The 144,179-nt window shown below is 36.5% G+C and overlaps 1 protein-coding gene and 1 long non-coding RNA gene across 5 annotated transcripts; both read right to left on the bottom strand.

The window, feature by feature from the left end:
* Positions 1–35,539: 35,539 nt before the first annotated feature.
* LOC134808514 (uncharacterized) lies at positions 35,540–39,223 on the bottom strand. The gene is made up of 2 exons (XR_010151596.1): positions 37,009–39,223; positions 35,540–35,851 (listed from the first exon to the last, which is right to left on the bottom strand). It is a non-coding gene; the product is annotated as an uncharacterized LOC134808514 (long non-coding RNA).
* A 758-nt stretch (positions 39,224–39,981) lies between these two features.
* On the bottom strand, positions 39,982–141,457 carry SPRED1 (sprouty related EVH1 domain containing 1). 4 transcript variants are annotated; one of them, XM_063794713.1, is made up of 8 exons: positions 140,693–141,457; positions 110,445–110,480; positions 94,432–94,606; positions 71,643–71,811; positions 69,243–69,289; positions 54,115–54,273; positions 44,483–44,584; positions 39,982–43,017 (listed from the first exon to the last, which is right to left on the bottom strand). In XM_063794713.1, exons 1-8 carry the CDS (start codon positions 140,722–140,724, stop codon positions 42,367–42,369), a joined length of 1,371 nt encoding a protein of 456 aa, XP_063650783.1. In that variant the 5' UTR covers positions 140,725–141,457; the 3' UTR covers positions 39,982–42,366. The 4 variants fall into 4 exon arrangements, with proteins under 4 accessions (XP_063650783.1, XP_063650785.1, XP_001138171.1 ...); XM_063794715.1 differs by lacking the exon at positions 140,693–141,457 and adding an exon at positions 125,684–126,059; XM_001138171.7 differs by lacking the exon at positions 110,445–110,480.
* Between the last annotated feature and the right edge of the window lie 2,722 nt (positions 141,458–144,179).

The raw sequence follows: 144,179 nt of genomic DNA, 5'->3' as shown, positions 1-144,179 counted from the left end.
GGCAGAGAGAGAGACAGCATGTGAGGCACAGATGGGGCCTTACAGATTATCTAGTTCAGCTCTTTCTTTTTATATAAATGTGGAAACAGACGTACCCAGAGAGAGAAAAAATTATTTGCCCAAATGATCAGAGTTAGCTCCAAAGCAGGGGTTGGCAAACTTTTTTTAATACTTGTTTTTTTAAGAGCAGTTTTAGGTTCACAGCAAAATAGAGAGGAAAGCACAGAGCTATGTCATATATCCCCCTCCCCGACACATGTATAGCCTCCCCAATATCAACATCCAGCAGCAGAGTGGTACATCTGTTACTATTGATGAACCTACATTGACACATTATTATCATCCAAAGGTCATAGTGTACATTGGGGCTCATTCTTGGTGTTTACATCTGTGGGTGTGGAATGTCATATAGTTGGAATCATACAATATGTAGCCTTTTCAGATTGGCTTCTTCCACTTAGTAATACGCATTTAAGCTTCTTCCATGTCTTTTTATGACTTAATAATTCACTTCTTTTTAGCTCTGAATAATATTCCCTTGTCTAGATGTACCATAATTTATCTATTCACCTACTGAGGGGCATCTTGGTTGCTTCCAACTTCTGGCAAGTATGAATGGAGCTGCTATAAACATCCTTGTGCAGATTTTTGTGTGGACAAAAGTTTTCTCCTCCTTTAGGTAAATACCAAGGAGTGTGATTGCTGAATGATATGGTAAGGGTATGCTTATGTTTACTTTTGTAAGAAACCACCAAACTGTCTTCCAAAGTGGCTGTACAGCCTTGCATTCCATCAGCAATAAATGAGAGTTCCCATTGCTCCACAACCTCACCACCACTTGTTGTTGTCAGTGCTCTGGATTTTGGCCATTCTAATATGTATGTAGTGGTATCTCATTGTTATTTTAATTTGCATTTTCCTGATGACAAATGAGGTGGAGCATCTTTTCATATGCTTGTTTGCCATCTGTATATCTGCTTTGGTGAGATATCTGTTAAGACCTTTGGCCCTTTTTTTTCAGAAGGGGTCCCACTCTGTCACCCAGGCTTGAGTGCAGTGGCACAATCTCAGCTCACTGCAACTTCTGCCTCTTGGACTCAACTGATCCTCCCACTTCAGTCTCCTGAGTAGTTGGGACTACAGGCATGTGCCATCACATCTGACTAATTTTTGTAGAGATGAGGTTTTGCCATGTCACCCAGGCTGGTCCTGAACTCCTGGACTCAAGGGATCTGCCCACCTCAGCCTCCCAAAGTGCTGGGATTACAGTCATGAGCCACAGTGCCTGGCCTGGCCCATTTTTTAATTGGGTTGTTTGTTTTCTTATTGTTGACTTTTAAGTTTGTTTTTTGTTTTTTTAATTTTGGACAACAGTCCTTTATCAGATATGTTTTTGCAAACATTTTCTCCCAGTATGTGGCTTGGTTTTTCATTCTCTTGAAGTATATTTTTCAGAGCAGTTCTCTAAAAATTTTTAATAAAGTCCAGTTTATCAATTCTTCCTTTCGTAGTTCATGCCTTTGGTATTGCATCAAAAAAGTCATCACCAAACCAGGTCATCTTGACTCTCCTATGTTACCTTCTAGGAGTTTTATAATATAGCATTTTACATTTAGGTCTGTGATCCATTTTTAGTTAACTTTGATGAAGGGTCTCAGTCTAAATTCATTTGTTTGCATATGGATGTCCGTTGTTTCATTTTATTGCCTTTGCTCCTTTGTCAAAAATCAGTCGACTCTATTTACATGAATCTATTTCTGGGCTCTCCATTCTGTTCCATTAATTTGTTTACTCTTTCATTAATACCACACCGTCTTGATTACCGTAACTTTCTAGGAAGTCTTGAAGTTCTCGAGTGTCACTCCTCCAACTCTGTTCTTCTCCTTCAATATTGTATTGGCTATTTTAGGTCTTTCACTGCTCCATATAAACTTTAGAATCAGTTTGCCAGTATCCACAAATGACTTGATGGAATTTTGATTGGGATTGCACTGAATCTGTAAATCAAGTTACGAAGACCTGACATCTTGATAATATGGAGTCTTCCCATTCATAAGCATGAATTATCTCTCCATTTATTTAGATCTTCTTTGATTTCTTTCATCAGAGTTTTGTCGTTTTCCCCATATAGATCTTGGACACACTTTTAAGACTTATAGCTGAGTGTTAATGTAAATGGCATTATGTTTTAAATTTCAGATTCCATTTGTTCATTGCTAGTATATAGGAAAGCAATTGTCTTTTGTATATTAACCTTGTATCCTCCAAACTTGTTATAATAACTTATTAGTTCCAGGAGTATTTTTGTCAATTCTTTTGGATTTTCTACACAAACTTTTTCTGTAAAAAAGCCATACAGTAAATATTTTAGGTTTTGCAAAATGGTTTATGTTCCAACTACTAAACTCTGCTGTTATAGCAGGAAAGTAACTATAGAGAATATGTAAAGAAATGAGTGTGACCCCGTTCCAATACAGCTTTATTTACTAATTACATTATGTATTACATTGTTATTTTATGTGTGTACGTTTTATTTTCAGGTTGTGGGTGGGCAGATTTGTTTGGTTCATCTCCTAGTGTCAGTGAACTGAATTCTTCAGACTCTAATTCCTGTTCTTTTTTCACTGGCCTAAGTTACAAACAAACAAACAAAAAAATCCTCTGAAAATCTCCACACTAATGGACTTGTGGTCACAAGTGATGACTCAGAAGGGAGAAAAACACCATCCTTGAACCAGAGCTTCCCTGCCCCATCTATTCCTCACCTCTCAGTTTTGACCTACAGATGATAGGGGTATAGGGGCATCTTCAAATCGTTTTGTCCTGTGACACAAATATCATAGCACATCACAACTATAAATAAACCTGACCTCTAAGTCAAGTTTAAAATGTGGGCAGGGGAGGAGAAAAAGTGTTTCAGAGAAACTCTTTTCAAAAGAACATAATATCATACTGGGTCCTGCGCATTTAAATTGTTTAAAATGTAAATTAAAGTTAGTTTAAACTGTTTTTAAGTCAGTCTCTTGGTCTTAAATAGTTTAAAATAAATTTGATGTTAATAATTAATTTTGGTTAATAGCTTAAGCAGAATAAATGAGTTAAAAATATCTAATATTTAATGATCTTTCAATTTGTATCAGGCATTCTGCTATAATACATGCAATATCACCTTGGATCCTTGCAAAAAACAAAAATGTCTCTTAGTAAACACAACTCTGAATTCTGGACGGAGTGTATGAGCCTATTTGAGGACTCTGGAAGGTAAATGGTAGCAGACTGATTGAGGAAGAAGACCAGAATTCAAAGTTTCACCAAACTGGTGGAGCTTATCATTTTTTCCTTTCTGGTATCCCATGGCCTAAACTTAATGCACTGTTGAACTGGGGAGCCGGCATTGGAATGATCTCTCTCTAGAGGTCCAAGAGCAAGCCTCTAGATCTGGCTCAGGAGCAGAAAAAGGAACTCCTAAAACTCCAAGATGATGTATAAGTCCCCTCACTCTTTTTCATTCACTCCATTTGCTTGCACCCCACAATCCCATGGCAACAGTGGTAGAGGCTGCAATTCAACAGGAGCCAAAACTGTGATAGAGGGGAGATTTCCTCCCCAAACCATGAAGCTGTGATCCCAAGAGGATGGAGCAAACCCTGTTGCCTTTTCTCTCTCTCTCTCTGTCTCACCAACCTTCTACCACTTGGTCCCATGGATGGCAGAGCAGGGTAAGTAAAGCCTCTGCATGCTGGCCACAGGCCCAAAGAGGAGAGCTTGAGAACCTGAAATTACTGGAAAATTGCAGAGAGGTATGAGCTCTGGAAAGTGACCCATAAAGTTGTTTGTGAACTACTGGGCTTACCCTTTAGTTGTACATGTACGGATCTGATCGCAATTGGCCTACCAAAAAGACTTTGAGAACTGAACTCATGATAGACCACTACCCAGACTGACCACTGGGTGGTGCACATGAGGGTAAGTGGGCAGGCATGACTACATAAAGGTAGCAGAAAGGAGTTTTGCCAGGTATGGAACTGTTCTGTATCCTGATTGCAGTGGTGTTTTAATCCATACAGATGTTAAAATTCATAACATTGTATGCCAAAAAAGTATTTGAACCATTTGTACATAATTTTAAAAACAGAATGAACAACAACAAAACCAGAGTAAGATAGTGCCCTTCTCAAAGTCCTTGGATGCAAGTATCAGAAGTGACTCCGGCTTACGTAGGCAGAAAGGTGTTTTATTTGAAGGCTATTGATTGGCTCACAGAATTGACAAGAATGAAAAAGAACTAGGACCGGAAAGGTGATACTACGAAACTGCTCTGGCTAGAACCCTCACTGGCCTTGCCAACACTGGGCCTTCAGTTCCACCACAGCCACTTGTGTTCCAACTGCCAGGGGTAGGGAATATCTGGACCCTTTGGCTCCACACAGAGTCCCAGAATAGATGGAGAGACAACAGCTACAAATGGGAGGGGTGCTCAGATGTCAGTTGGTAAAAAGAAATAAATAAAATACTATTATTAGTCCATCCTACAGATGAGACAACTGAGGTGTGCACGATTTCTATAACTTCCCGGAGATCACATAACTTCACCAGGACTCAAGGCTTGTGCTCCTAATTACTACAGGTCAGTTGGAAACGTCTCTGGCTTTAGGAGAGCTTTGTGGAAACCATGGTGCCTGTCTGAAAACAGAGAAGAGAAGTAATTGGAAGCAGAAATGCCAACTTCCGCCTGGCTCTGCAATTTGAGGGAATGCTAACTCAGCTGTCTTGTTTTGTTTTGTTTTGTTTGTTGTTTAATAGTTTGACTATATTTTATCTTTGAAGTATAAACTCTGTTGTTTTTTTGGTTGTTTGTTTGCTTTTTTAGTGTATGCTGCCTCTGATATATTCTCTAGAGAAGTAGCATCCAAAATTTTTTGATCACATACCCACCAGCTAATATTTTTTAGTATTACTTCTAATATACATAAGTTTACTTATAAATTATATATACACCATAATACTTATACATGGAATTCTAACACCTAAAAAAGAAAAAATGATGAAGTAACAATACTTTTAAATACACTTATTAAAATGGCACAAAATCACTTTTTATGTCATTAACAAATTATTAATGTGAGCAAGTTACTGAATATGCTTCAAATGTCTGGTCCTACATTCAGCTTATTTTTATACTTGATGTGAATGGCTGCTATAACTAGAAAAAATTTACACTGGGAGGCTGAGGCAAGAGGATTGCCTGAGCCCAGGAGTTCAAGACCAGCTTGGATAACATAGGGAGACCTCATCTCTACAAAAAAGAAAAGATTAGGCCAGCCACAGTGGCTCATGCCTGTAATCTCAGCACTTTAGGAAGCCAAGGCGAGTGGATCACTTGAGGTCAGGAGTTCAAGACCAGCCTGGCCAACGTGGTGAAACATTGTCTCTACTAAAAATACAAAAATTAGCCGGGTGTGGTGGCACATGCCTGTAATCCCAGCTACTCGGGAGGCTGAGGCAGGAGAATTGCTTGAACCTGGGATGCAGAAGTTGCAGTGAGCTGAGATCACGCCACTGCACTCCAGCTTGGGTGACAGAGCAAGACTCCATCTGAAAAAAAAAAAAAAAAAAAAAGATTAGCCAGCGTGGTGGCATGCACCTGTGGTCCCAGCTACTTGGGAGGGAGGATCCCAAGATGGAAGGATCACTTGAGCCCAGGAGTTTGAGGCTGCAGTGAGCTACAATCAGGCCACTGCACTGCAGCCTGGGACAGAGTGAGACTGTCTCAAAAAGAAAAAAAAAAAGGAAAAGAAAAAATTCACAAAGATGTAAATCTAAATTAAAGAAGTTCATTGTTGGTTCTGTTTATTAAACTACACTTGTTATTTTTAAAATCCCATCTACCAATTATGCAAAGGGTTTTTTGGAGGGAGGAGAAAATTTAGTTAGCTAATGTTCATTTCTGCTACTATTGGGCAAACAATTAGAAGATGTTGCTTTTTTTTGTTTTTAACAAATGGCTTCCAGACTCAATAAAATTTTTTCAGCTAGAAAGATTTAAACAGTTGAAAAAACTGTAATTCCTAATTTGTAACTGTCTTGCAGATGAGATTTTGTAAGTGTTAACCTGATACGTGCAACAACAAAATCTTAAAATGATGGAAATGTTTTACCAATGCTTCTTTCAAAATTCTCTCTCCATAGCACAAAGTTCTTTTGAAAACTAGTCCCTTTCTTACTCGCTGTTAAACTTTATATTTACCTCAAAAGACTAGATCAAGATGCTTATTATTTACAAAGAAATCTGCAAGGAAGCATACTATCAGTAACTCTATAGCATCAGAGAAAACATCAGCAAATTTGGTACCCTTTGATCTTTCATAAAGCAAAAGCTCATGTTTCATCTTTCCCTTTCAATGAAATTTTGCTTCCAGCTTTGGTAGACTACGTTGTTTCAGAAGTATTTTCCCATTTAAAACAATTAGAAAAATTAAAAAAAAATTCTTTTAAATTTGTTTGAAGGTATTAGAGAGCTACTAAGATGCCAAGAAATTGTGGACCAAGATCCAAGAGAGCAAGAAAGTGCAGAGAGGTGAGCACAGCACTTAGAGCTGCTTTTCCTTTGTAGGTAATTGACAGTCTAAAAAGTAATAGCTGAAAGGCTAAATAAGCTTTCAACAGATTCACAGGACTCGGGGAAAAATCAGAGGAGGGGCCCTGGAAAATATTTCAGGAAATGAATCCTAAGAGTAAAGCAAATTAGAAATAAATCATTCCTCTCAAAGACTGAAGCTCAGTATCAAATCATTTCAATTCTTGTTTGAATTAAGATGATTTGTAATTGCTAGCACTCCTAGCCTAGATACCTGCTTAAGCAAAAGTAATCTTCTTGGAGGAAGATAATATAATCCGGAGCTTTAAAATATTTCTTCAATGTCAAGATCTCAGTAAAAAAATAAATAAATAAATAAATAAATAATCAGGCAGATCAGACACAGTGGCTCATGCCTGTAATCCCAGCACTTTGGGAGGCTGAGGCAGGCAGATCACTTGAGCCCAGGAGTTCAATACAAGCCTGGGCAATATGCTGAAACACCATCTCTACAAAAAATACAAAAATTAGCTAGGCATGGTGGCATGCACTGCAGTCCCAGCTACTCAGCAGGCTGAAGTGGGAGGACCTCCCGAGCCTGAGAGATGCAGGTTGCGGTGAGCCGAGATGGTGCCACTGCACTCCAGCCTGAGCAACAGAGTGAGACCCTGTCTCAAAAAAGAAAAAAAAAAATCAGTCAGGCAATTAGGCATATAAGCAGACAAGATGTAATGGAAAATCAAGAAAAAAAAAACACAGACACAAATGTACAAGTAATCCAGATAATAAGGTTATTAAATAAATATAAACTTAAAATATATATGATTAGTATGTTCAAATAACTAAAAGACACGTCTGGGAATGTTGGCAGGAAATTGAGAAGTATAGCAAGTAATCAAATAAAAACTTTAAAGTGGATAAAACATAAATGAAATTGAGACTTGAATGGATGGATTTAACACAAAATCATACACAGCATTAAAAAATTTGTAAGCTGGAAGTAGGTCAAAAGAAAATATTTAAACTGAAGCATGAAGAGATAAAAATATAGAAAATAAAGAAAGGAGACATTGAGTGTGTGGTAACAAAGGAAAAGATCTATAATTAGAGTCATAGAAGGAGACCAGAGGAAAGAAAGCAGAAGAAACATTTGAAGAGATAGTAACAGAATTTTCCAAAACTGATGATAGGCATTAAGCTACAGGTTCTAGTACTTTGGCACAAGTAACTAGCAAATTTCTGTGAGGGACCAGTGGTTTTTAAAAGAGTTTGTTTGTATAAAATTAACTTATTAATGGCATCTCGTGGGCCTCTGTAAATTTTAGGTTTCACCCATTTTTTGAGTAATAGCTTGCCTATGAATCATGTGGAGAATAAGTTTCATATATGGTACTATATTTGTAACTCCAGAATCTTTTATTTATATAAGTAAGATAGAGAAAAGGAAACATCAAGAAAATTACAAGGAAGAGAAAATGTACTTACTATTCATTAAGTGGGAGTGGATCATTGTAAAGGTCTTCATCCTCATAATCTTCACATTGGGTAGGATGGGGAGGGGGAGATGAGGTGGGGTTGGTCGGTAGAGGAGGTGGAAGGTGAGGGAGGAAGGCAGGCACCCAGGTATAACTTTACAAAAATACACTGGAAGTAATTTGTATCTTTTTTTGTTTTTTATTTCTCTAAACCATGTTTCTATATGGTACCAATCCTTTTATTTGCTTTAGTTTCAATGCCCTTATCATAGAAGGGTTCATGTCATAAAGGAAGTCAAAAGCAGTTTTGAATAACTGGAACCCATCTGCCAGGTTTTCTCATGTCAATTTGTTTTCTGGCACTGCCTATTCTGCGTCTTCTTCTTCATCATCTGGCAGTTGTCTGAAAGCACTCTTCTCCACCAAGTAGTCTTCTGTTAATTCCTCTGGTGTGTTGTCTATTAGCTCTTGAATTTCTCCTAGATCCGTATCTTGAAACCCTATACCCCCAACCTTTTCATCACACCCATAATCTCTTTCATGGTTTCGTTGACTGGCTCTGTCATAAATCCTGAGAAGTTACACACAACATCTGGACACAGTTTTCTCTAGTGAGAATTTACTGTTTTGAGCTTGATGACTTTCACAGCTTTTTCTGTAACAACGATGGCATCTTCAATGGTATAATCCTTCCAAACTTTCATGATGCTCGCTCTCTTTCAGGGTTCTCTTCCATGGCATTGACAATCTGTCCACAGAGTACCATGAACCATGTGTAATGAGCCTTGGGTCCTTATGACCCCCTGATCCAGAGGCTAAGTTAGAGACATTGTGTTCAGGGGCAAGTAGACCACCTCAACGCCTTCACTGTTGAACCCAGGGAGTTCTGGGTGGCCAGAGGCATTGTCCAATATCCAAAGAACTTTAAAAGGCAATCCCTTAGTAGCAAAGTACTTCCTGACTTCAGGGACAAAGCACTGAAGAAACCCATCTAGAAAAGGGGTTTTTGTCCGTGGATCCTTGTTGTACAACCAAAGGACTGGCAGCTGGTGTTTATCTTTTTCCTTCAAGGTTCGAGGGTTAGCAAATTTATAAATAAGGCAGTCCTGATCATAAACATGACTGCATTTGCACAAAACAGTCGAGCTAGGCTATCCCTTTCTGGCTTAAATCCTGGTGTTTGCTTCTCTTCCTTACCAATCAATGGCCCTTGTGGCATTATTTTCCAGAAGAGGGCACTTTTGTCTGCACTAAAAATTTGTTCAGGCAGATATCCTTTCCTCCCAGTGATTTTTCTTAATGGCATCCGGGAACTCACTTGCTGCCTCTTGGTTGGCAGGAGCTGCTTCTCCTGTTATCTGACTTTTTGAAAGTCAAACTTCTTTCTAAAATTATCAAACTTTCATTTGTTGGCATTAAGTTCTCCAGCTTTAGATCCTTCACCTTCCTTTTACTTTAAGTTGTCATATAATGACCACTTTTTCTTGAATCATGCATGAGTCTATAGGTGTGTCTTTCTTACAGCAACCCTGCACCCACATAAAAGCTGCATTTTCAGTATGATATAGAAAGGTATTTTGTAAAAAGTGCAAGAGTTCCAAACCTCCTGGCATGACTGCAGTGATGATGTCACAAATTTCCTTTTCTTTTTTGACAATGGTCCTTCTGCCGGATTCATTGATCTTAAAATGGTGGGCAACTGCAGCTATAGACATCAATCTGTGACACATATCAAGTGATTCAATTTTTTCTTGTAATGTCATAACTTTTCTCTGCTTCTTGGGAACACTTCCAGCATCACTGGTGGTGCTTTGTATGGGCCCCATGGTGTTATTCAAAGTTTACTCTATTGCACTAAACAGAATAATACATATTCAAGAACTGTGAGAGATTTTTTTTACTGAGATACACAATTTACTGGAGAGATGAACTGATTAGCATCAAAGGGCATTTTAAGTGGATACTTGCAACACTTGAGCTCCCCGCAATAGCAACAGGAGGTAGCTATGAAATTATTACAGTAGTATAGTATGTACTAGAGTTAATTTTATATAGCTATGATTTAATACTGCATCTTTAATACTGTATCTTTTATTTATATTTCTCTAGACTGAGAATAGTGCCATGTACAGTTTATAAATGTATGTGTGAGTTTTGATAAATTTTAACTTTTTATAATGGATTTCATTTATTTTATGTACATTTCATGATAGTGATGATAAAATATCCTAGTAGCTACATATATTTTTGAATTCATGACATACCTTTTTCCTTCTTTCAATATTTCTAGGCTACGCAGTTTATGAGTTTTTTCAAATTGTTGCAAATCTCTAAAAATTTTTCCAATATATTTATTGAAAACATTTTTTGTATAAGTGGACTCATACAGCTCAAACCCATGTTGTTCAAGGGTGAACTGTATTTCATTATTAAAGTGTTCGAGGAAATACAATATACACTTTGATATATTAGGACCAACTTCTTTCTTCTAATTCAGGAGTCAGCAAACTTTTTTGTAAAGGGCCAGATAGTAAATATTTGGGGCCTTACAGGCCACTTGTAGTCTCTGTCATAACCACTCAACTCTGCCATAATAGCATGAAAGTAGCTATAGACAATACATCACATATGAGTGTGGCTGTGTTCCAATAACACCTTATTTACAGAAATAAGCAAAGAGCCAGTTTGATAAGTAGGCCATAGTTAGCCCACTCCTGATCTATCTGCTTAGGAACTTTCCCACTCTACATAATTTTTTCACCTATTTGTATCTTCATATATCAGCAATGATTTCTATGCCTTCCAACAGTATCTCCTAACAACAAAATGCAATTTATGTCTTTGCCCTATCAGTTCCTATACATCATATCAGTCATTTCAACATACCAAGAGTTTCCCAACAATAATTTTTAAAAATATCTTAACAACAGCTAAGAAAGTAGTCTTCTAAATATTTACAATTGAGTTTAGAGAAATTATATTTGGTACTGGATTGAGTATTACATAAATTTAAACATTGCTGGAAAAAAGGTCAAGGCTTGTCTTCACATGTGGATAATCAGTTTTTTATCTTCTAATCACGATGGCTTCACATTTTCACTCGCTAATATCTTAAATAATATTATAAGAAGAGGGTAATTATTGAGGGCAGGGGATAGAAATTTATACTTGAAATGGTCTTTTTGACAGTCTCTAACTCTTTGGGTTGACTTTAAGACATCATTGTTTGAATCTTATGTGGCTGTCAAGGAGCTTGTACTATCTACAGTAGTGCCAGGCATAACATTTCCTGAATATAAACATGTGCTTACATTAATTATATTGAAGAAAATAGTATTATCTTCAGTCTTAAGTTTCTGTGCAGGAATCTTTTAAAGACATTTGTTCATGTCATAACAGTTTATTTGCTAAAAACTAATATTACCTGTTAGTCCCTTTAAATAGCACTTAGTTAACAAAAGGATAGGCCTCTGAAATGGTGAGCTTCTATTGACAGTCTTGTCTTAGGTCATCTTGGTTAACATCTGTGTCATGTGACTAACATACAAACCTCACTGTTTTAGCAAACATTTATAAAGCTTAATTTCTCTCCAATTTTTTAATTAAAAAAATGAACATACATAGAAGTTTTTTCATTTACTTACCATATTCCAGAGAATCTTTAGTTATTACCTGGATAGTTAGTCCCCTACTGTAACCATGGCTCTAAAAATTAAAGAACATCTGAAACAATAGTACCCTGCTCTGTTAAAATATACTTTTCTCATCTGAGAATTCCAAAAACATTTAACTATGCTCCTACAAGTTATATAAGTAGTAGCTCTTAGCCTTTTTAAGACATGGACTCTTTGACGAGCTTAATTTTGTGGAATCCTTTTTGTAAAACAGAAACGTTTACTTACTTCCTGTCTCTCCCTCTCTGTCTTCCTCCTTCCCTCCCATCTCCTTTCCTCTCTTTATTCCTCTTTTCTTCCCACCTCTTTCCTCCCTCTCTTCCTACCTAGTTTAATCCCAAGATGTTTGAAGGTCAGGGAACTGGGTGAAGACAATGTAGGTGGTATCCCTGGGGCTGCTAGGAACCCGTGCAAGAAAATTATGCCAACGAGGGCAGTGGCATCTCAGAGGCAGGTAAGGGACCGACAAGGAATATGTGGTAAGTTGGGTGGAAGAAGACTGAACAACTAAGTACAAATGTTGATGATAATTGGATCTAAGTTTTCTCATTGTTGAAGGGACTTACAAACATGGGAAGGAGGAAGGCTAGAATGAATCCTGTTGTGTTGAAATAGAATCAGAGATATCAGAATAAAGCTGTGTTTTCTAAATATATATAGAGAGAGAGATACAGAAATAAATAGAGATGCAAATGTGTGAACATGTGTGTATGTGTATGCATGTATATTCCTGGATCTGTCCACTGAGAAGGCAGGGAGCAGCAATATCTCAATAACAGCGAGGCACCTAGTACTCAGATCTTAATGTCTAAATACCATTCTCCACAAATAGGTATAGAGCTAACTGGAAAAATGGCTGGTTTCAGGGTTGGGACAGGGAACGTTCAAATGAGCCTGAAATATCTGTTGTGCCAGAAAGAAAGGGAGTACTCAAAGCATGATGGGCACAGGTCAAAAGGCACAGAAGAAATTAGTTAGAAGGGGCTCACACTGGCCACATCTGGGACAACAAAGCAGCAGATGAATAATAGTAATAATGTATCATAACTCAAAAACCATGACACTTACATAATGAAATAAATAATATCCCACAAAGTGAAGAAGGTTTTTTGAAAAAGAAATAACAAACAAATGTGGAAAAAGGAAAGCTTCACCTTGTAGAATGAAAATAATAAATGTAGAAATGGACATTAAAACTAGTAGGGGAAGGTTTGATGACTTTGATAAATGAATAAATAAATGAAAGTATAACAACAAAAAAAACCAAAAAGGCAATATTGCAAAAGCCACATTGTGTGAGTTTCCACTGACCAGTGATACCAATAATAGGACACCTTGAACATCAATAAAAACAGTGTCTATAATGAATTGAAACACATCAAATATGAGCATTTCATCCAAGAGTTTATTTTAGAAAAAAAACAAACACCTCAAATCTCATTGGCTACTTTTAATGAACTGTAGGGAACCACCGCACTATTTTGAAAACTGGTAAATGAAGGAAAAGAATCAAGCATTTATTCTGCCTTTTCTATAGGATCTAAACCTCAGGGTAACCAAATGGTTGCTGAGAGAACTTTCCCTTTACAGAAGCATTCCAGTTCATAAACAATGAAGGAATTAGAAAAGCATGATTTGCAGCCTTTAATGAATTAATGGAACCTGACAGTGAATATTCATGGCTGATAATATCACAAAAAGAAAAACAACCACATATTATGCATCTCCTGATAGCGGCACACTCCACCTATGATATCATCTTATCCAGAAAACACAAACCTGCATTGACCAAGACGGTATACCCAGTTTTCAATTTAGAAAACTACATAAAGGAATATGTTAAATCATCACATAAATGAAATCAGCAAAATCCAGACTATGGAAAACAACAGAGCAAATAAGTTTGTTTCTTCAACAAAAATTTGCAAGGCAGAAAAAATAAAATAAATTAAAAGAGATATAAGAGACATATCAACTAATCACAAAGTATGGACCTTATTTAGATCTTGACTCAAGCAAGCTGTTAAAAAAAACTATGAGACAAACAAGAAAACATAAACATCAACCTGGATATTTGTGAATATTAGGGAATTACTGTTTGCTTGGAGTGTGATAATGGTATTATTTATATTTTTATAGAAGTCCTGATCTTTTACAGATACATACTGAAATATTTCCAGAAGAAATGATGCAGATTGAGTGCAATTGTTTTAGAATCTTCCTTAGAATATTTGGAGGAGTGGAGTTAAGGTATATATAAGTAAGATGAGCCATCAGCTGAAAATTGGTGACGGTGAGTGATTTGTATACTGAGTGCTTTATCTAATTCCTCTTATTCCATCTATTTTGTATAGGTTTGACATTTTCCATAATAAAACTTAAAAAAAAAAAAAACTAGCATCGAATCTCAGTTAAACAAACACAAGGCCATCGCATATGGTTTGTCCAGGGCACCAATCAGGCTGAGGGGATTGAGGACGGTCAGAACCCCAACTCTGGTTTCTCTGCCAAGCCATTTGCCTCGGTGGGTGGTGATGTCAGTGGGAGGAAGGGACATGTTCTTCTCTGTGGTCCATGCCAGCAGGGCCATCTGTTTGCTCTTTATGGTGGGAAGCATTTTGTTTTGGGGTTTTACATAAAGGTAAATTGAGGGTTCTCTAGACAGGGGTGGTATTTAACTAGTATCCCTGAAGACAATGTCTTCTCTAATTTGGAGAATTTCAGTGGAGCTACCAGAGCAGAGGAGACACCAGCAGCAGAAGTCAGGTAAAAGCACGTATGTTTATTGTGGCACTATTCACAATAGCAAAGACTTGGGGCCAACCCAAATGTCCATTAATGATAGACTGGATTAAGAAATTGTGGCACATATGCACCATGGAATACTATGCAGCCACAAAAAAGGATGAGTTCGTGTCCTTTGCAGGAACATGGATGAAGCTGGAAACCATCATTCTCAGCAAACTATCACAAGGACAGAAAACCAAACACCACATGTTCTCACTTATAGGTGGGAATTGAATAATGAGAACACTTGGACACAGGAAGGGGAACATCACACACTGGGGCATGTCGGGGGCTGGGGGGCTGGGGAAGGGATAGCATTAGGAGATATACCTAATGTAAATTATGAATTAATGGGTGCAGCAAACCAACATGGCACATGTATACCTATGAAACAAACCTGCACGTTGTGCACATGTGCCCTAGAACTTAAAGTGTAATAAACAACAAAAACAAAAAAAAAAAAAAAGAAGAAGAAGTCAGGTGAAGACAGAAGAGAAAGAATAGGACCAGCATTATTCTTTGGGAGGCTGAGGCAGGCAGATCACTTGAGGTCGAGTTCAAGACCAGCCAGGACCAGCATCATTCTTTAAGGAGTAGCAGCAACAGGAGGAAGGGACCTGGTTGGTACAAAGTCATGGCCACTAGGAGATGCGTTAGACTCACTGCAGCCTCAGTGATAGTGGGGCGAAAAGGCATTCCCACTTCCAGTAAGAGCTTTAGACAAGGCTCAAAAAACATCTACCTTTTAATTATACTCACGCTCTTGTCCCTGAGGTGGGAGTAGCCTCGGGGAAACATAGCCTACATAACAAATACCCACACACCATCCTGCCCCACTGCATGCATAAGTTGTTGATATCTGCAGGATGCTGGTTAATATCCCACAAGTGGCCATTCACTGATTCTAGCCAGTCGTGTGAACCTGTGTATTCCCAAGCTAAATCCATGCTTATTAGTCAAACGAACATTACGAGCCTAGTTTTCAATAGATACATTTCAAAACGGTGGTTAACTTTGCCTCAATTCACTATTTCAGAATGGCTAAATATGTATTTAAATAGCTGCTGAGAGAACTGGCATCTGGCAGGTGGCCAGCTGATTGGAAGTCAGCCCTATCACACACGGCGTCATTCTCTCAATGCCCCGACTTACACTCAAGCACAGACGCCCGGCCTCCCACACATTCCCACGCTGTGTGTGGAAGACTTAGAAGAAAATGCCTGTTCTCAGACTTGCTGCATCGGGAGGCTGACTTCTCGGCTTCCTCCCTGGTGACTTCCCGTCTTGGCTTCTGCAGGAAGCAGATCTGCTTTTCTCCCAGAGGAGGCCAAATGTCATAATAGAGAAAAAAGGCTGCTAGCAACAAGGGGGCCCAAATGAGAGAGCAGGGGAAAGGTTGGATCTAAGATTCTAAACAGATCATTTTTCTAGAATGGAGAGAGAAAAATGAAGGTTTTCCTAAAGCTGATTCATTCAACCCTCGCACTTCTCATCCCAATGCCACTGTGTTCCTCTCTGAATTCTACCCCCACCCCCATATAGCCCCTCATTGCTAGTTCTGGAAAACAGTGAGTGATAGGTTAGCATGGTGCTCATCCCATGGTGTCACCTAGCAACATGATGTTCATAAATAGCCACAATCATCTTTTCTCCATAAATGGCTAAAACTTCTTTTAAAGACATCAGGAAAAATGCTTAGCTCCTTCAGATCTAGTGTGAAATATTCCCTGGTCTCAGTTCTCCTATTCCCAGCCTTCCTCTTCCTCTTCTCAATTTGACCTCCCAGCATGTTTATTGTTTATACTTTGCCTTTTTTAAAATGCACATTTCCTTCTACAAGGTCACATAACAGCTGTTCGTGTAGAAGTCTCCCAGTAGTTTTGTAAACTTCATTCCACTCCGAAACAACTCAAAAGCCAAAAACATTCCTACTTAATTCTTATCCCTTGCATTTTAGAAGAAACTAATCTAAAAGCTGTAGAATACTAAGGCTGAGATAGAATTACCTCTAGGTAAGTTAAGATTGTACTAAATGTGCAGCACTATCAGCTAAAAGTTGTAGCCTTTTATTAAAAGTTTAAATGCATGAGAACAAAAAGAGTCCCAATTAACTAGATCAATACCTAACAAACCTTAATTCATAAATATGACATACATTTTTGGGGATATCTATTATATTTCAAATACTAAGCTACATAATGATACAAAGATGAATAAGGTTATGCCATTGAAGGCAGTAAGAAATGTTAGGAAATTCTCATTGCAGGTGGGCCAAACAGCATTCAAGACAAGCCTCAATCTTCTAATTATACACTCTCATTGTTACAGATGGAGAGTCGCAGATGAGCAACCTCTGTATAAAAGCCCTGAGGGTGGCTGGGTGTGGCAGCTTATGCCCATAATTCCAACATTTTGGGAGGCCAAAGCCAGTGGATCACTTGGGCTTAGGAGTTCAAGATCAGCCTGGGCAACATAGCAAGATGTTGTCTCTACAAAAAAAATAAAAATTAGCTAGGCATGGTGGCATATGCTACTGGGGAGGCTAAAGTGAGGGGATTGCTTGAGCCCAGGAGTTCGAGGCTATAGTGAATCATGTTTGTGCCACTGCACTCCATCCCGGGAGACAGAGCGAGACAACCCTGTCTCAAAAAAAAAGCAAAGCAAAAACAAAACAAAAACTGAGGGCCAAGACAAATGCTGATATAACAGACTTGAGCCTGTTTGTGGTGTGAACAAGGGGCTATACAAGCTGATGCTATGTCCTATCATGGGGAAAACTAGGAGATTCAAGAAGAATATGAATCCTACTTTGGCTATGTTAAATTTGAGATGTCTAGTAGATGTCCATATCAGTCAGGATCAGGCAGGAAACAGATGTATACTAGATAATGGGAGGGAGTTTAATGAAGTGACTATTATAAGAACATGGACCAAAAAACCCCCAAAACCCCAACCATGGGTAGTGAAGTACTCTGGGACAGGCCACAGCACATAACAGTTACCATCTCTAGGCTTTCGAGACAATAGGGGAAAAGATGGGCTAACCAGAAGCCAGAGAGAGTAGCTATAGCTGTTGGAGAGGGCTGACCTCAATAGAGGGAAACATCTAACCCATGGTGAGCAGGTAAGAAGGGAGACAAGGGAAGGCATACACAATCTCACTGTCCCCTGCCTTCCCATATATTGCTAATGCATCCCATGAGGCAAACTCAACGGGAAGCCAGAGGACAAGAGAGCTTGGTGATGCAGGCCATATGAGCCAGCCTCCCAAAGCACAGAACAGGAAAGAGATGGATGGAGAGTGGACCTGGAAGGGAAAATGGAAAATATCCAGCATCACACCCAAGGGGAGATGTTAAGAAGGCTTTTGTTTTCCTTTTGGTTATGCAAGTCTGGGAGTCAAGGGGGAAGTCAAAATTAGACATATAAATTTGGAAGCTATTCAGTTAATAAATGATAATTAAAGCCATGTTTCCAAATGAAATCACCCTGAGAAGATAAAAGGGCCGAGACCTGAGCCGTGGGCCATAATTTAGCAGTTTAGTAGAGAAGGGGGAGGTAGTAAAGGGATCTGAAAACAGCCGGTGAGTTTGAAGGAAAACCAGTAAGTGGAATTCCTAGAGCTCAAAGAAAAAGGGTAGAAGGTTGGTCCAGGTCCTGAATGAAGCTAAGAGATTAAATAGGAGTATGTTTTGAGCAGAGATGTAAGGATAAGAAATACCATGCACAAATGTAACAATTTCATTGAATATGCAGGACTTATTCAGAACTTAAGGGCACAACAAAAATCAGCTGTACTCCGTGTCTTGCAATTTGAGTGGGCTAATTTTGCCTTACTCACATGGGTGAAATTTAGAGAGGCCCGTGATTTTTCTGGTCACCCTCAGATAATTATTTTAATTATTCCATGGCTGTGTGAATTTTCTTCCTTTCAGTTTGCAGGACTGGAAGGGCCCTTATAGCTTAGGGACCACTGGGAGAATGCCCTTTTTCCAAGAAGGATTTCTAATCAGATAAACCAAGATGCAGAACCAGTCCTAGGCACTGGGGAAGCAGATGCGTATCACTAATCAGCAACACTTCTCATTTTCCCTCTCAGTATTCACTCTGCACTCTGACTTTCCTATAATTCTAGCTATCAAATGATTTCACTGTCTCTGTAGGTTATTTCCACTGAGGAAAATAGATCTGAGAACTTGGGGTATTCTGGTCCTAAGGCACTTGTGAATCAAGGGAGGACTAGAGAAAAGAACAATGCTTAACGGTATTCATTCTTTTAAAAAATATATGTGTATATATACGTGTGTGTTTCTGTGTGTATATATATATATATCCTACTCTGTTAGGTGTCAGAGATTTAAATGATAAACAAAAATAAACATGGTGCCTGGTCTCATGAAAATTATAGTTTTTAATTTATTTATCACACAAATAAATGTTAGGTACATACATAGAGTTGTGAGAGGTCATAACCTGACAGGAAGTCCAGGAAAAAGCTTTCCTGAGGAAATGATGCTGGGGCTGCTTGAAAGATGAGTAGGATTTAGTTAGGAGGGGAGATGCTAAGGGAGCTGTCAGGCTTGGAAATTGCATGAAGGAAGGCCCTGCAGCAGGAGAAAGCATGAACGGAAAGACTGAAAGAAGGCCAGTGTGGCCAGAGCTCTGAAGGCCGATGAGACTGTGGAGTCCACCCAGTAGTGCTAAGTGGTTGTGCTTTTGCCCCAAGGCCAATGTAGAGCCTCGAAAGAGATCAAAATAGATTTGAAGTATGGAGAAAGGACTGAGGGAAGTGGGCTGGGGCATTAAGCAGAAGTCCAGGCAAGAGCTGACAGCAGCCTGGACTAAGGGGGAGGTGCTGAGCAGTGGTCCAGGAATGGGAGTGCAGGAGAGGGTGTGTCTGGGAGGACTCTGGGTTTGCAGCTTGTAGACTGGTCAGAGGGTGAGGTTAATCACTGATTTATGGAGCAATGAAGGAGTGGGAGACTATGAATAATGTGAGGAACATTACATTTTTGTAGTATCTCTCAATAGAACCTGTTTTTAGCTATTTCTCCCTTTGGCTACGATGGGTACAAAATAATCATCAATTTTGTTAAGATGATAGGAAGTTACTGAATGTGGTGTTTTACTCTTCAATAATGAGCAGAACTTTGCATAAAATGCATAAACATTTTCAAAGCTTGTTCACATCCAGCATTTTATTTTATGCTCACCAAAATTTCATCAGATCCCCCATCCATCCTTATTTAAAGATCAGTGCATTCACAATCTTGATCCAATTGTGATGCGTATTTCTGGGCACGTCATCAAAATCCTGCAGCTGCTAAATTCATTATGACTCTTAGACTCTCAAAGGTTTAAGGGAACATTAGCACTCACTTTCTTCCAAACCACTTATTTTGCTGAAGTCCAAAGAACTAGCTAGAGGCAGAGCCAGGATTAGACTCAAATAAAACAAGTATGAATCCAATTAATACTCACAATCTCTGATGGTTACTATGTTATTTTCATATACAGTTTTGAAAGACATAAATGGAAATTTTAAGACTCACCTAAGGTTGCTCAGCATGTCCCCATGGTGCTAATATGATAAGCCAGTTCTCCTAAAAAGCAGTCCTCATCAATCAGCACATGGCATATGGCTCAACACAATGAGCTGTGGGCATTAAAAGATGGAAAAGGCTCAGTCCCCTCAGCTCTGCTCCTCCTGGGTGGGATCTGATCATCACTAGGCATTCCCCTGAACTGCCTTCTCTCAGAAAGTTGCACCCAGAACTCTGATAGAGAGAACCAAAGGGTTTAAATGAGTAGGTGAATCAGAAATGCCCACCCTGGCAAGGACCCAGGGCAGTTCTTTCAAGGTGTGCAAATGGGGTGACTGTGTGGAATTTAATGGTTATTAAATCTGAGAATAAGAAGACTGCTAAAGGGAGAGGAAGAGATAATGGGTGGTGGCCAAATAAATCAACCAACCAACCAACCAACCAACCAACCAACCAACCAGCCAACCAACCAACCAGCCAACCAGCCAACCAGCCAACCAGCCAACCAACTGAGCTTTATATACATAAAATCAACCTCAAAACTCCTAAGGCCATAGTAGTCTTCAGAATGAATTTTTGTGATTCCTTTATCCTTCAAGTTTGCCTTTCATGTTTATTTTAATCTGATTTGTTCTACAGAAAAATGCTGGAAGTAAGAAGTGACAGTGACCCTAAACAGAATTTGCCCTAAACTTAAATCGTATCCCTCACCCTCAAGATTCCTTCTGCCTTGGTCACCCATTCAACAAACATTCTTTAAGTACTCATCAATGTTAGGCTTTGTGCTAGGGTCTAGGGATGTAAAACAAACATAAGAAAAGACATCCTTCCTCAAGGGGATTATAGTCTAGGAGGGGAGTCACAGGGGTAAACAAATATAACCATATAAGGATAGGTGCTCATTGGCATGTGAGCAAGTGCTGAAAATACTAGGAGAGACCATTAGGTGGGCGGAGGGTGGGGGAGGGGGCGGTGGAGGGGCAGTCTAGGGAGAGACTTTACCAAAGATATGGTATTTCATGGAAGTGTTAAAGAATTACACATAATTTTATAGGCAACCAAGAAGATTCCAGGCAGAAGAAATACTGTGTGCAAAGGACACATAAACATGAAACTGCTGGGAAGAGACTTTCAGGTCATGGCAGGAGATGAGAGACCAGATCACAAAGGGCTCCTAAGCTATGCTAAAGAACAGAAGCAATGCACTGCAATGTATTCTATATAAGCTCAGGCTCTTGGCATGTAGTAGAAGTTCATTTTGCTACAGTCATGCTGAGGAATAAGTAACTTCAAAAATCTGTCACTGGCAACAACAAAGTTTATTTTTCATTGGTGCTACATGTCAGCAATGGATCAGCTGAGGATCTGCTCTAGGTTGCAGGTAGACTGTGCACCAGCCTGACATTTCTCCTCATCCTCGGACTCAGGCTGAAGGAGCAGCCCCCGCTTCGAGATGCATCATTCTCATGGCAGAGAGCACGAGGGAAATTTTCTATGTCTCTAAAAAGCACCTGCTTAGAATTTACATCCACTCACATTTCCATTGGCCCAAGTAAGCTACATGGCCAAGACAAACAAAAGGATAAGGAAGTCTACTTCACCTACAGGAAGGCATAGCAAGGATGCGGATGCAAAATATTCTTTCACAGGAAGGAAAAGATGATTGGAAATGACAATACGATGTACAAATAAACTAAGGGGGAGCAAGGAAGAGGGTGTTGTAGTAGCCTAGATGAAAAGAGTGGCAGTGTTCTATTTACCTCTTGCTGCATAACAAATCACCCTAAAATGTAGTAGCTTAAAGCAACAACACTCATTTCATTGTTGCCCATGGTTTCTGTGGGTCTGGAATTCAGGAGGGGCTTAGCTGGGCAGTTCTGGCTGAGGAGTCTATAACATACTTGCAGTGTGGGTGTGCTGGGGCTGGGGTAGGGGAATGGGGAAGCACTTTCTGGTCATTGTAGGGACTCTCTATGTCAGCTAGTTTGAGCATTCTTACAACATGGTGGCCCAAGGCATTTAGACTGCTTCTATGGTGGCTGAAGTCTTCAACATTGAGGATTCTACTCAACAGGGGAGAAGCTGCATCCACTTTTTAAGATCTATGCTTGTAAATTACATGGCATCCCTTCAGTTGTACTCTAGAGCAGGGATAGACAAGCTTTTTCTATAGAGACCCAGACAGTAAACGTTTTAGGCCTTGTGAGCCATATGGACTGTTATAACTACTTGAAACTACTCAACTCTGCTGTTGTAGCTCAAAAGCAGCCACCAGTCCCTATGAACAAGAATGGCTGTGTTCCAAGAATATTTAATTTGTGGACAATGAAATTTGAATTTCACATAATTTTCACATGTCATGAAATATTCCTTTGATTTTTTTCACAACTAAAAATATAAAAACGATTCTTAACTTGAAGGCTATATAAGAACAGGTGGCAGGCAAGATTTGGCCCATAAGCTGTAGTTTGCCAACCCCTGCTCTGCTGGAGAGAAATCAGTTCGGGTATGTCCACTGGCAATTGGGAATATAGGTTTTATGCTCATGAAAGATATCTGGGCCCGAATTATAGAGGTGGTGTCACCACATTTCAGTGCTGGTTGAAGACCCCAAAGCCAATGAAAATTTCCCCACATGCACTGAGTAGAAAGCAGAGATATCTTGGGATAGAATCTTCAGGACTCCAGTATTCAAGGAGCAGCTAGATAAGGAGCCAATAAAGAAAGGTCTGAGGAGGCCCACAGCCCAGCCTCTTCCACCTTCTTTTTCCATAATAATCTCCATCTTCTTATTCCTACTTCCTTTCTCTGTCCCCCAACCCCAACCTTCCACCCTCAGACACTATATCCAAGGTCATGGGTAGAGAACAAGGCATGTCACATTTGAAATGTGGAGAAGACATTCTTCACACTCCTTTCTGTCCCATTGATTCATACAAAAACCATAATAACTTTATTTGTAAAATCATATGTTATTTAAATATGATTTAATGGCATTACTGCATGTTAAAAATTTTCTTAGAGTATTGACATAATATTTATTTATAAGTCATAATTATTTACCAAATGGAAAAAAGAACAACAAATTTAACCATATAAGTTGGCATTTGAAAACATTATTATTTGTACCTTACTGAGAAGGAAAATAAACGTCAGAAAGAGACACAAAGAGACTAAAAGTTGCTTAACTGTATTTTCTCTACTTTTTTTTTTTTTTGAGACAGAGTATCGCTCTGTCACGCAGGCTGGAGTGCAGTGGTGCGATCTCCGCTCACTGCAGTCTCCACCTCCCGGGTTCACGCCATTCTCCTGCCTCAGCCTCCCGAGTAGCTGGGACTACAGGCACCCACCACCACGCCCGGCTAATTTTTTGTATTTTTGGTGGAGACGGGGTTTCACCGTGTTAGCCGGGATGGTTTCGATCTCCTGGCCTTGTGATCCGCCCGCCTCGGCCTCCCAAAGTGCTGGGATTACAGGCGTGAGCCACTGCGCCTGGCCTATTTTCTCTGCTTCTTTAGTCCCTTAAAAATCTGTTCTGAACTGCTTCAGAGTACGGACCCTAACACTAGGTAAATAATTTCAGTAATGTACTTTTTATCCAGTGTTGAAGGTAGGCAACGATAGTTCTCTTCACACATAGGTCTGTGCAGAACAGGCAGTAATATTTGATGAGTAAGATAATTAGAAGTACAGCTGATTTTGTTCATTGAGCCCAGGATAAAAATGACAAAAAAAAAAAAAAATGAAAGTAGCAGAGTGTCATGACATAGCTCAAAAGAAGCAAGGCAAAAGCAGCCCAATCACATGAGGCATTCTAAGAAGATGGACGTCTAACTGCCTTGGAATGTGGCAGGGATAGGGCCCCCTCCCATCTCTGTGTTTCATTTATACTGTTTCCACATGTCTTTAAATAACAATGTAGCCAATCATTCATTTATTCCGCAAATATTTAGTGAGCAGAGATACAAATCAAAATGAGGAGTACTCTGTGGGACTGAAAGATAAACAATATTTAAATAACATTCTGTCCCTGCCCAAAGGAAAATTATACTTTTTAGGGAAGATTCAATAAGTACATGAATAGGCTGCTCTGGATTGGGAATACAAAATTTTCTGTTGACCTCTTTCTTTTTACTGATATTAGCTGGGATAGAAGCACTGCCTAAGAAAGCCATCATTTCAAAACCCGGTTTGCTTGTAGTGATGATAGCCAAGATCAAGAGGTTGGCATCTTTGTTTAAGAAAACATCTTAATGGGTTTTTTGTTGTTGTTATGCAAGGTCAGGTCCTGAAGTCAAGTGAGGAGAACGGTTTCCCAGTCTAATGTAAGAGGCTATCTCTTTTATGGACAGAAAAAAACTTTGCTTAATTCTGTTTTGCTATTTTAGTAGTTACTTTAGAGTTTGTAGTATGAATATTTATCAGTCTATCTTCAAGTGCTATTATAACATTTCACATATAGCCTAAGAACTTTATAATTCCCTATCTCCCCTCCCAGTCTTTGGGCTACTATTGTCATGAATTTTATTTCTACATATGTTATAAAGCACATACTACTTTGTTTTTATTTTTAAACAGTCAATATTCTTTTTAAAAGAATTAAATATGAGTAAAGTACCTATTTGCTCATATAGCTACTACCTCCAGAGCTCTTCATTCCTTTGTTTAGATCCAGATTTCTACCTGGTGTCATTTCATTCTGGCTAAAAGACTTTTTTTTTTTTTTTTTAACATTTATTGCAGTGAAGATCTGATGGTAATGACTCTTTCAGTTTTTGCATAACTGAACAAGTTGTTATTTCATCTTTGCTTTCCAAATATATTTTGGCTGGATACAGAACACTGATCTTGTTTATTTTTTCCTTGTTTATTTAATCAGTCTTGCCAGAGGTTTATCATTTTAACTCGTCTTTTCAAAACCACTGTTTGATTCTGTTGGTTTTCTACATTCTATGTTTATTTTCTAGTTTATTAAATTCCAATCTTATTTCCTTCCTTTATTTTCTTTGACTTTATTATGTTACTCTTTTTCTAACTTCTCATGATGAGTCTCATCAATTTCAATACATTATACTTTTCTAATATTAACATTTAAAGCTACAATTTTTTCTCTAAGTACTGTTTTGATTGTTCTTACATGTTTTGATATTCTATATCTGTGATTTTTATTATTGTTCCCATCTAAATAATCTGTAATTTTTATTATAAGTTCACCTGTGAACCACAAGTTATTTAGCAGTGTGTTTCTAATGTTCCTTATATATTTTTTCAAATTCCCTTTTTGTTCCCTAATATCATTCAGATCAGAGATGTGTCTCTAATCAATTTTTTAAAATTTATTGAAATTTGTTTTATGTCCCAATATATAGTCAATTTTTGTAAATTTTCTAAGAGTGTTTAAAAATATATTCTGCAATTTGGGGATATAATATGTGGTCATTAGATCAAGCTTATTAATTAAAAAAGTAATAATCCTGTGAACCCACAAAATGAAAACTGAAGATGAAGGCAAAATCATTTATGTACTAATTTTACATCTCTAAACTTGATTGCTTCTCAAGACTTTGTGTTTACATATTGAAGTTCCTATTCAGCTTCTCCACTTGGGTGTCTAATATAGTCCCCTCAGGTGTGTTATGCCCTCACCATTCCTATTCCCACTAAGACTTTGTCCTTCCCCAGGCTCACTTACATCAACATCTCTCCAGATTTAAGGTCAAGGATTATACTGTTTCACTGATTTCCACCTCCCACACCATTTATTCCATTATGAAGTCCTGTTGAAGCGGCCTTCAAAACATATGTAGAATCTGTCCCTTTCTCTTCATCATCTGATCCAAAGCAAAAAACCCTAAGACTACTTTAAGAGTCTTATCATTGGCCTTCCTGCTTTTGGTTTTGTCTCCCTCTTCCCCAAGCAATTCTCCATATAGTTGCCACACTAATCTTTTACAATTGTAAATGATAAAATGCCATCCCCTAGCTAAAACCCTTCAATTATTTCCTCTTGTACCTAGAATAAAATAAAAACTCCTTACCTTGGTGTACGATGCCTACATAATCTGGCTTCTGACAATCTCTCCTGTGTTCACTCTGCTCCTATCCTAGTCTTCTATCTCTTCTTGTAACCCATAAAGCTTGTTTCCACCTGAGGCCTGCATTAGACAAAACAGGGTATGTTATGCTACTTTAATACACAATCCTCAAATCCCACAAAGTATCCAGTGCGACCAGGCAGCTCTCCAGCTCAACTGCTGTCCATAAGGGGACCTGGTAATTCAGGCTGCCTCAGCCTTGTGATTTCACCATCTCAGTATGTGATTGTTGTGGTAGAAGAAGAAAGTACTAGCAGGTCTTACATCAGCCTGCAAATTTTTGTATCACTTTGTCTCATAACCTATTCTCCAGAACCCATTTTCCAGAAGTAACTACCTATAGCCCCACAGGTAGGAAAGTATAATCCTCCTGTATGCCAAGAAGGAGAGCCGAGTCCAATATGAGTACAAGTCTCTACCACACACCGGTTTCCTGTTCCTGGAATGAACTTCCCTCTAATTTTCACATGGCTGACTCCCTATTGACATGCAGGTCTCATCTCAGAAGTCACCTTCTCAGGCTGTCATTGGCCACCCAGGTGTTCTTTGTTTCAAATTAGTATTAATTTTCTGTATATAACTTGCAACATTCTGATTTGGTTTTATTATTTTTTTGTTTATTGAATACCCTCTCCCTCATCTAGAATGTAAGCCCCATGAAAGCAGATAACTTATTTGCTTTGCTTACTCTGAAGTCCCCAGACTCTCAATAAGTATTTGTTAAATAATTTAATAAAACAGTTACTCAGAAATGCAAATATGATCATCTTCTCTCTCTCCCCCCACCCCCCCCCCCCCCGTCTCTCTCTGTCCCTCTCCTTAATGAATTTTTATAATCTTCAGGATAAAGTTTAAACTTTCTGACATGAAACACAAATCTTCACATTTGTAACAACTGGTTACCTTTCATTTCATCCCCAGGGGCTGGTGCTTGGGGATACAGTAGTGTAGAATCTCCAGCTTCATATCCTATCCTTCTCTTCCCAGTACTCAGGGTTAAAGTCATATAAACAACCTAACGCAGCCAACAAATTCCATTTTCTTTAGACAGATCCTTTTTGAATTTATTAAGTGAGGATGGAGGCAGATTAATACAAAATGTACAAAAAAAGAGATTCGCGTTCTAATTTGCCTTCATGGCTAAAGCCAAATCAATGTTCTAAAATAATTCTTTTAAGTGCTTATCACTTAAATTTGGATAAGGCTAGATTGAGTTGCTGAAACAAAAACAACAAAACTCCAAAGTACCATGAGCTTAACATAACAGGGGTATATTTCTTATTCAGGGAAAGTCCAATGAAATTCAGGTTGTCCCCCTCTATCTTGTAGCTGCACCAGCTATTCATGACCACTAAGATTTTGCAGAAGGGCAAAAGAGACAAAGTCATACTAGTTCTTAACTGTCTTTCCTCAAATGTGACCCCTCACAACTAACTCTTTAAATTATGTTGGCTAGAAGTAGTCATGCAGCCTCAACATATTCTAGGGGAAGCTTGGAGAGGTAGAGAAGCGTATGAATACTAGAAAAGCACTAGCAATCTCTGCCTTAATCAGGCCATCAACCATTCCTTTGATTCTTTCCATCTACTAACAAAGACTTCTTGACTTGAGTCAGGCTCCTTGGACTAGACCCTAACCTTGGGCTCTGTCCTTAGCCAACTTAGTTCAGTTTTGGCAAGAATCCTGCTGGAACAGTTTAATGAAATTCCCCCTTCTGATACATGATCAATTTTCTCATACCACCCCCCTTGATATCTTATCTCTCTGGTCTGCCTTCAGCAAGGATCTTGTCAAGTGGGTTTAGCCACGATCTCCCTTACCCCTGATGTTTCTTTGTAGAAATTTTCTGTCCGCTGGCTCCCATGCTACTCCTTGGCTACAAATCCCTACTTGTCCTGGAGGTATTCAGAAATGAGTCCAATTTCTCTTCCCTACTGCAAAATCCCGATTGCTATAGTTCCTACCTCTATCACAATAGTTCTGAATGAAATCTGCTTTATCATTTTAACAAGCATCTGAAATTTTCTTTAACACCACACAAAGAACATAATTGATCGATTCCCAAGGGAGACAACCTAAAGTACCATCCTATTGTTGCAGCCAGCTTAACAGCCTGGACCTGTGTATTTGTCGTCTTTGAGACATGGTTCTTCTCCATAGATTTATGAGCCAAGAGTCGACTTACTGGTCCACTTCTCCAACATATCCCATATGCACTGCTAAATCAAGAACAGGATAACTGCAATAGAAAATTCTCATTCAAAAAAAGGAAGAATGGTGGACACAAAGCAATTAATCATCCATAGCAATTCTAAAATTCCACTCAGGAGACAACAGGAAGGTCTCTTACCCTGAAAATGAGAAAGAATCCTTGATTAGTCCCTAATTCTGCTCCGAAAAACTCCTTTATCCATTGCTGTGGCCCACTGCTTTGGCTTCTGAGGGATGTATTAGTTTTTTTGGAGCTGTTGGAACAAATTACCAAAATTCTAACTTACAACACTTCTAGAGGTTTAAAGTTTGAAACTTGAATACCTTGGGCTGAAATTAAGGTATCAGCAAGGCTGTGCTCCTTCTGGAAACTCTAGGTAGGGAAGAATCTGTTCTTTCCTTTTCCACATTCTGATGGTGGCCAGCATTCCTTGGTTTGTGACTACAACCCTTGTCTTCAAGGCCAGCATCTTCAAATCTCCCTGTTCTGTCTTTACATTGCTTTTTGTGTGTGTCACCTCATGCTTGTAAGGTTTGTCTGCTCTTCCTTATAAGAACATATGAAATTATTATATTTAGGGTCCACCTGAATACTCCAGGACAATCTCTCCAACTCAAGATCCTTGGTCACACCTGCAAAAGCTACTTTCTGATATAAGGTAATATTTACCGGTTCCAGAGATCAGGACTTGTTATCTTTAGTGGCCATTATTCAGCCTACTACAGGAGCTTATTCCATTTTTCTTTCCTCAGTAACTATCTGAACTGGGCCTTTGGAGAGTGTACAGCTTTCTCAGCCTGCTTCTTACTGGAGGAAATTTAGTGGTCCTGGGTGGGTCTTATGCCTTGAACATCACTTTTCCAGAGTTCTTGTTCTTGATTCCACTTTCTTTTATAATCTTCTAAATCAGACAACTTCTTGGGAGACAAAGGTAACTTTGAAAATTAGATAAAACTACTGTTAATAAATAATGATTTCAAATAGCCAAGGAAAAAGAACAAAGCTGGAGATAACATGCTGCCTGACTTTATACTACAGGGTTTCAGTAATCAAAACAGCATGGTACTGGTAAAAAAATAAACACATAGACCAATGGAACAGAATAGACAGCCCAGACATAAGGCTGCACACCTATGACCATCTGATCTTCGACAAAGCTGACAAAAACAAGCAATGGGAAAGGACTCTCTATTCAATAAACGGTGCTGAGATAACTGGCTAACCATATGCAGAAGATTGAAACTGGACCCCTTCTTTGCACCATACACAAAAATTAACTCAAGATGGATTAAAGACTTAAATGTAAAACCCAAAACTATAAAACCTTGGAAGACAGCCTAGGCAATACCATGCTGGACGTAGAAACAGTAGACAACCTAGGCAATACCATTCTTTATCCATTGGGCAAAGGATTTCATGATGAAGACACCAAAAGCAATTGCAACAAAAGCAAAAATTGACAAATGGGATCTAATTAAACTAAAGAGCTGCACAGCAAAAGAGACTATCAACAGAGTAAATAGCTTACAGAATGGGAGAAAATTTTGCAAACTATACATCTAACAAAGGTCTAATCTCTAGCATCTGTAAGGAACTTAAATACATTTACAAGAAAAAACAACCCGATTAAAAGTGGGCAAAGGATGAGAACAGACATTTTTCAAAAGAAGACAAACATGCGGCCACAAAGCATATGAAGAAAGTTCTACATCACTTATCGTTAGAGAAATGCAAATCAAAACCACAACGAGATACCATTTCACATCAGTCAGGATAGTTATTCTTAAAAAGTCAAAAACTAACAGATGCTGGTGAGGTTGCAGAGAAAAAGGAATACTCATATACTGTTAGTGGGAATGTAAATTAGTTAAACTATTTTGGAAAACAGTGTGGTGATTCCTCAAAAACCTAAAAACAGAAATACCATTCAACCCAGCAATCTTGTTACTGGATATATACCCAAAGGAATATAAATTGTTCTATTATAAAGACAGGTGCATGCATATGTACACTGCAGCACTATTCACAATAGCAAAGACATGGAATTAATCTAAATGCTCACTAGTGGTAGACTGGATCAAGGAAATGTGGTACATATACACCATGGAATACTACACAGCCATTAAAAAGAATGAGATCACCTCCTTTGCAGGAACATAAATGGAGCTGGAGGCCATTATCTTTAGCAAACTAACACAGAAACAGAAAACCAAATGCTGCATGTCTCACTTACAAGTGGGAGCTAAATGATCAGAACACAGGAATAAGAAGAGGTGAACAACAGATACTGGGGCCTATCAGAGTGTGGAGGGTGGGAGGAGAAAGAGAATCAGGAAAAATAATTAATGGATACTAAGCTTAACACCTGGGTGACAAAATAATCTGTACAACAAAACCCCGTGACACAAATTTACCTACATAACAAACCTGCACATGTACCCCTGAACTTAAAAGTTAAATTAAAAAATAGAAATAAAATAGATAGGGCTGGACGCGATGGCTCACGCCTGTAATCCCAGCACTTTGGGAGGCCGAGGCGGGCGGATCATGAAGTCAGGAGATCGAGACCATCCTGGCTAACACGGTGAAACCTTGTCTCTACTAAAAATACAAAAGATTAGCTGGGCGCGGTGGCAGGGGCCTGTAGTCCCAGCTACTCCGGAGGCTGAGGCAGGAGAATGGCGTGAACCCGGGAGGTGGAGATTGCAATGAGCCGAGATCGCGCCACTGCACTCCAGCCTGGGCGACAGAGCAAGATTCCATTTCAAAAAAGAAAAGAAAAGAAAAGAAATAAAATAGATAGTAATTTATTCCTGGTTAAAACATCACGCATTATTAAGTTTGCTTTTACTAAAAGTTAAGTGGAGAAAATTAAAAGACTAAGAAAAGTATTCATATTGAAAATAATGGGTTTTAAATACTTAAGAGGAAATAGTTTCTAATAAGATACACACAGGTTAAACCTATGTCGTCAGAAGTGGAGATGACTTTAATCAATTGCCGATCAAACTACAGGGAGTAATGGGTAAGTGCCAGCATTTGCTAAGCACAATGGACTTAATGCTGCCCCATTACAAGGAAGCAAATAAAGGCCTCTTTGTTAGAATATAAGGCATTGCAGAAACAGGCTACAGAGGCTCACACTGACCTTCTAGTTAGTCATTTTCTTCCTAAAAATTTCTAAGCATAGACTTAACATTTTTAAGTGGCTTTGATATTGATGGGTGTCATGAAAGTAACCCCACAGTCAGTCCTTCAAAGATTTAGTATACTTGAGTGTTATTTATGGGTAAGATAGGTCAGTGAGTATACCAGAAAATGCAGAATAAGAGAAAATACAAAGACAGAAATTTGAAGGGAAAAAAGAGACAATGCAGGTTGAGCAAAAACAATAAATAGAAATAAAAGAAGACAGACCAGGGATTTAAGAAGGGGACAATGGAGATGAACCCCACAGGAGTAGAATGGAAGCCAGGAAAGAATGGGAAGCAGATAGACCAGGGTTTGAATTTTAGCTCTCACACTTAAGAACATAGCTAAGTTTCTCAATTTTTATATGCCTTGTTTCATGTGTGAAATGGAAGTAATCATGCCTACATTACAAAAGTATTGAGTAATTAAGTAATATATGTGAATGTGTTCAACATGTTGTCTGGTACCTAACAGGCATACAATAAATGTTAAATTCTCTTTCCTCATTACTTGTGCACAAAATACAAGTAGGAAGGAAAGGAGGAGAATAAGGAAAATAATTGTCCAATTAAGAAAAAACATAACAATCCTAAAACTATGATAATGGAAAAGATGAATATTCAGTGAACATAAAGTAATGAATCTTTCTAAAAATAAAAGACCCTGAGGTGAGCGAGTAGAAGTAGGAAAGCTGTTACAGAAGTATAGGCAAGAGATCATTGAACCTTGGACTGAGATGGCAGTGGTGCCCCTGGTGAGGACTATTCAGGATTGAAATTTATTTTTAAGTTGAATCTCTCGTTGGTCTGTATTTAAAACATGAAGCAAAAAGAAGAACTCTCTGAACAACTGGGTGAATTATGATCATTTCTTAAAATAAGGCATCCTGGAGGTGGAGCAGGTTTGGAGGGGAAAATCAGGGGTTCTGTTTTGGCCTCATTAAAACTGAAATGCCAGTGAGACCCCCAGTAGGTATGTCAAGTAGAAGATCTAAATGTGGATACCACAAACAGAAATAGGGCATTTAACTCTCTAAGCAGGGAGTATTGCTAGAGAGAGTTTATTGCTGCACCCTGAAGAATTCCAGCTTGTAGTGCTTAGAGAAGTGACAAGTGAAATTTGAGGAAACAAGGATAGTGCAGCATCAAGGAAGAATGTGCCAAAAGTTGCTCAGTGAGGTGACGTCTAAAAAACATCCACCACATTTAGACATGTGGAGGCAGTCAGGGGCCCTGTAGAGAGCATTTCAGCAGAATGCTTAGGACGAAGCCTCAGGTAATACAATACCACCCCAACAAGATCTGAAACCAGCCTGTAATCCCAGCACTTTGGGAGGCCGAGGCGGGAGGATCACGAGATCAGGAGATCGAGACCATCCTGGCTAACACGGTGAAACCCCGTCTCTACTAAAAATACAAAAAATTAGCCGGGCGTGGTGGCAGGCGCCTGTAGTCCCAGCTACTCGGGAGGCTGAGGCAGGAGGATGACTTGAACCCAAGAGGCGGAGCTTGCAGTGAGCCGAGATCATGCCACTGCACTCCAGCCTAGGCTACAGAGTGAGACTCCATCTCAAAAAAAAAAAAAAAAAAAAAAAAAAAAAAAAAAAAAAAAAAAAAAAATCTGAAACCAGTATTGGGTTTTCTTTCCTTTTGAAAGGCCAAATAACAGATTGCAAAATTTCCCAGTTGAAAACCTTCCAGTGGATTCCTATTACCCTCAGAATAAAAGCTGAACTCTTTACCACGACTTCCAGATTCCCAGAAGATCTGGCACTTGTGGTCTTACCTCCATCCAAGAGCAGCCTCACCCAGCCCTTCCAGCCCTACTAGCTTCTTGCTCTTCATTAAGAAGCCAAGTTCCCTTCTATTAAGAGCCTTTGCATTCATTCTTCTCTAACCTGCGTGGTTCCTTCCCCACTTATGTGCATAGCCTTCCCTGACTACTGTATATGAAACCTCTTTGGGAGGCCGAGGCGGGCAGAGCACCTGAGGTCAGGAGATCGAGACCAGCCTGACCAACACGGAGAAACCCCATCTCTCCTAAAAATACAAAAATTAGCCGGGCTTGGTGGCTCATACCTGTAATCCCAGCTACTTGGGAGGCTGAGGCAGGAGAATCGCTTGAACCCGGGAGGCGGAGGTTGCGGTGAGCCGAGATTGCGCCACTGCACTCCAGCCTGGGCAACAAGAGCGAAACTCCGTCTCAAAAAGAAAAAAAAAAAAAAAAAAAACCATACCTCCTCCACATCCTTTAGGTAGTCAAGCTTACCTGGAGATTTCTTTTTCCTATGAAAGAAATCTACACTAGGTAGGCTATTTCTGATCTTGCTTTGGCAAAAAGTGAGTTGGAAAAGGCAAAGAAAATCTTTTGAATACAGGCTCACATGATTACAGAGCTACTGACTTACTTAAAATGCTACCAGCGACAAGATTCCAATGGTTTCCAGTAAGGGACTCTTCATTCACCTACGATCTAAGACAAAAACCCATGACGACAAATAAGATAATACGTTTAAAATTACTTAGAAAAAATAATGGGTTTGAGGAAAAGTGAAAATGAAGTTTAAAGTTTAACATTTCTATAAGTTTGTACTCTATAGTTCAACTTAGTCTTAATTTTCTAGTTGGTCCTAGGTCCTGCGGTGTTCCTTCAAGTCACCATCATCTGATTCTGCAATCCCACTGTAAACCATTTTTAGATTTTGTCTAGATCTGGGAATATCGCAATCTGAAGATCACTTTTTAGTTACAGTATGAAGTATTTTCACCTTCTTAATCACATTTAAAATACAGACTATCTCTTATTAAAAATAATGGCATCCCAGTGATTCATTCAATGCCTACCTTCTAATGTCAATAGTGAGAAGACTTCTACTAAGATAGTTACAGTGGGGATAGAAGAACATGGACAGACTTGAGGGATACTTAAGAAACAGAACTGTAGGAAATTGAGAACCAATAGTGAAAAGTAAGGGGAAATGAGAAAATAAAGATGAAGGCGAGGTGCAGTGGCTCATGCCTGTAATCCCAGCACTTTGGGAGGCCGAGGAGGGTGGATCACTTGAGCTCAGGAGTTTGAGACCAGCTTGGGCAACATAGCAAGACTCTGTTTCTACTAAAAATAATTTTTTTTTTTTTTTTTTTGTCTAATGACCTGGTTTCTGGCTTAGCCCACTGGATAGGCAGTGGTGTCACCTCAAGGCAGAGAGAAAAAAGGTTTGAAGAATGGGGGAAATATGTCAGTTTTGGGCATATTGAATTTAAGGTACTTGCAAGAAATGTATTTTAGGCAGTTGGATATAGAGTTTAGTACAGATTGTGTTACTGTGTATGTTAAGTGAATGACAACCTTGCAGTAGTATCTAAACCTTCTTGGATCCATTACTACATTTATAAAATGAGGGTGTCGTACTGATCTTTAAGGTGCCTTTCAGCCCTAAAACTTCAGTGAATTCAACTTTATCATTTTATTATTTAAATAATTTGGTTTGGATCCCCATTTTCTTCTTAGACTCTAGAGTATCATGTTATTGTTAGCACTTTAGTTCAGCAGTTTTAAACAAAAACTATTAATCAGTTAGAAGCTTGTGAATTCATACAACTTTGTTTTCTCTTAAATTTTAAGGGATTGTGAATCATTTGCTTCCCCTACCAACGGAAGACATATATTCAAGCTTGCTGGACTTTCTTGGGATGAATACAAGAATTTTTAAAGAAAATGTAAAATATACTCATGAAAATTTCTTCTCCATGAATTCTTCCTCTCATAGATTTGGAGAAGTTGGAGAAACATTAATTAATAGAAAAAAAGGGGAGAGGAAAACGTGGAGCACAAAAAAATGGGGTTTATGTTTGGCAAGAAAAATAATCTACAAGGAGATGTGTCACAATACATTTTAAAAGGAAAAAAACCAGCACTTAAATTGGTGCCTTGCAACTGGCAATACGAAACTAAGTGATAGAAATGAAAGACAGGTTTAAGTTAAATTTTAATTTAAATTTTATTGTTGAGATAATAGTCTTGACATTTCAATACTGAATATTCTGGAATTCTTTGTCCTCCTTTCTTCCTAATTGCACATAGCATCTTGGTTATTATAAATTATTTCCAGGTTAACAGAACCAGTAATTTTGAGAGAATACTAATCTCATTGTGGGAAACATGTTTCAGTAGTAGTCCTGGCCGGGTGCGGTGGCTCATGCCAGTCATCTCAGCACTTTGGGGAGGTCGAAGTAGAAGGATTGCTTGAGCCCAGGAGTTCGAAACTAGCTTGGGTAACACAGCAACACCTTGTCTCTACAAAAAAAGAAAAAAATTAGCTAGGTATGGTGGCAATTGTTGTGGTCCCAGCTACTTGGGAGGCTGAGGTGGAAAGGTTGTTTGAGACTGGGAGGTCAAGTTTGCAGTGTAATGTGATTGCTCACTGCACTCCAGCCTGGGCACAGAGCGAGACTGTGTCTCCAGGAAAAAAAAAAAAAAAAAAGTAGTCCTGACAATAAATGCAACTTTGGTTCCCAAAAGAGGCTCTGTGGAATAACTGACAGATGAATCGCTCATCACCTGGGGTGGGGGGGGGGGAGCGGGAGGTCGGAAGAGTACTGTATACACGGCTCATTTTAGAGCATTGTTTCCTACTGCCTCAAGGAGAAGTATTGCTGCTTTGGTGAAAATGAATCCCTCCAATAAAATCCACCAATTGAGCAAAATGAACAATTCCACAAACTGAACTATGTATGTTTTTAGTGCTTCCCATTGGATCAACTCACAACTGGCATATCTTGAAGCATTATCACAATTATCCTCCAATTAAAAAAATTCCCATGCCATACTGTGGATCACGTACCACAACTTAGTGAGATAGGGGGCCCAGAAATGGACAAGGGAGAGTAGAAATTAAGAAATTATTCCTTTATAAAACAAAATTACTCCAGCTTAAAATAATAAATAGAATTTCATTTTAACAGAATGATTATTTTATGAAGTGTATCTGTGACTCCTGTAACAGAAAGCTGAAACTGCATCAGGAAGAAAAGCCTATGCTTTGGAGTCAATTTGTTTCAGACCTGGTGCCTCTGTGTTATCTGGTATTTTGACCTTTTGATGCCCAAATCTCTTCCTTAGAAAAATAAGGAAGATAATACTTACAAGGTTACTTGAGGATTAAAAGTAATCATGTATAAAATACATTATGTAACAAAAATAAAGACAAAAGAAACATTATTTCAACTGTGATTTTAAGACTTTTATTATGAATGTATTTTTTGAACCATCATTTCAGATCTCACTAAAACTGCAAATCTTAGAGCAGTTCAATTTAAAGAGTGACTACAGCTTTCATACCATTGATGTCGATGTCTTTTTCTTTAAGGAGCACTATGTGCATGACACTTATATTGATAGCCAAGCTAGAACCCTCGTTTCAATTTCCTTGTTATAAAAGCTATTCTACTTACTTGTGGGTATTAACTTGATGTGAAGAATGTAAAGCAAATTCTGAAAAACCTGTAAATAAGCACATGAGACTACATTTCATAATTAATGGTAAAGATACAGTTACTCCTTGATTTTTCAAATAAACTATAATATAGTAATCCAACTTATTCTAGTGTTGAGATACACTATAATTTTTTATTACTGTCCTAATAACCTTTCATTTAGATTATTCATTATTTTTTGTTTATATGGCGAGTTAAGTAAAACGATGAAACTGACTTGAATATAAAAAAATCAGTAGTCCTGGGTTAAACAATTGCCACTTAAGGTCATTAGCTTAGCTGCAACATGTTACCAAACCAATAAATATAACATTATTAGCTTAGAGACTTAAAAAATAATCTGAATACAATTAAGGATGAATAAATATGTTATTAAGATGAACTATATGTGAACTTTCAGTTTAAAAGTATACTTTTAAAGAACAGAGCTAATTATCAAAAGCTTCCATTTTTGCTTTCTCCTCCAGTAATTATCTCTTATGTGATAATTTGATAAGCTCTAGGAGAATAAGAAAAAGTCCTTTGATAATTCATGACAGGTTTAATCAGGTAATTCCAGGAGGGAAAAAAACCATTAAAACAAAATCTTATGATAATCATCTGCTATGTCCAATTACACGGGTATGAAGTAACAGAAATGGTTACAAACTTATAATGTATTATTTACATTATATACTCAAAACTATCAAGCTAGTTAACTATATCTGAGGAGACACATTATGACATGAGTTAAACAGTTTTTCATTGTTCATCAGAAAGAATGCAGTCAAGCTTTTAATGGAAATAATATACAAGTGAGGCACTTTTGAGGTCAGAAATAGAAAGCAAACGACACTACACACTGGAAATGTTCACAAAAATCTATGTGTATTTTTAATACAAAGACTTTTCAACTAGTTTATTCTTGAAAAAATTTCAAAACTAACAACTGATGCAATTTAAGAAGCTTTCAGGAATAATGGCTAACATTTATCAGTGTACCAAAGCATATGAATCTTTTATAACCACCTGGCTGCTAGGCAAACAGTACCTAATATCTTAAAGCCTTTTTTTTTCTTTTGGTTTATATAAATCACCTCAGGTTGTGTTTCTTTCTTAAAGAAATTCATTCTTTATGTTTGTCTCATTGCAAAACACCTCATGGTGCTATTATGATTTATAGACTTTTTTAGTGCAACAATAATGCCAGTTTCTAGTGCTTCCTCTTACACTTTGAAGTGTGATCATGGAAGTCAAATCAAGAATGAGCATAATAATTAGTAAAGAATCCTTGCTTTTCAGGTAACTAAAGTTTTCTAAGTTTTATGTGGAAAAAATGTTACACTTGTTTAATGCACCTTTGGGCTACAATTAAAAACCCAATTTAACACATATTTCCAAGTGTAATCACAAAATCGAATGTAAATTTCAACACAAGAAATATCCTTAAGATTCTTTACATTGACCATTTAGAGGAAAGCACATTTCCTGTACTCTGGAGACTCACGTGCATATTAAGAAACATTTCCGTGCCATTGAATTAAGGGGGCAGGGGAGAGGAAAAAGAAAAGAAAAAGCAAGACTTACCCAAGATATCAGATGGCACTATACACATGAATTGAAAGTGCTTTTACATTACTTCAAAAGCTCATTTTAGGCACTGCTGAATAACCAATGAAAATAGGTAGTTTCAAGTTTTTCCCTTTAGATTTTAACCCCACCCTATCATCATTTCAGAAACATACACACGGCTGGGCGCAGTAGCTCATGCCTGTAATCCCAGCACTTTGGGAGGCCGAGGTGGGTGGATCACCTAAGGTCAGGAGTTCAAGACCAGCCTGGCCAACATGGTGAAACCCCATCTCTACTAAAATACCAAAACTTAGCTGGGCATGGTGGTGGGCGCCTGTAATCCCAGCTACTTGGGAGGCTGAGGCAGGAGAATCGCTTGAACCCAGGAGGCGGAGGTTGCAGTGAGCTGAGATCGCACCATTGCACTCCAGCCTGGGCAACAAGAGTGAAACTCCGTCTCAAATAAAAGAGAGAGAAACGTACACACACACTCTCTGAAGCTGTCATGATAAAATACAGGTGTGATTATGTTTTTTCATGTTTTGATTATTATTTTTAAAAATTCTCCCTGACTGGCGGAAGGAGGAAAAAAATACCATTTTGGTAATGGCTTTTGAGAGTTAAAGCAACTGGTTCTATAAATGCCTCAGTACATCCATTAAGTTTGATTGCCAGTCCCAAATATCAACAAATATTTTAAAACAGGATATGTAAGAAAAAAGTGCTTAAAATCTTTCAGCAAGTCAACAAGACACATTAGGTAAATAACCATTTTACAATTCCTTTGAGATAGTTCTTACTCCTGGTTTCCCTGGTAGAGGTGGTCACCACATAAATAGCCCTTTAATGGTAGTAGTGATGAACCCTGTCAGATCCCTATTGCCATCTCATGTCTCTGGCCTGGAAATCATCCAGTAGGTGGTGCTGAAGCTCCACACGACATACTTCTTCAGAAATCAAATGATGTCCCTTTTCAAGCCAAGAGAAATATTTAAGAATTATCAATTCTGAACAAGTTCATCAGACCAGTCTTGCTTGTCATGCCGTCTAGATGATTCCATTTTCAATACTATTACTCAAGCAGTTGTCTTGAGCCATCTGCTTATATCAGATAAAAACAAAGAAAAGTTTTAGAGGAAAAGCCAATTGGCAGTGCCGAATCTGTACAGAGAATGAGAAAATGTTCCTGAAGGTGCCTATACACATGTTTAAGAATCAGTGATTTAAACTACCCATTTGCTTTCACAAAGGAATTCTAATTTACTCAAAAGAAAATTTCCATATAGGGATTCAGAGAACATTATATCATCAGTTAGTCTTGTAGACTGATTAAGAAACTGGGTATGTTAACTATAAAGATTCAAGGTAAAATAAAAACCATTTCATCACCATAGTTTTTAATGAAGAAACTTGTTTAAAATTGTAAAGGAAAAAATGGGAATGGGACGGCAAAATCTTAGCAGCAAAGTGGTTAAACAAATTGAAAATATTAATGCACAAACATTAAAATATTAAAGCATATATGTTGCATATAAAATACAGTACAGAACCAGGAGTTGCACTATACTGATTAGTGCTTAACAGAAGAAATGATTAAATTTGTTCCTCCCAGAAGTATATACACAGTTCATTTCCACAGCATTTTCCTATATAGCCAGCAAGTTATTTTCTTCAGTTATTCACACCTTGATCAAACCTGAATTATAAACTTAGCACTTACAAATATGAAAATTCATTCACAAGGAAAAACAGTATTTCCATTTCACCAATAAAAATTTTGAAAGTTAACAGTCTATTCTAGGAAACCAAGTTTAGCTGAAAACTTCAGGGATGAAGATCATCTGTTGTAGCAGCATTCAAATATATAAACAGTAAAAATAAGACTTAAAACTGCTGCTACAGTGTCATGTTTTGGATTTAGTTCATCCAATTGATTTTTAGTACAAAACTAGAAATACCCTCTTCTTCATAACATCTATAGTTATCAATATATTTTCTTCTTTTCAATGTGAAATAATACTTCAAGATGATCTATATACACAATGTTGTCAGTTCAAGCTGTCATATAAATATAGATGCTTTCTTAAAAAAAGTATTTTACAGACAGATAGTGTTATATACATTGTTCAGTTTGATCTGGGGCAAAAGAAAAAAGCTAACACAAGCTTAAGTGTGATATATAAAAAGAATGATACATAAATGACGTTTAAAAACCTGCATAGAAAATGAGCTTCAAATGGTAGTGTGATTTTAATTTTTATCACCTCTGAAACTTCAAGCCATTAAAAAAAAGGCACACTTCTCAACTTTATCCCTCTAAGGGAATGTTCTTAAAGAACCCTTTCCTTGGTTAGAGTTTTAATGTAACACTTAAGAAAACAACAACAACAACAACAAAACAAAAACAGACAATTTGACTTCAAGGTACTTTAAAGTTTGTTGGAACATTTACCCAACTATTTTGTAAATTAAACATCCAGTAATATAATGCTCTGCAAAAGAAATAAATTTATATGTACAAGATACTTCATTTACAATGTTGGATTAAATACTTTCCTGGGATAGTTTAGCACACATTTTAACATAAAATAATTTTGCTTTTGGCCAGTTTAAATAAAAATAAAATGTAACTGATAAAAAGTTATTGTTATGTAAATAATAAGCACTGAGGATTAAGCTGAAAAATTAGTAACACAGCTGAACATATTCTGGTTTAGCAGAATGATACGTGAAGATCTCAACACGAAGCTTTTACACTAACTATCCAGTCAAACTTTCTGCCTTGTAAAACATTTGTAAATGCAATATAACTTTTTGAAGGAGGAAACTCTGAAAGAAAACAACTTGCTGGTTGAATACCACAAAAAACAACTAAAAAACTTCACTATTTTTCTATAATGTTTGTTTACTCAGTCTCTTTTTATATAAAAATAAGTGTTACGTTCCCATCAGAACATTAGACAATTACATCTGTGCTTTAAAAAAAAAGTTGGTCACTCAAGGCTATTAGAGTATTTTTAAGGATTTTAGATTACCAGAATGTACAGATATAACTCAATATAAATTGTAGCCAAAGAGAAATAAGGATGAAAATATCAAATCATTCGCATGGAATAAAAACATTATTAACTAGATGAGTTAAATATTCAAAATATATGGAATGTGACAGTAGATATATATATATATATCTACTTCAGAACTAGGAAGGGGAAGAAAAGTTTAATATGTAATAATTCGTACCTTACATTTAGTTAAATATAAACATTTGTTATTTATACATAAAACTGCTTTCAAAAAACAACTAATAAATGATTTAGTTGCACTTGTTTTACTTCTTGTAATTCCCAAGTGTTAACTTTTCTTAGATTGAAATCAACTGTCCCCTAGTGCACTTTTATTTTTAGTTCGTGTCCTAATAAATTCAAACCTTTAAAAGTCCCATCACCTAATGCATAAATATACAAAAATGCCAAAAATTAATCCCTTTTAGTTGGATCATATTTTATGCTGACTTTTTATAGCCAAATAACCAGAAATGGTTTCCTTCTGCAAATACTCTACAACCTGTAACAAAACATGCCATGCACTCAAGGGAAAAGTTAGGCATGGCGTGAAACGCCAAGAACTGATGAGTTCTGCTTCCTCCATGTGTGGGCTCAATGATACCAGGCAAGATCCCATATTGCTTGCCAAAAGCTTCCACAAATCCAAGTTAGCTAATTCCTGGAAACAAAGATTTTAAGCTCATTTTGGCACTGGACCATTTCATCCAGCAGCTTTATGTTTCCCACCACAGCAACCACATGCCTCACCACAGCGATGGCACATTCTCAAAGGGACGTAGCAGCACATACATGGTACAATGAAAGACAAAGCTACCAGGGCTAACCATCGCAAGCAGAACTTGTCGTCGCTAGTGTCACACGAACAGGGATCAGAAAAATCTCCCTCTGAGTCTGACATACAATGATACAACATGCTCTCTGCACAGAGCATGCAACTAACTTGATATATGCATCTTTTAATAGGGTCTGGAGCATCCTGACATTTTCCCCTGACATTTTCTTCATGATTAAACCTTTCCTGGCAGTATACGCAGCGAGAACGTTCACCATCCTCTTTTCTTCGTTTTGACTTCTTAATTTTTAATGAGGAAGGCTGCGTCTTAAATACCACAGAGTCTTTGGGTGAACTTAACTTAGTCTCATCCCCACAAGAGTACAGATAGTCTGATTTTTTACTGTCTGGTTTAGAAAACTGAATACTGGAATCAGCATCATCTCTTTCCAAGTCATTTTTCCACATGTCAGGATGTCTGTAGTCTGCATAGCGACGTATTAAGATATCTCGAGGGTTTATTCTGACAATCTCATCCTCATCTTGAAAGCTGACATGCCTGATTGATTTCAAAGGGACCTAAAAAAGAAACAGATAAAAACTGCAATGAGGGCTATGATGGTTAATTTTACGTGTCACCTTGGTGGGGCCAGTGTCCAGATATTTGTTGAAATATTATTCTGGACATTTCTATGATATGTTTTTGGGATGAGATCAACATTTCAATTGGTGGACTATGAGGAAAGCACAGTACCTTCTGTGATATAGGCGGACCTCATAAAATCAGTTGAAGGCTTTACTAGAACTAAGACTGAGCTCCCCCTGAGCAAGAAGAAATTCTGCCAGCAGGGTGCCTTTGGACCAGACTACAACTATTTCTTGGGTCTCCAGACAGCCTACCCTGTTTTGGATCTGTACCTCTACTATTGCATGAGCCACTTACCCACACTTGATTGAAAGACGTTATTTAGATGAGATTTGGGACTTAAGAGTTGATGCTGGAATGGGTTATGTCTTTGGGGCTGTTGGGATAAGGATGAATGTATTTTGCAAGTGAGAAGGGCATGATTTTGGGAACAAAGGACAAAATGTTATGGTCTGAGTTATGTCCTCTTCAAATTCATATGCTGAAGCCCTAACCTCCAGTAATGCGACTGTATTTGGATATAGAGCCTTTTAAGAGGTGACTAAGTTAAAATGTGGCCCTTAAGGGAGACTTTAATCCAATCTGACTGTTTTCTTTATGAGGAAATTTGGACACACAGAGAAAGACACCAGGGATGTACAGGCAGAGGAAAGAGCATGTGAGGGCAGCTACCTGCAAGCCAAGAAGAAAGGCCTCAGAAGAAACCAAACCTACCAACAACCTTGATCTTGAACTTCTAAGAATTGTGAGAAAATAAATTTCTGTTGTTGAAGCTACCCAGTCTGTAATATTTTGTTGTGGGAGTCCTAGCAAATTAATACAAAGACACACATGTGTATAGCTTGGGTACACAAAAAGTCTCTGAACAATGACGTAAAATACCCCTACTTCCACAACCCTTCTGGGAAGGTTGGTTCTTTGAGGCCAAAGAACAAAATTAAGTCTTTTGACCCCTTACATCATCCATAAATGCAGGCTTCTAAGTAGACAAATTTGTATCTTTAGCTCCAGTCCCTGGACATAGTGACCAGTCTACTACAAGTAAGCATCTGACTCAGTTTGGGGCAAACTTCTATTTCCTAGATACATGGAATTAGGGCTAAGAAAATTCTAGGTCTGAGCTAAAGGTGGGGTGACAGATACAGTTTATTTAATTAACAATATATAATTCCTTTTGGTCCTATCTAATAAATGCAGCTCTGGCAATCTTTTAGACTCAAATGAGAAGTTTGCAGAGTTTTTAACTAACAGCGTTTATAAGCATATAGGCAGCAAATTTATACAATGAAAAATTTTCTAGTACAATTCAACTATATGGAGAATTAGAAAGACTGGAAAACTTTACCTATCTATTAATTAGTTAAATTCCATATCACAAGATAAACTAACATTACTTACCCTATTTTGGGACTTTAGGCTTCCACATTCCTTGGATATTTGCCGCTGTACGTATTCCATACTTCTGCTCTGAATGTCCAAGCCTGGCTGACCAAATGTTATCTAAAATACAAACAATTTCTACTTAAATGACACAATAATTTTACTTTTAATGAAACTGTACAGTGTATGTTCCAAAACCTCATAATCTATTAGCAGTAAAGTTTTTCAAAAACGGTTTTGAGAATAAAAATAGAATCATTTCCCCCCACCTAAAACACAAACAAAAACCATAGGTCTTTTCTTACATATTTAAACTTTAACAAGTAATGAATACATAGTCAAAAAAGTACAAACAACCCAAATATTCATCAACTAATGAACGGATAAACAAAATGTAGTAAATCCATAGAGTGGAATATTATTCAACCACAAAGAGAAATAAAGTAGTTACACATGTCACAATAATGGTTGCCAGGGGCTGGGAATAGGGAAGGAGGGGCAATGACTGATAATCAGTGTGGGTTTTTTGGGAAGTGATATGGAATTTGATACTGCTGATGGCTGCACAATCTTGTGAATATAATAAAAACCACCAAATTACATACTTTTTTAAAGGATGATTTTGTGGTAGGTGAATTATATAGCAATAAAAAAATAGGAATCTTTAGTGTCCTGATACATTTACAAGTGTTTCGAATTGCAAAGCCCATTTCAGACCTAAATTATAGCTAGAATATATCAATGTTTAATTTTTAAAATTTTATGGTGAAAAATTCTAATATACATAAAAGGAGAGAATAATGTTATGAATCACCACGGGTCTATTATCTAGCTTCACTTATCATCAACATTTTGGCAATCTTGTTTACTTCTTATTTTTCCAGATAATTTTGATCCAACTCCTACTGTTACATACTTAATAAACACTATAACCCTGAAAATAAATAGTAATACATGCAGATAGCAAAATTTTCAAATAGTATAAAAGCACATGAAGTAAAACTCTTCCTTTCATCTTAGACCTTTCAGACCCAGTTTTAAAAGTTAACTATCATAAAAAAAATTTTTTTAGTGCATTCCTCCAAAAATTTTTACACACACACAGACACACACACACACACAGATCTTTAAAATAGGACCCTTTGTACTGTGCCCTTGGTCTCTGCATTTAATGATACAATATGGAGGCCATTCTATGTTTATAAGTAGAATCTGTAAGAATTTAGAAATTAACAAGAGGAAATAACTATGGATTAAATGGTCTGGGAAGGCATGAAAGGAAATGCGACTTGAAGTAAACACAGAATAAGCTAGATATTTGGTCAAGTGAAAAAAAGAAAAACAGAAGAACATTATACAAAAGGAAGCAGAGAGAACAATTTTTTTTCCTGATAGAACACAATGACCTCAACTAGTATATTAAATATACATTTCTAAGAACTATTTTAAAGAGTAAAAATGTCAATTTTCTCACCACTGTCTCAGAAAAAAGTCACACACACCACTTAAACACATACACACTTTGAAAACTACCTGAGTCAACAGGGTCTATGAATATTAGTTCTCTCACACAATCGCTAAGTGAAAAGACAAATAAATGGACAATATTGACCTTTTCACACTTACTAAAAACAGATGTGATAAGATACACCCCAATTAATTTCTGCTTTTTAATACCCTCAAAATTTGGTACTTTTGCTATAATCTTCAGGAAAATTTATCAGCTGAAAAAGTTATAAGAGATGCTTCTTCAAAGCTGGTCACAATTAAAATTTTTAAAGGATTCCATTTATAATAGAACAACAAAAATGGTACAAAGAAATAATCCTATAAAATATGTATTATCTTTTCACAAAGAAAATACAAAGTTTTATGTAAAGATACAGAAGAAGAGCTAAACAGAGGTATATATCATATTCACGAATAAGATGATAAATTAAATTATCCCCTAAACTAACACACACATTCAGCGCAATTCAAATATAAACCACAAAAGGATTCTTCATCAGATTTGACAAGCTGATTCTAAATATTTTAAAAGGGCAAACAGCCAAATTGAAAAAAAAAAAAAAAAGATCCAAGCGGGAAAACAAATTTAGGCACTTTCTCTACAAATATTAAGTTATTATAGAGCTACAGCATTTCTACAGTAAAGATGACAATGTGACACTAATTTAGATTAGAGACATCAGAAACAGACTCAAACATATATAGAGAATTGATGTGACAGATATGGTACTGCATATCAGTGCGGGGAAAGGCTCCAATAAACAGTGCAGGGACAATTAGTAACCTATGTGGAAAAAATAAAATTTGGTCCCTACCATAGAAGAGAAATCAAATTAAAGTGGATTAAAGACAAAACTTTAAAACTTTTAGATTAGGAAGAAAATCTTTAAGATGAGGATAGGGAAGAGTCTGTAAAAATAATGAGAAATGATAAATTCAACTGCATTAAAATTTATAATGTCTGTTCACCAAAACACCACAAAGAGTGAAAAATAATCACCAACTAGGAGATACTAGCCGCAAATAAAACTCAGAAAGATCTGAATCCAGAATATACAGAGAAGTAACACAGAACATTTGATTACCTAGTAACAAGGCCATATGAAAGCATGCAGTTAAAATCCATTTGTAAAGGAACAATCACAGTTATTTCCGAAGTCTTTCAAATACTCCATACATATCCCCTGTAGGTAGTACACATCAATCCTAAAGTCCAATTTGTCCCAGAACCTTCTGTAGCACATCAATGTAAAAAATCCACTCCTGAACACTCCAAAGAAACTCATGCACATGAATAGCTGCGGACAAGAAAGTTTGTACTAGCAGTATGCCTGTAACAATAAAAACCTGAAAACAACTGAAATATCCAATTCGGAGAATAAAAAGAAACAAGTTTTAGAACTATCAAGGAAAGCATGAGAATGTTAGACAAATACAATTCCAGGTAGTAGTTACCTCTAGGATGAAGGCAAAGGTATAGATTGGGGGTGTTCCTTTTTTAAGTTGTTTCGTGGTTTCTCAAGTATTCAGTGAATACATTCTTTTTTATGTATTAAACATGTCATAAATCTTTGAAATATGCTGTCATATTTGTCTACAGGGAAATGAACCCGTGAAAGTAAGAGAAACTGAGTTAAAGAACTATAATGGCTTCCAGGCCTTTAAGACTTTGAAACAATGTATCTATCCATCCAGAGGATTTTTTTTTTTTTTTTTTTTTTGAGACAAGGTCTCACTCTATCACCCAGGTTGAGTGCAATGGCGTACGTGGCTCACTGTGGCCTGGACCTCCCTGGCTCAAGCAATTCTCAGGCTTTAGACTCCTGAGTAGCTGAGACTACAGGCGCATACCACCATGATATATGAGATGGAATCTTGCTATGTTGCCCAGGTGGTCTCAAATGCCTAGTCTCAAGTGATCCTTCTACCTCGACCTCCCATAGTGCTGGGACTGCAAGTGTGAGCAACCATGCCTGACCTCAAAAGATTTACTAGCTCTTCAAAGCATTAAAAAACGAGTCAAAGACAAATACTGGCAATGCCTATTTAAGCATTACTAAGGGAACATAAACTAGCGTAGTTGACAATTCCTTATGGGTCCCATCTCTGCAGATCTAGTGAACATATGCACTATCGGCCTTTTGTTTTAGACTATCTTTTCAAGGACGTCTGTACAGTGAAACCCTTGAAAGACACAGTGTTTCCCCTTTGGAGACAGGCTTGTTTAGTGTCCAGTATAACAAAGACAGTATCTCCTTCCTCAGCAAGTAAGGCAGGCTACTGAAGTGCACTAAAAGTCATTACAAAAGACTTGACTTCCCTAAGTTCAGGGTTCCAATGCTGGGATGCAAACCCACCGAGTGGACAACATATTCCTGAGCATCATTCCCATGGGATTTGGAGGAGCAAGGGAAACCAACACAAACATGAAGCTCATGCTACTATTGTACTGTGAATAATAATAAAGTCCTTTGTCTGACCCAGCAGCCATGTCTTCAGCAGGATTCACAAAACTAGTACGTTAACTTGCTAGCTTAATCTTTATAGTTCATCAAGGCAGTTGTCTAGTCCTTTTGGCAAGGTTGTTCCTCTGTTGTAGAAAAGGATCCATCAACTTACCCCAGTTGAATGCAATTAAACATTCAAAAGACATAGTTATTTTGTCGAGCATTTACACTCACCAAGTTAGCTTTTAGTGATGATCTCATAAAGACCTATTTTAGGTAGAGAATGTGTTAATCAGGCTACTGCAAGTAACTACAGTCCTCATGATGGTTGAAATCAAATTTTATGTTCTGATTTTCACATATCATTTTCTTAAACTCAATTATTTGAATCTCTGAAGACGACTTTAGTCCTAGTATCCTAAGAAAATAAGGTGTCTGGTCTGCAAGCTGAGGGCCAGATTCTCTACCATGGAAAAACTCATCCTGTGAGGCCTTCTTGGTCACATACAAATGGAAAACTGCTACACTATCCTAACAGCAGTGTGCTGAATGGAACTGTGTTTTATTCCTATTAAGAAACTTCTACAATATTTCTTTACTGTATGTATAGCTACAGTCTACTGCAGCTTTAAAAGAGTAAACCATTCCATTCTAATTCCTGTTAAATTGAGAAGTTCACCAATTATAACACCAGCAAATGTATAAACATCTAGTTATGCAATTCATATAATATAACCCTTGTTTCTCTAAGTCACATCAATCTTGGAGATAAGAAATTATCAATTACAAGGAATTACTTACGAGTATTATTGTTCTATTTAACATTTTTCCTAAGTGCTTTATATATAACATTAATTATTTAATATTCATAACAACTCTAGGAGGTAGATACCGATATTATTCCAATTTACAGATGAGGATACTAAGCCACAAAGAACCTAAGTAGCTTGCCCAAGGCCACACAGCTAGTAAGTAAAGAAGTTGGAATTCAGACCCAAACAGAATAGCTCTAGAGGCCATGTCATAATCCCAAAGCTAAGAGCTGTCTGCCAAATGTTGTTCACTTCTCTCTCTTGCAGTTATTCAGCACTTTTTGTACTTTCTACCTGATGACTACATTCTTCAACCACCCCATCATAACCGCCATTACTATTTTGGGAGAAGAGTTCAGTTCTTTTTCCCCATCAATCAAAAGAAGACCTTTAAATTTATAGTTCTTTCAGCCAAAGAAGGTAGGCCAAATAAATTCCCAGGGCCTGCGATGAGGAATACTGGTATATCATAACATCCCTGTGTTACATTCACCGTGTTTTCTTTCCCTGCTCAACTGTATGAATCAGTGACTTAGTTCAGGATATGCATACTTCCACTCTCTCCTATGTTGAGATGAGTTCTTCTGCCCGCCACTCAATATGGGGGAAAACATTTTGTACTTAAAACTGTTAAACTGAGTATCTCCAGATTCAAATGTCTCACAGGATGCCTGGAAGTTTATAAGCAAGTATGACTTCTGGTGGGTTCCTTTTAATATCCCAAAATCTCTAGCGAAAATACGCAGATTGCTTTTAGCCTTTATTGTTGCAATTATTTTGCTCAAAGTAGAACTGGCTTGCAATTTTTTCCTTCTTGTACCAATATCTTAATTTTTCTTTAATTTTTTATAAAATTTCATAATAAATTTGGATAACATACATAAACTACAGATAATTTTTAATCACTAAAATTAGGTAGTTTGCCAGTTTGTTGAGAGGATTAAAATGAGTTATATAAGTAAAGCACTTAAAACAGTATCTAGCACATAATAGGTACCAGCTATGATAAACGTTAATAATAATGATTAGTGAAAAATAAAGCTATAGGGAGCCTGGGAGACTTACCCGGAGCCTTGTACAATCTGTGTCTACCTTGAATAATTCAAACTGTATTTGCTATGGTATGAGAGTTGCTGGAAGAAAAGCTCCCAGATGATCTAGAAGTTTTTTTGTTCTCTCTCTACTCACTTTTAAGACTTTAGGACAAGAATAGTAGGGCCCACAATGCCGAATTAATCAAGTTTGAATTTCGTTAACTTTCTGTCTCAATAGCAAATCTGTAACTCTACCTAAACTTCACTTCCACCTTGGAAAATGAAGTAATTTTATCTTTTCTCATGCAATTCTCCTGTCTTTACAGTCTCCGTTGTGCCTTTCTCTATCAATTTTTTTCTCTGTCCTGAATCTTTTAATTTCTCCACTTTCTTCATCTTATGACCATATTCATTTCTTGACCCTGCACCCCTCTAACTCCATCTATTTGTTAAGGAAGGCTTTTGTAGTCAAGCTTCTAGAGAAGTGGCTAGCAAACATCATCTTTGTTTCCTCTCCAGTCATGCACACCTCTTAATGCCACTGAAACTGTGGTACGGTTATCAATTACCTTTATAGAGATGAATTTGAATTTTATTGGGGCATTTACGTCGTAAAATATTAACTACTCCATCATTTCCTTTCCTTACTCCATCACTGTCCTCCCTGGGCTTCTGAGACATCCTTTTCTGGGTTCTCCTAATGTGACCACTCTTTCTTAACTCACTGTCTCAATATGTAGTGATTCCCTACCGCTAATAGTTTTAAAATAGAACATATATAGTCTTCCAAAATAATTCTAACTGTCCTCATAGTTTCAATTTTCATTCTCTGATAATGATTTCCAAAATTTATCTCCAGTCTTTAACTCTCCCTGAGCTTCAAACAATATTTAAAGAGCTACTGGTTGAAAATTTCTAAATCTGTTCAAAGACATCAAGTCACAGATTCCAGAAGCTTTATACAACCAAAACAAAATACATAACCTAATACATAGGTATAGCATAATAAAACATCTGAAAACAATAAAGATATTATTTCTTAATAGGAAGGGTAGAAACTTCTTCTCAATGGTATTACATCTTTTAAATTGATGAAAGAAAATAAATTATAACAGAATTCAATGAAAAGCAAAACATCCTTCAAAAATGAAGGAAATAAAAGATTTTTTTCAGATAAATGAAAACTGAGGTTCAGCAAGCACCAATAAACAGCAAATGATCCTAGATGGAAGTATAATACATAAGGTATTGAAGAATGTCAAAAGTCATAAAAAGGTGAATAAACCTAAATGAATGCTAACTGTTTAAAATAGTATTTTTGCAAGGTTTTAAATTTTATAAAGTTTGTAATGACAATTACATAAAAGGTAAAAGGGAGGTAAACTGAGTTAAGATACTGTAGATATGTGCATTATCCTGAAAATGTAAAACATTAATACAGGATAGATTTTAAGGAGGCAAGATACATTTGTAATCTCTAGGATAACCACTAAAAATACTTAACAGCTGTATTACTAATTAGCTAATAAAGGGATAAGAATCAAGTAGTTAAATATATTTGAATAAGCAAAGTGAAGGAAAAAAAAAACACAGCAAATGGGGCAAATAAAAAATGAATAAAATGGTAGATTTATATCAATAATTGTGGTAAAAGTAAATGAACAAAATACTCCAATTAAAAGACAAAGACACCCTGGGGAAAAAAAAAAAAAACCCAAACCCAACTATATATGGTTTAAAAGAGAGGTCTGAAATGTTGGAAGGAAAAAAGAAAAAAACCTATTGTGAAAGCGCTAACCAGAAGAAAACTGAAGTAATCAGACATCAAAAAAGTACTTTCAGGCAAGAAGTATTACCAGAGATAAAAGAGGATATCTCATAATGACAAAAGGATCAGTTCAACAAAAAAGGCTGCTATACCCAACTACTAAAAATGTGCATTCTTTTTTAATGCACATAAAACACTGACCATATATGCTGGGCCATCAACCAAGTTCCAGCAAATATCAAAAAAATGAAGTCATACATGAAATCATCTTTATTTGTAACATTAAAGAGAAAACTAGAAAACCCCAAATATTTAGAAATGAAACAACCCGTTTCTGATAATGGTAAAAATAGGGCATATCATCATTTTGCCAATGATAGGTGTTGGAAGCAGAGTAGCATACGGTAGTTCACTTCTTTATTCATTCTACCTCTGGTATGTCTAAAATTTTCCATTAAAAATGAATAAACTAGAAAATATTGTAAAATGTGGATAGAGGAGTACTTAAATGAAAATTTATAGCCTTAAATACATACATTAGAAGAAGAGAGAAAAAAAGGAAAAAAGCTGAAAAAAAAATCAAGAAACTATGCTTTCACAAGAATCTAAAACCAAGAAGGGTAAAGCTAAAACCTAATACTGTAGGCAAATAGAAGTTAGAAGCAGAAATAAATGAAATAGAAAACAAACATTTAAAAAAGTAAAAAATCCAAAAGTTATCTTTGAAAAGGCAATTTGATCAACCCCTAAGCAAGAATAATCAAAGGAGAGAAGGCACATATTTTCAGTATCAGCAACGAAAAATGGGATATATTTATGCCAATGAACTTGAAAATCTGGATGAAACAGACAAAGTTACTGTAAACTATAACTTGTCATAGCTGACACAAAAAGAATTAGGAAAGGTGAATAGTCCTGTGTCTGTTAAAGAAACTAATTCCGTAATTCAAAACCATCTAAAAAAAAAAAAAAAAAATCCAGGCCCAGGTGGCTTCACTAGGGAATTCTACCAAACATTTAAGAAAGAAATAACTACCAATCTTAAACTCTTCCACATATGCAAAAAAGAAATACTGTCCATCTTATTTTATAAAGCCAGCATACCCTGATAGCAACACCCGATAAAAACATTGTAAGAAAGGGGCCAGGTGCAGTGGCTCATGCCTGTAATCCCAACACTTTGGGAGGCTGAGGCGGGTGGATAGGTCAGGAGTTCAAGACCAGCATGACCAAGATGATGAAACCTCATCTCTACTAATAACTACAAAAAAATTAGCCACGTGTGGTGGCAGGTGCCTGTAATCCCAGCTACTTGGGAGGCTGAGGCAGGAGAATTGCTTGAACCCAGGTGGCAGAGGTTGCAGTGAGCCGAGATCATGCCACTGCACTCCAGCCTGGGCGACAGAGCAAGACTCTGTCTCAAAAAAAAAAAGAAAAAAAAATTATAAGAAAGGAAAATTATGTTGATCTCTTTTATAAGCGCAGACTTAAAAATCCAAGATGAAATACTGACAAATCGAATCTTATGTATGGCTTGAATGTATACATATATGTATGTATATGTATAATGAATATATCACACGGCAACCAAGATGGGTTTATTCCAAGACTGCAAGGTTGCAAACCAATGACTGCAATTTAACAAACAGAATAAGGGAAGAAAAAAATAGAATCACTTCAATTACTGCAGAAAAAGCATGTAATAAAAATTTAGTTCTGTAGGAACACAAGGTTATTCTTAATCTAATAAAGAGATCTATAAAAACATATAGTAAACACATCATAATTAATGATAAATATTGAAAGCTTTCCTGTGAGATAAGGGGTAAAATAAGAATGCTTGTGATGTCCCCTTGCTCAATCGCTACACCCATATAGGACTTTATGGTGTATATGTTTATTGTTTCACTCTGGATTTGGTTCATTATAAATCAAATTCTCCTGGTTTTGTTTGTGGGATTTTTGTTTGTTTGTTTACTGTGTCTGGTAAAGGGCAGATGGTTTTAACGTCCTTATCTATGACATCATCCAATTTCTACACATATAAACAACGCGCTGAAAAAATATTTTATCTTCTTACCTGATTGGCTTGGCTTTGCATGTAGACTCTTCTGGCATTCAGATCTTCAAAGGGAGAAGGTCTTATATTTGAGCTTCTATAAGGCTCACTGGTAACAACTGTCTCTTGCTGAAAAAGGTGATCCTTCACTAGAGAACTGGAAGAATCCTCTTCATTTGCCTATTGGGAACAACCCTCAACGCATTAGTTGCCAGAATAAAAACCACCACCACCACAAAATAAGATACTTTCACTCTAAAAAGTATTCAGCAAGTCAGTAAGTATATATCGCTACCATCGCTATGAATAGCAATTCCCAAAACTCAAATGTACATGATTATAAAGCTATGTCAAAATACAATAATATGAACTTTTAGAAAAATTCACCTTCACGAGAAAAATGGACTTATTAAAAATAACATGAAGAACTAAAAGGCTAACCATGTCATGTAGAAGAGCTAATTATAATAATGCTTTTAACTATAATAAAAAGTGATAAACGTACATAGGAAATGCAGAAATTATTAGGAAGAAAACACAAATCTATGTTTTATTTTGCAAGTTAAAAAAAATGTTCAAAGAACTCTGCTGTTGATACAGTGAGTCAAAAGACAGAAGACAACATTAGTCTACTATTGTGTTGAATGAGTGAATGAATAAATTAGACTCAACTTGCTGATTACGTAGGATTTAAATCATGTACTCTTATTAGACTTAGGTTGGGAGATATGCTCAATAAATGACACTCACTAAAGACACTTAAAATGTCATAAACAATAATTTATATAAAATAAATATTAAGTAAAATTTAGCACACTACAAAACACAAAGTCCTGGAAGGGCTTTGTTTCATTTAATTTTTTAAAGAAACGGGATGTTACTTTTCCCATCACTGTATAATTATTTAAGAAAAAAGCTGATATCCAAGTAAAAGTGGCTGAAATACTTTCACTAGCTTATTCTAAAACAATTCAGAGTAATCACTACAGGGCTAACAATTTTAAGGGTTCAAACCTTTCATAAGCTTTTCTTTTTAAAAGATTTTGTTGGTGCTACTTCTAAAATTAACAAATAAAATTCAAAAATGACTAAGATATTTTAAATTTATAAATGCAAGTTCTAGATTTGTTCCAGAAAAAAAATAGCCTTGTCTCATTTAATTCCTTTGGCATTCAATTTCTCAATTAGAAAATAATTGTAATACCGATGCTATTTTATGACACTGGGTTATCATAAGGATATAATGGTAATAACTGAAAATGCTCTTGAAACTAAAAGCTGTTATTGTATCAAGGAGTAGGCAATTGAACTATTAAAAATATATCTGAGAATCTACTGTCACTTAAAACTATGTCAAAACTGGCTGCTATTTTTACCCAATTTTCATAACAGCTGTCCCAATGTGTTGTGACAGTTGCTGATAAAATATTGGAAAAATGTTGGCTAAACATTGATACCCAGCAAACATGCTTTCAAAATACATAATCAAAATTGGGAAGAGTAGAAAACTTCAGGAAATGTATTTATTTGTTCCAGAGATTTCTGAAAATAAATGACTCAAATAATTGTCAAAAATCATAAGCAAACTGAATACAATACTGGGAGAAAACAAAACAAAACAAAACAAAAATGGGTGAGAAAAGACCTAAGTTAGAATCTTGTCTAACTTCTCTAAACCACAATTTCTTTCCTTTTTTTTTTCTTTTGAAATGGAGTCTTGTTCTTGTCACTCAGGCTGGAGTGCAGTGATGCAATCTCGGCTCACTGCAACCTCCACCTCCCAGGTTCAAGCAATTCTCTGCCTCAGCCTCCTGAGTAGCTGAGATTACAGGAGTCCGCCGCCACGCCCGGCTATTTTTTTTTTTTTTTTTTTTTTAGTAGCAATGGGGTTTCACTATGTTGGCCAGGCTGGTCTTGAACTCCTGACTTCAAGTGATCCACCCGCCTCGGCCTCCCAAAGTGCTGGGATTACAGGCGCACAATTTCTTTTTATTATAAACTGAATATCTGCCTCAACAATCTCAGGGTTGGGATACTCAGGAGACTGAAAACTATAAACAATCATAAGTTTTAGGAGTAGTATCAGTGGTAATTATAAGATATTGCTTTTAATTGTGACTTTTTTGAATTATCTTTTACTAAATTATAATAACTGAGAAGTTATATTAAAATTATAAATTAAAATAAAGCTGACTTTAAAAATATCTGCATATGAACAAACTTAGTGTCTTGCTGTACTGAGTTGGGTTATTCTATTTATATCCTGTAAATTAAACATTAACACATTTTACTTTAAATATAATACTTTTTTAAAGAAAATATCACAAGTGTTTATTGCTTCATTATTAAATTGTGTGTAATATTTAAGTAACAAATGATTTTTAAATGTTTACCAATATAGCTGGAATTAACCTATTAACTAGGAATAGTTCATATCGCACAGTGAATTTATAGCTACACACCTAAGCGGGTCTCAGTGAATAAAATAACCAAAGCATCATTCAAGTGTCTGATATGGCAAACAAAAGACTGTTTGAAAATGCAAAGTATACAATCTACAATGAAGTATATATTATTCATGAATTGTAAGAATCAAATTAACATTTTAGAGAATCCTAAACTAGAAAAAAGTATCTTCCTACTACCTAATTAACTCTTTCAGCAAGTTAAATGCTTAAATGCATATTAAATTTACAGGTTTTTTAAAAAGTGGTGATAAGGAAAACAGGCATACTCATTGCTAATTCTACACACACAGAAGTAAAATAAAATCTGGAACAACTCTTTCTGGAAAGCAATTTTAATAATAATGCAATAAAAAAGCATTTAATAAAATGTACCAAAAGCTTTTAAAACATTCACACATTTTGACCACTTCTTGAATCTAGCAAAGAAAAAGAGTACTAAAATGGAAAAAGCTTTAGGCACAAAGTATTTTTCTCAGAATTATTATTTGTTGTTGTTTTAAAGTTTTTTATTTCACTAGTTTTTGGGGGGAACAGGTGCTTTGGTCACATGAATAAGTTCTTTAGTGGTGATTTCTGAGATTGTGGTGCACCCATCACCCAAACAGTGTACACTGTACCCAATGTGTAGTCTTTTATCCCTCACCACCCCCACCCTTTTCCGAGTCCCTAAAGTCCAACATATCATTCTTATGCCTTTGTGACCTCATAGCTTAGCTCCCACATATGAGTGAGAACGAGTGAGAACCTATGATGTTTGGTTTTCCATTCCTGAGTTGCTTCACTTAGAATAGTTTCCAATTCCATCCAGGTTGCTGCAAATGCCATTATTTCTTTCCTTTTTATGGTTGAGTAGTATTCCATAGTGTGTGTGTGTTTATGTGTGTGTGTATATATATAATCAAAATTGGGAAGAGTAGAAAACTTCAGGAAATGTATTTGTTCCAGAGATTTCTGAAAATGACTCAAATAATATATATAACATATATATTATATATATAACATATATATAATATTATATATGTAACATATATATAAAATATAACATATATATAAAATATTATATATATATATACACACATACACACACACACACACACACACCACATTTTCTTTATCCACTCATTGATTGATGGGCATTTGGGTTGGTTCTATATTTTTGTAATTGCAAATTATAGTGCTCTAAGCATGCATATGCAAGAAACTTTTTCATATGACTTCTTTTCCTTTAGGTAGAGAACTATTTTAAATAGTAAAAAGAAACAACTTGAACATGCCATAATAAGGGAAAGGTGAAGTAAATTATGATATGCCCATAAAGTGAAATACGGTGTTGTCATTTGAAATCAGGTTTGGGAATAATATAATATACAATGTAGGAAATGTTTAGTGTTAAAAAGTCAGTACATAAAATTTTATTTACAGTATTATCATAGCCATAAAAAGATAAAAAGTTGGAAATAAAATGAAGGCTAATACTCCTTGGTGGTATGATTAATTTTCCAATTTTGTAAGCCTGCTTTTATATAATTTTAAAATCAAAGTACTGCATACTTTCTCCCTTTTGATATAGAATCATTTTATATTTTAAATTTTTATTATTTTAAACTTTTAGAGGTGTAACTCAATGAGACTGATCTTTTTTTCAATTAACATGTTTATGAATATTATTGCTAGAATGAGGCAGGTTTAGCATCAATTCTATTCCTGTTTTGCCTTTCTTTTTCAAGAGACAGGGTCTTACTATGTTGTCCAGGATGGCCTCAAACTCCTGGCCTCAAAATAGTAGCTGATACTACAGACAGGTATAGGCCATTGTGCCTGATAAATCATAATATTTAAAAATATAATACAAATATACTGTAACAATGAAATCATTTTTTAGCTTAAATACATTTTCCCTCTTCATCTGAAATAATTAACTGAGAGACATACTATACCTTTGCCCAAATCCTTCTGAATTCATGCAGAATGTCTTTATGTCAATAAAATAATTTTCTAAACAAGGTAATCTTCTGAGTATCTTTCACATCCATTTCCTCTTCTCAATACCTACTATTCACTGTCTTAATGCAAAGCCCTCATTATCTTTTTTTGCCTGTCTTATTTCAGTAGGTTTCTAACTGATTTCCTTGTTTCCAGCCTTTGTCCCATTATTCTTCAGGCAAATCTAATTGGTTTTTCTGTTCAAAACCCCTTAAGGTTTCCAATTACCAAAGCTTTGTTGGAAGACTGGGCACATACTGGAGAGGACAGGGAGGAGAATAAGTATTAGCTAAGGAACTCTTTTGCAAGGTACATAATTTACACAGTACATAGAAATGAGCCCTCTCTTCCTGGGAAGCATGAGACTCACAAGATAAAGCCCAATTTTATTTTCCTATGAAAAAGAAATGGAATGTAAGTATATAAAAACATACTGACCATTCATTTAAAGACACATGAAAGTATAATGCCATTTTTATATACTAACTAGGAAAGATGTAAAAAAATAGGTAGTAATACTCAATGTTGGCAAGGGTTTGGAGAAATAGAAATACTTTTTTGCGCTGTTGGTGAGAGTGCAATTTGATAATGGCACTGGAAAAAAAAAATCCGTACTTTTTGACCCAGCACTTCTACTTTGAGAGATTGACTGTATATACAGATACACACACACACATACACAATCACAGTAGCACTATTTTTTAACAAAAATAAAGAAAACAAGAATCAAAATATCAAAGAAAACAAGAATCAAAATATCTTATGGCTCTACCAGCAGGGAACTGGTCAAAAATTATGATATATGACAGAATTCTGTGCAGCTATTAAAATGATATTTTCAGTATTCCCAAGGTATTGTTAAATGAAAAAAGCTAGGTACAGAACAGTCAACATGGCATGATCCCATTTGTCTAACTGATAGAAGGATGAATTGATGGATTCATATTTTTACTTTTAAAATACCAGAAACTATCAATATAGTTCCGTGGAGTTGAGGCTAGAACCAGGGGACTCATGGGTTCTCTCTCCAAGGAGTTATTTTATATGTATAAAGGACTATACACAAAATCATACAAAGAATAATAGAACGTGTACATTTGTCACCCAACTTAAGGAAAGTGAACATAACCAATACAACTAATTACTCCTCTGTGTTTCTCCGTATTAGCACCCCCCACCTCTACCACTTGGACCCTCAGCAGATAAACCCTATCTTGAAATCATATTTTTTTTCATTTTCTTATCTTCTTTACAGTTTTACTACACAAATATCCCTGAACAATATTTAGTTATAGATGCTTTTGAACTGACTGATATCATGGGACATTCTTAAATTTTTTGCTCAATTTTTTTTCAGTGAAATTCATTCACCTTGACATGTGTAGCAATAATCAGTCATTTTGACCTCTGTGTACCAATGATAGCTAAAATCTATTGAGCATTTTCTGTGTATCAGACAGTCTCAAGTACTTTACATGGGTTAACTCAATCCTCACAATAATCCTTTGAGGTACATAGTATTATCAACCTACTCCGTATGAAGAGACTAAAATTCAAAGGGATTAAGCAACTTGCCTAAAATAAATGTTACTAGGTGGCAGAGTCTGGATAAGAACACTACAATTTATTAATCTATTCTCTGTCTATGGATGTTTGGGCAGTTCTAATTTTTTGCTATTTCAATAAATGTTGCTAGGAATAATAGTGTATAGGCCTTATGGTATATATGCACAAGAGTTTCTCTAGAAGACAAAGAATAGAAATACTGGGTCACAGGATATACATATGTTCCAGTTCTCATAATGAAAATGATTTTTGAGGTGGTTTGAACAATTCATGTATTCACAATCGGCGCTCCATATTCTTACCAAGACTAGGTGCTGTCACACTGTTCACTCTTATATGTATTTCTGCTATTTAATTTCTATTATAATGGATCCATCTTATTAAAAATTATATAGTGGCTTTCCTTATGTGAATAAGAAACTCCAAGAATGAACAAAAGAATAAATGAACACACAGTCTGTTACTTTAAAATAGTCAATATACTTTCTTAATATGGCTTGTTCCTACTGATTTTCATCCTCATTTCTTTGCTTTACAAATATTGATGTACCTGTCTCTTTCTGTTAGCATCTGATGTTTCATACTTCTGATTTTCTGGTACATGTCAATTCCTCTGCCCAACAATGACATGCTTCAAATTTTCCACTAAAAAACTGTTTTATGCTTAACCTCAGCTACAAACTCATCAAAAAGTCTTTGTTGATTCAGTCACAAGTTAATCACTCCCTCCTTTGAATTACCTTAAAATTATATGTATCTATCACCCTATATTCTGAGTACTCTTTTACTTACGTTTTTCCTGTGAACCAGTGCTATACTCCGAATGTTTGTGTCCCCCACAAAATTCATATGTGGAAATCTAATTACCAATATGATAGTATTAGGAGGTGGGGCTATGATTCAATTAGGAAGGTAGAGCCCTCATGAATGTGATTAGTGTCCTTATAAAAGAGACTCCAGAGTGCTGTCCTGTTCTTTCCACCATGTGAGGATATAGCCAAGTATCACTTATGAACCTGAAAGTGGGCCCTCACCAGGCACAGTCTGTGCCTTGAGTGGACTTCTGAGACTCAAGAATGGTGACAAATTACTTTTGTTTATAAGCTACCCAGTCACGGCATTTTGCTGTAGCAGCTAGAACGAACTAGGACAACCTGTAAGGAGGGCTCTGCCTAAGTTTTATCCCTGGAGCATAGAACTATATGCCTGGCACACACTGAAAATTCTATAATCTGTGACATGCAAATATCCAATAATCAGATCACATTGATACCTCAGGAGTAAATGTGATATATTAGAAAAAAAGTGTATAAAGAGAGCTCCTTAAGCAATAATAAATCTAAACACTCTAGCTAGCTAGCTAGACAAGGTCTTGCTCTGTTGCCCAGGGTGGAATGCAGTGGCACGATCACAGCTCACTGTAACCTTGACCTTCTAGGCTCAAATGATCCTCTCACCTCAGCCTCCTGAGTAGCTGGGACTACAGGTGGACTCCATCATGCCTGGCTAATTTTTTGCTTTTGGTAGAGACAGAGTCTTACTATGTTGCTCAGGCTGGTTTTGAACTCCTAGGCTCAAGCAGTCTTTCTGTCTCATCCTCCCAAACTGCTGGGATTACAGGCATGAGCTATCACACCTGGCAAAAAATATCTTTCAATAACTGTTATTCAAAGTTCAAGTTATAAAAACAAAAAAATTATTTCCATAATCCTACCCCCATGGAATAGCCACTATTACTATTTGACATATATCTTCCTAAACTTCCTAATGCATGCACATGTGTTTACATGCTATGTATAATTTGATCCCATTTATATTGCAGTCTATCCACACAGTGCTCTTTTTCTTCACTCCTTAACATTCCATGGACCTTTCCCCATACCAGTATACAAGTTACACTTTGCAACTGCTGCAAAGAAGTCCAGTATTGCATATGTCATATATTACTTAGCTAATACTCTGATTATGGGCATTTAGGTTTCCAAAATTTTGTTATATGCATTGTAATGTACTTCTTTTTACATATATCTTGGTGTACTTGTATTATTTCTTTAGTATTAGTTCCTATAAATGGAATTGTTGAATAAAGTATATACACATATTCAATTATATTACCAAGCTACCCTTTGGCAAACTTATGTTATCAACTGAAAACCCCTTAATTGTTTAAGACAGAGGATACATTTCCTTACATCTCTGCCCACACTGGGCCTTACTGCTTACCTAACTTTTATATTAGGGATGTTCAACCTAAGTATAAATGCGTATGATATAATATAATATAATACAATATACCTACCCTAGTAAAAAAAATTCAAAATCTGAGCATTCTTTTGAGCCACATGTCAGTGCTTAAGAAAATCTGAATTTTGGAACATTCTGAATTGTGGATTAGGGATGCTCAACCTGTAGTAATAACCAAAACATTTCTTAATTTGGATATGATTGAGCATAAAGTGTTCAGACTTAGACAAACTTCTATTTTTTTTTTAACTGGGTTATAACCCCTGAAAAGTGACAATTACTATGGAAACATGAACATAACATAAAATTAGGTGGTGAGAAATGCCAAAAATCTTCCACAAGAGCAAAAAGTTTAATATATGATAGGCACAAAGACTGTAAATACACTGGCATGACCTCTAGCTTAAAAAAAATTACATCTATAGCATTTATATATACTCACTTTCAGTGCTTTTAGTATTGTATGCTGGCACAGGCTAATGAGTATTGTCTACAAAGTAACCCATGCCAATAGTTAATGCACAATGAAAATTTGTTTTACTCTCAGCTGCTGGTGTAAGAATTATTCTCTTATGGTTGATAAGTGCCTAGCTTTTTATTTTTCAAAGACTTCTATAGCAATTTTGTGTGTGGAGGCAAAAGGATACAGAGTAAAGCAATAAAATAATTCCAGCTGTAGCTCTTGATCAGAACATAAGGCCAGATGACAGCTGCAGAAAAAACAAAAAAAGATTTTGCTTCTCTCCTCCCTTTGCACCCCTTCTGCTGGTACTAGTTCTTAGAGAAAATTTAGTACTGTTTTGCAAACCCTTGTTAAAGTATGATTCCCAATACATAAGTCAAATGCAGAAAAAAAGGGATATCACAGTCGACATACTGCTCAAGAACATCATTCCTGTAATTGTAAATCACAAATTACAGGTTTGCAAAATGTGTGGCTGGCTCATATACTACTAAAATAAGTTTTTAAATAATTATATCATTGGTTTATTAAATGACAGAAGTGGTTTAAAATTTTCTTTGGTAAAGAGCCCTTATATCTTGGCATTACATGTGTTAAACATGCTACCAAAGCAATTCTTTAGGTATTTAAAATTATATGCTCAAATTATGCTAGCTTAGGAACCATAGAAAAAAAGGAAAAAAATTACTCTAATTCCACAAGCCCAACAAAACCATTATTAACATGTGGTGTAGTGTTTCCAGTTGCAATTCATTTTAAGTTTGGCCACAACTGTCTCCTATTCTGTTCATTAGCTTTCTTTAGTTTGATTAGCTTAAGGTTAAGAATAAACCAGCCCTTGAATTTTTAGTTTTCTATTTGTCTGAGCTTTGACTGGAAACATTAACAGCATATAGCATTTTCTTTAAGCAACCTGAACACAGTGATCTGTGATGAAATAATATAGAAGGAATATAAAAAATGCAGCAAGACACAATGTCTGGCAATAGTGGTAAAGGAAAACAAGTCCTCTAACCTGGCTTATTCAACAGAAGAACTAAACTACGTTTCTAATGAAGAGTTAGTTTGGCTTAATGTGATATTAGGTTTGCAGAGATTGTTTACTGTCTGTAGATCTACTTTTGAGTTAATAAGCAGTAGTTACACACATCCTGCTAACACATAAATCTTCAACCCTTTAAATGATAAGTATATTTCTAGGATTTTTATCTTAAGGTCACACTCAAAGATACAAATTAAAATGTATGTAAAATGCTGTGGGAAATATTCAATGACATGAATGATTAAATTGTAGTATAGCTACATAATGTAATGGCTAAGATCAAAGACTCTGAAGTTAGACTGACACAATGAAAATGGCCAAGAGATTTTAAGCTAACTGCATTTTAGAAGTATGATCCCAATGGTGCTTTTAAAAGGAGGTATGCATTTGTATACAAGATGCCAGAAGAAAGAAAAACCTAAGCAGAAATATTCAAATATAAACAGTAATTATTTTTGGGTAGGAATGAATGATTCCTAATTTTGTCTTTGTAATTTTCGAAATATGCACATATTAGTCTAAGAGTCAATAAAATTTTAAATAACATTATGCAAAAAGTTATACAGAGAATTTTTTTGCTCTCTTATTGGGCAATAAATAAAACTCAACCTAAGATACAACAGGGCTTTCTGAAAACTGTTAAGGCAGCACTTACTAAAGGATTGTGATAGCTTGCAGTACCATTAAATACTCTGTACTACCTAAATAAAGCCAATCCACTAACTTAGTTTTCAGATATAGAGCCTTATTAAAATATTACCACCTTTGAAAATCATTACATGAACAATTCATATCCCTTGCCTAAAGCAAAATTAGACAAACATAAATCATAGCCTTCTAATCATTTTGGCTCAGAAATGACATTACTTACTTCTAAAAAAGATTAACTTAGGTACTTCTCAATGGCCAAACGAGAAAACATGACAATGTTTTACTTCATATCAATCAGATCTCATCTTTCTTCTGCCCAAAAACATGATATCTAAGATATTTTCCTCTTTCAACCTCAAGCCTGTTGTGAGGTAAGTTTTGTGGGTTTTGTTCTCAATCCAGCATATCTGAACAATAAGAGCTGTAAATGTTGTAAGTGACAACTCTGTCAGCACTTAAAATGATCTTAAAACAAGCATAAGCTAGCATTAAACAACAACAACAAGAAAAACCTAGACCAGGCACAGTGACTCATGCCGTAATCCCAACACTTTGAGAGACCAAGGTGGGTGGGTGGATCACTTGAGCCCAGGAGTTTGAGACCAGCCTGGACAACGTGGCAAAACCCTGTCTCTACCAAAAAGATACAAAAATTAGCCGCGAGTGGTGGTACGTGCCTATGGCTACTCGGGAGGCTGATGCAGGAGGACCATTTGAGCCCAGGAGGCAAAGGCTACAGTGAGCTGAGATCATGCCACTGCACTCCAGCCTGGGCAACAGAGTAAGACCCTGTCTCAAAAACAAACAAAAAAACCAAAAGCTCTCAACTGTCTCATTAAAATAGTCAAAGAAAAGAAACCAAATGAAAAGAACATTCACACCTTAATATTGGTTAGGTTTTAAAAAATCTTAACTTTTAAGACTTTTCCTCAAAACTTTTGAGTGCCAACTATGTATGTGATTAGCACTATACTACACATCAGGAATAAAAGATAAGAAAGATAGGATTTTAAATTCAAATGATGATCTGTTATAAAACCCTCCAAAGACAGATATGAAATAGAAAGGTAAATTTCTTTGTTGACTTATGATAATTGATGAAGACATTAATTGTTGAAAGCAGAAAGTTGTCCAATAGCTTATGAAGGAAATGTCTAGCAGTTATTGGTGCAGAAATAGGTACTCAAATATTTGTTGAATTAATTAATGAACATCCAAAAGGGAGAGGATTTCCACTCTTGACATTTAATGCCTTCAAAACATTTATTTAAATATAACATTATCATTACTTTTACTGTTAAAAATTAGATAATGCATTATTCTTTTAAACTATATTAGTTGTCTTTGCAAACAATTGCCAATGAAGTAAACCCGATATAAACACCACCTTAAACAGATTTTGAATAATCTGTATTCAAAACATTTATGCCAAGCCCATAAGATGAATTATGAAACTTAACATGATCTATTTTATTCCTAATAAAGTAGCTAGATAAATCAGAACACACTGCAACTTCCCATACATTCCAAAAGAAGAATGACCTTCTAAACCTTTGGAACATCATGAATGAAATAAATGGTACTAAGGTAAATTTAAGAGTTTTCTTTTGCAGTTGTAACTCTGAAAAAATTAGCTATCATTCTAATCGTCTTAAGAAAAAGTTAAACTTCCCTTTCTGCTTGTGCATTCTTTACCTATAGATGCATTAAAAATTACCACAAAACTTAGCAGCTTCAAACACAAACATTTATTATCTCATAGTTTCTGTAAGTCAGAAATGTGGGACCAATTTAGCTGGGTGATTCTGGCTTATAGTCCCCATGAAGTTCTAGTCAGGATATTAGCAGTGGCTGTAATTATCTGAAGGCTTGTTTGTGGCTGGAGGACTTGCTTTCAGGATGGTTCACTTCACGTGGTTGTTGCTAGAAGGCTCCAGTTCCTTGCTGGTTGTTGGCAGATGACCTCAATTCCTCACATGGATCTCTTCATACATCTCTTCTCCAGTGTCTTCACATATAGTAGCTGGCTTCTCCCAGAGTGATCCAAGAGAGAAAGCAAGATGGAAGCCAGAAATTTTCTTAGGATCTACCCTCAGAAGTCACACTTCATTTTCAACACATTCCGTGTAGTAGAAGTGAGTCCCTAGGAACAGCCTACACTCAGGAAGAGGGGAATTAGACTCCAATGATGAGAGAAGTATAAAATAATGTTTCCGTATTTTAAAACGACCATACTTCACTGCTCTTTGAACACCAATTATTTATATTTTTCTCATATTCAAAATACACTCTACCCTCCCATGACTTCCTAAAACTCTCATCTTTTTACAGCAACATCTTCAAAGCTAGGATGTTGTCTTCTAAACAGGTGCAGGTACAGATGAAATTTCCTGGGTGTAGGTAGTTCCTTAAATGCTGCTCCTTGAATATATATTGCTTCTCTCAATCTGGTTTCTGGAACTTAAGAGACAAATTACCTGCCCAACACATACCCAAAAGACAATGGTAGGACAGGCAGAGGGTTAACTGCCATGTGACCTTCTTGCTCAAAAGTGGAAAAAATGAGAGGAACAACATAGTTATTGGTGCACATAATTCTGAAATCAAGGTGGCAATGTTAGAAGTTCCTAGAAGGGAACTTAGGACCTGGGAATAATTTTTCATAACTCGTGGCTCTGGCCTGAGATCTTGGTTCTAATTTCTAATTTCCTTCTATTTTCATTGAAAGGTAGGCCAAGTTTGCATCTGCATAGTGTTTTCAACTTGCTTCCTGCCAGTGGAATTTTGGGGATCCAAAGGGCCCCTCTTCAATCAAAGGTGGTATTTCTGCCAATATAATGCTTTGAAAAACTTTGTGAATTTTGTAGAGGTCCACTCCATTAGATAAAAAGCACACTCATAAATGAGAAAAACTCTTCTCAACCTTAAACTTCTGCTAAGTGACATACATTTACACTTCGTACAGGACCTACTACTTCGATCGAAAGTTTCTCTGAGGTTCATCTTAAATCCTCCTGAGGTCTTAACAAAGGAATTTACACTCACATCCTTAGACAATGCTTTTCTGAGAAGGCCCTGGATTTGATCTTTGCTTAGAAACCATTTCTTAATCTTAGCCATTTGACATACTGAGAAACTGAGAATTTTCAAAACCAGCAAAGCCCTGGGTTCTTTCTGTTTAGGAGCCCTTCCTTAGCTTACTTCTCTCATTTACTGTTTATCATAAGCAGTAAGAAGAAATCAGGCAAACAGCTTCAACCTTTTGCTTGAAAACTCCTTAGCTTAACCACCCAGTACATTAGGTACATTTTCTGCTTCCCACATTACTGCCATGACATTGTTGCTAAGCTTTCAGCCACTAAACAAACATTCCCTTTCTTCCATTTTCCAATATGGTTTTCTTCATTTTCATTTAAGCCCTCACTGACGCTCTATCCAAAGATCTTCAAGCTTCCAGTAAGTCTCTTCGGAACTTCACTAAAACTCGCCTCAAAGACCTTCCAGCTTTTATTTACTGTCTGAGTCCTGAGTCCAAAGTCATTCCCATGTTTTAGTATTTGTTACAGCAGCACTCCATTTTCAGGTCTCCAGAATCTGCATTAGTCAAAAATCATTCCCAAATTTAGTGGCTTAAAATAACAAACATTTATTATTTCACAATTCCTGTTGACCAGGAATTCAAGAGCAGCATAACTAGATGGTTTTGGCTCAGGGTTCCTCATAAGGTTGCAATGAAAACATGCCACAACTGGTCATCTATTAAGGCTTGCTTGGAGCTGAATAACCTGCTTCCAAGGTGGCTCACTAATATGGCTATTGTCTGAACGCTTCAGTTCCTCACCACATGAGTATCTACACAGTGTTGCTTGAATGTCCTTTTAATATGGCAGTTAGGCATCCTCCATAATGTGGGTGACCTCACGCAATTAGTTGAAAGGCATAAGAAAAAAGATTGAGGTCCTCTGAAGAAAACAGAATTCGGCCTTCTCATGACTGCAACATCAACTTGTGCCAATTTTCAGCGTGCCTGCCCATTCTGCCAACCCAGCCCACAATCTTATGAACCACTTCCTTAAAAAAGAAAAAAAAAATCCCAGAAACTTTACTTTCTATATAAAGATTGATATCTCTTATCTGAAATGCTTGGAACCAGAACTGTTTCAAATTTCAGAATATTTGTATGTGCATAACAAGACATCTTAAGGATAGTACCCAATTTAAAGATGAAATTTATGTTTATACACCTTATAACACACAGGCTGAAGGTAATTTTATACATGATTTTAAATAATTTTGTGCATGAAACAAAATTCTGACTGCATTTTTAGTGTGATTCATCACATGAGGTCAAGTGTAAATTTTTTCTACTTGAGGTGTCATGTCCATACTCAAAAAGTTTCGGATTTTGGGGCCAGGCACGGTGGCTCAGGCCTATGATCCCAGCACTGTGGGGAGGTGGATGGATTGCTTCAGCCCAGGAGTTCGAGACCAGCTTGAGCAACATAGCAAGACCTTGTCTCAAAAAGAAAAAAAGTTTCAGATTTTGGAACATTTCAGATTTTAAATTTTCAGATGAGGGATGCTCAACCTGTATTGGTTCTTTTCTTCTGGAGAAATCTGACAAATACAGTGTCTTAGAAATATTCTTAGTAATTGATAAGTTTATTGAATAAGGCTAGTGATTTCTTCCACATCCTTTATGTTTACAAATTCCTTCCAAGCCATTACTTACTTGTAAGTCATCTGCCCCTTCAGCTTCATTTTTTGATTCGGGGCATCCTAAGAAAATAAATAGAAGTTAATTAAGTATAGAATTTTTGTCTTAGAGTTCAGTATTAATGACTAATTGATTATGTCATTATAATACTTTAGAAGACTAATCAGAGATCTTTCTGGACTGCCTGGCAATTAAGGTACTGGCCACTTGTATTTGCCCGTTAGAATAATGGAGAATAATGTAATTATTTCCCTCCTCTATAGGTAAATTTCCAGCTGCTTACTAACGAGATGTTTTCTCTGAAAGTATACTATCTCTAGCTACCCCTGCCCCTAGTTTCTCCCAAATACTCAAAATTACTAGGCAGATTATAATTACATTGCTCTGGTGATGCTAAGATGTGATTTATTCCATTTTTCTAAATGCTTTAACCCAGGAAACAGTATTTAGTACCCATAACCAGGATTTTAGTTGCTTTAGCTAAGATGGAAAACAAATGAGTTTTAATCCACTATTGACAGTTAATGGCCAATTGTTGTTACTGACTTTTTTGCATCAACGTCTCTGTACAGATTTTCATGCTGTTAAGAGTACCTTTAGTTTCAATAAATTAATAAGAAAGGATTTGTCCTAGCAAAGTACTCTTAGTTCATGCTACCCTTGAGAGGCACAGCTTAGCACGGAGTAGGCATGAGATAAGAAGAAGTGCGCCCTTTGGAAAGAGCAGCATATTTTATCGTTTTGTCACAGAAGGTCAAGTAAAAGCAATCTGAGATTGTTGAAAGTCTATATAGCAGCTGATAATAATGCTAGCTAATGTTTTTTAATGTTCAAAAATAACAAGGCAGACTAAGTACTGTAGTCTACTCTACCTAGAAGTTTGTAAGCTACTCCTTATAAATCATTTTTTAAAACATTAAACCCAATCTGTTTGATCCTAGTGAAAGAGGTATACTGTTATGGTACATGAGCATAAACTTAAAAGTAATTCAAAACTTTAAATCATATAAATTCCAGCAGCCATGGATACTATTTTTCTCTCTCTTTAAAGCACTGGTTCTTCAAACCTGGCTAAAGGTTAGAATCAACTGAGGAATTGTCAAAAAATACACTGATGCCAGAGTATGGCATCAAACCAAAATATATCAGAATCTCTGTGGAATGAGGCACAGAACATCATGTATTTTTTTTTAAGTTTCTTATTTTTTTTTCCTTCAAATTCAAATTACAATTCCTTGACTAGAGAACAATTCCTCACCATATTTGAACTTTCTTGGAGTTTTTGAAAAATAAGGGATGACTCGACTCTATTCCCCAGATAGATTCAATTGGTCTGGAGTGCAGACTAGTCATTTTAAGCTTCAAAAGCTTCCCAGGTGATTTTAATGTGTAGCCAAGGTTAAGAACACTGATCTAAGGAGAATTTATGGGGTCTTACAATAAAGACAAAATGGCTACTATTACTTCATAGTAATTTTTTCTGGATCAGAATAAAAAATTACTCATTTACCAAATTCTAATCTTTTAAAGTAGCTAAATAAATTACTTAACTACAGTTTTATGCACTATCAAAACAGATTTGTACAATGTATTTCCATGTTCTTGCCTGTGACTGGTCTCACAGTTTATGTTTTCAGATTTTCTTATTAAAATGACATCTTCAAAATACACAAATCACAACGTAGTCTAGCACACTTTCAGTTACTTTATATAGAAAGTTAGTTAAATTGAAATAATTTTCCTCCTAATTAGAAAAAAAAATCAAGTCTTAGATATTTCTTCCTTTATGGGAAGAAATGGGTTTTAATATGAATTTTGTTTAAGTAAGCATAAGCCAGTCTTACATGAAAAAACATTATTCTTCCCTTCAAAACCTGTATGCTTTTGAGTTAATAATTTTAGTAGACTGGCAAGATAACAAAGGAATAGATGAGCTTGTGGTCTCTGCCAATCCTCAATAATGAAATCAATCAAGTAAAGACTTTTGTCATGGAATAACTAGAGTCTACATACATTTGAATATTACAAGTTCTATATAATTACCCAAAAAAAGGATGTGACTGGTGTCATACATACACAAGTAGAATACCAACTGGGATTCTCACAGCTGTACATTTCTATTCCCTCTTCCTTCAAGCTCTTATTTTAAAACATTTGAATTATCTGAAGTCAGCTGTTGATGGACTCTTCAAGATAATACATGCAATTGACATAGACTATGATGTGACAAATACAAATCACGTTAAGGAATCTATTATTTTATCTTCATCTATTGTGAGGTTTCAAAGCCTGGTCACATATCACAAAAGCTGACATGGTTAAAGTGTGAAAACTACTTTGGGTCAACTTTAAGAAAGATAACCTCTACTATATATAACCGATAAATAAATTAAGAAAATAGTCAAGAATACCTACCTTGAGAAATATCCTCTATAGCTCTTCGGATACCTCTATCAAAAGCCCTAGCATCAGCAGGACTTTGAAACGTAAGACCAAACTTCTTGTCATCAATCTTCCAGTGGTGAAATGTTGGAGTGACCTTATTATAAATGAGGTCTTTTTTAAGCATACATTCCAAAACCACCTGACAAAAGCCAAATACCAAAAATTAATATACATATATCAAATGCATCTAATGTAGCTCATAAATACAAACTGAGGTGATACAACGCTATTACTTTTTAATGAATAATTTTTAGTATTTTAAATAAAGTGGTCTACTTCACAAAGTCACTCAATAAAGAGATTAAGATGGAATAAAAAATGCACATTATAAACAGGATGCTTATTATACTCCCATTTTAAGAATACACACATATATACACTCCCATTGCATACAAAATTTCTGGAGGAATATATCAGGAATTACTTCCAGGAAACAGGCAGGGGGTTGGTAATAATAGAAATTTAACTTTTTAAAATCATTTTTGGCTGGGGGCAGTGGCTCACACCTGTAATCCCAGCACTTTGGGAGGCCGAGGCGGGCGGATCACTTGAAATCAGGAGTTTGAGACCAGCGTGGCCAACATGGTGAAACCCCGTCTCTACTAAAAACATAAAAAATTAGCTGGGCGTGGAGGTACATGCCTGTAATCCCAGCTACTCAGGAGGCTGAGGCAGGAGAATCATCTGAGCCCAGGAGGCGGAGGTTGCAGTGAGTTGAGATCACGTCACTGCACTCCAACCTGGGCAACACAGTGAGACTTCATCTCAAAAACAAAACAAAACAAAATAAAGTCATTTTCCTAAACTTCTTAAAAGACGTATTTATATTTTGTGTAAGGATTTAATGGTCACAGCAGTAAAACAAATACACTTGGCCACTTTTTCAAAATATGCATTTAAGTGAGTTACCTAACTTTTGAAGCCTTAGTCTACTCATCTCTAAAACAGAAACTGCAGTACTAAAATATCCCAGAGCTTAGAGTGGAATGACCGAATGTGCATTCATGTTAAGAGCTTCATGCAATGCATGAAGCAATATACCCTTGGTTTTTAAATTTTTTATTTTGAAAGTATTTCAAATTTGTAGAAAAGTAACAAGAATAACACAGAAAATTCCTGTTTTCCCTTTATCCAGATTTATCACATTAATTTTTAACATTCTCTCCACATATATCCATGTATAAACATTTAATTTCCTTTATTATGAACTATTTCAAAGGAGTTACATATATTATGTTCTACTGCTCTTTAATACACACTTGAGTATATTTCCTAAGTGCAATACTGTTCTCTTATGTAATCACAGTATGGTGATCTCATTCAGGAAATTTAAAACCAACACAGAACTTTAATCTATAGACCATGTTCCATAGACCACGTTCCACTTTTGCCTACTATACTAATAACACCTTTTAGAGCATTTTAAAAATCCTTCCAGTATAGGATCCATTCCAGGACAGTTATAAGGTCTCTTCATTTTTTCGTTCCTGGGCCTGTCTTTCATTATATTCACAGTATGCTTTTAATATATGTTAGTTGTCAAATAAAACAAAAGTGGATATATTAGTGATCTTTGCAATTAATCTAATAAAAAGACTAGAACTACACACCTTAATTATTTTAAGAATCCCCTATAAGAAAACAGGAGGAAAAGAATTAAAAATAATTCAAATGAAACCCATAGTAGCACATGACACATAATAAATGCTCAGCTGGTATTTGGTGAAAGATTGTATTTTCATTACCTCCACTCTTTTCCAATCACCATTATCACTTGCACATCTCTTCCATGCACTGCTGATGATCCCCTCAGATATTACTAGTAGTAGTGAATTACTAATAGTAATTGCACTACTCTGCAGGTAGAGTAATAATTTTTCTTAAAAAAAAAATAGCAACTTTACTGGACCACTCCCTAGTTTCAATGTCTTTTCAATGCTTTCAAGACTAAAATTCTTACTATGACCTACTAGGCCCTGCATGAGCTGGCCTTTGTCTGTTTGCCAAATCCTTAAACTACAGTGGCAGACAAACATTAGGTACTCAACCAATACTTCTCCTCAGAAATCTTTTAGGCTTTATGCACTTCCCGAGGAACTCATTCACAGATCATGGACTAGGAATCTCTAATTTATACTTTTGGAGGGGAGGTCTGCTAGAGTCTGCTTATACTGGCTCCCAAGAGCCAGATATTAAATTTTCAAGAATTTTGGAAGCCATTGTTAAAAGCTAGAATATATAACTCTACAATGAAATAAATTGCATTAAAAATAAAATAATAAATACACAAAACTCATCAGTTCCTAATTATTTTACTATATTTTTTCAATTACCTATGTTCTTGAGGTAGTTTATGTCTGTCATATCTGTACGGTGGAAATACTATATAATGCCACACTGCTGCTCATTTCTTCCCAATGCTATATGCAATGATGGCATGTTGAGTAAAAGCAGCCATGGTAGAGGTATGTAAATGCTATAAATCATTGACTTGTGTCCCCTCTTGAAAGCTGATTGTTAAACCTTTTATCAGCATACCACTGAATATAATAATTCTTGGTAGTAAGTTTTATTAATTCAGAAATAACCAAAAATGTGACTAAGGTTCAGTCCTGCCCGTTTATAGGCAATGCAGTGAAATTCTCTCAAGACTTTTGCTTCCTATACTTTGATGACTCTATGTGTATTAGAAAAGAATTAACCGCCAGGCACAGTGGCTCACGCCTGTAATCCCAGCCCTGTGGGAGGCTGAGGCGGGTGGATCAACTGAGGTCAGGAGTTCAAGACCATCCTGACCAACATAGTGAAACCCGTCTCCACTAAAATACAAAAATTAGCTGGGCGTGGTGGTGGGAACCTGTAATCTCAGCTACTCAAGAGGCTGAGCCAGGAGAATCACTTCAACCTGGGAGAGAGAGGTTGCAGTGAGCCGAGATCGTGCCATTGCACTCCAGCCTAGGCAGCAAGAGTAAAACTCTGTCTCAAAAAAAGAAAAGAATTTACATGTATCCAGAGCTTTTATGAGTCGGCACTTTGCTAAAGCATTTTACACAGATTTACTATTAAATATTTGTTACAACCATTTTGCAACAACAACAACAACAACAATTCATGATTAAGTTCTACAATTCAAGGAGAAGTAAATGGTAGTGTCATAAATTACTGCAACATTTATACTATATTCATAAACAGTGGGAAAAGCAGTATTTTGTAAAACAATGCTAAATTGGAATTGTTAAAAAGGGGAAGACATAAAAACAGTTTGATTCTAGTTTTTTAATATATAATAATAACACCAAATTAATTTTTAATACATGAAAATATTACTGAATTAACCCCCTCTTCTATTTTACAAAATTAATATTTTCAACTATTAACTCTCAAATAAAATTTCAACGTGATCTACCCTAATCTTGTCTTCAAATGGCATCTATTGTTTAGAGCCTCCCAACACTCACAGAAAAAGTAGTTTTAAAAATAAGTTTAAGCACTATTCACAATAGCAAAGACATGGAATCAACCTAGGTGTCCATCAATGGTGGATTACATAAAGAAAATGTGGTACGTATATACTTATAAAACATATACCATGGGATACTAAACAGCCATAGAGAAGAATGAAATCATGTGCTTTGCAGCAACATGGATATAGTTAGAGGCCATTATCCTAAGCAAATTAATGTAGGAACCGAAAGCCAAACACCACATGTTCTTACTTATAAGAGGGAGCTAACAATGAATACTCATAGACACAAAGATGGCAATAACAGACACTGGGAACTACTACAGGGGAAAGAGAAGGAGGGAGGTAAGAGTTCAAAACCTATTGAGTACATGGGTGTCAAAATCCATTATTGCCCAAACCTCAGCATTACCCTATACCCAGGTAACAAAATCTGCACATGTACCCCTTGAATCTAAAAGATGAAATTGTAAATAAATCAATAAAAATTAGCTTTAAAATGCACTGAGGAAATGAAGAGGCCAATGAACTAGCTCTTTGACTCACATAAATACCCATGCAGAAGTGTGTTCCACCTAAAAGTCATGAAAATACTGAGTTTAAATATCATACCAACCAGTACAAAAACATACTAATTATAAACTAGATCTCAACTTGTTTACGTCTATCTATAAAAATACGAGAAAATACTGTTGGCATTATATATTTAATGTAGCATAAAACTGATTATCCTTTAGGGAAAAACTTCTATGATAGCTGCTAAAATGAATTTTGGAATAGGCAGTGGAATAGATAAAAGGTAATCTATTGGCACAATCACCCAACATCTTTGTACATAATTTTTAGGATATGCCTCCTAGAACAGTCTATCGCTCATTTACATAATTCTCATAGGTTCCCTATGCAATGTACAATATTTTCTTATTTATCTAAGTGACACAATATATTAGAAAGTTGTTTTGCTTTTGACTTTAAGTAGCATTTTGTAAAATGTACTTTCATCATACTAAACACAATGTATAGTACACCTTGATTAAGTAACAGAGACAGATACCAACTGTCTACTTCAAACTTAAAAAAAAAAAATCAATGGGGTTGAAAGTTGTTAAAAAAAAAAAAAAAAAGAAAGCAGAAAAAAAGAATGCCTCAGAAGATGTTTACTCATCATCTGATGAGAACTAAATTTACATTCCTGAAAAGCAAAAATAATTTTAAGGGCTAGAGGATTCTCAAAATTACTGAATTCTGCTGGCTATTTTCACGTCCCTTCTCAACTATATCAGAACACTAAGTTCTGACTTTAGCCCAATGTAGTTTTCACTGTATTAATTCTGTATCTTAAGATAATAGTAATATTAGTAACAACAATCATACAGGAAGCAGAGTTCAATGCTGAATTACCATATTTGAGATTGGCATAATTAGCAAACAAACTGTAGAAAATAGCAATTACATCTTTGACAAGAGATTAAAAACAACCAATGCCATATTACCAAGCGAATTATTTACTTTGTAGGAGAAATGAGGTAAAGGGATACATTACTTCTGGCCAATAGAAAATTAGACTAATTACCAATGGCAATTAACGTCTTGTCTTCTTTGTAAGACAAGACACGGTGCAAAAGGAAATAAATAATTCTAAGTCTTGTTAAGACTATCCTAAAGGCCATTGCCAGAAGCTATTAAAAACATAATCTTAAAAATATTCAGTCTATTGGAATATATCCCTAATTCTAATTAAAAGCTGAATAAACTTCTTGCTAGTATTAATTAGTTGTGGGTGTGAATTTCATCAGGCCCCCATCGTATTAATGAAGGACATTCATAAAATAGATAGTAAAGATAAATTTAAAAGCCAACCAGTGGCCTCACCCTCTTTTTTACTCAAAATATAGTTTATATTAATAAACTGGAAAGACATCAGAAGTGTAGACAGCTACTGTAAATATTAAATGTAGGATTCAATCAACAAGAATAACTATAAAGAATATGATGCCAAAATAATATGACATGAATAACCCTTCACTGATCCATTAAAAATGTGGCTGGTTGACAAAGAACAAATTAATGTTTTATTATTAGTACTAGAACTTTTTGAACTTTTCATCATCTACAAATGCACAGGGATTAGAAATAAAGACATTAACCAAAAAAAAAAAACAAAAAAAACCATATAATGGAAAACTGTAAACTAGAAAAAGCCGCAACAAATTCAAAAGCACTTAAATGTTTATACTGATTGCATGAAGAAAAATTCAGACTTTTACATACAAACATCTGGCCAGGTTGGAGTACAATATAATTGCTGCAAATAGACTGGCTGGAGCCGGCTTTAGGAAAGTGACTATAATAATAAAGGAGGAAAATACAGTTATGTAGGTGTATTTGGTAGCACAACTTTGCATTCCAACACAGATCTTAACAAATCTAAGTTGCTTAAGACATACAAGTCTAAATTCTTTACTAGCAAGGTAAATATTTTTGGAACCACAGATATTTTAAGAAGATCTTAAAGTCTTTCAATCCAGTGGTAACGAAAATAACTTTTAAAATCTATTTTTATTTTTTATGTTTTTGTCTGTTAACATTAAACAGATGTTATTTACGAAAATACAGATGAACAGATAAACAGGTGAACTCTGGACTTCAAGAAAACTGAAAATACTGTTGACATAAATTTATTAAAATCTGATACAGATGAAGGCAAACGGTTTCCTTATATTACACCAGGTTAAGAGACAGCGGAAGAAGGTGTTTAACAAAAATTGATTTTTATATGAGTGAAAAGTGTTCAAAATAAAATGATTAAGCTATGAAAAATAGAACAGGCCAGGAACATGACACATTCACTTCCCAAGGAAGAAGAAAACAGTTACTACTGTGTAAGAATTCAGTATAGTAATTAGTTAAGCTTGTAGGCTTTGTAGCCAAGACCTGCTGGGTCCCATCCAGTCTCTACCATTCACCATCCAGCTGACTTTTGAGAATTAGATGAACTAATGAAGTATTCAAAATACTGCCCGACACATAGTAAATCTTCAATAAATCTTAGTAGTGATGGTGATGTTGGTGACTAGGTGATGCCACTACCCCACAATAGGTTACTTGCTATGCGAGGATGGGAGATCATTATTTATGAAGAGGATTTTTGAGTATGGAGACAGAGGTGTTTGAGTGACAGATACAACTATTAAGCACTTCAAAGAACTTATGTGAGTAAATTCTAAAGAGTTTGTTAATGGATTCTAAAGGCTGTAAAAATGCTTCAATCTCCAACCCTTTTCCTTCATCTGAAAAAAGTTCCAGGGTGAGAATTTACAGAGGGGGAAAAAAGGGGAGAAACTGTGATTACTAAGTAACTACAACTTCTGAAGACTTATTCCAAGTTATTTTGGGAAATATAGAGCAAAGCTCCCATCGTAAAATAACTGTGTTGCTTGCCAGAAGCATTTAAAATAGACCAAGCCAAAAATGGGTGTAAGTGCATTTTGTTTCACTAATAACAACTAATAATTTGGAAGAAGAGAGTACAATTAAATATATACTTTTAAATTACTAAGTACTATATTGTAGTTGCTATCTTACGAGTAGATAATTACATGTTCACAAATAGTGTTATCTAAGAAGTAGTATGCTTGGTAACCAGACATAAAAATTTTTACTAGTAACTTTCTGAAATACCTTTGAATCCAATGAAAAATAATTTCATTTTTAAAATAATAATTCCAAATTCAGATTAAATTACTTGATAACCAAAGTCAATAACTGATATCTCAAATAGTTGCCCTTATAATGAACTTTAATTTTCTGAATGACATAAAAACCTGTACCCTTTAAGAAATACATTATGACATTCTATATAGAATTATGTTATCAAATACATGTTTTTACAATTGTCTATTAATATAAATTTGTGTTTAACACTGTGTTCTGAGCTGAGTGGGGCTTTAGACATTGAAAAATAAAAGTAACAGAAGCAGCAATGGCAGTGATTCTCACACAATAGCAGTTCCGTTACCTTCAGCTACCACAAAAGGAAGGGAAGGAGGGAGAAAAAAAGGAATAAAGGAGGAGAGAAGGAAAGAAAATGTTATCATATTTTCCTAATTATGGCACTTTATTTTAACACACATTATTTTTGTATGACTAAATAGTTAATATAAAAAACAGCAAGTTACAAAAGAGATCAAATATTTGACAGTCAGACATACATAGGTATTTTATTTTCACTCAAAAAGATAGTAACTGGAACACCAGTATCTACAGTTCCCATACTCCAATAAACCCACACTTCTACCTAGATCCTACTTAAATAAATGAGGTGAGAAAGTATACACGTATGTGTGCAAATAATAAAAATTAGAACAAACAACCAATAGAGGAATAAAATTTAACTGGAGGCTCACATGACTACAAGGATATGAAAAAGTGTTCAGCTGGAATTAAACTTGACATTATAATATTGGGAAAAGGTGGTGGATGCTGACAGTAATAAGCAAAATGGACTCTTAGGCTAAAAGGTATAATGAATAAAGTTCACTTAGTAGAAAAATAATCCATACATTTTTATTAGGCAAGAATAAACACAAGAAAAACTTGACACATCTATAATCAGAGTAACATATCTGAATATATGTCTCAATAATTGATAGATGAAATAGACACAAAATTAGTAAAGATAAAGCAGATTTGAATATCACCATTAAAACATCTGACCTATGGGACACATGCAGAAACCTGTATGAATTACTTGAAAAATACATTCTTCTAAAATATGTGGAACACTTAGGTAAATTAATCATTTACCCACAATATAACATATATCTTGACAAATATAACTGTTATTGCATAGGCTATCATCTCTAAACATAATGCAATACAACTTTAGTTTAAAATACCTGTTCTTTTGAAAGAAATTATACCTGCTTCTAAATGACAAGTGAATCAAATAAATCAGCATGAGAATTAGAAAACCCTTAGACCTAAAAGATAATGAAATTAACTCCATATAAAAATTTGTGTAGTGCAACAATCCAAAACAAAAAGCCAAAAAGGAAATTTGTAGTTTAAAAAGCTTAGAGTGAAAATCAAAATCTGAAAATAAAATGAACTCAATGTCCAATTTAAAATGTTAAAAATGAATATAATAAACCCAAAAATGTATTAAGAAATAAAGAGTATGAATTCATTTAAAAATATCTACAGAAAGGAAGAACTACTTTTTCACTATTTGCTTGCTTGTTTAGAATACAGATAATATGAATTCCTGTTTTAGTCAATGAATTATAATCATTTATCCTACTTTAATTGGATAAAGGGAACTCCTTCATGCTGACTTGTGTCTTTTCAACAAGATTTCATCCATTGAGTACAACTTTACTTTCTAGCACAAGATGTTATATGATATTCTGGGCAAGGATGAATAATATGAATCTAATCATGGGGAAACATTAGAAAAATCCAAATTGAGAAACATTCTATAAAATAACTGCCCAGTATTCTTTAAATATGTCTATGTCATTAAAGACTGAGGAACTGCTCCATTTTACAGAAGACTAAAGAGCTATGGCAGTTAAATGCTACATTATCTTATACTGAAGAAACAAAATTGTCATAAGAACATTACATGGACGGTTGTAAAAACTGGAATAGGGACTGTAGATTAAAGACTGTATTTATGTTAATTTCCTAAATATGATAAATACACTATAATTTTGTAAGAGAATATCCTTGTTCTTAGGAAAAATACACTGAACAATTAGGGTAAAAAGCAGGCTGTAATGCAACTTACATCACATAGTTCAGAAAAAAAGTGTTTTTTGTGTATGTGGGTGTGTGCATGTGGGAGAGGGAGAAAATGATACATTCAATGTGGCAAATGTTAAAAACTGGAGAATTTAGGTAAAAGGTATACAAGAGGGCTTGAGAGTATCCTTGCCAACAGCTGATTATTTGCAAAGACCAGTGAAATGGACAAGAAAAAAAAGAAAAAGTACAAATAAACTATGTTAGGAAGAAAAAGAGGGACAAAACTAAAAGTAAAGATTTAAAAATTAATAAAGAATACAATATAAAGGTTTATGACCCTGAATATGAAAACTTAAGTGAAACAAGCCAATTTCCTAAAAAACTGTAACTTACCAAACTAACTGAAAAATAAAATAGAAAACCATTAGAGACCTGTAACTATTAACAAAAGTGAATGACTAGAAAGCAACGACGACATGGGATGAGGGGAATGTGAGGTGAGATATACTGGGATTCCACCAGGACCTCTTGGAAATATATCAAGGACTAGAGGTCAAAGAACAAGAATGTCACCACCTTTTATAGATACTGTAGGGGAATTCTACCCACAAAAGAGGAGGGCATTGTCAAAACTGACTCCTAATTAGGAATTAATATGGCTCTGACTCCTGGTAGGCACACTAAAAAATAACAAAAAACAATTGGGCACAGGCTTCCTGACTTAGCTTTTTCTTGGGTCCCCACAGGTTGCTAGATTTCTAAACTGCCAGAATAAAACTAAATAAGCTTAGGCAATTCTCTTTTCTCTCACTGGATTTCTATAATTTGGAGATGCGCTCATATAATGTTGATGAAATGAATCTCGAAGATCTAAGACTTTAACAGTTACGAACCTTATGAACCAATTGATACAGCAATACCCTATTATAACACAGAAACCATTTAGAAACACAAAAATATCCAAAAACATGATAGTTGGAGATATTCAACCTTTGAAAGTTAAACAAAAAAGTATGTATAAATTTGAATAATTTAATAAATAATGTTAAATTTTATAAAACCAAAACTTTATACTATAGTGAACTGAAGTCTTTTCAAAAGTCTGGACTTTACAAAGGAGGAAAAATCTCAAATCAATAATTGAAGTTCCTACCTCCAGAGACTAAAGAAGGGAGAGCAAAATAAACCCAAAGCAAGCAAAAAGAAAATGACAACAGAAATAAAATTGAAAATAGAAGAAAAATCAATGAAACAAAAACCACTTTTCTAAAAACCAATACAATTGATACATCTCTAGCAAGACTGACAAAAGAGCAAAGCCACAAATCCATTACAGGAATGAAACGGGATACTGCTAAAGTTCCTGCAGCCTTTAAAAGAATAACTGAGCTACTAAGAACAACTTTACGCTCATAAGTTAGACAACTTAAAAGAAATTGACTGATTATTTAAAAATCACAAATTATAAAAATTCAACCATGATGAAATAGATAACCTGAATAGTCGTATAACAATTAAAGAAACTGAATTTGTAATTTAAAATCTTGTGAAGAGATCTTTATATTGAGATAGTTTCAATGAAAAATTCTACCATCTAAAAACGAACTAACACCAATTTTACAGTCTTTTCCAGAAAACAGAATATGAGGGAGTACTTCCCAACTTATTTTAATGAGGCCAGTATTACCTTGACACCAATATTAAACAAAAACAGTACCAAGAAAACCCCCACCAACCTAGACTATTATCTCTAATGAACTTAAATGCAAAATTCCTCAACTAAATATTAGCAAACCAAGTCCAACAACGTATCAAAAATTATACACCATGACCAAGTGGGATTTATTGCAGAAACAGGGCCGGTTCAATATTTAAAAATCAATCAATATAATCTATCGTATCAACAGGCTAATGTGATCAATTGACACAAAAAAATTTTAACATACTCCAATATCTAGTCATGATACAAATTATCAGCAAGTTAGCAAGAGTAGAATTATCTCAATTTGATAAAAAATGCCTGCAAGAAACCCCAGCCAACAATATACTGAAAGTGAAAGAGTGTATGTGTTTTGGTTAATATCTGAAACAAGGCAAGGATGTACTCTACTACCATTGTATTCCATATAGAATTGGAGGTTCTAGCCACAGAAATAAGGGAAGAAAAAGAAAAGACATATAGATTGAAGAGGAAGAAATAAATCCCTTCCTATTTGTAGATGACATGATGTCAACATTAAAAAATTCCAGGGAATTTACATAAAGAATTAAATATGTCTATGTAACAGGATACAAGAACAACAAATGAAAATTAATAGCATGTCTATATACAATGGACATGCAGTAACCAAAATTAAAAACACAATAGTATTTACAATTGCTCTAAACAAAACATTTAGGTATACAATTAACAAAACATATAAGAAAAACATTTAGGTATACAATTAACAAAACATATAAGATCTATGTGTTGAAAATCACAAAATGTTAATGAAAGGATTCAAAGACCTAAACAGAGACACAGTGTATTTATGAATCATAGTAAAGATGTCAATTCTCCCCAAGTTGATCCACAGGTTTAATACAATTCCTATCAAAACCCCAGTAAGGTTTCAGTAAGGTTTTTTTGTAGATACATACAAGAATATTCTAAAATTTGGCTGGGCACAGTGGCTCATGCCTGTAATCCCAGCACTTTGGGAGGCAGAGGTGGGTGGATCACCTGAGGTCAGAAGTTCAAGACAAGCCTGGTCAACATGGTGAAACCCCCGTCTCTACTAAATATACAAAAATTAGCGAGCGTGGTGGCAGGTGCCTGTAATCCCAGCTACTCGGGAGGCTGAGGCAGGAGAAAAGCTTGAACCTGGGAGGCAGAGGTTGCAATGAGCCGAGATCACGCCACTGCGCTCCAGTATGGGCAACAAGAGCGAAACTTCGTCTCCAAAAAAAAAAAAAAAAACAACACACACACACACAAACACACACACACACAGAATAGTCTAAAATTTATATGGAAAAGCACAGACCCAGAATAGCTAAAACAATATTGAGAAAGAAGAGTAACATGGGAGGAATCATTCTACTCTGTATTAGGAATCATTCAACTCTGTATTAGGGCTTCTTATATAGCCACAATAATACAGTGTGTCATACTGGTGGAGGGATGGACAAATAGAGAAATGGAACATAATAAAGAACACAAATATGCTTACCTGATTTTTAATGAGTACAAAAGTAATTCAAGGGAGGAATCCAATCTTTTCAACAATGGTGCAGGAAAAACTGGACATTCATAGGAAAAAAAACCCCTTGATCTAAGTATCACAATTTACACAAAAGTTAACTTAAAATGGACAATGGGCTTAAATGTAAAAGGTGAAACTATTATATAAAACTTTCAGGAAAAAAACACAGGATAAATCTTCATGACCTATGGCTAGGGAAAGAGTTCTTGGACTTGTCACCAAAGTATGATCCATGAAAGAAAAACTTGATAGATGGGACCTTATCACAATTTAAAACTTTGGTCTGCAAAAGGCCATGTTCAGAAGATGAAAAGACAAGCTACAGACTGGGAGATAACATTGTCAAACCACGTATTCCAACAGAGGACTTAGTAGCTAGAATATACAAATAACTCTCCAAACACAATAGTAAAAAAGCAAGGCTGGGTACGGTGGCTCACGCCTGTAATCCCAGCACGTTGGGAGGCTAAGGCGGGCAGATCACTTAAGGTCAGGAGTTCAAGACCAGCCTGGCCAACATGGTGAAACCCCATCTCTAGTAAAAATACAAAAATTAGCCAGGTGTGGTGATGTATGCCTGTGGTCCCAGCTACCTGGGAGGCTGAGGCAGGAGAATCGTTTGAACCCGGGAGGCAGAGGTTGTAGCGAGCCAAGATCACGCCACTGCACTAGAAGAAGACGCTATCTACAAGAAAACCCCTCAAACAATCCAATAAGAAAATGGGCAAAAAGACTGACATTCGCCAAAGAAGGTACAAATAATCAAATGAAAAGATGATCATTAGTCATCAGAAAAATGCAAATTAAAACCACAATAAGTTATGATCACTACACATCTCTCAGAATGAGTAAAACAAAAAATAGTGGCTACTTGAAATGCTGGTGAGGATGCTTAGAAAATGGATTGCTCATAAACCGCTGGTGGCAATGTGGCATGATAAACCCACTCTAGAAAAAAGTTTTGCAGTTTCTTAACAAAACTAAATATGCAACTACCATACAACCCAGCCACTGCATACCTGGTCATTTACCCCAGAGAAATAAAACTTACATTCACAGAAAAAACATGTATGTGAATGTTCACAGCAACCTTATATTTAGTCCCAAACTGGAAACAGCCAAGATGTCCTTCAGTAAGTCATATAAATACATATCACAGACTACTACTCAACAATAAAAGGAACAAACTCTGGAGATACTCAGTAACCTGGATCAACCCTCGGAGAATGATCATGAAAGAAAAAAGGTCAATCCTGAAAGGTTACATACTTATTATTACACTTTTATAACATTTTTTGAAAGACAAAATTACGGAAATAATTGAGAGAACAAAATAGTGGTTGCCTGGCAAAAACGGAAATAGATGTGGTGATAAAATCAACAGAAAGAAGAGATTCTTGTGGTTGTTAAACTGTTCTGCATCTTGTCTGTGGTAGTGAAAACGTGATAAAACTGTACAGACTTAAATAAAATACACACAAAAATGAATACAAGTAACTGAGGAAATCTGAATATGATAGATTGTATCAACAGAAATATCCTCGCTGTGATATGACAATATAGTTTTGCAAAATGTTGCCACTGGGAAAACAGGTTAGAGTGTACACAGCATTTATTATTTCTTACAATAGCAATTAATAATCTACAATTATCTCAACAAAAATTTCAATTTAAAAAGTCTGTGAGACATTTGCAAAATCAGATTTCATAAAAATTAGTACCAAATTCTAGTCTGGGGAGGTGGAGAACATAAGAACACTTCCTTATCATGGTAAAGGACATCTCAAGACAACAGCTGACATCATACTTATCTGTGCAACATTAGAAATTCCTTTAAATTCCCAAAGAAAATAGATATTATATCACCAATATTGTCTAACATTATTCTAAAAGCTGCATGAAGAGCTTCAAAAGATACCAAAAATGGTTTTTAAAATATATCATTTACAATAGCCCCTTGCCACATTTTTATAACCCTAAGAAAAAACTTAAGTAAATGTACCTACATGCGAAAAAACATAAACTGTCTGGAGTTCTGAAAGAATAAGCAAAAATATACCCCTCCCCACAAAAGTTAAAGTAAGTCTAATGAGAAAAACTAGCACTAGCAGATACTAAACTTCTTATTAAAGTTACAATAATTTAGAGAGTGTACATGCATATCATAGAATACTACTCAACTAACAATCAACAGACAAACAGTACAATGGAATAGGAAGTACTATGGACTGAAGGGATTGTGCTCCCCTCAAATTCATATGTTAAAGCCCTAATATCCATGGTGACTACATTTGGAAATAGAGCCAGGGAGGAAATGATAAAGGTTAAATGAGATCATAAAGGTGGGGCCCTAATCTGATAGGGCTAGTGCTTTTATAAGAGGAAGAAACACCAGAGCTCTTTCTCTAGACCATGTGAGGACATCTTGAGAAAGTGACCGTCTGAAAGCCAGGAAGACAGCCCACACCAGAAACAGAAAATTGGCCAATACCTTGGACTTCCCACCTTCCATAACTGTGAGAAAATAAATTCTGTTGTTTAAACCATTCAGTCTACGTTATTTTGTTACGGCAGCCCAAGGAAACTAATACAGGAAGTCAAGCACATAGAAGGCACTCAGTGGTTGATTAAACAAAGGAATACTACAGTCAACCACTCAATTAAAAGCATGACACATTCAAATTATAATTTAGAATGTAATAAAACAAAAGTAGTGCAGAAACATTTGGAAAGCTAATAAGTATGGTCGATAATTTGAGGTCAGAGTTTGGGCTTTAATTTAGCTATGATAGAGGCTATTACAGTTTAATGGCAATTGGAAGATAATGGAAAGGATGTGAAATAAATTACGAAATATACCACAATCAGGTATAAAAGAGAACAATGAAGCCAAGACAATATTGATGAGGCTGACAGACCAAATCAACCAGTGAAAAGCAGTAACTACAGAAAGGAATGATGTTAGTTTAAAATAAATTGTAAAGAGGAAATATGTCAGATGCCAAATGCAGGGTTTGAAAGAAGAAAGAGGAAATGTAATAATAAAGAGTTTGCTGAAGAAAGGTGAAAGTGTTAAGCTAAATGAGAAAATAAAGGCAACCAGGAAGGTATAATAATTTGGGACATTTTCTAAATCTTAATTTTCAGGAACCAGTTCCCACAAGGCTCCAGGGAAAGAGAACAGAAATGCTAATAGGCAGACTTCTTCCCCCTCTTCAAGGTATGCTAGCAATATTAAATAATTAACTGTTGCAAAACAACTGCTGGGGAAAAACTACAAAATTCATGGTTGTACAGAAAGTAATTAATAGCATAATTTATTACCTTTTCAATGGGTTAATAATGAAAAGAATGGGATTCTGGACTGGTTATTATTATCATTTATCTCAATTCCAATTCTTCACAGCAATATTGTTTGTCCAAGGTGCTTTAACCCAGTTTTCCTATTTTTCCATCTATGACAGTAAAAAGGAAACCGTTTCCTGCCATTATTGTTTTCTGAGCATTAGCAACATGTTTATCAACATTCTCTACTCCACATAATCTCTCAATATGCTATCTATATAGTGCCATATTTATTAATGTAAAAGGGGAAGGGCATTTTCTTATACATGGTACTTCTGATGAACTACAAGTAACTCAGTAAGGAAATACCATGGAAATGATTACCTTTGAGAAAAAAGGCAGACAGATTACAGGGCCAGATTATAAACATTTTCTATGTGGAGATGAAATTGTCTCTAGGAAATCAGTGGGGAATCCTAAAGAAGTATTAGACCCAAGTTTTAGAAATTTAATTATGGTAAATAACACAGAAGTTAGAAGGAGCCAGGTAAAACTGGGCAATGAAAAAAAAAATAGTAGCCTTATTTGCAGGAAAGCTATGAGAGGGGTAGAGATTAAAAGAATGAAACAGAATCAAGAATAAAGAAGATCTGTTTGAATAAATGGAGGGATCACTGATAATTCCTAAGTTTATAACTATTGTTGATGCACATTTTGAGAACATTCACCAAATCCAAACAATTTCAAGATCTTATATAGTTTAACATAAGAACTGAAACAAGATAAATTTATTCTACTTTAAGAATACTGAAGATTTGAAAATCTGAACATACAAACTAAAATATGAGACCTTAATCACCATATAAATAATTTTCACACGAATGTTACCTACATTCTTGGTAAGGCCTTCCTTGGTCACTGTGTCTATATACATTTTAACCAATCCCCACACCCACCAAAAAACTTCCCTATACTCCCTTTTCCTACGTTTTTTCCCCTTAGCACTGTCTAGCATATCATTTTCCTGTTTTACTTATTGTAATATTTATCTTCCACTAGAATGTATATTACCTCAAGAACTGAGATTTCTATTTTTGTTCACTTACATATTCCCAGTGCCTACAACAGTGCTTAGCACACAGTAGCCACTCAACAATATTTATTGCATGAATGAACAACCCACCTTTAAAACGAAAAAAAAAAAAAAAAAGTTTTTTTTTTGTTTTGTTTTTTATTTTTTGACAGTTTCACTCTCGTTACCCAAGCTGGAGTGCAATGGCGTGATCTTGGCTCACTGCAACCTCTGCCTCCCACATTCAAGCAATTCTCCTGCCTCAGCCTCCTAAGTAGCTGGGATTACAGGCGTCTGCCCCCATGCCCAGCTAATTTTTTGTATTTTTTTAGTAGAGGTGGGGTTTCACCATGTTGGCCAGGCTGGTCTCGAACTCCTGACCTCAGGCAATCCACCCGCCTTGGCCTCCCAAAGTGCTGGGATTACAGGCGTGAGCCACCGTGCTTGGCCTAAGAAAAGAGTATTGAAAGAAAATACTGTAGGATTCAATGAAGTTCCTTTATTGTCAACTAAGGTTAAAAAAAACTTAGCAACATATTGTCTACTGAAATATGAATGAAAGGGTTGTTTGAGAGATTGACTGAAAAGATTTAGATTAAATTAAAAAAGAAAACAATAAAAAAATACTGAAGCCAGAAGGAATCTAGTTAAGGAAAAAATTGGAGGCACAATGTAATAGCGAAGACATGAAATTGAAGAGCAGTAGGAGGGGAATAAAAAAGAAATGACAGGAAATTATAAAATTCCTCAAATGGAACAGTTCTGGGTAACAACCAGATCCAGGAAAGTAGCCTGCTGAAATGAAGACCAGAAGGTCGAGACTGCAAAGAAAAGTAGCCAAGAATGATGATGAGGCTCAGATGTAGAAAATCTGGCTTTGGGAAGAAATTGCTAAGATGAGTAGATGAAAATGAAAGCTAATAGATGCTAATCTGAATGCTACACAGATTCAATAATGGGATTTATATATGTGGGTGATAGACTAATAACTTGTAAGGGGAATAAGGAACAATAACAATACTCCACTATCTCTACTCCCACTCCCATTCTTTTACTAACTGTGGTATTACGGTGAATAGGAGAACTAGTATCTTTCAAGAAACAAAACTGCTAGGAAGGCTGAATCCTAAGGAAAAGTTAGTTAAGGCAATTGGTTTTTAGTGGAGGAGCACTTCTGTAGGACTGAAGTTTCACAAAGGAATAATTCAGAGGCACAGTGGAAAAGCTTAGCAGGAAATTCTTGTTCTGTACTTCGATAAAGTTCAACCCAAGGCAGAAAGATGTTTCCCTGGTCTTTCAAGATTCCCCCATGATAGAAAGGGGTGAGTCTCATTTTTAATAAAGCTACTGCTATATTATAACCACATTATTTTCTTCCTAGAAAAGAAATATTCTAATTTTGTTTTAGTCTACAGTAACTGGAAAGAAACCTTATTTTTAAAACATGCTCTTTTTAAACAATAGAACCATTATCTTAAAGGCACTTCAACTTCTATAAACAATTTTATCCACAACCTAATTACTTGTTAATCATAAAAACAATTCCTTAATCTCTTTGGCAACTTCTTAAACTGGAAATATTTCTAGTTTTTCCTTTCTCCATTTCCACATTACCTTTGTCACTCTAAGTTTATAATGGTAACTGTCTTATAACCTTGCTTTTTCTTGTCCCCACAGAGCATCTTCAGGAATTCAAGCATTTTAAAAGACTCCTATCTTTCTACTCAGCCTATTCTTTTGTCATACCTTAGCCCATAATATGGTTTAAAAAGCATAGCTTTAGCAAATTTTAATAATACTAGCAAATTTATAATATTTTATTATCTATTATATAAACTAAAGAAAAACTACTTTAGATCCCCATGATAACTAAAAACTGTGTTTAGTAGTAAACAGATATTTTAGCAAACTTTTGATACTAGTTAATTCAGAAACTTAAAAAATCTTAAGCTGTATTATAATTTGGTATTTTAAATTTACATGTCACATACCATGTATCAGCTAAAGATGGTCAAATAACATAACCTATACAAATGGTAAACATTTTGATAAAATGTTGGTAAGACAGAAGTGTCCTACTTACAGAGAAGAACCATTATATCTAACGAAAACTAAATAGGCAATGTGGAACTCTATGATGTACACAAATGAACAGTTAAATTTTAGTTAACAATTTAAATTATATGTGCTCCAAGGTAATACTAACTTGTATTAAAGAATTAAAGGAAGAAATCAAGGCTATAAAGATTTAGAAGAAAACAGAGGCTATAGCTCACACACATCAAGTAAGACTTTCTTTTCTTTTTTTTTTTGAGACAGAGCCTCGCTCTGTTGCCCACATTGGAGGTGCAGTGGCACAATCTCAGCTCACTGCCACCTACGCCTCCCGGGTTCAAGCGATTCTCCTGCCTCAGCCTCCTGAGTAGCTGGGACTACAGGCACGTGCCACCACGCCTGGCTAATTATTTTTTGTTGTTGTTGTTTGTTTTGTATTTTTAGTAGAGATGAGGTTTCACTGTGTTAGCCACGATGGTCGCGATTTCCTGACCTTGTGATCCGCCTGCCTCGGCCTTCCAAAGTGCTGAGATTACAGGTATGAGCCACCACGCCCGGCCAAGACTTTCTCAGAATCTGTCCTTAACAACGATCATTCCATCCCCAAGTGTCTCAAAGAAAGGTAGTACTTTCATTTTCTTAGGCTACAACACCAACCCCTGGTGTTTCTTTCAAATTCTTTCTTTCTCAATCATCCATAAAGCATGAAAGCCAATTATGCAGAGCAGTGCTTTCCAACTCTTCTCTCCTCAGGCACATATAGAACAGTAACATAAGGCAACCAGTCTGGAGGCCCCAGACACTCATGGCACACAGGTTGGAAAGCTCCAATTTAGAGTATCAAAGGATAATCCAGGAAATAAACTCCACCTTTTGTAGGCATCATGAAGATGCTTTATAGGTAAGCAACATAGGATCACTGAATGAGTGAATGAGTAAACACTGACTCAGTTACACAAAATGATGTCTTCTTGAACAAGTCTCAGGCAGCCTGCTCTTCATTTGTGCCCCCTTTCTTAAAAAAATAAAATAAAGTAAAATAAAAAATAAAAAAAAAATAAAACAGTAAAGTATATAACCTTCTGGGAATCGTAACAAGACTTATTTTTAGTACCTGTAATTGTAAGTCAAAGGTTGGAAAAGTCTTCTGTGAAAGTGGTTCTCTCATAACTGATAAGGGCCATCTTCTTCACTATTGTTATCAGTATTCTGACTTACAAACACTCATTAAAATATTGTATTTATTAGCCACACGAGTGGTCATATACTCCTCTTCTGAATATTTATTCTTTCTTCAAGGGCATGAATTCATGGGATATGAGGGGCAAGAATCTCACTTCTAGAATTCATCTAAGGTAGAGGATTCTAAGATGTAATCCACAGGCAAAATGGTTACAGAACAGTTTTCAGCAACTATCTTTCACATAACTATTACATCAGAACTACTACTAAAGTGCACTGTTTATTCACCAAGAAGGCTTTTAAAGGAAAGCTACCATTAATCTGGGAGGAACCCTGTAGACTTACAGACTCAGTAAACATAATACTTCTTTAAAAAAAAAATCAAGAAACTAGAACTCAGGAAAATGGGTTAAAATAAAACCAATGAATAACCAATGAATAAAACCAATGACTATAGAAATGAACATTAGTGATCTCAAAATGCAGTGATATTGTAAACTAATGTATGTATATGTCAATTCTACTACTGGACTTTTCAGAAGTAGTCTTGATCACAGTGTATTACCCAGCAGAGGGTGCAAATTAATCTCATTTCAATATCACTGTCTCATTTGTCTTGAGATTTCACAAGACTTCGCTATTTTCAATTTACAGCCATGAGTTATCGCCTCTGCCTTTGATCACACAAGTCCCCATAACCTACCTAGAATGCTATACTATAGTTAATCCCTCTAAGAAATATGGCAAATTTCTGACTGAAAGCTCTCCTTTATGGCAATACTGAGAGATGTTTCTTATCCCCGTTTCACAAGTAACAAGCTTCCTCAAAGAAAAATGGCTACATGAAACAACAGGTGTTCTGATTCCTGTTACTTCTAGCAAAGTAATCTATTTTCTTATTAGTCTATCAATATTCTATACCCTAGGACTAGGGTAAGTGCTCTTGATTTTTAAGCTGTCATAGGGAATAAAAGTTTCTGTTCTTTCTGAATCTCAGGTTTATTTTCACTAGCTTTATTTATGTTAAAGCCACACTCTGAACAATCACCCAATCCATCAATCTGTGCAGACTCATAATTAGTTATGCAGATTTGGTCCCTTATTATCCTAAACTGTCCATCTCTACTATATCCAATATTCTGTTTCACTGAGTTTTTTCTATTTCACATCTAGGTCATCCTTTCCTTGTTCTTATAATTTTTCGAGCAAGCATTTTTCTCTCTTAATCCACATTTTACTTTCTACTACCTTTGTATTCTTAGGAAAAAGTTTATCTAGAAAAAAATGCCTTAGATTTTCACCACTTTACTCGGTTTCTAAAATAGACAATTTCTCCAACAATATTCCCCAGTTACCATTAGCTCAGACCAGAAGCATTATACCATCATAGGTGCCTTCTTAGATGTCTCCAGGCTTAAAAAAGCATTAGTATATGGCAGATCCCATTTTATCCAAGGCCAGACCACCTTTAAAAATTTAAACTTTTTAAAGATGACATATTTATCATATTTCACTTTTGACTTCAATCGGGGTTCTCTACTTAAACATATTTTGGCTGAGACACATTATACAATGTGTAGCATGGGTGAATCATAAACTCATAAAACACTAGTGTAGGAAGGCTTTCGAGATGATTTGGGATAACTCTCCCTTTAAGTGGGGAAGAAATTGGGGCAGTGAAAGTTAAGCAACTTTCTGAATTACTACAATGATTCAGCTGTAAAAAAAATATGAAGAAACCAAGCCCCCAAACTGAAAGTAAGTCATATTCAAACTGTTCATGCATGGAAGAATTATTTGGAGCTCAAAACATAAGAAATAACAAAGATGCTAAATAAACAGATCCACAAATATATATTTAAAGGGAATTCTCGTTATTTTCAAGGCTCTATTTTGGGACTTTATTTTTATTTTGCGTCTAAGTGTATGCTCTTCTTTTTCTTGATACAGAAATGACACTAACATTACTCAGCTTTTCGGATGTAATCAGTTGTTTTTGGCCCACAAATGAAACAAAGAAAGTGAAGGAGCTTTCCATACTAATTAAAAAAGAGCAAATAACATTATCAAAGGTTAAACTGAAATTTTAAAATGTATACAGGTAAGAAACCACACATCTGCATGGAAGACAATAGTGTTAAAAATTAGGCTGGCCACCAGATAGTCTTATGAGACTAGAAAATAAGGGAATTAATAAGGGAATCACCTTGGCTATGTTCGAATAAAACTTAATTTGTGGATACTGAAATGGGAATTTCATATAATTCTTATGTTACACAAAATTATTATTTTTAATTTTTTCCAACCATGTAAAACTATAAAAACCATTATTAGCTCACAGACAATATAAAAACAATTGGTGGGCTTGCATTTGGCCAGTGGATTAGTTTGCCAATCTCTGGTCTAGGGAATAGCTGAGAAAAGGGAAGGCAGGAAGTTACCAGTTGAATAACTAGGGGGACTATTTATTAACTCCTGCATTAAGCGTAAATGGAAAAGCAGCAACCCCATCCCCCAACAAATGTGTATCAATGTCAGTCTCAGTTTGAAAAAAAAATGTTGTATTTCACTGCCTTTAACACAGAAACAGCTCCAGAAACATAATTACTGATTCATAGGTGAAAAAAATCTCACAACAGTATACTAATCATAACTTTAAACAGATAATTCATTATCTAAAATTATAGTATTAGATACATTATTCATTACCATTTTGTCCCTGAGTCGCTCTCCACGGATAAAAAAGTCAGCACAGCCATTCTCTTCCTGATGAGGGACTTTGAAGACAGTGACGCTGCTTAGTCCACTCCCTCCAAGTGGTAACCATCCACCACTTGAGTCATCTCGGGTCATCACCACAGCTCGCACTCGTGCATAACTATTACTAAAATAGATGCAAAGATCAGGAATTAGCTTTTCCATAAACAAAAAACAGCCAAGCCATCAGTCTTGTTTGAGAAACCAAAGAACACATTAGTTAACATGTGGTGACTAAGGTGTTTACTACTTCCATGAAAATCTACAGAAAGTAACCTACTTGAAAGAGGTCAAAAACCAAAAACAGACTTTAAGGTTGTCCTTTATTTTAAAGACTACTCTTGTAATAAAAGACTACAAAACTACTACCTCAATTCATCATTTCAGTAGTTCCAGCACATCTGATTGCCACGGAACAAGTTGTGAAGGATCCCAGAGGCAAATACTGTCAAACTACACAGGGTACCATAAAACTTGTCTATATATGTCCATTTGCTACAATATTATAACCAGGACAAACTGCTGTATTTCAGCACATTAAACTGTAGCATCTAGAAGTCCCTAACAGTTCCAGAATATTATAAATCAAATGCTGAAACAAACATGCTTAGTTTAGCTACATTTTTAATTTATTCTACCAACTGGGAATCTCAATCACTTACACAAATCATATAAAGAAAAGTGTTATGCTTAGATTACTTAACAAGCAAATTGGCCTGTAGAAACTGTAAGAAATAAATTTCTGTTATTAGCTAACCAGTTTATATTTTTCTATAGTAGTCCAAAGAGAATAAGACACATGTATAATCAACATGATAATCAAAATACAGGCCATTTTCATCACTTCAAAAATCCTTATGCCGAACACAGAGATTTTGCCTGTTTGGGGCCTTCAAATAAATGGAATCAAACAGAATTACCATTTGTACCCCTTTTGTCTGACTTCTTTCTCTCATGTTGTTTTGTGTATCAGAAGTTCATTTTTTTTAACTAAGTAGTCCTCTAATTGAATAAATCTATCATAATTTATTCTTTCTTACATGGATAGGCATTTGGATTTTTCTAGTTGTTGGCAATTATGAATAAAGCTGTTATAAACATTCTTGTACATGTCTTTTTTGTAGACATTTTTTCATTTCTCAAATAATTACCTAGGAGTGGAATTAACGGGTCACAGGATAGGTACATGTTTAACTATACAAGACATTATCTTCCAAAGTGGTTGTACTGTTACACATTCCCATCAATAATGTATGACAGTTTCAGATGCACCACATCCTTGCCAATACTTGGTGTTTTCAGTCTTAACTTTACTCATTGTATTGAGTATATAGTGGTATCCCACAGCGTTTTAAATTTCTATTTCCATAATGACTCATGATGTTGAGCATCTTTTCATGTGCTTTTTGGCCATTTGTTTATCTTGTTTTTAAGTCTGTGACCATTTTTTATTATATTGTCTTTATTATGATTTTTAGAAGTGTTTTTTAAAATATATTCTGGACATAAGTATTTTTTAGAGAATATATTTTTAAAGTTGCACTGGGTTGTGGTTAAGAGTGAGAATTCTAGAGTCAAACTTCCACAAGTTGGATCTTGGCTTAGAAACTTACTATCTGTATGGCTTTGAGAAAGTTACTAAACCTCTGTGCCTCAAACTTACGTGTGAAATAACAGCACTCACTTATAATAAATGTAAACCATGCCTGACACATAACAAGCACTATATGAGTATTACTTTTTATTATCATTATGACAACAAAGCATTGAAAACCGAAGACACTACCATCCTGGTAATTCAAAATCAGATAGGATCTGGGAAATAATTGAATTTTCATGTTCAACCATAATTATCTATTATTGGGGTCAAAATAATTCTTTATATAGAAACTCTGAAAGGGTTTGGCTTCATAATTTACTCTTTTGTGGAAGCTTTTTATTATTTAGTTATTCAGAGGCTCTGATTCTTATCTGGACCCAATTCTTGCCAATCTTCAACTCAGAGAAATGGTCAGAGGAAGTGCGGGTGCATAAAGGTTGGGTTGATGTAGATATTAAATTCTCCTGAGATGGGCTGGAGCAAGCTCCACCACTATAAACACAATATGCATCTTAAGAGGCAGTGGGAGCAGACTACATAATAACCACATTTGTGGGCTAGCTTCTATTCTAAAGCAAATTAAGAGAATCTTGTAAGATGTTCCTTCTTTATTAAAAACCTAAACTGTAACTCAATTTCTAATCTCTGATCATATTTGAATAGTAATTTCAAATATATCCTTTCATACACAGCAGGAAAACTAAACTACTGTCTCTGTACATTTTGTGCTGCTTTAACAGAATACCAGACTGGGTAAATGACAAAGAGAAATTTATTTCTCACAGTTCTAGAGGCTTGAAAGTCCAGAGGCTGGGAAATCCAAGATCAAGGCACCAGTAGGTTCATTGTCTGGAAAGAGGCCAATCTCCACTTCCAAGGTGGTGCACCTTGAATGCTGTGACCTCTGGAGGGGAGGAATGCTGTGTCCTTACATGGCAGAAGGTGGACAGCCAAAAAGCGATGGGCACCCTCAGTTCTTTTATTAGGATACGAATCCATTCAAGAAGGTAGAACTCTTACTTTCATGATGGTAGGTGCTAAACACCTCCCAAAAGGCCGCACCTCCTAACACTGTTGCACTGGAGTTTAAATTTCAACATAAATTTGTGGGGGCAAAAACATTAAATCCACAGCAACTACTAATGTAGAAATCCAGGTGAGATGTAATACTGAATTGAACTAGGACGATAACAATGGACACGAAGATGAATAGAGAGATTTGGTTATATTTTGGAGGTAGAGCCAAGAGGAAACTTGCTGATGAGATTATAACTACAAAACAAGTAAAGTGTTCCAAATCATCTAAAATTCTTAGTAGAATCCATGAGCTTCATTTCCTAAAATTTTCAGCTAGTATTTCAATAAAGTCAAAGGCAAAAGAAGATGACCAAACACACGAAGACAAATTTTGTCTCAGTTGTATTGGACCATGTAGTTTTGTTTGAAATGACAGTACTATATTACACATGAACCAGAATAACTCTAAAGCTATACTTTATTGCACTTTGTGGATAAATGTATGGCAGCAATTTCAAATTTACATATTGGCAAAATTTGTAATTTGATTAACAATCAAATTAATAGTTGCAGAAATTTTTACCAGCCCTAGTAGTTTTAACTGTCTGAAACGCAAAGTGTCCTTCACCTAAAGTGACCTGCTTTTTTAGTTTCTTTTCTCCCTTACAGAACTATCTTGCTTTGTGATTACCAAGCCTATTATATACCCCACCCAACTGCTAGACAAGTAGAAGGCTCAAGGAAGACATAGTCTGGAGATCTGAGATTTTATGTTTTCTCCTTGTTTTATGTGTCCATTATAAGGAAAAACCAGGCTTAAAACACTTAAAGTGTTTGATAGTCAAGCTCCTTAGAGAACATAAAGACTCTAACCATACACTGCACAGTTTTAATACTGATTCCCATTCTTCCCATTTCCTGGTCACAACCAAAAGTTCCCGACTCTTCCTTTTCTCTCCACCAAGAAGGCAGATAGTGACCATAATATTGTACTATAGATGCATACATGCTAATGCATGTGTGAAACTTGTGATTTTTTTAGCTCATTGGCTGACACATGTATGAGTCTAGAGTACAGTATTATGCAAGTTTTTGTAATATTTATAAGCTTATAATACTTACATTAACCAGGTGTTCAATTATGAGGTAAAATAATTGTGCATGATGTTCATAAATTAAAATTCTATCTATCCCCTATCCCTCTTACTGTTATTAGTTAATATGTTAAACATAATATGTATTCAACTTAATAACAGGAAAACAAAATTAACAAGCATTGTAGCACAATATTGACTCCTATGGAATTCTCATTAATTTTACATCGGTTTCATTTTCTAAATACAATCCTGTGTTGCATAATAATGTTTCCGTCAACAACAGACTCCACGTACAACAGTCCCATAAGATTACAATACCGTATCTTTATTGTACCTTTCTGACGTTTAGATACACAAATACTTACCATTGTGCTAAAACTGGCTACACTTTTCAGTACAACAACATGCTGTACAGCAAGCCTGTCCAACCTGTGGCCCAGGATGGCTTTGAATGCGGCCCAACACAAATTCATAAATTTCTTAAAACATTATGAAATTTTTGTGTGATTTTTTTTAAAGTTTATCAGCTATCATGTTAGTGTATTTTCCCATGTAGGTTTGTGTAGGTACACTCTATGATGTTTGTGTGCACAATGATGAAATAACCCAACAATGTATTTCTCAGAGCAAATACGTATTGCAAAACACGTGACTGCTTTACTTAGCATACTTTTATTCTCTTGAAAGTAAAATAATTTCATGATTTACTTGACAGAAGATGCTGTAACTCCACTCAACTGGCACTCAAATATCTAATGTGCAAGGAAATGTTATCTCGATGAATCCAAAATTCATAGAGCCAATAAATCTGTAGCAAAGCAACTTTACCCTTTACACCAAAGATTAATTTTGTGAACCTCCTGGAAAGGATTATGAATCCCCAAAATTGTAATCAAATGTGAGTTTTTTTGCCACATATATATTTTCTTCAGGGGAGATAGTACATAGCTTTAATCACAATAGCATCTATGATTACCCTGGCCCACCAATTTAGGAACCACTGCTATACAAACAAAATGACTAGCAGTACAGCTCTGGCTCTTGCTCAGATCAGTTTCCTAAATTTGGATACATTTCTAACAGCCTGCTGGCCATTTATATTGTTTTGGTCGACTGTTCTTAAGCTTAACTTTTCTAAAATAAATTATCTGTCTCTCTCTTCTCTCTATACCTTTCTTTTCTATTATAATACATACCCAAGAAATACCTTGATATTAGCCCAGTGAGACCTATTTGTATTTCTGACCTCCAGGCTAAAATATAATAAATTTCTGTTGTTTTAAGTCACTAAGTTTATGGTAATTTGCCTACATCAGCAACAGGAAACTAATACAAAGGAGGAAACACGTTCTCGAAGATATAGTAATATATATACAGGAGAAAAAGATAACTTTTTCCATTTTTAATTACAATAGTATTAAAACAAAATCCTGACCTCCGCCCCACCAACCACCAAATTGAGGAAGTTCTTACAATGCCTTAAGATTTGTACAGTATAACAGGAACTTATTTATCCATTGAGGCATATTTATAGTGACAGAACACCCTTTGCTCTCTATATATTTTAAGTAAATATTAACCATCCAAATATTAAACATTATTACAGAGACTAGGTAGAAGAGAAAAGGGAAGCATTTAATAGAAGTAGGTTGGGATGATGTAGTACTTCACAGTGTAAGTACGTGCTTTCTAAACTATATAGAACGCAGACATTCAGAAGATAACCACATTACTACTCAATAATCTATTCACTTAACCCATGAGATTCATATACTACATAAACAAAATTGAAAAGTTATGATCCTCTCCCTGTAGAAGCTCATAATCTAGTGGGCAAAGATACATTACCACATAATGGGAATATAGGAGATTACTAGTATTCATATTTGATGTAGGTTTTTAATAGCAGTATATCAGGTAGATAAAAGGCTAAGGACACTCAATAGAGAGAGCATGACCCAAGTATATCATATTTAAGAACCAATACGAAGTTCAAAAGATGACAGTAGACATAAGCGATAGAGAGAAAGAAAGAAAATAGTAGTTGACTTACTGTATTAAGCCATGCATACTATGCTCAAGGTTAGTACTCTATTTTATCATGATAAAGAGACCACAGGATGACAATAAGCAAGAAAGCAGAATGTTCTGATTTGTATTTTAAAAGCTCTAAGAGCAGTAGGAGACCACTACTGCATTAACCCTAATGAAGGAGATATTTCTTCATCTTACAGAGAAGAGCTAAGTTTGATTAGAAAGACGAAGATCTGTATTACTCCTTTAGCACTGGCAACTCTAAAAACTGGAGCAAATATTAAACATGGCACTGTTTAATAACAAGTCAGATCTAGGTTCCAAAGGCAGTGTCACCTCTTAAAAGTTGTAATCTTGGAGCCGGGTGTGGTGGCTCACTCCTGCAATCCCAGCACTTTGGGAGGCCGAGGCGGGTGGATCACGAGGTCAAGAGATCGAAACCATCCTAGCAAAGATGGTGAAACCTTGTCTCTACTAAAGATACAAAAATTAGATGGGTGTAGTAGCGTGTGCCTGTAGTCCCAACTACTCAGGAGGCTGAGGCAGGAAAATTACTTGAGCCTGGAAGGCAAAGGTTGCAGTGAGACAAGATCACACCACTGCATTCCAGCTTGGTGAGAGAGGGAGACTCCGTCTCAAAAAAAAAAAAAAAAAAAAAGTTGTAATCTTGGGCAAATTACTTAAGCTCTCTATATCCCTATTCCTGGTCTATAAAATGGAGATAATAATATTTATCACAGTGCTATAAGAAATAAATGAGGTTATGCATGTAGATTTCTTAGCATTTTGCCTGGCTCATTGTTATGTGCCCAATAAATGTTATTACAATGACTTAATATATTAAATCAACTTTATGTTACTACAACCGCATTATCAAATTGTCTAAATTTTCTCATTATTTATGATGATCTTGTATAAAAAACCAAGGTGACAGCTCCCTCTCAGAACTTTTAACGTTAAGAATTATTAATCATAGCTAAGTATGTGATATGGTTTGGCTGTGTCCCCATCCAAATCTGAACTTCAATTGTATCTCCCAGAATTCCCATGTGTTGTGGGAGGGACCCAAGGGGTCTTAATTGAATCATGGGGGCCGGTCTTTCCTGTGCTATTCTCATGATAGTGAATAAGTCTCATGAGATCTGATGGGTTTATCAGGGACTTCTGCTTTTGCTTCTTCATTTTTCTCTTGTTGCCATCATATAAATGCCTTTCACCTCCCACCATGATTCTGAGGCCTCCCCAGCCCTGTGGAATTGTTAAGTCCAATTAAACCTCTTTTTCTTCCCAGTCTCGAGTATGTCTTTATCAGCAGTGTGAAAACGGACCAATACAGTAAATTGGTACCAGTAGAGTGGGGTATTGCTGAAAAGATACCCAAAAATGTGGAAGTGACTTTGGAACTGGGTAACAGGCAGAGTTTGGAACAATCTGGAAGACTCAGAAGACAGGAAAATGTGGGAGAATGGCTTTGACAAAAATGCTGATAGTGAAATGAACAATAAGGTCCAGGCTGAGGTGGTCTCAGATGGAGATGAGGAACTTCTTGGGAACTGGAGCAAAGCTGAATCTTGTTATGTTTTAGCAAAGAAACTGGTGGCATTTTGCCTCTGCCCTAGAGATTTGTGGAACTTTGAGCTTGAAAGAGATGATTTAGGGTATCTGGGGGAAGAAATTTCTAAGCAGCAAAGCATTCAAAAGGTGACTTGGGTGTTGTTTTATGCTGTTTTCAAAGGGAAACAGTATTAAAGTTCAGAAAATTTGCAGCCTGACAATGCAGTGGAAAAGAAAAAACTATTTTGTGAGGAGAAATTCCAGCCAGCTGCAGAAATTTGCTTAAGTAGCAAGGAGCCTAATGTTAATCCCCAAGACCATGGAGAAAACATCTCCAGGCCACGTCAAAGACCTTCAGAGCAGCCCCTCCCATCACAGGCCCAGAGGCCCAGGAGGAAAAACTGGTCTCACAGGATGGACCCACTGTCCCCATGCTGTGTGTAGCCTAGGGACTTCATGTCCTGTGTACCAGCCACTCCAGCCATGGCTGAAAGGGGCCGACATAGAGCTCAAGCTGTTGCTTCAGAGGGTGGAAGTCCCAAGCCTTGGCAGCTTCTACATGGTGTTGAACCTGTGGGTGCACAGAAGTCAAGAATTGAAGTTTGGGAAATTCTGCCTAGATTTCAGAAGATATATGGAAACACCTGGATGCCCAGGCAAAAGTGCTTCAGGGGCAGGGCCCTCATGGAGAACCTCTGCTAGGGCAGTGTGGAAGGGAAATGTGGGGTCAGAGCCCCCACACAGAGTCCCTACTGGGGCACTGCCTAGTGAAGCTTTGAGAAGAGGGCCACCATTTACCAGACCCCAGAATGGTAGATCCACTGACAGCTTCCACCATGTGTCTGGAAAAGCCACAGACACTCAACATCAGCCTGTGAAAGCAGCCAGGAGGAGGCTGTACCCTACAAAACCACATGGGCAGAGATTCCCAAGACCATGGGAACCTACCTCTTGCATCAGCAAGACCTGGATGTGAGACATAGGGTCAAAGGAGATCATTTTGGAGCTTTAAAATTTGACTGCCTCACTGGATTTAAGACTTGCATGGGCCCTGTATCCCCTTTATTTTGGACAATTTATCCCACTTGGAATGGCTGTATTTACCCAATACCTGTATCTCCATTGTATCTAGGAAGTAACTAGCTTGCTTTTGATTTTACAGGCTCACAAGCAGAGGGACTTGCCTTGTCTCGAATGAGACTTTGGACTCTGGACTTTTGGGTTAATGGTAAAACGCGTTAAGACTCTGGGGGACTGTTGGGAAGGCATGATTGGTTTTGAAAAGTGAGGACATGAGAACTGCAGGGGCCAAGGGCAGAATGATATGGGGTAGCTATGTCCCCACCCAAATCTCAACTTAAATTGTATCTCTCAGAATTCCCACATGTTGTGGGAGGGACCCAGGGGGAGGTAATGGAATCATTAGGGCTGGTCTTTCTCATACTATTCTTGTGATAGGGAATAAGTCTCAGGAGATCTGATGGGTTTATGAGGGGTTTCCACTTTTGCTTCTTCCTCATTTTTCTTTTGCTGCCACCATGTAAGAAATGCCTTTCGCCTCCCGCCATGACTCTGAGGCCTCTCCAGCCATGCGGAACTATAAGTCCAATTAAACCTCTTTTTGTTCCCAGTCTTGGGTATGTCTTTATCAGCAGCATGAAAACAAACTAACACAGTATCAAATATCAGTCATCTAAGTCTTCCACAAACTGTTTATATAATGCAGACATCTGGGAATTCTTCCAGAAGAAGAAATAAAATTAAAATATGAGAGATGAATAGAGGTTTTCACAAACTACACCTTTAGAATCAATCATTTTAGGTTCTGCTAGACAGTATCATCAACCTATGAAAACAGTTCAAACTATAACTACTTTGAATGTCCCCTGCCTTCTGGTACTACTAGTGTCCATTCCCCATGACTCCTTAATTACTAGCATTGATACTATGATTTCATTCTGAAATTCTCTTGGTCTACGTCAGAAGAAGAGAACTATAAAAAGTATTCATTCTCAACAAAAGATCAAAACAGAAGACAGGAAGTCAACATTAATATGAGAGTTCATGATGAGATAAAAACATTAGAGTAAAATATGAAAAACTTTAAAATAATCCTATAGTTGGGAAAGCCTAAGATCCAGAGGCCATTAAAATATAAAAGGATAAATTCAACTATATTAAACACATTCCTGCATGGTAAAAACACCATGAACAATAAAGACAAAGATAACAAATTGGGAAAAAAATATGTAACACACATGTATTAGCTTTTTATTGCTGTCCTAACAACTACCACAAACTTAGCGGCTTACAACAACACAAATTTATACATTTCTGTGAGTTGGAAGTCCAAAGAGTTTCACACTGGGCTAAAATCAAGGTACTGGCAGTGCTGCGTTCCTTTCAAGAAGCTCTAAAAGAGAAAACAGTTTTCCCTTGCCTTTTCCAGTTCCTAGAGCCCATCCACATTCCTTGGCTCATGGCTCCCTCCTTCTACCCTCAAAGTCATGAATATTGCTTCTCTCTGAACCTTCTTCTGTAGTTATATCTTTCTCTGACCACAGTCCTATACAGTCAGGAAAGGTTATCCACTGAAGTGCTCATGTGATTAGCCTAGGTTCATCCAGATAATCCAGGATAATCTCCCTATATCAAAGCTCACAAACTTAATCACAGCTGCAAAATCCTAACATACTCACAGGTTCTGGAGATTAGGGCAAGGACATCTTTGAGGAGGGGCAGGACATATTCTGTCTACCACAAATGGCATATAACAGGGAAAAAAAAAAAAAGGTACTTCCTTAAAAGTAACTCCAAAAATCAGTAAGAAAAGACAAACACCACAAAGGAAAAACAGGCTAAGTTCATGAATAAAATCCACAGAAGAAAAACATAAATGCCATGAAATACAGAAAAAGTAATTTTATTCAGAATAAGAGGAATGCAAATTAAAGAGATTACCTTTTTTTTTTCCATTTCAAAGCACTGATTGCAGTTTTTCTTAAACGTGGAATACAAAACTTGTAAAACCCCAACAAATTCATTTAATAATGACCATACTAATAATCAGGAATCATGGCAAAACCTGTTTTAGCGAAAAATTCCATTGGTTTAGAGGTAACTAAAAACACAGATTCCCAAGTCTACTCCCTGATTCCTAAGGTTTAAGGCACAGGAAACCTGCAGTTTAAATTCCGAAGGAAGTTATGATGTTGTATTTGGAATATTGGTAAACTAGAAAACTAATCTTAATTTTGAATAAACTAACTGAAAATTTGTTGCTGTAAAATTCTATCCAGAATAATTTATCTCATATCACTGCAGGTAATGTAGCCTAACCAAACAGTTACTCTAGTTTAGGGCTTTGAATAATCCTAAATATTGAGTACTAAAGAAAAGCAATAAAAAAAGACACAATATTCAAAGCAAAAAAATACTGAGTTAGCATAGCCTGGCAATATAAAATCTTATAATGGCTATAACTTAGAAGGCTATACCTCTCTGACCACCTCTCTTACTGCTTACTCACTATATTGCAATGATAGTATTTTTGTACTCCTTAAGTATAATAGTTCTCTTCTACCGTGGGGCTCTAGACGCTGTTTCCTTTAGTTGGGTATTCCCCTGAGATATTCTATCGGTTGCTCCTTTCTAAGCTATCAGCTAACAAGAATCCTCCTCGGAGTAGCACCAGCATCCATCCACCTTCTCTCCACTATTTCTTTTTCTGGTTTTATCTTCCTCATAATGCCTATGACTATCTGAAATTATTTATTTATTTATTGTCTGTCCTCTATTAATAGGATTTACGCTCCATGAGTAGGAACCTTGTTTTCCTTGCTCACTACAAACTCCGAACCTTCCTCTCAATTTATTAACATGTCATATTCATGAACCTCTATGAAGACAATAACATATGTTATGAAAGTTTAGTTGTAAACAAGCCTGAAGTAGAAAATTTTCAGTACCTTCCTCTACCTTCCTCTTCTGAGCTCCCGTCTTCCACCAATATTCATTTATCCCTGACCCTTGTGATCAGGTAATTTTGACTGAAGGTAGGTAAACATGACTCCAGAAGCAACTCTTAATGATAGAGAGGTGAAAACAGGTATATTGTTACAATCCAAGCAAAAACTGTAAGATACAGAACTTTTCTCAGTTGTGTATCATTCAGAGAAGACCACCTCATATCTCAGAGTGATTCATGATTCAAGTCTTTCCAGGAACCAGGAGTACTCTGGATCCTAAGAGATCAGAAGGGTAAGCAAGGGGAAATCAAAAAACAAGAAAAAATAAAGGAAGGAGAAGAAAGGTTTTCCTGATAGTAGGCTACAGTTGTTCCTTGGTATCTGTGTGAAATTGGTTCCAGGACCTCGCTTGAGTATCAAAATCCTTGACGCTCAAGTCCCTGATATAAAATGGCAAAATACTTGCATACAGCCTATGGACATCCTCCTGTATACTTTAAATCATCTGTAAACAGTGGTATGCTGTATTGTTTAGGGAATAATAAGATTTTGAAGTGTGTACATGTTCAGTAAAGATGCAATTTTTTTCAAATATTTTCAATCTGTAGCTGGCTCAATTCACAGAGGTGAAACACATACATATGAATGCAAAGGCCACAAGACAAGAAAGAGCATTAGAGAAAATGATAGTCTACAAGATTCAGACGGACATTTTTTTAAGTGGGGAGGGAGCAGTAATGGGATATATGGACTAGCTCATACAGGGCCATATTAAGGATTTTGTTCTTTATTTTAAGAAAAAACACATTTTGATCAAAGAAACAATGAAAGAGATGTATGTTTAAAGAAAAATCACAGTTTTGCAGATTGAATGAAAAGATAGTGGGGGAAAGGGAGTCAGCAATAGATGAAGGTGGCATGCTAGAAATCCAGGTGAGAAATACAGACTAGAATAATGAGATAACTAGACAAATAAATGAGAAAACTACATAGACAGAAGATGTCTTCTGGAGGTAAAACTGTGCTAGCCAGTGTGCTTCTAAAACTCTGACCTCTGTTGCATTTTTCTGTTTTTTCAATTGTTTCTAGTCTCTAGAATAAAGGCCTTATTACACATTTTAAATAAAGAATTAAGGAGGTAATGCAATTCAACTTAACATGGTAACAGCTGCATTATTACATAAGACATGTGTGATGGGAAACAAATACAAATAAGATTCTATACCTTCCCTCAAGAAGTTCACCATCTAAATAGGATTGTAGATATAATACAAGTAGCAATATAATAATGTGCAGTATGAATAAAAATACATAAAAAGAGAAAAGAGGAGCAAAATCTCAAACATAAATTTGATAAAGTGGGACAACATTATTTTTACAAAGTCTGCACTCCATGATTCAAATACTGGAAAGGGGACTAAACTGGCAATCAAAAGACACTGCTTCAGAAAAACTTCACTTACTTGGACGATGGTTTAAAAGAAATGAAAAATTCAACATTTATTCTTAAAAATATTCATGGTAAAGCAGTATGAGATACTTCATCAATACTGTAAAGGCTCAATTAATAATATGTAATGTACAACAATAAAAATGTATTTCAATAATTGGTACCATGCCTAAAAATGAAATACCTGGGCATTCTATTAAAGTCAGAAATAGGACATTACCACAGACTTAAAAAAAAAAAGGCATAAGTAATGATTAGAGGAGATGGTGAAAAAGATAAATATAAATCTTCATTTAAAAATTATTCTTGTTTGCAGATTATGTGACTGCTTACTTAGAAGATACAAGCAGATTTCCCATTAGAAAAACAAAAGAATGCAATATAGTGGTTAGAGGAAATTTTAAAAACTGTCCTATTTACCAATGATTTAGAAATTGTCACACATACAAAAAGAGCCAATTCACAATAAAAATAATATAAAATTGATAGGATAATGATGTACAGAGCTAATCTGAAGCAATCTGCAAAACTTTTTTTTTTTTTTTTTTGAGGCTGGAGTGCGGTTGGCATGATCATAGCTCACTACAGCTTCAAACTCCTGAGCTCAAGTGATTCTCCCCATTTCAGCTTTTCAGCTCAGTAGGCGTGACCATAGGCACCTGCCACCATACCTGGCTAAATTTTTTCACTTTCTGTAGAGACAGGGTCTCACTATGTTTCCCAGACTAGCCTTGAACTCCTGGCCTCAAGCAAACCTCCCTCCTTGGCCTCCCAAAGTGCTGGGATTATAGGCATGAGCCTCCACATCTGCCTGATCTGAAAACATTAATAAGGGTATAAAGGGCATGAATGAGTAAGAAGATATTGTATGTTTTCTGGAAGCAAAGCTTAGTATTTCAAGGATGACAATTCTAACGTGTCTGTTCATTTATTGGAAATTGAGTTTAAAATACCGATGGGCTATTCTGGGGAAACGGTAACTTGAAAAACATGAGCTTTAAGTATACATTAAAGCCAAGAACATTTGAGTGATCTTTTAAACATGAATCAGGTCATGTGAGTCTTGCTCAGAAACCTCCAAGAGCCACATATTTCACGCACGGAAAGAGTCCAAACTCTAAAGACCCTACAAAAATTGGCTCTTTGTAATCTGTGTGACTTCATCTCCAGCCATTCTCCCTCCCATTCCCTGTTCCAGCCAAACTGTTCTTTCTCCTTCTCAAACATGCCAAGCATACGCCTGCTTCAGGACATTTACTCTTATTGTGCTCACCACCTAAACCCCTTCCCAGATATTCTGTATGCCAGATTCCATCACGAAAGACTCTCTGCTTTACTGAAATGTCACTTTCTCAATGGGGTGCTCCTACTGCCATCATCTCCACTCTATTTGCCATCCATACCATGTAGTCTGTGCTACCACAGCACTATAATTTAATTACTATAATTTCATTGTTATCTTCTGTGATCTCTCTCACACCTACATAAAAACTCAAAGATCTTTGTTTTGTTCTTGAATACATCCTTAAACTAGAAGAGTGCTTGGCACAAAATACGCACTGAAAATATCTGCTGAATAAATAAACATTTTAATTTGGAGGTGGTGCTTTTCCTGGTAGTTATTCAAGTGTAATGTAAAAATACATTACTTGAATGGAGGGAGAGGGAGCAGGAGGGGGCAGTCAGGCAGCAGGAGGAGCTGGGAGCAAAAAAATATATTTAAAAAAAATAGATCTAGTATTTAAAATGGTGTGGTACAGGTGAAACAGAGGAAGGCTTCTCAATGTGTGGCTCATAAAACACATGCATCTTAATAACCAAATGTGTTTATTATAAAACTGATTCCTAGATCCCACCAAAACTTTGAATCAAAATTTCTGGAGGCAAGGCCCACAAATAGGTTTAAAAAAAAAAAAAAAAAATCCCAGATGAAGTAACCCCTTATGCACAGTTTAAAACCACAGGAGTGGAGCCCAGAAAGCATCCAAATGCATACAAACATTTAGTAGGTGATAACAACAAGGAACATCAAATCTGTAGAAAACAGAAGGTTTACTCAAGGAATAGTGAAGTAAAAGTCTATCCATCGGAAAAAAAATTAAAACTTGAATCTCTACATTACACTAAAATTAAGACTGTAATTATTAAAAGAAATATGTTTATAGTTGTGTGGTAATACCACTTAAAACTTCCACTAAAGTCAGAAATTATAACAGAAGACTGCTATATTCAACTGCATAAAAATGTAAAATCTCTGTATTGCTAAAAACACCAAGATATTAGAAGACAAATGACAAACTAGGAAAAAACATGTTATCATATATGGCAAAGATTAGTATCATAATATAAAATTACATCTTATACAGCAATCTGGCAAGTTAAAAATATTATACCTTTAGACCCAGAAATGTAACATCTAAATATTTATTCTAAAGAAACTGAGACATGCACTCATGAGCGTATGAACAAAACTGTGTATCAACATTGTTTATTATGATAAAATAAAAACCTTTGAAACTGCCTAAGGACCCACCACTAAGAAACTGACTAAAAGTAAATTTTCAGCCACTATTATGATGTGTATTTTCACAGGCTGATACAGTAAATAAAAAGACTTCCAAATAGTATAAAATAGTACAACTTCAGTTTTATAGAAATAAAAACATTTTAAAATGTATCAAATATGCCTTAAAAGATAATCTGGAAAAATTTACAACATAATGTCATAATGGCTATCTCTTAGTAGCAGAAGTAGAGATTATCTTTATTTTCTTCTTTTATAATCACATGGACAAAGAAAACTATCTAAAATAAAGTGATCTGAGCTCTAATAATAAACATTTAATAGTAAATACCTAATTTTTACCATTAGTTTTTACTATTAGTAAGGCAGTTACACTATAGTAAGGCAGCTCTATCTACCTAATCTATTTTGAATATTTGGTTAAAGACATTATCTTTAATTCTGACAATAACCCTAGAAAGGGTTATTATCCCCAAATTACAGATAGGGAAACTAAAGCTTCAAGAGGGTAAGTGATTTGCACAAGATCACATCACTGAGTAAGGATTTAAACCCCTGCTGTTCTAGTCCTGCTGTGACTGGAAAGGAAAACAGCCACTCATATCACACTCTCAGCTTCACTTATATAAAAATAAGAATATTTGAAGTAAATATTCTCCATCAATTATATTTTTCATTTTCTACAATTTTCTATGTCTAAATATAAGCTCATAGCACTTACTGAAAAAAGCAGATTCCATCATCATGCCCCTGACACCTACAAGGAAACAAATCACAAAATCTGTAATATATTTCACAAAATAAACATGCTGACCTTGTCTACATATCCCTTCACATTATTCCCTATACCTCTCAAGACATGGTCTGGCTCTGTGTCCCCACCCAAATCTCATCTTGAATTGTAATCCCCACATGTCAAGGGAGGAACCAGGTGGGAGGTGACTGGATGATGGGGGTGGTTTCCCCCAAGCTGTTCTTGTGATAGTGAGTTCTCACGAGATCTGATGGTTATATATGTGTTTGACAGTTCCCCCTTAACACGCTCTTGTCTCCCTCCTGTCGCCTTGTGAGGAAGGCGCCTACTTCCCCTTCGCCTTCTGTCATGACTGTAAGTTTCCCGTGGCCTCCTAGCCATGCTTTCTGTTAAGCCTGTGGAACTGTGAGTCAACTAAATCCCTTTCTTTTATAATTACCCAGTCTCAAGTAGTATTCTTTATAGCAGTGTGAGAACGGACTAACATACCTCATTACACCCCAAAATGTTCGGCAATCCAGTATCTAATGGAAATACACTAGAACTTACAAGAAGCTTTTTAACTATAAGCAATACTAGATTCAAATCAGTGTCACAGTCCTCAAAGTAGCAAGAAAACCGAGGTTTAAAACAACGCATGACAGCGAGGGACTTACAAAGCTACAAACCATGGTCCTTAAAGAAAAAACAGACAATGAAGAAATAAAAACAGCTATCAGCAGAGAAATTTTAATCTATAAACTTTTCATCTGCAAAGTTAAACTGAATAAAAACAGCAAAGATGTACAGGAGACATTTCCCATCACTATTAGGAAATGGGCATAGATAAGAATTTTCAAGTGTTTCCAAGATCCCCAAACTCAAACCATCCTACCACTACTTATCCATCGACATCAGTGGCTTTTACATCAGACAAAGGTGGAGTAAATCAAACATACCACCCATGGCTTCTTGGGTAGCATGAGGAATGAAATAAGAATTTTTTTTTTTTTTTTGAGACGGGGTCTCGCTCTGTTGCCCAGGCCAGAGTGCAGTGGCACAATCTCTGGTCACTGCAACCTCTGCCTCCCCGGCTCAGGCAATTCTCATGCCTCAGCCTCCCAAGTGGTGGGAATTACAGGTGCCTGCCACCACGCCAGGTTAACTTTGTGTGTGTGTGTGTGTGTGTGTGTGTGTGTGTGTGTGTGTGTGTGTGTTTAGTAGAGATGGGGTTTCAGGATGTTGGCCAGGCTGGTCTCAAACTCCTGACCTCAAGTGATCCACCGGCCTCAGCCTCCCAAAGTGCTGGGATTAGAGGCATGAGCCACCGATTCTGGCCAGAATAAGAAATGTTAACTTAATGAATGTAAACCAACCAACACTCATTCCCAGAAAGATGTATTTATGGAACATGCATGGAGTATTATGGACAGTATATGAACTCAGTGATGCTGGTGTCCACTGGACTATGACAACTTCAGAAAGCTTCAAATTAATCCCTTAAAACAAGTAAAGCTTTTTCACTCCATAGATAAATAACCACAAAAACATACCTTCTTTAGCAATAAAATCGGCTTTACCCTGTAAGAGCTCATACTGAACTAGGTATCGACTTTACATCTAGAAATTTCAGGAACTTCTGTAAGTGAACATGAACTGAGTAAATTCCAAAGGATTAATTGGGGTCAAAAATTTCTTCTTCATCCATAAATCCCAAACTTTACAGCATGTCTCTAAAGCTATGTATTTTATATATTTTTATACAAAAATGTACATTTCTCAAAGGGTGGAAATGTAAGAAACAGAGCAGTGTATGACATGTATAAAAATCAAAAGGCCAGGCACGGTAGCTTATGCCTAATCCTAACACCTTGGGAGGCTGAGGAGGATCACTTGCAGCCAGGAGTTTGAGACCAGCCTGAGAAGCATAGCAAGACCCTGTCTCTACAAAAAAAAAAAAAAAAAAAAAAAATTAGATGGGCATGGTGGCACACACCTATAGTCTTAGCTACTAGAAAGTCTGAGTGGGGAGAATCGCTTGAGCCCAGGAGTTTGAGGTTGCAGTGAGCTATGATCACACCACTGCACTCCATGCTGGGTGACAGAAAGAGACCCCCGTCTCAAAAAATCAAAAAAACAGAACTTAGGCAGTTGTAAGGAACCTAAAAGATCTAGACTAATCTGACACACTACACAATACTTACTCCTTTTGCAAAGATGCACGGATGATCAATCTTTTCACTCTCCATTTGAAAATAACTATAGGAAGCTCCCAATTTCACAAGACAGTCCATTCCATCATCAAACAAATCACATCAGTAGGAAGTTCTCTTTTGTATAGAAACAAAACTTACTCCCCCACCTTTTTTTACTTTCATCCACTGATTCTAGTTTTACTTTCAGGGACAAAAGAGTCTAAATTTACTCCCATTATTATATGAGGTTTTCAATTATTTGAAGATAACTAATATTTCAGTGATCAACTCTTCTCCAAGTTCAACCTGACGAGTTCCTACAACTTGTCCTCATTTAATGTAGTTTCTAAATATATCATCACACTGGTGGGTTATGAATTTATCACAATGGTTACATATGTACTGGAAAAGAATAAATAATAACCTTTGAGATATGGATGTTTAGGTGATGAGCTAGGCTCACCCACTAGCAAAGCGATTCACTGTTTTCTCTTTTAAGGTATTATCTACTTTACAATTACATATTCTGAATGAAGATCTATAGAGTTCACAAGTAGTTATTTTTAAGTTATAAGAGATGTTAAATTTCTACTCATTCATTCTAAATTGTGGTTTGGCAAACAAGGGCTTTTGATTATCAAAGAAAACAGTTTGCTGATCCACATATATGCTTACTATCTCTATTAGTACACTGCCTAACCAAATGTCCTAAGTAGCCCCAAGCTAAAAATCACATTTTTAAAATCTCTTATCTTTAGATAAGATAGATTTAATGGTCTAACTCAATTATAATTATCTCCACAAAAAACAATGGATTTTAAAAAATCTAACGCAAAGATGATATCCATGTCAATTCTGCATAAGGATATAGATAAGGTTATCTTTTTTGTACCTTTCTGTATTTTTCAAATGTGTAAGAGTAAACAAGCAACTCATCTATAAGCTAAATAATCAATCTACTGCCAATACCCTTCTGGCTATCATGAGAATCTGAATAGTGCTTTTGGAGATTTTCATTAACTTGCTGGAGGGATTCATGAAGAGATTCTGACAAAAAACATTATTATACTATTGTGTTCCTTTCAGGAGGCAAATGAGGTATTTCTCTTCCAACTTATATTACCTACACTTTAAGAATCAGTGTTGATTACTGATATCAATGATCCCTAAAAATAAAGAAAAAATGCCTTCCCAAACAAATCATTTCCCTTTAAAGACACTGGGGTTACCAGGGGCAAAATTATAGGAAAAAATTGACCAAGGCAACATTCAGTGGAAACAACACTGAACTTACAGTCATGAAGACCAAGTTTCCACTGAGACTGACACATGCAACTGTAATAGTTCCAGCAAGTTATTTTATCATTCCAAGATGTAGCACCCTCATCTATAAAATTAAGGAAGAAAAGATGCTAATCAAAACCCTCTCCTAATCCAAACTTCTTTGATTCCATGAAACACTGAAGACTCCTAAAATTATCCTAGATAGTCCCCCATAAATGTTTGTCATGTATTACCTAGTTCTTATTCTACATTAGGAACTTTTAATGTCTCCTTGCAATGAATTACTACTACTACTACCACTAATATTAACACGCACTCAACACTTCAGTATTTGCTATGTGCAGATACGGTTCAATGCTTTACAAGGATTATATTTAATCCTGATGATTATCCTCATTTTACAGATGAGGAAACTATGGCTTACAGAAGTCCAGAACCACATAACTGGTAAGTAAAAGAGCTGGACCTTGATCTGGGCAGAAGCAACTCAAAAGTACCAATGGAAGTTTACTTCAGAGGTTGTGATTAGAATAGGATAGCACTGTTTGGCACAAAACCACATACACACATCCTCTTTTGATTGAGATGCTAATTTGCAACCTGATAAGATTAAGAAAACAAGAAATAATATTCTGCATCCACTCTTAAGACTAAATTTTAGTAAACAATCTAAATTGCAGAGCTATAGCCTACATAAATCATGACCTTTGACTCATACTGGTAATTGCTCTACAGAGAAAATTCAACCATATTTAAAGTACAACAATAAGAAAATGTGGTAGAATTCTTCTTGGTCACTGACTAACATTCAAATATGGTACGATCATATCGTGGGTGTACCATAGTTGTAGTATTTGTGGTTACCACATCCACAGATTCAATCAACCTTGGATGCAACCAACCTTGGATCAAAAATGTAGTTAGGAGGCTGGGCATGGTGGCTCACACCTGTAATCCCAACACTTTGGGAGGCCTAGGAGGGTAGGTCATGAGGTCAGGAGTTCGAGACCAGCCTGACCAACATGGTGAAACCCTGTCTCTAGTAAAAATACAAAAATTAGCCAGGCATGGTGGTGTACCCCTGTAATCCCAGCTACTCAGGAGGCTGAGGCAGGAGAATCACTTGAACCCAGGAGGCAGAGGTTGCAGTGAGCTAAGATTCCGCCACTGCACTCCAGCCTAGGCGACAGAGTGAGACTTCATTTCACACACACACACAAAAAACAATGTAGTTAGGTTACAATGGTTGTGTTTGTACTGAACATGTACAGACTTTTTTTTCCTTGTCATTCTTCCTTTAGAAATGCCGTATAACTATTTACACAGCATTTGCATTGTGTTAGGTATCATAAAAAACCCAGAGATGATTTAAAGTATACGGGAGGATGTGTGTAGATTATACGCAAATACTATATCATTTTATATAATGGACTTGAGCATCCATAGATTCTGGTATTTGGTCAGGGGTCATCCTAAAACCAATCTCCCACAAATAACAGTAAGTGTTAATCTGTAATGTACACAAAAAGTATACAAAAAGGAGTGATAATTTCTTTCTTTTTTGGAGGAGGAGACAGGGTCTCTCTGTGTCATCCAGGCTGGAGTGCAGTGGCACAACCATGGCTCACTGCAACCTCCAGCTCCCAGGATCAAGCAATCCTCCCACCTATGCTTTCAGAGTAGCTGAGACTATAGGCTCGCACCACCACACCAGGCTAATTTTTTAAATCTTTGGTAGAGACAGGGTTTCATCTTATTTCCCAGGCTGGTCTCAAACTCCTGGGCTCAAGCAATCTGGCCACCTGGACCTCCCAAAGTGCTGGGATTACAGGTATAGGCCACCACTCCCAGCCAGGAGTAATAATTTCTAAGAGCTCTCTAGTAACAAACATGAATTTTTGTCTTGAGAGTTTTCTGTTTTCATTACTGCTAGTGAATAAACACACACATAAATAGTTCTACCTTCTCTTATTTCTTACCTGTTTTCATTTATAAAATTTGATGTTAAATATCTAAGATATAATTAATCCTATATTACTTGCCATTGCCATTAATACATCCTTACATTAATTTAAACAAATTAACAAGCAAAAAACAAACATCCCCATTAAAAAGTAGGCAAAGGGTATGAAGACACTTAAAAAAAAAAGACATACATAAACAAGCACAAACACATGAAAAAATGCTCAACATCACTAATCATTAGAAGAATCCAAATCAAAACCAAAAGATACCATTTCACACCAGCAGAATAGCTATTCTTAAAAAGTCAAAAAATAACAGATGCTGGCAAGGATATGAAGAAAAGGGAATGCTTATACACTGCTCATGGGAATGTAAATTAGTTTAGCTTCTGCAGAAAGCAGCTTGGCGATTTCTGAAAGAAGTTAGAATTATTATTCAAGCCAGCAACTTCATTACTGGGTAAGTACCCAAAGGAATATAAATCATTCTACCATAAAGACACATGCACATGTATGTTCATCACAGCATTATTCACAATAGAAAAGACATGGAATCAGCCTAAATGCCCATCAATGGCAGACTGGATAAAGAAAACATGGTACATATACACCATGGAATACTACGCAGCCATAAAAAGGAATGAGATCATGTCCTCTGCAGCAACATGGATGGACCTGGAAGCCATGGGTATCCTAAGTTAACTAATGAATGAATAGAAAACCAAATATCTCATGTTCTCACTTATAAGTGGGAGCTAAACATTGAGTCTACATGGACACAAAGAAGGGAACAGACACCAGGGCCTACTTGAGGGTGGGAGGAGGGAACAGATCAAAAAAACCACCTATTGAGTATTATGCTTATTACCTCAGTGATGAAATAATCTGTACATCAAACCCCGTGACATAAAATTTACCTATATAACAAACCTGCACGTGTAACCTTGAACCTAAAAGTTTTAAAAAGTCCTTATACTGACACAAGAAATTTTAATAAATTTACTTCTCTTAATGTAGAAGCAAAGATAAGCTTTATGAATATTACTATCATTTTTTATAAAGATAGACCCCAAACTATCATGATGACCCAGAAAAGAAATGCACACCAAGCATTAGCCTGCTATTATAAACTAGCACAAAAATATATCCACCTCTTTTTACTTGTGGATACTGATCACTAACCTAACACAACTTTATAGACCAGAAGAATGTTCCATAAGTTAGTAAAAGGATACTGCCATAAGACTTCTTTAGGATAAACTACAGTGTTTCATAAATCAGGCAAAAACTTTAAAAGGACAGGCTCAAAATGTGTAAGTCAAAAAATGTTTAAACAGAATAGACTTACTCACCAAATCCTGAACATGAGAATTAAAATGATACTTGAAAGCCTGAACAAAATACATCCACAATAGGAAGAGTATTTCACATTGTAGGTAGCATAAAAATTAGATTTAAATCCACCTTATAATATTTATTACGCCTTGGGTGAGTCAATTTAAGTCTGTTTGCTCACCTGAAACATGGGAAAAATAAGACCAACTCATGAAGCTACTGTGAGATTTAAACGCAACAACATAAAGTGCTTAACTGTGGTTAGCAAATATGTATCATTTAATGAGTGTATAATGTTACAATTATGAAACAATATCATTTAACGGGTGTATAGTATTACTCTAACTATGAAATGATAGTGCACTAAAAGGAGGTACATGTAAACAAATGCTATATATATAACACTTCTGCATATTTATATAATATAAAAATCCTAAGTCATTTGAATTAATGGATAATGACATAATTTACAGTTGTTATACACCTACCTCTACCCCTTAAATATGTATCTAGGGAAAAAGAGCCACAGTAAAAAAAAAAAAAAACATTCATAGCACAATGTCTCCTAGTACATATGCAAATACTCACATACCAGCAATGTTTGGCACACTGCCTTACACATAGCAAGCATATGATAAATATTTCTGGCACTGCAATGACTATTTTTTGCATTGAAATAACTGTATCTATTATTAATAAATAATTTTCTTGAATCTACTTTAATTAGATTGTGTCCTGTCCTTGTCCGGCAAGACAAATGACAAAATTAATGGGAAAGCAAATGTTAAGAAAGGAATACTACAGTACCACAGGAGAGTAAGTGGAAAGAACCCAGACTCCACAATAAGAAGGTCCAAGTTTACATCCCAACTGGATCACCTTACCTGGGTATTGTGAACAAGACTTTTAACTTCAGCTTAGTTTTCTCCAACTGTAAAGAGGGTTAATAATACCACCAGCGGCGGGGTGCACTGGCTCACGCCTGTAATCCCAGCACTTTGGGAGGCCAGGGTGGGTGGATCACAAGGTCAGGAGTTCAAGACCAGCCTGATGAACATGGTGAAACACCGTCGCTACTGAAAATACAAAAATTAGCTGGGCATGATGGTGCGCACCTGTAGTCCCAGCTACTTGGGAGGCTGAGGTATGGGAATTAATTGAACCTGGGAGGAAAAGGTTGCAGCAAGCCAAGATCGCGACATTGCACTCCAGCCTGGGAGACAGAGCAAGATTCTGTCTCAAAATAATAGTAATAATAATACCACCAGCCTCATCCCAAAGCCAATTAGCACATCTAGCACCCATAGAGTAGTTTCTAAATACAATTCTCCAATAAAAGGAACTAGAGCTTCTTTAAGTAATGGGATGGTTCCAAAGCTGGGCAAGAAATGCATGAGATGAGCCTGGAGCATCTTATGATACCAGAAAGGACGTGCTGAAAAAATGAAGGGATATGTCAAAAGGACATAGAAACAGACTTGACGGGGTTCCCAATGGCCAAGTCTGGGACAACAGAGCATAAAAATGATGACAGTGATGGATTATAATTGATACTAATACTTAAATAAATGTGAGAAAATAAGGCTCTTCTATAAAATTCCAATTAATAAAAGCAGAAGGAATGATGGAAGTAGAAAAAAAATCATTTGGCAAACATCACAGTAATTGTTGCAGGCAAGAATCATCAGCAGATGCTAAAAATAGTAACAAGTGAATGACAGAAAATAGGATATTTATTAGTCTCAAACTATCTTTTCAAAAGATGCTTACTACAAAGTGAACAGTTACAAAACCTGGCAAAACAAACATCTTGTTAACCAAATGATGAAAATTTACCAGTAATGGGATATATCAACACCATCCACCTGTTGAATTGATGCACAAGGATACCATCACTCTATAGTATTGTTGCCAAAAACATGTAAGTTGAATTTAGGAACATTCTACAAAATTCCTGGCCAGTACTCTTCAAAAGTGTCAAGGTTATAAAAGACAGGCTGAACAGCTGTTTCACCTTAAAGGAGACTAAAGAGACATGACAACTTAATGCAACATCATTTATCATATCCTGAACTGGAAAAAGGACATTAGTGGAACAACCGGTGAAATTTCAATAATATCAATAGATATGAATATTGCCAGTTGATAATAATATTGTATAGATCCTAGTTTCCTGATTTGGCTATGTAAAACATTTTAGGAAGCTGCCTGAAGGATATGTGCATTCTTTGTATATTTTTTCTTACTCCTGTAGGTCTAAAATTATTTCAAAGTGAGAATAAATATATATGTAGTTTCATAAATCTCACAACTGCTTCGAGAATCACATGAGATAATGCACATAAAGGTGCTCAGTAGATTCTAAAGTAATATACAAATGTTAGCAGCTTTCATTATCATTTCCGACTCTGGTGCTGCAAGATACCTGACACTTCCTGTTGGCAGTTCCCCCCAGTACACCTTCCAGTCTGTGGGAAGAAACAAAATTGTTAACTGGTCCTACATGTAGAATTTTGGTTCTAAACCAAGGGTATCCAAAGGTGCTTAAACTTCTACTCTAAAGGGAAAAACTTTTTCTAAAAATGTAGTCTGACCATTTAAAAATGAATCCTGTCTCCCTGTCACTGTGATCTTAAAGTAGACTCTAAGCATAAGAATTTTCTGAATAAACACAGCAATATGAGGAGGACTCGCTCATAATTACCAATAATGGCCACATATCTTTGAATAACTCTTTAATATGTGATAGTGAAAAAGTTCTCAAGATTATCTAGGTTGTCAAAATAGAAGTAGTGACGGGATTATTTAAACATGCTTGTCTGTCATTCCTTGTCTTAGCAAGTCTTTAGTATAAATAACTGAAGGGAAAGGGAGAAATAAACATAGTTCAGTAGGTTCATGACAACTTATTTAAGGAGTCGGGAACCACCACCGTGTTCTTCACCTAAAATCCTCCCTTCGTCTTCCAATCAGAAATCCGGGCAGTTTGGGCCATTTGCATGATTTAGAATGACACATCTCATACATCTCATGCCAGACCCAACTGGGCTAATTATCATTTAGCTACAAATTATCCATTTTCAAGCTCTTGCTAGTGAAGGGAATAATTTTTTTAAAAACACTAAAGTCCTACACATCCTATAGGAAAAAAACTATTATTAATATATATATATATTAATAATACATAAAAATAAAAATTAAGGCTAAGGTTAAAAAAACTTAGTTCATGATATTCATTTGATCCTGAGCTCTATGTTGTTAACAGACAATAAATCTTTAACCCTTCTTACACAATCTATCATGCCATACAAACTTCAAAGTGAATCAAAAACAGTTAAGATTGTAGCTACTTAGATCACAAGACTACTACTGAACTATAAAGTTAAGTATAACACATAAAGATGTTTCTTCAAAATGAGGTAATTTACACATGGTGAAAGGTAGGGGTCCAGTTTCATTCTTCTGCATATGGCTAGCCAGCTATCCCAGCCATATACAAAAATTAACTCAAGATGGGTTAAAGATTTAAATGTAACACCACAAACTATAAGAATCGTAGAAGAAAACCTAGAAATCACCATTCAGGACATGGGCCTTGGAAAAGAATTTACGACTAAGTCCTCCAAAGCAATTGTAACAAAAAAATTGACAAGTGGGACCTAATTAAACTAACAGCTTCTGCACAGCAAAGGAAACTATCAACAGAGTAAACCTACAGAACGGGAGAAAATATTCATAAACTATGCATCCAACAAAGACATAATATCCAGAATCTATGAGCAATTTAAATAACTGAACAAGCAAAAAACAAATAACCTCATTTTAAAAAGGGCAAAAGACATAAACAGACACTGCTCAAAAGAAGACATACAAGTTGCCAACAAACCTAAGGAAAAATGCTCCATATCACTAATCATCAGAGAAATACAAAACAAAATCACAATGAGATATGCCATCTCACACCAGTCAGAATGGCTATTATTATAAAGTTAAAAAATAACAGACTCTGGCAAGGTTGCAGAGAAAAAGGAACACTTACACAATGCTGGGAATGTAAATTAGTTCAGCCACTGTGGAGAGCAGTTTGGAGATTTCTCAAATAACTTAAAACCAAACTACCATTCGAGGTCGGGCACAGTGGCTCACACCTGTAATCCCAGCACTTTGGAAGGCTGAAGCAGGCAGATCACCTGAGGTCAGGAGTTCGAGACCAGCCTAGCCAACATGGTGAAACCCCTGTCTCTAGTGAAAATACAAAAATTAGCTGGGCGTGGTGGTTGGTGCCTGTAATCCCAACTACTTGGGAGGCTGAGGCAGGAAAATGGCTTGAACCTGGGAGGCAGAAGTTGCAGTGAGCCAAGATTGCACCACTGCACTCCAGCCTCAGCAACAGAGCAAGACTTCATCTCAAAAAAAAAAAAAAAAAAAAAAACCTACCATTCGACCCCTACAATCTCATTATTGGGTATATATCCTAAAGAAAATAAATTGTTCTACCAAAAAGACACGTGCACTCATGATCACTGAAGCAAAGACATGGATGCCCATTAACAGTGGGTTAAAGAAATGTGGTACATATATACCATGGAATACTATGCAGCCACAAAGAAGAACAAAATCATGTCCTTTGCAGCAACATGTATGCAGCTGGAGGTCATTATCCTAAGTGAATTCAGGCAGGAACAGAAAACCAAATACCACTGTTCTTACAAGGGGGAGCCAAATATTGGGTACTCCTGGACATAAAGATGGGAACAATAGACACTGGGGACTACTATATGGCAGGAGGGAGGGAGGGAAGTAAGAGTTGAAAAGCTATTGGGTACTATGCTTACTACCTGGGTGACAGGTTCAGTCATACCCCAAACCTCTGCATCATGAAATATGCCTTTGTAACAAACCTGCACATGTACTCCCCAAATCTAAAATAAGAATGGAAATTTTTTTAATGAAATAATTTTTATTTTCAGCAGTTTTTCTCACTCTCCTGGGAAAAATGTATTTCCTCTAGCAGGGAATCAATATCTCTAAGACCTTTTTTACCAAAGAACCAATCAATCATTTACTTCTAACATTAGGTTGAGAACTGCACGATGAAAAGATCTAGATTTTATTCATCTCTAAAGCCTACTGTCCTAACACCTGGAACAGAGTAAGCTTCAAAAATGTTAGTTTCTATCCTTTCTCTAACATATAATAAGTGCTCAATAAATGTTTGTTATCTCTATTTCATTAAGTATCAACATTAATGACTGTCAAACCTAAGAGCAATGTAAAATCCAGGAGATGGACTAAATGTGACTACTAAGAAATGCTGCAACATCCTGATCTCCATCTGTTTGGCTGTTTCTATTAGCCCAGCATTCCAATGCACATGTGTGATTGATCCTTTAGGGTCTGCTGCACTGAAACATTTAATTACCACTAAAATATGCAGCATACACATGACTTTGAATTAAAAGACATTTCCCTACTGAAACAGGTCTAAACACTATTTTCATAGAATCTAAACACTTTAACATCTGACATTTAGATAATATCACACTTTGGCATGAAACACGGATAATTAGGTATTTATTATTGGGTCTAATGACTTTGTCACTCAATAATTATTAAGTAAATTCTCATATCACCAGAAGAGTCATTTTTATATAATATTTATCTTTAAAAACCCAGTGTCTAAAAGGTAAAATAAAGCAAAACAAACAAATGAACAACAATCTATGGTTCATCTAGCAGATCATAAAGATGATTAGCTTTACAAAGCACTACCTCAAAGGTATCAACAAGAAATGTTTAAAGAAAACATTTCACTCAGTTCAAGAGACATATGTACAAAAGCTGATATATGAAGATTAGTATACTAATTAGTATATATACATACATACATACATTTTTTTTAATTTAAAATTCAACAAGTATTAAGAAAGGAATAACTTCTCAATTTAATTTAATGCTGATTTGGTTTGGCTCTGTGTCCCCACTGAAATCTCAGGTCGAGTATGTAATCCCCATGGGTTGAAAGAGGGGCAGACTACCCCCTCGCTGTTCTTGTGATAGAGTTCTCAGGAGATCTAGTTGTTTGAAGTGTGTAGCACTTCCCACTTGGCTCTCTCCTGCTCTGCCTTGCTAATACTTGCTTCCCCTTTGCCTGCCACCATGATTGTAAGTTTCCTGAGGCCTCCCTGCCAAGCTTCCTGTATAGCCTACAGAACTGTGAGTTAATTAAACCTCTTTTCTTAATAATTACCCATCTCAGATGGTTCTTTATAGCAGTGAGAACAGACTAATATAAATGCCATGTCTGTGAAACAACTAAAATTATCTTACATACCAGTGGCAAATTCCACATTTTGGAAAAAGCTATGCTACCTCAAGTTACCTCTCCATGAAAAAACAATTAGAAACTTCCTTCAGCAGAGTGAATGGAGAACATGTCATAGTTTTCAAAAAAGGTGTTGGGCTTGAAGGAATAGAAATACTCCAGATTTGGGCTGGGCATGGTGGCTCACGCCTGTAATCTCAGTACTTTGGGAGGCCGAGGCAGGCAGATCACCTGAGGTCGGGAGTTCGTGACAGCGTGGCCAACATGGTTGAAACCCCGTCTCTATTAAAAATACAAAATTAGCCGGGCATGGTGGCACATGTCTTTAATCCCAGCTACTCGGGAGGCTGAGGCAGGAGAATCACTTGAACCTGGGAGGCAGGGGTTGCAGTGGTCTAAGATCGTGCCACTGCACTCCAGCCTGGGAGACAGAGCAAGACTCTGCCTCAAAAAAAAAAAAAAGAAAGAAATGCTCCAGATTTGTGCCATCCAATACAGCAGTCAACACTGGCCACTTGTGGCTATATAAATTAAATAAAATTTAAAATTTAACTCCTCAGTCACTCAAACCACTTCAAGTACAGCCAAATAACTATATAGTAGCTACCATAGTGGATACCACAAACAGAATGTTTCCATCATCACAGAATGTTCTATTGTACTCACTGCTTTAGATTCTCAAAGAATTCTAATAAAGCCCAACTGGCAGCAAATGGAAGTAAAAATTTTAGCAGATAACAAAGGTAGTATCTTTCAGTAAAGTAACAAACATTTGGAAAAAACAGTGAGAGACAATGAATTAAATGCTAGTAGTAAGGGCCAGGCATGGTGGCTCACACCTGTGATCTCAGCACTCTGGGAGGCTGAAGTGGGAGGACCACTTGAGCTCAGGAGTTGAGACCAGCACGGCTGGCCAACAAAATCAAGACCCTGTCTCTACAAAAAAATTTAAAAATTACTGGGCATGGCGGCAGGCACCTGTAGTCCAAGCTACTCAGGAGGCTGAGACAGATTAATCACTTGAGCCTGACAGTTCGAGGTTAGCGTGCTGTGATTGTGCCACTGCACTCCAGCCTGTGTAACAAAGTGAGAGACACTGTCTCTTAAAAAAAAGTTAGTACTGGCTGGGCGCGGTGGCTCACGCCTGGAATCCCAGCACTTTGGGAGGCTGAGGCGGGCAGATCACAAGGTTAGGAGATCCAGACCACCCTGGCTAACACACGGTGAAACCCCGTCTCTACTAAAAATACCAAAAAAATTAGCCAGACACGGTGGTGGGCGCCTTAGTCCCAGCTACTCGGGAGGCTGAGGCAGGGGAATGGCGTGAACCCGGGAAGCGGGGCTTGCAGTAGCCGAGATCGCGCCACTGCACTCCAGCCTAGGCGACGGAGCGGGACTCTGTCTCAAAAAAAAAAAAAAAAGAAAAAAGTTAGTACTATAAATATGATTTCTGTTTCTACAACTCCTTTATAATCTGATGATTTCAAAGATTGAAAATGTACTGAGGTAGATAGGAATCCCTCTCCAACTAAGATGATATGGTTACTATTAAGGAATGAACAGTAAAAACTTAGAAAACAAGGTTAAGAGACTGAAGCCATACACTTTTAACACAACCTGTGAAAAATCTTTTAATTACCTTACTTTCATTAACATAAAGCAATAAGGAAAGTACGCTCAAATAACACAGTATTAACAATATCTTTTTAAATGATGGGTCCTGTATGATGATTTATCATTTACTATACCCTGGTCACTTTTAAATGTTTAGGCTATTCCCCCACCCCCTACATGGTCTCAACATCCTTGTGAATTTGTTTGGGAATGACTGGTATTCACAAGGGTAAGTGTATCACGCACACACATAACTTTTCACAAAACAACTTAGACTTACTGTGACAACACACAGGCTGACTTTGGTATTCTATTCCATTCTACATGGAAACATAATGCTGATGGAGACCCATTGCCATTGAAAAATTCCCTGTTCTAAACTACTGTGAAGTATTTGGGATGTGGTTCTCCTCTAAGGATGTACCTCCGTGTTAGTAGTGAAGATTCACATTTATGTTCAGCTTATTTCATGAAAATAAGAGATAATACTAAAAGGCATAGGATACTCACAAGAGTGGGTTTCAAGGCTGAGCTATGAGGGACTGCAGAAGAATTCAGAATTGAATTGCTGTAGCTAGAGTAGAGACAGCGAATGTTATTACATCATTGCTTTTTCAGATGTCTTCACTGAAGCGCTCCAAATGATATAGCAATGTATTGCAAATTAATCTTTTATAAGTATATAATTATTTGTAAATACAGTAAACTAACTCAGATTTATGTGAACACTGAATTCTAATCACTAGGACAGTTGTTTTCCCAATATGAAATGTTTTTAATTATTTGTATTAGGAAAAGATGGAAAGCTTTTTAAACACTAAATCTTTTCATATGTATATCCTATGGGCATACGTGCGTGTATGCACACTGCTGATGTCAAAGTGTCAAAATGCAGAATGTATTTGTTACTGTGATGCAGTCAAAAAGTCTGAAAGCCATTGTTTTAGGGCATAGGCTTTGGAATCATAAGACTTTACCAAGTATGTAATCTTTGCCAAGTCATTTAACTTTCCTGCACCTCAGTTTCCGTGGCTTTGTAAATGGGAGTAGTAACATTATAACAAACACTTACATGGTTATTATAAAGACTAAATGCATGAAATGATTTTAGGCCAATGCTGTTAGTTACTCAAATATGAGCTGTCATTTAATTATGTACTGAGAGCTACATAGAACCACAAGATACCAAAGAACAAAAAAGGAATCTAAGAAATTTAAGAACAAATTTCATTACAAATAATCCACGATAGAAAAAAATGTGAATTTTCAGAAGTGGCAGTTCATATTAAGAATTTTAAAAAACCACTTGTACTCTTTGACACACTTATCCCACTCCTGTAAATTTATCTTAAGAAATTTTACTAAAGAGAAGAAAATATTTATATGCAAAAAGATGCTCCTTAAAAATGTTATTTGTAATAGCAAAGAGCTGGAAACCTAAAGTGTTCTTTAAAGAGATAACAAGTAGGTAAACTTTTGGTAAAACAATGTGAAATATTACAGGTACTAAAATGATTATTTAAAAACTAGATATACACCTAAGTCTTTATATTAAGTATATCAGGTGATATACTTAATCAGGTAAATAATATGTGTATGTACACAAGCAAAAATGTATATGGAACTAGATGCAGTTGAAAGCTTTGCTGGGTTTTTAGTTGATTTCTTTTGATGTAATTATTGCTCATTGTTTTCCTAAAGGATTTTAGCTTACTTTCATTTTTTTCCTTATACCACCTGACTAAATCTGAGATAGGGTAAATGCAAAAATTGGATGATCTGCTATTAGCCAGTAATTGTAAGTCAAATTATCCTTCTTATGTGTTATATGCTAGGGCCTAGTACACAAAACACAGTTCAGACTCAAAAGCAGTAGAGTCTATATACAACATCCAATAATTTTTTTTTTCTTTTTGGCTCACTTAAAAGCTCAGTTTGCTTGCTCTTCAAGTATCAAGACTAGGAAACATTGCTAAGGAAAACTAAGGTGGCTAGAAGCCAGTCTGTCTCATCCATCTCTCGCCACTCTCCTTCTCTTTAAAAATGATAATACAAAGTTGAAGAATATCCTGTTGTTTTTTTTTTTGTTTGTTTTGTTTTTTGAGACAGAGTCTCACTCTGTTGCCCAGGCTGGAGCACAGTGCACGATCTTGGCTTACTGCAACCTCAGCTTCCCGGGTTCAGGCATTTCTCATGCCTCAGACTCCCGAGTAGCTGGGACTACAGGCATGCACCACCATGCCTGGCTAATTTTTTTGTATTTTTAGTAGAGAAAGGGTTTTGCCATGTTGCCCAGGCTGGTCTCCAACTCCTGAGCACAGGCAACCTGCCCACCTCGGCCTCCTAAAGTGCTAGGATTACAGGCATAAGCCACCGTGCCTGGCCCTAATTTGATACATCATTTAAGGCTGTTACATGTTCTTAACTGTTACTAAGTTAATTAAGTTTGATTTTTGGATCCAATAACCTTCATCAAGAGAAAAAGTATGTGCATTATTCATCATATTTTTAAGTCCCTGATTTATGCTCATTTAAGATTTTGATTCATATATAACTCATTCCTAAACCAAGTTTCTGATTATGTGTCCAAGGCAATTATTTTTGAATTAACAAATTATACAGTTTTTTCAGAATGCTAGGACTAAACATCAGGCTAAAGCAAAATGTAAACGTATTTTTGCTTTAGCTGTTAATGACCATAAAACTTAACTAAACATGAGCATACAGACCATCAGCTGTCCAAATTACAGTTAACAGGCTAAATCAAGAACAATGAATTTCTAGCTGGCAGAAATAGTGCGTCCATCTAATAGGAATCTTAGTTTAATTACAGCTGCAAAAAAATTAAATTCTAAACGTTTAATAACTTAATAATTCCCCTAAGCTGAAAAATCTTCCTCTCCCATTCTCTCCCACGAAAATAGATTTCTGCTTGCCATACAACAATATTTGAAAGTTCCTGGATTGAACTGTAAGATGTTTTTTTCCATTAAAAATGATGGCAAGACACCGAATCTACTTAGACTTCCAAACTGTGCTCAGGTATTAAAATTATTTTAATAAGTTCTAGAAATATACTCCTTTTATAACTAAATAGTTATATTAAAAAATTAAAAAAAAAACTACTTAGAGCTAGTTGTTTGTCTTATTAACCTACTCAAGACTAGTTACATCTACCTCTTCAGTCTGCCCAGAACATGGAAGAAAATTTTCACAATATAAATTTTTTTCTAATGTTGGAATTTTTAGATTTTAAGTTTTTCTGAAAAGTTGCTTTCTAACATTTAAAATGAAACACAATTTTTCTTAGTAGGTTAATAATCCTTTTTAAAAAGCGACCCCACCTTCAGGCTAAATGAAAATGAGCACTGATTATTTTATAAACATAGTACCTTCCTTCTGAAGAACTAAAAGTTCTGTTTAATATTCTTTTATCTCTAATCAAAAAATGTTATTGTAGGGAGAGAGGTTACATTCAGAGGTTGTATCCCTCTGAAGTAGGGACATATTATCCTGGTTTTATAGATAAAAGGCAAGCACAAAGACAGGTTATGTTATTTGCCAATGTCTTAATGCTACAGTCAGCAGTAACCCCAGGATTATGTTAGTTGTGAACACCAGGTTAACTGTAAAATTTAAATTAGTAAATTTTTATTTGAAAGGGCTTCTCTAACCACATTAAGAATGGAGAACCCAAAGGCTACAAAATCCCATAAATGACAATATAATTTATTGGATAAAACCCTGCAATATCAGTCAACATCTTGGTTTGCCTCTCATAAAAACGTAAAGTTCTTAATAAGACCTTAATTTGGATAGTTTATTTACATGTCTCTCTTCCCCTCTACTTTCTAATTCTCAGAATCACTCGTTCCTGATAGGACCATTATTACATGACATCCTATCATTGCTAATACTCTCAAATCTTCCCAGCTAAACCCTTCCCTTTTCTTATCCTCTTCCCCAATACCCTTTTCTTCAACCTCCAATTCCAAAATCCTTACCCCTGTCTCTCTTGATTGCAGAGGGAGGTGGCAACAGTGATACCAGCACTCTAAGTCACTCGACCCACACTCACATTAAATACACTGGCACTGGCTTAGGATTTCTCTCCACCTCAACTCCTGATACCACCCTAGCTATCCAAACATCCATACTGTTCACTCTTTTTTAAAAAAAACATTTTAGCAGATCCTGGCTTCTCCAATAACCTTCATCCCTGTTTCTACTTTAATCTTCCCTTACATGTCATCACTCTGGAGCCATTGTTCTATGATCAAAATCTCTTTGTCTTTCCATTTTTCCCACTTACACTCTACAAGCTCTTTAACTTTACCAAAACTTGCAGTTCTTCAAAACAGCTATCAGTTCTATGTGTCAATCTACCACTTCAAGCTAATTTTTTCTTTAAAATCTAGTCTGTCAATAAAGTATATGACGTACAGTGTGGTATAAATACTGTGCAGTTTGAATCTCAGTTCTACCACTTTACTCTCTTGCGTGGCCATGGCAAGTTACTAAACCTTTCATGAGTCTCAGTTATCTCATCTGTAAACTATGGATACTTAGCTCACATGATCTTTAGAAAGATTAAATCTAACAGTGTGTGACAACCAGTAAAACAATTTGATAGACTGTCCTAGGCCTTGCTCCATCCATTACGCCATTCCTTAAGTCTTTCTTTCTCTTCTTCTCCACTACTGACATGAGCCAACAAATAAACTTCAACTACTAACTTCGCCCTAAATGACTAGCATCTACTCTATGACTTCTCTGCTTCAGCACTTCTTATTTTCTCTTTAATCTACAGCAAGCTCATCCAACCCGCGGCCCATGGGCTGCATGCGGCAGGACGGCTTTGAATGCAGCCCAACCCAAATTTGTACACTTTCTTATAACATTATGAGATTTTTTTTGTGATTCGTTTTTTTTAGCGCATCCGCTACCTTTAGTGTTAGTGTATTTTATGGGTGGCCCAAGACAATTCTTCCAAAGTAGACCAGGGAAGCCAAAAGATTGGACACCCTCAACCTATAGCAAAACCTGACTTCTGTCCCTATTATTACTCCCACAAAGGTCAATGACATCCTAACAGTTAAATCCTTGTCTTAGAAATCATCAATCTAATTTTTCTGTGATATCTAACGCTTTCTCAATACTCCTTTTTCCCTTGGCTTCTAAAATACTTTCCTCTCAGAGCTCTCCTACCACTTAAGCCACTTCCGTATTTTGGCGTCTCTTCTTTCTTCTACTCTCCCTTAAAAACACTGCTGTTTCTCACTTGTCATCTTTCCATTATTACTTAATATTCTCAAGGGGAAATTTTCCACTGGCCTCAACTACTATATATGCTGAAGATGTCACTATAACTCTACCCTCTTAACCTTTTTGAGAACTCAACCTATAGTTAAAGCACCTTGTTGGACACTTTCTACCTTGACATCCAGTAAGCACCCAGACTAAAAAAGATCAAAACTGGGTTATTTTCCCATTTAAAAAACCGGGTTCATCTCTATTCCCACCTTCATTTAAAAGCATTACAGCGGCCTAAATTTAAAATGTTCAAGTCATCCCACAACCTTCCTACTCCTTCCTTCACATTCAGTCAAATAATCGTTGGACATTTGAATTTCTTCTCATATGAGTCCCCAATAGTTCCAAATGCTCTATTCCCAGCTCTGTTTTGTTGTCTTACTACATCTTCCTCATCAACTGAAGTTCATTTTCTTCTCCCTCCAGTCAACTGTCCTAAGAAGCCCTGCTTTACACAAATTGGATTCTCATTCCCTCACTTAAAATACTGAGTCCCCACTGTCTGCATGATGAAAACTTCACCTGGTGCCTCTCATTAAGTATCCCTACTGACTAAAGATAGTTGTGGTGAGGAGGGAAGGTAGCTCAAAGAACAAATTTTCTTTCAACTCTTCAGTGTTTCATCTATAAAATTAATGGGAACTCTGTTCAAAATTCCTCTTATTACTAACCAGTCAGATAAATATTCAACTTTTCAAGAAAAACTGATTTCCAGGGGCTTCTGCCATGCTCGTATTGTGTCTCACATTTTAGGCCTAGCCACCATCCCTTGCCCCACAGTTGGTGATATACAGGTAAGCACAAATCTACACTACTCACAATCTGGTCCCTCAACACTTTCCTTAACAACTCCTCCAAACAACTGTATCCAAAAAGGTATTGCCTTTCCTCCAACTTTTTCTTCTTTCTGTGCTTGTCTTCTGCCCCCTCTCTTCCTGGTTGGAATACCCTTCCCCCTTTCCATGCTCTCATTCATGGCTGACTCTTAAAATGCCACTTCTTTCCTGAAGCCTTCCTTCACACAGTCACCATCCTGCCACCAACTCCCAGGTAGAATCACTTTCTCCTTGAGCCTTGAAGAACTTTATAACCAGAACACCCATCACATTTCAGAAGTATCTATTTCCCTTGTGGACTGTGATAGCGATTTTAAAGTTTTAATTATCTTTGTATCTCCAAAGCTAAGGCAAAAGTCAAGTGCCTAGTAAGCACTCATTCAAATGCCACTGAACTGAATTTCTTTAGGAAAAAGTTACTAATGGTCCCTGTTCAAATCTATCCTGAAAGTGTAAAAAGTCAATATATATAATCCAGCAACTAAAATTCTGAAATGTTTAATACTGCTTTTACATATTAAGGGGGGAAACCCCAGAACTCCCCAATCTCACAGTATAAAAATAACACAATAAAACAGTAAAAAAAAAAAAAAAAAAAAAAGAGTTTGGTGACTGTGCTGAAGTGAATAAAACACTCTGAAGTGGTAAAAGTTACAGTAACTTTGAAAAAGTGGCATCAGAAAAGACACAACTCACTAAATTTTATCTAAATTTTTGGCAATCCTGCCACGGGATGCTAATATATAGAAGTCATTAAAAAACACTGTATTTGTGAATGTAATTCCTAACCACATGAACAGCTCAAGCAAAATGTGTTTAATCACATGCAATAGTATCAGTAAATACTACCGGGAAAAATAATTACATTCCACATTCCAAGTTCATAATGGCCTTTATCCAAATTATAACTCCTGTTAGAAAGGCGTGAACCCGGGAGGCGGAGCTTGCAGTGAGCCGAGATGGCGCCACTGCACTCCAGCCTGGGAGACAGAGCAAGACTCCGTCTAAAAAATAAATTAAAAACAAAAACAAAAACAAATTATAACTCCTGTTATACAGATTAAATTTAGACATAAAATTATTAAACTGATATTAGACTGAAATTTAATTCCAATTACTCTTGAATTTACTAAAGGTTATTCTTTGCTCTCCAAACACAGAAAGAAATGCCTTGCAAGGTAATTCAGAAATTTCAGACACAAGGCAATTTCCACCAGTCAATCCTACATCTGAGTAACAGAAATGATATATTAATTCAGAAGTACAAAAAAAATCAGTTATGATTCTAGAACTCTTGGACTAAAATCCCAAAGTTGAGTAAATCCCACACCCTCGTTTTAAATCAGAAAAATTAAAAATCTAAAATTCTAGAGAGCAGAAAAATAATTTGTCTCTATATTTATGAACATTTACTTTATTATGGGCAGAGATTAAATGACATTTCTGGCATTTATTAAGATCGTATCATTTCTCTCCATTAATCTTCAAATGTGATAAAATGCACTGCTTTTCTCATGTTGATCCATTCTTCCATCCTCAAGATAAACCCCATTTGACTGTGAGGCTTTGTTTTATTCTAGTTCGCTGAGTGAGGTTTGATTTGCTAGTTCTTAAAAATTTGCAGCCACTATTTGTAATATTTCGTCTCCTCTATTCTCTTCTTTTGGAACTGTTAGCTGTATGTTGGAGTTACTCATCTTATCCTCATGTTTCTTACTCTTCCTATTTTATATCTCTATCTTTGGGTTCAGGCTTCTGGGCTTCTGTCCATTGCAGAAGATTTTAACCTTTTGTGTCATGGATGTTTTTGGCAGCCTGGTAAAGCTTATGACCCCTTTCTCAGAACAATATTAGGGGCCTAAAACAACATACACAGTATTACAAAAGAAATTAATTATATTGACATAGTTATTGAAATATTTTTCATTTTGATATGGTAATAATGCGGTTCTTTATTAACACTTTAAAATATATGCTCTAGCAATAGCTTTAATAACTACAATAATTTCAAATTAGTGATGACTATAAATGGTATTTCAAGATAGCTGTAACAGCTAACAGCAATTGTGCTGTAAGAAAAAAAAAATCCGTAGTTTCTATTGGTGTTATGGGTTGAACTGTGTCTCCCCCAAAATACATGTAGAAGTCCTAGCCCCATGACCTTATTAGTTAAGATGAGGTCATACTGCAGTAGGGTAGGCTCCTAATCCAATGACTGGTATCACTCAAATGAAGATAGAAACACACAGGGAGAACACTGCCATGTGATGATGAAGACATGGAATTATGCAGCTTCAAGCTCAGGAATGTGAAAGGTTCCCAACAACCACCAGAAGCAAGGAAGACAAAAGAAAGGATTCCCCTACTGGTTTTAGAGGGAACATGGCCCTGCCAACTCTTTGATTTTGGACCTTTAGTAATTGTGAGACAATAAACTTGTTGTTGCTTTTTAAGCCACCCAATTTGTAGTACGTTGTTAAAGCAGCAATAAAAACTAACACATTTGCTGTCACAAGTACCTCTAATACTGTCATAGCTTGTTAACATTTCCTTTAATTATGAATGTTCAGGTAGAGATTAGTAAGAACGTCACATTTTCCTTCAAGCCCGCAAACACTCTGAATTTTAAGAATGCTTTGTCTACAGCAACATAATACCTTAGCGTGAAATCCATTATTAATGAACTGTTTTTCATTCTGAGTATCGCAAAAACACAATCTCACAGATATGTAATAATTTTGGTTCTGGATTCTGAGATGCAGCTATGACATAATACTTATCATAAATCTAAACATTAAAGAATAACAAAATTCATTACCTGAGTTAACTTCTTAAACTAATATACAGTTATCCCCTAGTGTTACATTATTGATTTGTATAAGTGACCTAGTAAAAAACTTACTTCTGTAAGTAAAGCATAAAGACTGGTATCTTGTTAGCATATTCCTTGTAGAACTAATCAAGTTGGTGTTTAAGCCCAGTAGCCTTTGTTTACTTATTCATCCACAGATGGAGGCCATACTTTTTTTCTCTTTTTTAAAATGAGGGCTGTGCATGGTGGCTCGTGCCAGTAATCCCAGCCCTTTGGGAGGCCAAGGCAAGAGGATCACTTGAGCCAAGGAATTTGAGACCAGCCTGGGCAGGACCCGATCACCACAAAAAATTTTAAAATTAGCCAGGTGTGGTGGCGCACCTGTCGTCCTAGCTACTTAAGAGGCACAGGTGGGAGATCACTTGAACCCAGGAGTTCAAGGCTGCAGTGAGCTATGATCATACCACTGTACTGCCCTCCAGCCTGGACAACACTGCAAGACCCTGCCTCTTTAAAATAAATAAATAAATAAAAAACAAAATTGAGTAGTACAAAATTTTGTGTCATCAAAGATACATGGCTATTAAGCCCAACGTAACTCTTAAAAGACTATTAATATACCAATTGTTTCCAAATTTTGTATCTTAATTGTTCAAAATGCATGCTTTTACCTCATCTTCCTACCACTTCTACTCTGAAGTCTTTTGTTTAAGTATGTCAAAAATAACAATATAATAAAATTAACAAAGTCTAAATCATACACCATCAACAAAGGAAGGGCGCATATGATGCTTAGTCCAAATTCTTTAATTTATAAATCAGCAAACTGAGGCCTACAGAACCCAGGATTAGAGAATAAATTAAAAATAGCTACAAAAGAAATCCATCTCCCAATTTCAAGTCCAGTGTTCTTTAGACTATACCATACTGCACAGAAGATGGTAAGAGTTAAATAAATGATGTACAAATGGCTTTTACATGAGCACTTAAATTCTATTTATAATATAGCATTTAAAAACATTCTAGTTATCGCAAAACAACCTAATAAGTTTTTAAATCAATTTTATTTTACCATAAAGCATTTAAAAAATAAGACTTCATTTTCTACCTTCAAAATTGGCAAAGAAAAATTCAGACAACTGTACAGACATTTCAAAGTTTAAGCACTCTCATATACTAAATACTTCTTTTCTAGAGGGCAATTTAACAGAAAGAATAAAATTAAATATTTTCCTCTCTTTTAACTCCATTCTTAGACTATCTCAAGGGAAAAGTAAGAGATCTGGATGGAGACAGAACTCAGGATGGTATGCAACATTGTTTAAAAATAACTAAAATATCCAACAATAGGAGACTGATTAAAACTAATGTATATCATACACTGAACATAATGTAGCCACTAAAAATTATATTCTAGAATATTTAACGACTTAAGAAAATATTCACATTAAGCTACAATTGTACCCACTGTGCAATTCCATTCCACTGAGAAGAAACACATGTATATATATAAACTACATAATGCTTTGAACAGTGCTTGGCATACAGTAAAAATCTAATAAATGAATACGTTTCATCACCAACATCATAAGAAAGGTTTCCATGTAGACCAAAATTTTAACAGCTGTTATTTAATGGCAGAATTGCAAATAAATTATTATTCACTTTAGAGATCATTTTGTACATTATCTGAAATAAACTACTACTCTTACATGGGGTGAAGCATTTCTTAAATTGGCATTTTTAATGTCGTTCCTGTTCCTACTGAAAGATGGAGAAGAAAAGCAGGCTTGTCTTTACCAATCATTTCCCCAAACTGGGTAAGACTAGTCAAGTTCAAGTTATACAACACCAGAGAAAAGGCTAAATTGTTACACTTTCCCCTTAGGCAGTTCTCAGTCACCAACAGCTGCAGTATAAAATCATGGAATCTGCTGCTGTTTACCCTTTCCTGATCAATTTCACTTCTTTATCCCTAGTCAGTTCCTCACCCTTGGCACTAATGTGGAACCATGGGGGAAAGGGAGAGCAATTTAAAGAACTTAAAACTGATAAACAGCTGGAGATACATATTCCTAAATTTTGAGCTTCCTATGCCAAAAAAGACAGACACACAAATGTCTACCTTCTTGTGGATATAACACGGGTCTTCAAATACACCACATAACTCAGAGGCCAAGCACATCCAAACATCCCAACAGCATTTTAGGACAGTTTTTAAGCCTGATCTAAGTTATTTCTCAAACTTGCAGAAACAAAACATGTCAAAAATGAGGCCAATTTTTGTCTTTTCTTAAAAAAAAAGGTAAGCCTTCTTAAACGGGTAATAATTTACTTTTCCCATACTCTTTTTCGGCCTTTTTTTCTAATACAGCTAATGATCTCAAATGCATAAATTCAGAGAAAACAAAAAAAATGAGGTAATGAGGCTATGAGGCTCCATTAATTCAACCACATTTGTAGAGCATTTGCCATCAAGCACTGTGCTAGGCATACAAACCAAAGTAGGGAATTACAGAATAGTGGTCATAGAAATAAGTAAATAATCACAATATTATATGATTTTAAAACTAATATATGTACGAAGTACAGAGGCAACACAGAGGGACAGAGTGTTGAAAGAGGGGAAGAGAGAAGGTCTTTTGGGGAAAAATGACGAATTTACAAAAGTTTGTAAGGAGAGGAATTCTAGGTATGGTATCATAATGTGTTTAAAATATATAATTCAGGATCATAAAGTTTTAAGTGAGAAAGCAGAGGGAAATTAAGTTGAAGCAAGTATGCAGTCATTTAGCTGATTTTTACATAGGCCAACTGAATAATAAACAAATTTTTATATTATGTATACACCACATCTATATAAACAAACATTAGATGGCTTAATATTACACAGCTTTCCAGTGCTTCCATTTATTTCTAGAATGCTTTCCAATTTTATATATATATATATATGTGTGTGTGTACATACATATACATACGTAAAATGTATGGGGTGAACATATGTTTATTTACACTTATCAAAAATAACTCACCACTGGGTATATTTTTTATGAGGCACTAAATGATATAACCATAAAAATTTGCTTTCTATTTACGGAAAAACGGTTCAAACTCAGATTACAACATAGTACGTTTATCATACATGGTCTAATTCTAGTTAACCTAATTCCAAAATCTAATATAATCCCAACTTGCTATTAGAAAGCCTAATACTGACACAGGAAGTGTTTCTGGCTAACGTGAACCTAATAAGCCAAATGCTTATTATTTCAGCTACTTCACTTCTCCAAATGTTTTGGCCAAATTGACAAAAGGACATGCAGTGCTATATACACTCAATACCAAAGGACAAAGACTCTTAAGTATTATATAATATGCCTTTAAATGTTTAAAACTCTATTTAGAAGGCTAATTCAATAATGTAAAATATGGTACAGTTATATCTATCGGAAACATTTGACTGGAGTATTAAACAGTCTCTGCAAATTACCTACAAAACAAACATGTATGTGGCTATTTCCTCTACTATTTATAACACAAATTCTTTTGCTCTAGAGTACGTTTACTATTTTTGAAAAGTAAGATTTTTAAACATAAATGTGAAACAATCTAAGAAATGCTTTATTCTAATTTATTTCTTCCTTACTTGGTTTGGCATTAAAGCAAAGCCCTACACATAACAGATCCCCCACTGATTCTTGATTAAATATATTCTCACAGTCAGCCTAGGAGTTATCCATTTCTCTACATAAAACTTTAATTTCAAATAATAGAGCATGTACTCGAGGATTTCAGAATGAGGCCCTACTGGATTTTACCACAATGGCTATCTAGAAAGGGTTAATGGTTTCCCAGGAAACTGGTGATTTTCACTTTTCTTGAAGGTTGAAATCAGGTGAAAAAGAAACTAAAGAATGTTAAAAATAGTCCCTACTGTAATTAAATCCCTATGAGCAATGGCTTTAAAAAAGAGAAAAGGGAAAAAAATGTAAGGCCCAAATAAAATCCATGTTACGGGGCAGTTTTAAACTGTGCTAAGGCCTTAATGGTTTCTGCCATGATACGTATCTTTCTTCATAATATATGACTATAAATAATAAATTTCCATTTCAAAACGGTTCACCTATTAAAGATGAGACATAAATTACTATATTAAAAGCTACATTCCAAATAAGTTCACTCTGTGGTTTATCTAATGCACAAGCAAACAATGCTGGCTCTAGTAAAACTGATTATCAGATGAACACATTATTTTCTAATATAATAGAGTTTTTTAAAGTAAAACCCCCAAGATTTTGTTCCCATGAAGAGTTTACCAAAATATTATGCTAAATATTATTATCGCCCTGCCCAAACTTAAAAAGTATTACAAAGCTCCTAGGGAATAATTTATTAATAAAGCAGGATAAATTTGTGAAAAAACGATTTTAAAAGTCTGGGTGAGTGAGATAATTTCCAAGTTGTCCCATACTAAGTACATTTAGATGAAAAAAAAAATATTTAAAGCAATCCTCTCACTGAAGATTGCCATCGGTGTTTCAAATATCAACATCTTGGGGATTAAATCACTGGGAGTATTTTCTCAGTTTACTGTAATAGCAGTGGAACGCACTATCACTATACAAAAAAACCTGTTGTCTCAATTTATTTATGGCAAGTATTTAAAAAATGGCCATTTAGAAAAAATATATTTTACTTCTGTTAATTCACATTCCATCATCTGCTTTTTTTATTAGCTGCAACCAGAAGGAAACAAGGAGATATTCACTGCTTTAAGAAAAAAATTAAACTGGTAAGAAGTCTTTTCCCATCTCTAAAAGAAAACTTAACATTTTTAATCCAAACTGTTTGAAAGATACCAATAAAAGTTACCGTCATTCGGTTCAGCATTTTTAGCAGTTCTTCTCCTAAATAACCATTATCTGAGATAGACTTCTTGATCTCCCTCAAAGTAGGTCTAATCTGCAGAAGGCAGGGAGACACTGTACTGCACTGTGAATGGACAGCCAGGTATTTTATGAATGGAGGCGATCACGTGATCCCAGCACCTCCCCGAACTGATATTTCCCACATAACTGTGTCAACATTCTCAGAACAGGGGTAGTTGTTTGTGTGTGCGTATGTTTTTAAATTTAACCTAAAATTTCACATTCTTCTTACCTTCTGAACTCAAAAATCTACACACAGACAAATAAGCCGCGAATTTTTTTTCTTGGGAAATCCTTTCAAGATGTCCAAGGTGATGGATGTTTAATTATTTTTTTTATGAATGAAGAGTGTGCTATGCAAATGAGGGCGATTCACAAAAAGAGACAGAACATGGCTGCCACTTCTGCTTCTACACTGCACTGACACTGCAGCAATGTACCTCCTTCTACACCCGCTCAGCAGAAGCGTGTGTTTTGGGGTGGGGAGGGAGTAAGGGAGGAGGAAATGTTGTTTGGCCTTTCTCTAGCTATTTTACGTTAAACAGGACTCGGTATAGACTTTATAAAGTTATTTCCAAAAGGTCTGACTTTAGTAATGCACTGTATTTAAAGGAATGCATCCAAATGACTAAGTCCTAACTCACTTAACTCTTTCCAACCCTCCGAAGATAAACAAAAGTTGAACTTAATTACAAGAAAACGGATGCTAATATTCTGCTTGGAATTAAATCCCTTCTCAATAGAAAAGTGTTGCCAACCATTATTTCTCCACGCAGCTGTCACGTTAAAGCAAAACATTTAAAAGACGAAGTACTTCGTTTGGAAAGCAAGGAGAAAGCCCAAATAAGCTAAAACTTAAACCGGAATGCTCTAAAAGTTAATGAAATCACCAACATATTCAGCAATGTAAATTCGGTTACATCAACGCAAATCATGTGTTTTCACATAGCTGAAAGGTAAAAATTAGCATTCAAAATTCTTCTCCGTTCCTGAAGACACGTCCAATATTCACAAAGGTAAACTCTAGCTCAACATCGCCCACACTCCAGGTGTCCTTAATCCTATTAAATTCTAAAAATGTTTCCCTAACCCTATTTTTTACAAGAATCTTACAGGTCATAAGTTTAAAAGGGGGAGGGGGGAGAGGGTGAAGGCTTAATCGGTATTTAAGAGTCACTGACTCATCGAATTAAGATTCAAGAGCAGTTTGCTGCAGGAGGTGCTCCCACACATTAGTTTCCAAGTGAAACAGCTATAAAGGAAGTAGGATGGATACTGAAGGTATGGTGACTGGTATGTGAGTGAAAAAGGACGGGACAGGGGTCTAACAGGCAAAGGGGTAGTTTCTACTCCACTTCCATCCATCCACATTATTCCCTCTCATAGACGTACAATTGCCATCCTCTCCCAACACTTAATCCCCTACCCCAAAAGAAAGCAACTCAATGTGGGAGGATGGGGAGGGGTGCTGCCACTAAAAATGGCTAAAGAAATCAGCTATCTCCAGAAGATGCACTGAACTCTCCAGGGTCGCAAGCTTTCCGGCACCCAAGTTTCGGATGGGTCTGGGGGAGAGCCGAGGGCGGATAGGGGGAGGGGGATTAGCAATCGAGATCAATGAGGCGCTTACTCGTTGTCAGAAGTCGCCGTCTCCTCGCTCATCTTTCCCTCACCGTGATCCGATCTGGAGATGGAGGAGCAACAGCAGGCGGGGGAGCAACAGCAGCACCGAGGGGCAGGAGGCAGCGGCGGCCGGGGGGGCGCGGGGGCAGCGGCACAGGGGCCTCACCATGGTGGATGCCTCACCCAGAACGGTACCCCCCCAGCCGGGAACCCCGGCCACCCCCGCAGGGGGGTGGCGGCAGCAACCTCCGCCGTGGCGACCCCAGCCTCTTCCCCCGCCTCAGTGCCCAGCCAAGGGATCCGAGGAGGCCCGGTGGAAAGGGAAAAAGAGAGGGGCTGCAAAGGCTGACTGGAGAGCTGCTCCTCCAGCCACTGGGGTGGAGCGCAGCGGGGTCCGGCCAGGAAGGAGTCGGCGGGCGGAGAACCCGGGAGCAGAGGCGGCGCTTCCCTCAGGGATGCGGCGAGGAGGAAGCAGAGCTCCGCTCGGTGGGGGCCGGCGGGGGGGTGCCGAGCCCAGGCTCCGGGCAGCGGCGGCGCGGTCCTGCCGGAGCCCACCCCACCATCTCCCGCCTCGCCGCCGGCTGCCCCTCAACCCCCGGCGGCGTCTGGGTCGGTCCTCAGGCGCGGGCAGAGCAGGGCTAGGGGCCCCGCGGCGGCGGATTCCTCCAGACACGCTCCAGCCGGGACTCCTCCTCAGGGGGGTGGAGGGGGCGGCGGGGAGCGTGTGAGGCGAGGGGCAGGCAAACCGATCGTTCCCACCCGACCGGAGAAGAGCGGGCGGGCCCGGGTCCGGGGGGCAGGATCCCGAGAAGCGGCGGGAGAGGACAAGAGCAGCCGCAGGTTCCCCGCCAGCCAGTGCCCACCAGCAGCTCAGCGGGCCAGCTCCTCACGCCCGAGAGAGGGGAGCCGCGAGGGGGGCGGCGGAAGCGCTCACGCCGCCCGCTCCTTCCGCCGCCGCCGCCGCTGCCCGAACCGGGGGCGCCCGCGAGAGAAGGAGGCGAAGTAGTCCCTCGCGACTTCTCCCGGCCGCCCGCTTTCCCCGGAGGCCAGAGCGGGCGCGGGGTGGGGCTGCCGAGCGGGATGCCCAGGCTGTGAGGGTGCGTGGGTAGGACTAAAAGCCGCGGCCTCCGGGCGAATCACTGCAACTCGAAGTCATGTGCAGCATAGCAAGTTTCAGGAAAGTAGTTCCCTCCTCCCTTCATTTCCCAAATCGTTGTCGAGCCACTTAGCGGAGAAAGGGGGGAGGGAGGCGGAGGGATATCCTCCCTGCACCGTGCTCGGTGTGCGTGCGCGCGCTCCAAACTCTTGGCACGCCGCGAAAGGGGGCGGGGGTGGGAGCTGCGAGGGGAGCTGCTAGGGAGGTTGCATTGTTGTGGCGCGTTACTCCCCGTTACTCTGCTTGGAATATCCGGGTTGCTTGAACGAAGAGGCTAGAAAGACAGTGTGCTCAGAGGGGAAATCTGGAGGCTACTCTCTTCTGCCGTGTGTGTGTGTGTGTGTGTGTGTGTGTGTTTTCCTTGCAGAGCAAAGAATGGAACTGGCATGAGTTCATTTTTAGTTAGTGGGGGTTAGAAGCAGGGACTGCAAAGAGAGCTCCTCCTGCTGTCCCCCTGGTTGCACTGCTGCAGTCCCCTAGCTGCATGCACGAAGTGTATGTGTGTGTGTGTGTGTGTGTGTGTGAGAGAGAGAGAGAGAGAGAATATGAGAATGTATGTGTGTTTTAACACCTCGCCTCGCTGCCTGGATTCTTACTGCGCAAGGGGTATGCTATCAGGGCATTCATCTCGGAAAGCTGGAGTGATTGTTAATGGAGAACGACTTCCATTGAAGCCCAGGGTAGGCGTGTTACATGAATCTGGCGCAGCCAGAACGGAGGAAATAACTCCCGCTGCGAGTGAGGTTGCATAACTATAGCGCAGGAGATGCTTCTGTGGCACGAACTGCTCTGAACGGAGGCGGACCGATTGGATAGACAGCTGTCACGAATGCATTGTTAGAAGACAATGTATGCATTCATCTCAAAAGATTTTTGCACAGAAACCTACTGGGGTTGCGGGCTGGAGCCTAAGGTCAGCCCAGCCACAGGAGTCAGAGCTCCTGGCTCTGCAAATTCTATTATCTGTTCTCCACTTAGAATACCAGCCTGTACATGAACCACCTTAGGGGACTGAATCCCAAGTGCTCCCAAGCTCCTGACGCATCTTCCCAGATATAAGTCTCGCCCTGCGTGCAATGTTTTTCTCTTCCTTCTCAGATTTGTGCGACCTAAGAATGAAGGTTGCCGCTGGTGCCACATTAAAGAGAACAATTCCCGAGGGAAAAAAGAAGTTGGGAGAACCTCGTTAACAAGGCAGCACTCCTCTTCTACCATCCCTCTCCAGGAATCGCAGGATTGTTGTTCTGAGAATGAGCGTGCACAGTAGTGCACTGTTAACAGTGTTTTGCACGTAGCAGGTGCTTAATAAATGTTTGACGAATGAACAGAGGCGCTAAACCGGTCAATGTACCCAAAAAACCATCCCATTGATTTCTGAGGTCTCTTTATGTAACTTGATTCCTGCCTCAGCAGCAGCATTGTCCTTACTCTTGAGAAAGAGAGGGGCAATGTTGGTGATGGTCTGTGCTAGACATGACCTCTAAACCTGCCTTTTTGAACTTATTCTTGCCAAGAACTTATACATGGGAGTGTTGATACTGGCCTCTTCCCCTTCCAGGACTACTGTTAACCAGTTAGGCTGCTCAAGTTTCAGTCAAGTACCATCAGTTATAATCTGTGTTCTTATCCAAGTTACTGAAACTCTGGGCCTGCATAAAATGGGGATAATAGTACTTAACTTACAGAGCTGTTGTGCTGATGAACGAGATAATAATATACAGAGTTACTTAGAACAGATTAAGAATTCACAGTAAGAATAAGTCCTAGTTCTTACTACTGTTTTGTCAGAGATAGTAATAAACTTCATGGCAAAATAGTGGCAGGTGCTCTGAGGATTAAATGTAAAGCATTCAATATTCTTGTTCATGCATTCAACAAATAATTATCAGTTGCTAGACACATGGCCTGGTCCTTAGTAAGCCATTAATAAATGAAACTATCACAGTTATTATGATTAAGTAAATAGAAGGAAAGTCGGTCATTTGCAAAGGCCTTTATCTTTTGAAGATTTGCATCTGTTTGAGGTTCTAGTGTATCAAGGAAATTGTCAGTATAGTCTTTGGAAGAATCTTGGTTGTCATGAGCCAGGCACTGTGCTGGCTATTTCCACATTCCACATACACCACACACTGCTTACATAAAGGGAGCAAGATGTGATCAATAGCCCAAATTAATGCTTTAAAGATTGCTCTCAACTCCACGACCAAGACATAGTCACCAAACCATCCACAGCCTTTGGTGGTCCTATGCCATTTCTAGAACACTTTTGTGCCCTTTTTTCAACAACGCATTTGTAGTTCTCTCACCCAGTTGTTAAAGATCTCACCAACTTTTTAAA

The sequence above is a fragment of the Pan troglodytes genome, chromosome 16 (assembly GCF_028858775.2).
Source record: "Pan troglodytes isolate AG18354 chromosome 16, NHGRI_mPanTro3-v2.0_pri, whole genome shotgun sequence".
NCBI classification, from domain to species: Eukaryota; Metazoa; Chordata; class Mammalia; order Primates; family Hominidae; genus Pan; species Pan troglodytes.
The sequence above is the reverse complement of the archived record's forward strand: the minus strand, read 5'-3'. Positions and strand labels throughout refer to the sequence as shown.

Bases quoted from the DNA above. Each gene is read 5' to 3' on its own strand.
- SPRED1 (XM_063794713.1), bottom strand. From the start codon at position 140,724: ATGAGCGAGGAGACGGCGACTTCTGACAACGA. The intron at 94,607-110,444 runs GTAAGTGCTATG...CATCTATTTTAG, and splicing joins GATGGAATCTGCTTTTTTCA to TAATAGTTATGCACGAGTGC. The intron at 44,585-54,114 runs GTAAGAAGATAA...TTTGTATTTTAG, and splicing joins TGCAAAGCCAAGCCAATCAG to ATAACATTTGGTCAGCCAGG.